Here is a 127189-nt window from a genome sequence, read left to right on the forward strand (position 1 = left end):
TCATTGATGTTTCTTTCTCTCTCCCTCTCACTTCCTTTCTGAAATCAATAAAAATATTTTTTTTAAAAAGAAGAAATGGGGAGAGAAACTGGAAACATGGGCAGAGACCTTGGTATCAGGTTAAGATATTAAGATTTTATCTTAAGGTAAGATAAGGACATTAAATGTTTTAAAGAGGAAAGTACCATGATTAGATTTTAGTTTTATGAAGATTGCTCAGTTCTGGGCCTTTTGGCTAAGATCAAGTGTAGAAAGATTAATCTTAAGATATGCCCTAAAAATGTTAAAGAAAGTGAGATGATTGGATTTTCCTTTAAGAAAGACTCACTTGACTAAAACAGCTAAGGGGAGTACACAGGTATCTAAGAAGGGTAAGGTTTGAGGAGGGAGAGTGAGAAATGAGATATGCATTTTAAAACTCACTCCCAAAGGCCCTTACAAAGTATAAATGGAGAATTAACACAAGAGCCAGAGGAAACTTAGTCAATGGTGAAAGTCAAGATCTCTACCATGTCCTCCATCCGCTTCATTTGCCATTTCTGCAGCTGGCCCCTGAAGCTGACTCAGTCCACGGAGACCTCAGGCCTTGACCTCAGCCAAGAACCAGCTTTGAAGCTCCCCTCAGCTCAGCAGGAACTTGGAGACACTCCGGAGGAAGGCTCTGCCTCCAGGATGGAGACAGACATTGAAGAACTCCAGGATAGAGCCTCTGGATGGACCATCCCTGGTGATGGCGAGATGTCTGGGGATGGTCCTAGTAACTTCACCCTGTTCGGGAAGCTGGCCTCTGGGAGGACTCTCAGTAGCATCCAGAGGGCCACGAGGGGCCTTTGTGACATCCTATCCAGTGAAGAAGAGCTGTACCACCCCCAGTGCCAGGACTGTACTAACAGTATCGAAGCAGCTGGAGGCCCGGCTCAGGATCTCAGAATCTGACAGTCAGAACTACAAATGCTGTCTGGAGATCAGGGATGGATTAGGTGAGGACACGAGGGCGACACTGCAGGAGGTGGAGCTGGAGGAAGCAAAGCTGGTCCAGGAGCTGGAGGAGGTGAAGAAGAACTGAGAAAGGGTACTGTGGCCCTGGAGGCAGCCTGGGCAGAGACAGAGATGCTGGAGCAGCAGGAAAGGCAATACCACAGGGACCTCAGTGAATTGCAATGGCAACAACTGGAACTATGAGCTACGGAGCGTGGAAGACTGGCTGCGGTATGCCCAGACACAGATAGCCTGGCTGAAGAAAACCAACGCATTCAAGGCCATGTTTGAGATCTGCTGTGATGGCCCCGTGGCTGTCATCAATAGCTTCAAGTTGGGCTGCATCCCCACTGTCCCTGTGAGCTGGAGTGAGATCAATGCAGCCTGGGGGAAGACAGCCTTGCTGCTCATGGCCTTGTCTAACATAGTCAGTCTGCAGTTTCAGAGGTACCAGCTCATCCGCTGCAGAGACCACTCCTATCTGAAGTCATTGACAGAGGACCCCGTGGAAACTATAGAAACAGACTCAGAGAACAGGCACACAGCTCTGATGACCCCAGGGTGGGGTGAGAGGGGGTTGAGGGATTGAGCAAAAAAAAGAGAATTCATGGACACCGACCACAGTGTGGTGATTGCATGTGGGGGAGGGGGAGGTGTAAGACGGTATAGGGGGATAAATGGTGATGGAAAATAACAAAATACAGGAATAAAATAAATAATAAAATAAAATGTAACAACACCAGCATTTATTCACCATCCCCCTAACATTTGGGTTACCTAAAACCATTCCTTGAATGATTGTGTTCAGATATACATTCTACCTAAAAGTCCATGAAAGAAGAGCTTTCAGCTTGCTGTGTATACTAAGAGAGCTTACCAAAGGCACTGGGCTGATGCAGAGAAGTGCAAGCCAGAAAGGTGATATTCCCATCGATTCCCAAGTCGCTCAGTGACGGCTCAAATGTAGCCTAGGCTACTTTTCTTCACAGTTTACTGTCACCAGACTTGAGGCTGATCGTGGCCCCCTGCCAGAAACAAAAGGTGCTTTAGTTTTCTTATATTCTGTTGGAGACACAACTCCCATGTGAGTTTGGTGGTAGCACTCAATACAGCCCAGATACTCTTCCCAACCTCCGTATATACAAAGGCTCTGCTTCGTGGTCCCTGCGGCGCTTTTGTGAATCTGGGGGCGCTCCAAGTAGTGACTCAGAAAGTTTCAGCAGCCAAAACCAGAGTCCTGAGCATCTCTGGCCCAGCTGCAGAAACAGCCTGCCATTAGTCAGGTTACCCCATCTATCCTTTCCCTTCAGATAAACGAAAAGGAAATAAAGATTTCACATAGGGACTTGTGACCAAGGGAATTCCGAGGTAGATCAAGTCTCACTCTGCAAGTCCTTTCACAGTAGAATCCCAAACTCCTGAACCCCAAACTGGAAATAGAACTTTGGAAAGAGTGTTATGTAGCAGATAAAACGCTGGTCAGGAGAATGGACTTGGGTCCGAGCTCTGCCACCACCTTGCTTCACTGTCAAATTAGGGTGTACCCTATGCTTTTTCAGTTTCCTCCAGCTCAGGAATTGTAGGTTTTCTGTTTTTCTGATTAACCAGTTCTTGCTAATGTACCACTGAGCCAGGGTTAAGTATAGTGTAGTCTTCTGACCCTTTCCACACTTTTAGTGGCCTCTTTCCCATCCCTGACCCATGTAAACACCAAGCATAGTTTTTTGTTGTGTCTGTCTTCCATGAGATGGAACGCTCCTAGAGGACAACGTGTGTCTTATCCATTTCCACATTCTCTTTGGATCAGGCAGGATGTCTGACCCATAGTAGCTACTAAGCAAAAGGGGCTCACCTGTTTCTTGGCTAGCTAATGGCTGTAACTGAAGACCATTTATGAAGTTAGGATGGCACAACTGATTGTCAGCAATAAAGTAAGTTACTGTACAATAGAAAGTAGCCTATATTGCCTTTTTAATCTTATCCCAGTGTCACCTTCCCTACCATTTTAAGGACAAGCTTTATTCATCACATAATAGTCTAAGCATTGTAATCATGGGACTATTCATTTTTATTTTAAATTTCCTCAACACACTGTGTGTGTGTGTGTGTGTGTGTAGAGAGAGAGAGAGAGAGAGAGAGAGAGAGAGAGTGTGTATAGAGAGAGAGTGAGAGAGAGAGAAGAGAAAGAGAGAGAATGCACTTCCCCTAGTTTAACATTTCAACTTGGAAATACTTTTCTTACTGTGTCATTCATACAGGTTTCACATCCCCCCAAAACAAAAACTGACTGCAGATGCTGTTCTCCATTTCCTATCCCCTTTCTACTTCTTACTACTTCAGTGCATCAATTGAGCTCAATAATTTATTTGTTAATCAGCAAAATTAATGGAAAAACTCAAATTTCAACGGCTAAAACTTAGGAAAATGAGGAAAAATGTTGAATCAATAACATGGGTGGGTCACTACATAATATTCTGTTCCAATTTGATTAGCATCGCCCAGTCTTCTGATGAGTAAACTGTGACAGTTGACATACCAGATTCCCCAAATTAAACATTCTTCTCCATAATTAAATATCACAACTTCATTGTTTCGATAACAAAATTGAAATATTTTCCACCATCATAATATCCTTAGCAGATAATGTCATTGGAACAGAATGATGTTACCACATGATAATAGGCTCTCGATGCCAAAGTCAAGTTATACTGTTTATTTTCAAAGCAGATCATTACATTGACTTTTTTTCCATTACCAAGTGATTGATGCAGCTTTAAAGGTGACCAACAAAAATTTCATCCAAAAAAAAAGTGATCTAACGATGGGGTTATGTGCTGAATGATTCAAATACCAAGGGAGATGCCACATATAGCAGCTCAGAATCCATTTAAAAATTAACCTTTGCCAAACCTTCAGCAGCAGTTTGCTCTAAAAAAGTGAGAGCAGCTGTCAGAGGCCCCAAAGTGCCTCGAAACACAATAAAACCTTGTGTTGACATAGTCCATTTCTTGATAACTATGGAATTCTGGAATAGAATACCCGCCAACAGAGGAACCTGGTGTGCAGCTAACAGATCTGAGCCAACTCATCTTGACAAGCAGCCTGAAGAAAGGTGGCTCTACAAATGCCAGGCCCTGCAAACAGGCCCTCACCCCAAACCACAGAAAAGCCTTCCCCACGCCTCCCAGACCACAGTCATTTCAGTCACTTGAGGATACAACTCTATCGGTGAGGTCATCTTCAAATAGTAGAGACAAACAATGAATACCTTTCTCGGAGACTCAAAGCACCTACACAAAGAAAGGCCTTTCAGCAGGAACGTGCTCAGTACAAATGACTGCATATCACATTTCATCTTTTCCCTCCGGAGGAAGGCAAAGGGACAGGGCTACTATCTCTAACATAAAAATGCTAGGTGATCTGACTTGGACTGGTTGACTTTCAAAATCAAGAGTGGCATAGAAAAAATATACCAAGTCCTGTACACTTTTCATTATAACAAATATTTCATGCTGAGGGCTGCTGGAGAAAGAAAAAGGAAAAAAATCTACTCTACCCAGATCAAGCAGCCTGCTCACTGGTATTTATTTTCTCTGCATGAAGTCATTTGAGCTGGGTGGATTCCAGTTGAGAGTACTTTGTACAGTCAGTGCTTGCTGCGTGCATGAGATGTGTGCCATTCTCAATATTTTTGATGATGATGTTAATTGGCATTGAATACAACTTATTTATAATTCTAGAGAATTATACATGTGTTAGGGATGCCTGAGGCTATAAGAGCCCAAGTTACATATTAAAGATGAAAAAGGACAGATTTTTCAACTGGACAGTCCAGTAGGCTGACCCTAGCTGATCATTTGCAAATATGATAGCCACAGTGCTGAGAAGAAGCATTAGTAAAAGAGGAAAAAAATTTAATATTTATTTATTGATTTCAGAGAGGAAGGGAGATAGAAACATCAATGATGAGAGAGAATTGTTGATTGGCTGCTTCCTGCACACCCTACACTGTGGATCGAGCCTGCAACCCAGGCATGTGCCCTGAATGGGAATTGAACTGTGACCTCCTGGTTCTTAGGTCGATGCTCAACCACTGAGCCATGCTGGCAGGCCAAGAAAAAACTTTTAAATGACAGCTTGTTCATGAGCACAGTAACTGAGACCCCATCAAACATAATCCAATAGAGCAATTCTCAATGTCATATATTGTCCTGGGGAAGGTCTTGTCCACCCAGGGCTGAACCAGCTAGATCAGCAGAGAGCTCTTCAGCCCCACATGATCAAGCATTCCCACGGAATCTACAGCCATGCCCCATGCCCAGCTCCTGCCCAGCCCTCTCTCAGCTTCTGCTCTGATGTCCTCTGATGGCAGAAAATTCACTCCCTCAATAAGGTCCCTAGCGCTAAGCATGTTTGCTCTACTTTTGATTTTTCTATAATGCCCTGTCTGGGTCTCCTCCAACAGTCTTTATGCTATTTTCTTAGCACCCTACACATCTTTTCAGTAGCACTCATTGGTTTAATGTCGGTTTTTATCATTAGACAGTAAGCACTGTGGCCCAGGAGTTTGTATCTGGATTGTCTCTACTGTATTCCCAGTACTTACTTAGTAGAGTCCCTGGCACAGAGTAGGTACTTAATAAATATTTGTTCATTATCTTGATTTCCATATGTACATCCTTCCCCAAGGCTCCAGATTGGGGAACTGAATTCTAGTTTAAAACCCATTGAGACTCATAAACAAGTCAGACCTGCTACCAAGGCCAGCTTTTATCCTGTGCTAGCTTATAGGAATCCACATCTGACCCTTAACCCAGTTTGGGTTCTCTAAGACTGGGCTGTGACTTGCTCCTGCCAGTTTTTCATGGTGTGGGAGGAAAGCCAGCTACCTGCTGACGACCTTCCTGGTGGCCCATATTGCCTAGTCCCCATCCCTAGATTCTGCCTACCAGTTAGAGGCTTTCTCTTGAACTTCCCTGATGCTGTTTCTATGGATATCTTTCTGTTGCTCATCATGACACTCTAATTCAAGATAGGTTAGCCTTAGGCAACCTTATAATTGTATCAAGTATATTAAAATGCTTCTGTGTCCCTTTTTAAATGTAATATTTTACTGATACCTTTTGAAATATCTTTAGAATTTTGTTTTATAAATGATGTGGTACACATAATAAATTCTCTATAGCCATCACTCATTCTTGAGAATTTTAACAAGTTAAAAAAAAAATACAGATTTACATTTTCAAAGATCTCTCCAGCAGAAATGTAGAGGATGAAAGGAGTTGAGGGAGGAAAGGATATAAGATTTAAATTAGGGTACAGCTATAATATTTAGGAAAAAACGTAAATATTATTGGGACATATTGCAAAATAAAACTGGCAAAATCAGGGAAAGATTACTTATTTTAAAAAAAGAATCAATCTAAAATGACTTGAGTATCTGGCTTGGGAGATGGAATGGATCGTGAAACAGAGACAGAAAAGAAGAAGCAAATTGTAGAGCAAATGTGCATAGTTTATTTCCATACCTAAGGCATTTGAGGTACTATATGATATACAAGGGGAATATTACTTGCCCAGTGATCAGAGTGGTGAAGTGTGGAGAGATTAGACTATCACCATTTAGGTGACAACTAAAGCCCTGTTAATGGAACCCTAAATAACAACAACATTAAAAACAGGGAGAGGCAAAACAACAACAGCGAGAGGAAGATTTGGGAACAGAAAGAGAAATTATAGGAGAAGCAGGAAGACACCAGAAGAAATTTAACATATGTATCCTTTCCAAACTATGATATGTATATACAAATACAAGTTAAAAATAACTGAGGAACATTATTCCCCTTATTTAATCACTCTTACATAATTGAAGAATTTTCTTCCTAATTTCAAAATAAAGTACCACTGTGTTAGGAAAAGTAGAGAGAACTGGTCAGTGCTTATTTATCTGTTTTCCTAATTACCAGCCCCAATTCCCTCTCCAGTCTCCCACAGTAAAGGGGTTTCCAAGCTGTTGCTCTCTCCTGCAAATGTCCAATACATGGGTATTTGAGCTGAGACCAGGGCAGTCCTAGGTGCCTTCGGCTTCTTGTTTTTTTCTCTTACGTGCAGCCTTGATTAAACATTTTTTGCTTCCAAGTAAGGAAATTAGGTCTTGAAAATGAAGAAATGCAAACTCTAAATTTAAATTAACTAGTGGTTGCTGTGTCAATGGGTGAGTCAGGCCATTTTAATAAATGAGATTCTCAAAGAAAAATGAAGGTAATGAGAGTAGCAGTTGGGGCAAAACCATCATTTCCTTATATTACCCTCAGCTACAGTTTTACATTGTTCCTATCAAAAGGAAGAAAATAAAATGGAAGGATTTTATGTGGTTAACCTTCTTCATTAGAAAAACTGAAGTCAAGAGGGCATTTATTTCCTTGATTCAGTTCCAGTATATTCCAAAACCTTGGTTTCACCACCAGACCTACCCCAAACCGCACAATAGAACATACAACTCCCTGCATTGTCTCCCCCTTCACTGATTGAATTTTCAACACCATCACAGACCATTATATATACATTTATATATACATCAAACCATTATATATACATCACCTACATAAATTTAGACTCTATCTTTCACCGCAAGAATGTAAAGTCCGTTAAGGGTGGGATTTTTTCTACTTTGCTTATAGTTTAATTCCCACTAAGAATAATGATTGACACAGTATATGCTCAATAAATGTAATCAATACATGAATTAATGTTGTCACATCACTATCAGATGTATTTCTGTGACTAAATGATGTCTTAATAAAAATAATCTAGGATATAATAAAGTATTATGGTAAACTAGAGGCCCAAAGCACGAAATTCATGCAAGAGTAGGCCTTCCTTCCCCTGGCTGCCAGCACCGACTTCCCTCTGGCACAGGGACCCGGGCTTCCCTCTGGCCACCAGCAGGCACCTGGGACCCAGGCTTCCCTCGCAGCCCCGGCTTCATCTGGAAGGTTGTCCGAAAGGATATCCAGTCTAATTAGCATATTACACTTTTATTATTACAGATAATAACAATGATATTAATAAATGTGAGAGGCATATGTCATACAGATACCAATACAGTGTTTTAATGCAGCTTTGAAAGCTTTAACATATCTATAATAATAAAAGCATAATATGCTAATTAGACTAGACATCCTTCTGGATATCCTTCTGGGGCAGAGCTGGGGCTGCAGCCATGGGATCCAGGCAGCCGCCTCAGCTGTGAGGGAAGGATCCAGGTAGCCTCAGCTGCAAAGGCCTACTCTTGCACAAATTTTATGCATGGGGCCTCTAGTCATTATATAAGAGAAGGTGAGGTATATTGACTGTTAAGATCCCTTACTGCTCTAGAATCTTATGATTCTAGATTAAGGTTAAGTCAATGAAAGAAGAGAAGGAAAAGGTCAATAGCGAAGAAAGCTTTTTTATAATGGAAATGTGGCCTAAAGGGTTAGATGGGTAGGGCTAATAATGGAGACAGGGTGGAGTAAGTAGAGAAAGTTGGCAGTTAACTTTGTTAAGAGTTGGCCCAAGAAGAACAAAAATGTGAAAGCTCAAGAGAAGATAAATCATGAGGTGTTGTGCTTCAGGCAATCACTTTGGATTTCAGGATGAAGGAAGGAAAACATGGGCTATCATCAGTCATCTATTGAGAAGTTGCAGAGCTAATCTATACTAATAAAAGGGAAATATGCTAATTAGACTAAACATCTTCTGGATATCCTTCCGGACAAAGCCATGGTGATGGGTGGGGGGTGGGGGTGGTGGTGAGGCAGAGGCAGTTAGGGGCGATCAGGCCAGCAGGGGAGGGCAGTTAGGGGCGACCAGGTAGGCAGGCAGAGTGGTTAGGGGCAATCAGGCAGGCAGGCAGGCAGGTGAGCAGTTCGGTGCCAGCGGTCCCAGATTGCAAGAGGGATGTCCAATGGACATTCCCCGAGGGGTCCTGCAATGTTGAGGGTGCAGGTCGGGCTGAGGGACCCCCCTCCCTGTGCACAAATTTTGTGCACCGGGCCTCTAGTGTGTGTGTGTGTGTGTGTGTGTGTGTGTGTGTGTGTGTGTAGTGAGATAAAAACTATGCAGGAACAAAGTTTCTGTTGGAACCCTAGTATAGCCACCAATTACTGAGGACTCTCAATTTCATAGCTGAATTTACAGAGCTGATGGTTTCTTTGATTCCCAACTATAGAGGTAAAAGATGAGTTCATGGAGTGACTCAGATATATTCTTAGACTTAACTGAAAAATCCAAAACAGATTCTATGTTCTCCCTTCTAGAAAATCTCAGGAAATAGTTAATCTATTCCAAGGCCTTTCCCCTCTGTCTTGCTTCTTCTCACTATCTGTTTATTTGGAGTTTCTCATGGCCCGATCTTACACTGATATGCAGTCAAAACACAGAAATTAGAGGGTTTTTCCCAGAGAAAATTTAACTTTCTCAACAAGCACATACTTTTATAACATTAGAAATGATTTTAAGTAAATATTTGGTTTTATTTCCACTATTCTTAAAAAAAAAAACACCAACAAAACTAAAACTAAACTAACACCATAACATCACTGAAACGCTATTTTAAAAAATCACTAACATCCAATATAATCAAAACATACCCATTCTTCTAGTTTGTATAGCTATCCACAATCCCACTAGGGATTTCTAATTAAAACCAAAAAGAAAATAAACTCACTAAATCCCACTGGAATCCACTGAACACAGCTATAAATTTTACAAATATAAAACAATGCTGTGAGCATCTCTTTTGAATAAGTGTCTGCATTCTTTCACTTGTTTACTTAAACTATAATTGCTTGTTGAAATATTAAGAAAATAAATGTACCCTTAATTAAAATGAGTAAAACCAATCATATTAAATGACCCAATTAGCTCTACTAATCCATTTATTGCTTTTTAGCCAATACCAGTAGGAAACTATGACTTCCTGGATTTGGAATTGATACTCAGCCCTTAATGAGCTTATACAATAATGCTCTCTACTTTTTCCTGCCAAAAAAACCAGCAACTGACCTTTATTCATTTGTCACACAAAAAAGTTTTACATACCTTCTCAATTTTTTTCAGTGATTTCTAGTAAAATGTGAAAAGGGCATTCTAGGCATGTCTTAGGGGACAGGAATGGAAGGAAGGCAGACCTACTAGTTTTATTTCCATGAGACCATGATGAACCTTATGGTAGAAAACATGGCTGAGCCACTTGGGATTGAGAAGTGACCCCAAACAGTCTGGAAATAATGGTATAGTCCCTGCTGAGTCCCAGGCACTGTACTACTTTGGTAAAAACTCATTTGAAAGGAAGAAGAGTCAAGGCACTTTCTTGGTTCATTAGCTGGGGTGTTTGTGAAGGTGAATGGTATGAGTAAAGTATAATGTAGTACCACTGAAATGATAATTTGTCCAAGCTGCAAAAAGATTGGTACACAGGAGAAAGGAAAGGAAATGGTAACTAAGATTTATCAAATAAAAAAATACATTACCAGATGTGCTGTAGAATACATAGAACACACTGCTACTCTAGTAAAGAAAATAATTTATTTAGAGGCAAAGAGTAATTTTTGCTCCTCTGCTTCCATTCACCTGCCACCACACTACCAATGGAAGATAATCATGGTTTTTAAGCACTTTACAAGTGAGCCAATTCTTCCTTCAAGTAGCATTTTATGCAGATATAAGACATATCAAAGGAAAGTTTCTGTACTAGCTTTCTATGACTGTTGTAACAAAATACCACAAGCCGAGCAGTTTAAAAAACAGAAATTTATTCTCTCAGAGCTCTGGAAGCTAGAATTCAGAAATCCAGATTTTAGCAGATTGGTTCTTTCTGGAGGCTGTAAGTGGGAATCTGTCCCATGCTTGACCCATAGCTTCTGGTGGTTGCCATTGGTCCTGGGCATTCCTTGGCTTGTAGACATATTTTAATCTGTCTCCATCATCACATCTCCATTTTCACCAGTGTGTCTCCTTTGTGTAATGTTCAAATTTCCCTCTTCTTATTAGGACACCAGTCATTGGATTAGGGCTCACCTTAATCCAGTTGGACCTCATTCTAACTTGAGTATATCTGCAAGGATCTCATCTCCAAATAAAGTCACATTCATAGCTACTAGGGGTAAGGAATCAACATATCTTTGGGGAAAGGGAAAGGGAGGTACATTTCAATGTACAACAACTACTCTAGATGAAAGGTTGTCTCAAGAAGGAGCATGGACCCAGCTGGCATGCTCAGTGGTTGAGCATTGACCTATGAACCAGGAGGTCATTGTTCGATTCCTGGTCAGGGCACGTGTGGGGTTGATCCCCAGTGTGGTGTGTGCAGGAGGCAGCTGATCAATGAGTCTCTTTCATCATTGATGTTTCTATCTCTCTCTCCCTCTCCTTTCCTCTCTAAAATCAATAATATATTTTTTAGAAAAGGAGCACGGCCTGGCCCATTATTCATCGTCCCTCAGGTATGTGTTGAAGCATTTTCAAGAAATCCTAAAGTTCTACAATGAGAAGTCAGAGAGAAGCCTTACAGTAATTACAACTATGTCGACATCAGGAACATCTCCAGAGTAGCTGAGGCTGGAAAAAAAGAATAACATTATGACCAGAAAATGATGGTTATAGACTCAGAAAGTAATGATGGGATTTTGTAGGTCTAGGGCAAGGCATGAGACTTTACTTTTCTTCAAGCTTCTAGATGAAGCTGATACTACCAGACCTTACTTAGATCAGACTTTAGGTAGCAAATGTTTAGGGGAAGATGACTATCCAATATGAAGAAATGAGAAGGCTGACATACACCCTGATATTATTCAAGGCTACAAGGCTGGTTGGAGACACACACACACACACACACACACACACACACACACATATACAACACATCACAATTTTGAGCTAAAAAAGTAGATGCATGGAGTTGTTGGACTTCTCTCCTATCACTACTACTTTCCTCTGACAGAAAGGTGAAAAAAATGCTATCAAGGGATGTTTTGGTTATTGGTGTTTTTGGGGTTTTTTTTGGCGTGTGTGTTTTTGTTTGATTTTATGTGAAAAGTGGTTGGGAAGAAAGGATATTAAATAAACAATTCTAACACCAAGAAAAATCCACTGAAGAGCAGGAAAAGTATAAGAGTTAATCAGCAAACCTTTGGCTTAAGGAACCCAGAGGGGGTCAGAAACGCCCCAGGCCTGGAGGCTATATGGCCACACTCAGGAGTGTATTTGCCACTTTGCTGTATTCCCCAGAGTTCCAGCTCAGCCAAGCTAAATGAGGCCATGAGAGAGAGAGGAGAAAGTAAGATAAGACCTAGTGAAAGGAGTATGCTACTCCCCAGCTATCAGGATAAAATGGCAGCCCAAGAGAAGGGTGTGGGAAGAAGCAGCTTCACTGAGAAATTCTCAGAATGCCTTGCCCCAAGGCAGATTGAAAGTGAGCCCCAAATGCTCCAGAACACCAGTACTACTGCATGAACCTGACAGCAAAATAGTCTCAGATGGGGTTTCTCCCGCTTACATACAAGCACTAATGAGTCACATTAAGTAGCAGCCTCTAGTATTATTGGCTCCCCAGAAAATTGTAAATCTGAAGCAGTTAAATTCCTGGGAATCCCTTGAGCAGTTCATTAAGAATGAATTACTGGCTCTGCATCATCCAGTCCAAGTAAGAAGTCCCAGAATCTGGTCATCTGTTTGAATTTTGGCAAAAGCATTCCCTGCATTTGGTGATTTTATTGGTTACTACTCTCTATCAAATTTCCCAGAAAAAAAAAGCGCCTGTGTTTCGTCCATATGGCAATTATTCACAACACAAAATGGTGGTAAAGACATATTCAAATATAAAATAACATAAAAGTATAACTAAAATTTGTTAGTACCCAAATGCATTAGTTTTCTTTTTTTATAAATTTATTTCCATGAAGCCCAGACACTGTTGTGGACTATACAACTTTTTCCACTTAAATATTTTGGAATATGTTTCTAAAGTCTCTGGCCATTCCTTACTTTTACTCTCATTAAATTATCTGACATATTTATTTGACTTTTATTTTATATATAAATATTGATATTTATCTGACTATTAAAGTAAACCACTGATACTGACTTTTCTATACTACAAATAAATGAAGACATGGTGTTGATAAATTAAAGAAAAAGAAAATTTGTCCAAAATCTCAAAAGTGATTGTTTTGTTTTTTTAAACTAGTACTTACTTATTTTTTAGAAATAATTAATTTTTTAAAAAGTACTTCTTAAAGAATATATAATTCCATATTCAAGGCAGAAAAAGTCATGAAGAGCCTGGGTCATTTGTTTGTCAAAAAGTAAAGTGAATTCAGAAATGCCTGATAGTAGTGTACAAAATTATAAAGAGTTTAACCTGCAGAGAGTCCTGGCCTATGAGTGAACAAGTAGTGACAACTTGAACATTAAAAAAAAATCCCCATCTCTATAATTAGATCATTAATTCATTCATTTCAACAAATATTGAGTGTGTACTGTGTGTCAGGCATGGTTTTATGCTGGAAATAAAATACAAACAAAACAGACATAAATCTGCAGTGCATAGGGCTTATTTCTAGTTATAGGAGACATTAAATATATAAACAAATGAATTCATAACATTTTAGGTTCTGGTAAGTACCATGAAAAAGAGCATAACAGGATAAAAGGACAATGAGGGATAGTGAGGGAATGCTATTTTATATAGAGGTGTCAGGGGAGGCTTCTCTGATGAGGTGTCATTAAAAGCATAAAGGACTGAGCCAAAAATATCTGGGAGAAAAGTGTCCCAGGCAGAGGAACCTGAGAGGTAAATCCCCAAAGTGGGGGCACTTTGGACAAGTTTGAGGAACATTAGAACTGTGGCTGCAGACAAGCAAAAAGGGAAGAAAGAGATGAACTCCAAGAGGTGGAGGGGGTCAGAACATGTCATGTGTGATAGGCTGTGGGCAGGATTTTGGAACAGTTAAAGAATTTGACTCAAGGACTGATAAGCTCTCATGTGTTAAAAGGATAACTCTGACTGATGTGCTGAGACCATATGGGGCAAGGGTGAATGTGGGGAGAGCAATCAGGAGACTATCACAACAGCTTAAGGTTGGCTGGTGAGGAGTGATTAAATATGAGATAGGTTTTGCAGGTAGAGTTGACAGGATTTGCTGACAAACTGCTGTGGGAGAAGAAAGGAAATATACATTTTGGGGGATGTGTGTGTAGATAGATGATAGGTAGGTAGATAGATAGATAGATAGATAGATAGATAGAAACATATAGTATAAATATATAGATATAGATTTTTAGATAGAATCATTGAGTCATATAAAATTACCATGTTTGTATATAAAAAACATAGTCAAGTGTGAAAATATAGAAAGAAAAAAAGAAAAAAATGAGCAAGTGTTAGAAATTTTATATGATTCAACCAAATAAAAAATAAATTCAGGAGTAATTATTACATAAACATTATTTAAAACTATAGAAATTAATCACATTATATAAAAAGTAGAATAGAGAATTACAAGAATTAAGCCCTGGAATAGTCCGACCTTTATAGGTCAGGAAGAGGCAACAAAAGGAGACTTGGAGGGATAGCTAGTAACATAGGAGCAAAAAGTAACTTGGAAGGCAATTGAAGAGATTGTTGCAAGAGGAAGGAATTATTCAACTTTGTCAAATGCTTCTGGTAGGTTAAGTGACATAAAGACTCATAAATGACCATAAAAGTGAGACTAGTTATATCTAAAAAGACTATTCATTCATAATGTTACAAAAAAGAGAGAGAGACAAGTATAAATGGAGACAGACTCATGGATACAGAGAACAGACTGAAGACTGTTAGAGGGGTAGGGAATGGGGTCTAGGTGAGAAGGGTGATGGGATTAAGCAAAGAAATAAAAAAAGAAAGCCCAGACACAGTGGCTCAGTGGTTGAGCTTAGGCCTATGAACCAGGAGGTCTCAGTTTGATTCTTGGTTCGATTCCCCATCAGGGCACATGCTAGGTGGCAGGCTCAATCCCCAGTAGGGGCGATGCAGGAGGCAGTCAATCAATGATGTGCCTCTCTCATTGATGTTTGTATCTCTCTATTCCTCTCCCTTCATCTTTAAAACACAATAAATATTTATATTTTTTTAAAGAAAGAAAAAGAAGAAAAATGCCTGAGTAAAATTATTATTAAACTTGTAAGTTTCTATACCTTTTGCCATAACAAGAATGCCTCCTGACCCTCATACATGTACAAAGAACATACGTACTGGGGAAAAGAATAAGACACTAAGAAGATGCAATGATAAAATATATACATGTACCTAGCAATATTCTCTCTCTCTCTCTCTCTCACACACACACACACACACACATATACATGTATGTATGTGTGTATGTGTATGTGTATGTGTATGTGTATGTGTATATGTATATGTATATGTATATGTATATGTATATGTATATGTATACTAGAGGCCAGGTGCATGAATTCATGTACCAGTGGGGTCCCTCGGCCTAGCCTGTGAGATTGGGCTGAAATCAGCTCTCCGACATCCCCCAAGGGGTCCTGGATTGCTAGAGGGTGCAGGCCAGGCCGAGGGACCCTACTGATGCACAGTTGGGGCCGGGGAGGGACACAGGAGGTTGGCCAGCCAGGGAGGGACTGTGAGAGGGCTCCAGGGTGTGTCCAGCCCATCTCGCTCAGTCCTGATCATCCGGACCCCAGCAGCAAGCTAACCTACCAGTCAGAGCGTCTGCCCCATGGTGGTCAATGCATGTCATAGTGAGCGGTTGAGCAGCCTTAGCATATCATTAGCATATTCCACTTTGATTGAATGGCCAACCGGACGACCGGACACTTAGCATATTAGGCTTTTATTATATAGGATGTATATATGTATGTAAATATGTATGTGTAAATATATATATACACACACACAGATATATATTTATATTTATATATCTGTGTGTGTGTGTGCATGTGTGTATCAATTAAAGGAACGATGGAGAAATTTGTAGTTGCAGATTTTAGTCCATTCCTTCCGAAACTCATAGTTTAAAGCAACTAGAAATATTGAAACATAGAAAAACATAGTCAATTACATGTTATATTGATATTTATACTCCAAAAAGAGAGAAAATACATTTTTAGCAAACATGAAGCATTCACAAAAACTAACTAGCACTAGAGAAACTAAGGCACAAAAGAAGCTTTAATAAATACCAACTAATTATTAGCATACAAACTATATTTTCTAACCACAATACAATAAATTTAAAATCAATTATAATAAATTAAAAATCATATATGTATAGATAGATAAAGATATGGGTATGTATATGGAATCTGAAAACATACAACGAATCTTGGAATAAGAACATAATGTTGAAATTATAATATACTTCAGACTGAATGACAATGAAAGCACTAAATGTCAAAATTTGGGACAAAGCTTACATTACACTTAGAAAAATATTTAGTGCTTTGAATAATCTATTTAAAATAATCTATTTAAAATACTAGTAAAATAATCAAAGTACACATCCAGCCACAAATTAGAAAAATGGCAACATAATAAACCACATATGAGAAAACGAAGGAGAAAAAAAAAGATAAGGCCAGAAATCAATTACATAAAGCTTATTTATAATAAAGATGGTTAACACAAACTAAATGATAATTCATTAAATAGATTAATAACACAGAAAAGACTGAAAATATTGCTTTTTTAAATTTAGAAAAAATAACTATAGATGTAACAGAGATTTTTTTTAAATAATAGAATATTATTAACAACTATATGCCAAGACATTTGAAAACCTAGCTTAAATGGATACATTTCTGGAAAAATATAAGATGCCAAGAGAAACCCAAAAAGAAATATAATACTTGAATAGATGAATCAGACTAAAAAACTGGATATGGGAATCAATAACTCCCCCTCCAAAAATGACCAAAACTTGGTCCCACATGGTTTTGCAGTTGAGTGCTATGAAACTTTTAAGAACAGATAATCCCTTTCTCAGACAAGTTCCAGAAAAATAGGAGGAAAAAATTGCCTAACCTTGAGTCTAAAAATGAATGGATCCTGGCCAGGTAGCTCAGTTGGTTAGAGCACTGTTCCGATATGCCAAGATTGCAGGTTCGATCTCTAGTCAGGGAACATACAAGAATCAACCAATGAAGGCATAAATAAATAGAACAACAAAACTCAACCTCTCTCTCTCCCCCCTACCTCTCCTCCTTCCTCTCTGTCTCAAATCAATAAAAATAAAAATAGGAATGGATAAACAATAGAGGGGGGAAAACATAGATATTTTTATTTTAATTTATGAACATTTTAAACTTCCAAAAATCTTTAAATAAATTATCAGACAACTGAAATTATCAATTTATTTTAAAATGAATATATTATGATCCAATGTGGTATATTCAAACAATCCAAGATTTTTTAACATCACAAAACGTATTAATGCAATTCACAGCATTAATAAACTAAAAGGAAAAAAATCACATGATCCGTATAAATGAAAAAACTGTACTTGATAAAGGTCAATACATATTTATAACTAAATTCATAGAAAACTAGAAGTGAAAGGAATTTACTTGACTTGATAAAGACGATCAAATAAAAACCAACAGTTTCAGTATAATTCCTGTAAGAACTAGAACAACATAAGAATTTCCATTTTCTCTATTACTAGTCAGCATAATAATACTGAACATCCTAATGAATGCAGGAAGATAAATAAGAAAGGACTATGATGATTGCAGGGGAAGGTACAATGGTATGATCATTTTAAAACACAATGAAGTATTGGAAGGAATAAGAAAACCCATCAAGTTTGTAAATAAACTATCACATTATAGAAATAAAAAACTATAACTAGATAATCTAATGAATAAGGAATTTATAAAGGAAATGTTGAAGCATTTTGGGAACTATCATAAAAAAAGACCTAAATAAACATACCATATTTAAAGTCAATACAATAGTAATTCTTCTAAAGTCTGCAAAAATTTTTTAGAGAAACTTCACAAACATTTTAGTACTTGTATGGAAGAATAAAATCTCCAAATACTATGGCTCATTCTATCAAAAACAAACAAACAAAAAACCATATACACAAACAAACAAAAACTAATAAGGCAGAATAAATGGTCCAGAAGTAGGCCTATGGGCCTCCTTCATATAAAATATAAAATCCAAATCCAAAATTTTCCTCACCATACAGCATGCTAGATTTCTCCAAATATCTACCAAAATATTTGCCCTTTTCCATAAATTTGTATTGCTAGCACTACACTGGTTACACTTATTACAATGAAGACTAGAAACTCCTTGCCTCTAGCAGTTTGAATATAAACATGACATTGAAACCAAGGACTCAAAGCTCAAACCAAGATGCCTCAGAAGAGCAGTGTGGTGTTTGTACGAGAATTCAAATAGGAACATGATGGCTTAAAAAGGAAGTTACTGAATTGATACTCTCAACGTGAGTAAAGAGATCTTCCAAAATATTTTCTCTTAATATTATCTTGTTGAGGCAAATAATTTTTTCAACATTATAGGGAGCACTGAAGTTCATTAAGGAGGTGTTCTTTCACAATCAAGAAGTGAGGGACTTCTGATGAAAAGTGTTTCATCTTTTGTTATAAAAAGAATACCTAAAATGCCTTTGGAGGGACTTCTGCTTCCAGGAAGGTAATTTAGACATAATTTTATACAGTTCCCTGCTAAGTAAAATAAAAATCTTGGACACTAAACATAAAACAAATGTAAGAAGATTCTGAAAGACGAAGAGAAGATGGCAGACTAGCAAGAAACCCAGAATCAATATGATGGTGAGTACACTGGAATATCTTTTGGAGTCCTATCCCAGACTTGAGCCAATGAAGCTGATAACCCAAAAACAACAATGGGCATAGACAAAAACAAACAAACAAAACAAAAAGCCTGCTCTCTCTAGCCAAAGGACAAGAAGGCAATTTAGCAAGATAGAAAACCCTTAGAACATAACTGTTCTGTTACAGCCAAACACAATAGAAGAAATACTGTGCCACACCTCACTCATAAAAACAAAGGCCCACTGGGAAGTCTAGACTTCAACCCTAGACAGACTGTAATAAAGTGCCTCAAACCTGGCACCAGGATGGTGTCAGAGAAGGCTAAGTAGAGGGCTGGGATGTTCATCCCCATAGGTAGTAACAAGGCTCCCAGTTACTCAGTGTCAGTGGAGACCACATGTGGAGCCTGAATTAATCAGCAGCAACAAAGTTACCCCACTCTCTACCCTGTGAAGTGATATCAGAGCAAACCTAGTACAGAGTCAAGATTTTAACCTTGCCACGAATAATGCAGTAAGACAGCTGTCATGGTGTCAGTGGAGACCTGGTAGGGAGCTAGAATTCCATTCAGCAGGGACAACAGAGGCCAAGTGGGAATCTGTACTTCTACTGCCACCTAACAGTAATGAGGTAACACTCCTCCTTCCTGTGTCACAGGAAGCTTGCTAAAGGAGACGTTTTAAATAAGATCCAGATTCTCATTACATAATACCCAAAATATCCAGATTTCAATCAAAACTCACTTGTATACCAAGAGCCAGAAAGATTTCAAACTGAATGAAGAAAGACAGCAAGTGCCAACATTGAACGAGGTGTCAGAATGATCTCACAAAGATTATAAAGTAACCATCACAAAAATGCTTCAACAGGCAATTACAAACATACTTAAAACAATTTTAAAAAATAAAGTCTCAGCAAATAAACAGAAGGATAATGGACAACCAAATGGAAATTTTAGAACTGGAAAACACAATAACCAAAATTTAAAAACTCGATATGCTTAACAGCAGCACGGACAATGTGACTGAGTAAATGTACCACGTGAAACCCTACAATCAGATCCACCATTTCAAAACACCCATAGTTTTAAGAATGATGTTTCTAGAATCTAAATTCGCAAAACTGTTCGTTTTTAAAAAAAACTTAAATTAAAAATGCCATTAGCACTGATATTGCAATATGGTTGACAGAAAACATGAATGAAATAACACCTAGTGATGTTCTTGCAGTTCCCCGGGATTTGCTGTGATGACAGGCATAAATGCTTGATTTTATTGAGGAAGTTGGTAGATATGGTTGGCTGCTTTACAGAAAGCACTTACTGTACATGAAATAAGAAGATAATAATAATAAAACAATACTCAAAGTCATAACCTCAGCCTGGTTGGTGTAATAAGATGACCATACCACTATTCCTTAAGATTCCTTAAAAATTATGGCTGCTTACTTTCTTAGTCACTTAGGATATGAAGTATCTTTAAAACTGGTTATTTATATCACTTTTAGGCTACTAACATCCCTATGGTAAATTCTATTTTTCAAAGATGTGATATTGACTTTAAATTCTATTCTTCAAAGATGTGCTATTGACTTTAAACAGATATTTGCAATGCGAGTTAAAATTTACAACCATTCTTTGCCTCCAGTCCTATGGTATTGACAGGAGATTTAAAAGTGGGCAATTTAAGAGCATTTGAAACCAACTTCTTATAATCCAGCATACCAATTGTACAATTTGATCCCAATAAAAAAAATCCATATTATTTTCTATTTTCTACAGTCCTATTGAAACCCATTAAAACTAAACAATAATAAAATACTTCACAAATAAAAACATGAGATGAGTGGAGTTTGGGAACAGACATTTCCTTCCATCTAGCTGGGTTCCCAGCCTCTTATTTCCCAGAATGATTCTCAAGTAGAACATAAAGCTCAGAAGGTAGACCTAAGATCTCAACACTGGCTGTGGTGCAGGGCTAATTACTACGTTTACAGGAAGCCACGTTAAAAAAAAGAATCTTGTTTCTCATATAGCAAGTGAAAAATGTTTATGTTTTTTGTTTTTTGGTTTTTTTAAAAATATATTTTATTGATTTTTTACAGAGAGGAAGGGAGAGAGACAGAGAGTCAGAAACATCGATGAGAGAGAAACATCGATCAGCTGCCTCCTGCACATCTCCCACTAGGGATGTGCCCGCAACCCAGGTACATGCCCTTGACCGGAATCGAACCTGGAACCTTTCAGTCCGCAGGCCGACGCTCTATCCACTGAGCCAAACCGGTTTCGGCATGTTTATGTTTTTTGTAAGAAAATTTAGGTGTGTTTCCAGGCCCTTGCTTTTACTCTCTCTTCTTTGCCAACTTTTATGTAGGGAGGAGGGTGGCAGAAATGTTAACTTTGATGGACTGAGAAGAAAGCATAGACATACATGCCCATATAACATATAGATCCACAGTCCCCACCCCGTACACACCTGCTCTGTCCACTTAGTTCCCTTTTTTCCTACTCTACCAACACCACCCAAGGAAAAAAGGTGTGTGAATAGATTGTTAAAAAAAAACAATTATCATGGAAGAAATGTTCCATTCCTCGGGGCTACCATAATGTGCTAGGAGCAGGAAATGTATGACTTTACATTATTCAGAACAGAATGGCATGGGGAACAGCTGTTCATGACAGATGAGAGCAAGGCTCCCATGAGTTTGGAGCTATATACTAGAGAGGGTAAAAGGTTTTAATATAATCATGGTAGTTTATGTTCTTGAACTCCCATAAATTTTTGTGAAAGATTCAAGGAAAGATTGAATTTCCTGTCTGTACACTGCTTATTTAAACTCCAATATTATCCTTAGGGTAGAGGGAAAGATTATATGTAAGGTACTAAGTGAAAATTCATGGAGGTGAATGTGAAAGAGATGAGGAAATGCCAAAACTCCAGAGTTTAGTTGTGCCAGAGAGACTTTTAATATACAAGGTAATATAAATGTAAACAAAAGTAAACTTTTAAAATATTTTTATTCACTGAAACATTATCCATCTCAATGTTGGCATCTTGAATTCACAGGAGCATTTTCCATTTTATTCCAACTGATTGAGAGGTGGAGATGAATTTATGGATTTCTAGGTATGCACCCTTATTTTCAGACTATATGTCGTTGGATATTACTTCTTGTTTCCTGCCAGAATGGATATTCAAGAAGCATCTGAATAAAAAATATATGGTATGTATGTATATATAAGATGGAATACAACTCAGGCATAAGAAAGGATAAAATACTGCCATTTGTGACATGACTAGAACTTGAGAACATCATGCTAAGTATATTGGACAGAAAAGGACAAGAACCATATAACTTCACTCATATATGGGATATAAAACAGAAAGCAACAAATGAACAAACTAACTCATAGACTGACAATATTATGGTAATTATCAGAGGTAAAGGAGGATATGGGGAGACTGAAAGGGTAAAGGGGGTCAAATATATGGTGACAGAAGGAAACTAGACTTGGGGTGGTCAGCACACAATGCAATGTATAGATGATGTAATAGATTATACACTTGAAACGTATATAATGTTATTAATCAATGTCACCCAAATAAATTTAATTAAGCAAAGAGGCATCCTGACATATAGCTAATATGCCCCAAGAGCTTTCATAGATGTATGGCTCAATATTCTGTGTCAAAAATACCCTTTTTCAGCAGTCCCTCTTATCTGCTCCCACCAGTATTCATGCTTTCTTCCTATGATGTAATAGTTAACAATTCTTGGTAAAGAAAATGTATTTCTTCTGTCAGATATTGAACATGGAAATTGGAAAACTCAAATTAAGAGTGAAGAGCCCGATATGAATACAAGATTCCAAGAAATCTAGGGTTTTTAAAATCTTTTTACCATCACCATTTATCCCCTCTGTGCTCTCTTTCACCTCCACCAACCATCCCTCCCTTCAATCATCATACTGCTGTCCATGTCCATGAGTTCCCTTTTTCTCTTTTTTGCTCAATCCCTCCACCACCCACAACCACCTCCTTTCCCACTAGAGCTATTTAGTAGTTCATGACCAAAAAGCAGGTAGCCAGGACTAGCACTTCCAACTCTTTATTTCACACGCCATGCTTTCTTCTCTACAATGCTCAAAAGAGTCAATGCAACAGCTGACACAAAAGTAAAATCGCTTCTCCAGCAGAAGTAAATGGAAATTACAGATTTCAAGTCAACCATCACTAGATCCTCTTTTCTTGATGGACAATCAAATGACACAAGTGTTCCTCAGGCAGTAGTGATCCTTAATTGATATTTTGCTCACCAATAAAATGAGGTTGCCCAGAAAATGTGAAGTTTTTCTAGGTCTAACCCATGTTGTGGAGTTTCCTTCCCAAAGGACACCCTCCTTTCCCATTCTCAACTAAGACTTTTCAAGCACTGTGGCTGCCAAATAATAGTCTTCCCAGGGTGGCTTATTCAACAACCCAGACTTTGCCTTGTTTCAGGACCAAATAAAACAGCTGCCCATTGCCTTTACTGCCCAGGAAACCTTCCCCAAAGTGCCTGGTTTAATTTACTTTATGGTTTCTGAAATGTCTCCAGCTATTGATTCTTTTGGGTAATCAGACCCTTCTTAAAATGCAAACATTCTAGGAGTAGTAAGATGTGTATCAATTATTCATACTTAAGTGTGGATTAGTTCAGCCAGCAAGCTGTCCTCAAAATCCACTTGAAAATTCCTCTGTGAGGAACATAGGGAAGACATAATTAGAGAGGGAAAAATACTATTTGGGAATATTTTGAAGGCAGAAGCCATCATAACTGGGGTTTTTTATATCTGGAGAGCAATAACAAGTACAAGACCCTAGAATTGGAGTGGAAAAGATGCCAGTAGGTGGCAACATAGGGTGACCAACAGGTAAGAAGAGAGATGCAAAAGGCAAAAGGTAGATTTCACCTCCATGCCAATTCAACCTATTGAGCCATTCAGCTCTTGAGACTTTCCAAGGAGGCAAGCCACCGATGAGACTAATTCCCTGCTTCTTGGAAGTTGGTCCTTTGCAGAGTCACAGTCTGAAAACCAGGACACAATCCCTAACCTCTTCCTGTTCAGCTGACCAAGAGGGGATCTTCTGCACTCACAGTTACAAAGTAATTGTTCTGGAGGATTGTGGCTCCCACGCTCCCTAACTAATGAGAAAATGAAAAACAGAATGAAACACAGCATAGCTGAAATGGGTTAGATGGAGGAAGGAATTATTGATAACTAGATCTTCACCTTTATAGTGCCATATCTCTAGTTTGAGTGGAAAGGTTTCTGCTTTGTGTTTTATTATAGCCAGCATATTATGAGGAGAGGTCTTTTTAAAAATATATTTTTATTGATTTCAGAGAGGAAGAGAGAGGGAGAGAAGGATAGAAACATCAAATGATGAGAGAGAATCATTGATCGGCTGCCTCTTACACCCTTCTCCCGCCCCACTGGGGATTAGGCCCCAGCAACTTGGGCATGTGCCCTGAGGGGAAATCAAACCATGACTCCTGGCTCATAGGTTGACCCTAAGAAATAATGGTTGGGCAAGGGGTCTTTTTTATGATTGTGGATTCAGGGTTGAGTTTTTATTGTTAATTGTGTAAGAGAACAGAATGGTTTAATATGTCCTCGGGCAATATTTCTATTCTAATTTTAAAAAATGGAAATAAGAGGTGGAGTGGGTGTTTCCCTGCCCTACTGAAGTCTTTGCACCCTTCCAGAGTCTTAGCAAGTGGGTAACATTTTGATCCGTTCCTTTTTTTCCTCCCTTTGGTAACCAAGAAGCAATAAGTGATAGAAACTGATTACAGTGTTCAGAAAAGACTACACAGGGGTGTGCTCATTACCATTCTCTTATAACTTTCTAATAAATGTGTGCGGTTACACAGAGATGATATCATCAGTTTGTGGGGAGTGCTGCTCTGAATGCATCACAGCTGGACCATTCTAAGAAATATCAGACTCCAAGTAGACTAAAGATTTTAACCCTAGTGAGTTGTTGTTTTTTCCTAGTGAGTTTTTTAAAAAGAGCAGCAAGAAAATAGAATTTTGCCTTAGAATGAGATTATATATTTTTTATTGTACTAGTCTCTATAGACAAAGATCAAACAAGTGCCTTGAACACAAATGATATTGGCAAAAATTATACACTTGGGACTCTTATCGCTAAATTAAATGAATGGAGCTATTTTCAAGGGGTAGGAAGTATGCTTGCAATATTTGAAGAAAAACACCTACAAAATTCAGACCTTGACCTTGTCAAGGCAAACCCAACTGTAACTTCTCTTTCATATTCAAAGCAAGTTTGCCTTCTACTTGTAGACACCAAATGACAGTGAGGTCTTTTATAGATGAGAAGGTCCAAAACAGCTGTTCCCATGTCTGTAACAGGACTTTTGAAAATATTACTATGCCAGGTCCTCTTTGGAATCCAATACTTCATGGGTTTGCTGAAATGTAAAAGCTCTGTCATTAGTCCGACTTTGCTTTTGTCTTCTGCCTAGTTTTTCAGTCATCCACACAGGAGCAGTATTTGTTTGCAGGATCTGGAAATATTAGTAGGGAGCAGATATTTGTGGGATAGGCAACAGGAACAACCCGCTGGATGAGGTCCAAACAGAATCTTCCAGCCTAGGATACATTTGCTCCCTGCGTAGGGGCACCGTAGTTTTTACAGGACCAAACCCTTAGGAGGGACTGTTCCAGTAAATCTTGGTTTCATGCATAAGAATAAAACCTCAGGACACTCTGTCTTCATTGCAAAAAAATCTCCTTTTGGGCACACTTCTCTTTCTTCACCAGGGTGGTCTTCTTGGCCTTGTTCATGCCTCTTTCTTACCCCATTGTGAGGAAGCAGTTCTCAACATCCAATTATTACATTCGATGAATTGCAGATTGCTATGAGATTGAAAACTCTTCCAACTCATACTGAGTTCCCGGAGTTAAACAATAGTCTGTGATTCTCATAAGAGGACACATAGGGAAGAGACAGGTAATTGGGTAATTATGGAAAACAGAGCTCAGAGAACCTCTCATGGCCTCCATTTGACATTAAAAACCTTTCTGGTAAAAACAAACTAAGCCCTCTATGTTTCAGAGTTAACAAAGTAAAGAGTCATTTCTGCTACCATTCCAAGATGAAAATAACACCCTACTAACAGTTGGAGATGCACAAACTTCAGTGGAGCCTTGAGTCAGGATATGGAAGCATGACTAAGTTTGATGGAATAAAAACATTGCATCTTTATATTGAAAGCATCTCATCTATAAATTCACAGTAATAAAAGCACTGATTCACAAAAACAACTAAAGCATCTGCAGAACCATAGGTTTGAGGTCACACATTTGAATCACTCAAATGTAATGAATAAACAAATACTTATTGAGATCCTACAACATATTCAGCCCTGCAGAACAGGGGGGAAGAACCAATGATATGTTGTATGCCCTTACCTAATTGGAGTGACAAGAACTTCTACGAAACCAATACAAAGGATACCTACCACACTTGGTGTAGAAGAGGCTATGGATACTATTAAAAGAATGATCAAGATTGTGCCAAATTTTCCAAGAAAGGAGGCAGACACTGAGCTGAGCTTAGAAGGATAGACAGAAGAAGGGTCTCTGGTCTTGGGGTGGAGGGATGCAAGAGCAGACAAACAAAACTAAATTTAAACATTCAGAAAGTATGTATTGAACACCATTATCACTTAGCATTGTGAGAACCTAACTAGCACCAACTTACCTTCTTAGAGCTTGTCAGAAGCAGCCGATGCTCAATCCTTTCTTGATGACTTTCACACTTAAACATGAAACTTTTGTTTAAATTTCTCTTTCTGCCCTACTATCTTGGTGTACATAACAAAAATATAATTGAAATGCTGATTGCCAGATTTAGGGCACAAATAGTTAATTCAAAATATTCAAAGTTAATGCAGAGATTTTTATTTTAAGTCTTACATATAAAGGTTCAATAGTCTCAGTAGAATAAGATAAATATTCTGATCCTGGGGTAGGCAGATAAATGGATCCCTATTAAATTTTGTATATGAATCTCTATTAAAGGAAAAAATACTCAACATAACTCAGGGTTTTCCAACTGAGTTCATAAGAAACCCAAGAGTCCAGGGGCATATTTCCCAGTTTCTATAAATGTTTGCATAGAACTTACTTTTAAAAATATAATTTAAACAATTTTAAAAATGATAGTAAAAATCCATTTTTTATACACCAGACTTTGAAAAATGGCAGGTCGGCAATCCTAAATTTGCTGGACTGAATTATATATCCGAGGACATTTTTCGTGAAAAGAACTTTCATTGAATTACCTGATTTGTTCCATAGAATTTCTATGTCATTGTAATAGCTAACATTTATGGTGTGTTTATTAAGTGTTTATACTAAGACTTATGCTAAGCATTTTACATGAGGTGATTTAATGCTCACAATGACCCTATGAAATAGAGAATATTAATCCCATTCTATAATCAGATAAATGAAGTTTAAGAAACAGCAAACAATGAGCCTAAAGTCACAAAGCTGGTAAATAGAGCAGCTATTTACTAGGGATTGGCAACCTAGAAAGTCTGACAGTAGAGACCAAGCTCTTGGCTACTAAGCCAAAATTTATCAAATTTGGCTCAGACTGAATCATTATCATAATTTTTAAATCAAAGGTAATAGAATGATATCTTTTCCTACAACAAAATATCTATCCATGACTACATTGACTTCAAGCAGCTTTGGTATTTTTCACATAACAAATTACTTACTTTCCTTTTCTTTTTTTTATATCAAATTACTTTCTACCCTCAGAGATGCTCAGAGCACTTTGCTTCTCATGTTCACTGCTTGTCATGCACATTGATCATGAAGGAAGAAAAATTCCTTTAAGATGTACCTTATTTAAATTCTTCATTCTTTAGCTCAACATTATTTACTTTTATGTTATTTATGCCAAGATTATTTTTTCTCACTGTTGAAAAGATGAGCCATTTTTAGTGTGTACCTAGCTGCAATATCTCCAATAAGGAAAACTTGTTGAGAGAACAATGTGGAAATTATATTTTAAAAGATAAAATAAAAGAGCCCCATGTCAATAGCTTTTAGGTTGCCTAGACTAATGAAAATGCCTTCATTTTAGTCCAGCCAGGATATGTCACTGGCAGCTTCAGAATTCGTTTACCTTTTTCCTCAGAAGCTTTAACTTATCACCTTCTAAAATCTACTGTCTAGAAAGTTAAGAATGCAAACTACATTTCATATCCCTTACACCTCAAGTTTATCTCCTCCGTTTAGATGATGTGATAGTCTACCAAAATTGTAGGACTTACTAAATGCATCCACCAACCCAGGTTCAAGTAGCTAATTTTCTCTGAGAGGGGTTTTTTTTTTGTTTTGTTTTTTTCTTACATCAGACATCCGCAGGACATCACTATATAAACATAAACTGTTAAAGAGAGTTTTCAGATTTCAATGACATCATTCTTATGCACCACTTAAAAGGTTTTGTTTATTTTTGAAAATCATTTTATTCTGATAACCAGCCAAGTATCCAGTTCATAGTAAAAAAAAAAAAAAAAAAAAAGAAAAAAAGGACAACGTATGTTAAATGTTTTACTCTCATAAAACTAGATCTTTAAAGGATTTATCTGTTCCTGAATAGGATTCTTTTGTGTCCTTAGCCTGGAAAGGTAGTAAGAATATGGCTGATAGTCCTGGCTTTAATTTACTTTGAGTTCTACAGATCTCCCAGGAGCATTTAAAAAAATGTGATATTTGAATTATTAAGCCACAAAGGACAGAAGTGTGGTTTTGAATAGACATAGGCCTATAAAAGGGAAGCCATTGTAGGGTTTGGAATTTATATCCTCAGAAGACTTAATAGAACTCAAAAATACATGAACTTACCTATGTTCAGAGCTGATAGTATAGAGCTGGTTGTATTTCAATATTAGGCCAGCATGGCAGGGCCAAGACCCATTAGATGCACTGGCTACTTCTCCCTTGTCCCCTTCTCTTTACACTTTCTGTTTTCTGGGGCCTCATCTTACAGTTAATTTCAGATCTCTATCCTACAAGAAATTCCCTCAGTACATGGCTCTTACCCAATATAACTGGACCAACCATTTACTTCCTATGCTTGGTTCCAGATAGAGTACAGGCTTTGATTCAAGTGAGAAAGGTGCAATTTTTTAGCAAAATGACTTCCCCTTTCAAACTCAAGTCAAAGAATTTTTAAACTTTGTCATACTAGAGAGAGAATATATTTAGAGCTCAGTAAGTAAGGAAAATCAGACCCAAAAAGGTGAGGCAAAACCTGGCTAGTTTTTCTCAGTGGTTAGAACATGGGCCAGTTTACTGAAGGGTCTCGGGTTCAAGGTATAAATAAGAACTAAATGGAAACCTTAGTACTGTGAAAACCAACAACCAAAATTTAAGAAATACTGTGAAGCCCAATATCAATAATGGGGATAATACAAAAGGAGCATATGAACTTGAAGATAGATCCATAGACATTTACCTAATTGAAAAATAAATTGGGGGGCAGGGGGAACAAGTAACAGAGCCTCAATAGTTATATACCAAAGGATCTAATATTTTGTAATTGGAATCTCAAAAGAAGTTAAGAGTCCAGTGCTCAAAATAGCTGAGATAAATGGCTAAAAACTTCCAAAATATGGTAAAATACATAAACCTACAGATTCAAGAAGCTCAATGAACTCCAAAAAGAGAAACTCAAAGAGACCAATGCTCAGAAACATTACAATCAAATTGCTGAAAATTAAGACAAATGAATTTTTTTAAGTAACCAGAGTAAATGACTCAGTATTTAAAGGGAAATAACAATTTAAATTCATCAGAAAACAAAGACACCAGTAGTAAATTAAACAACAGTTTTAAAGAGCTGAAAGAAAAGAACTGTCTACCGTGCACAGTGAAAATATTCTTGAGGAATGGTGAAATAAAGATGTTCTTAAAAAAAGAAATAGAAAAAGAATGCATTATGAGGAGATCTGCTATGAAATAATTAAAAAGGATTTTTTTTGGAAATTATAGCAGAAGGAAAGTTGGAACACCAGGAATAAAGAGAAATAAGAAATGGTAAATATTCATGTAAATGTTATAATCTCTGTAAATATGTTATTCTTTCTTCTCATGTTATTTAAATTACTGTTGTAGGTAACCATCTCAAATGACTCCAAATATGATCCCTCCTCCTTAATATTCATGCTCTTAAGTAATCCCCTCTCCTTGATTGTGGACTAGGCTTAGCAACTTGATTCTAACAAACAGAATTTGGCCAAGTGATGAAATGTCACTGTCATGATTACATTGTCCAAGACTATGACCCCCATCTTTTTCATGCAGCAGTAATATTTTGCCTTCCCCCTAGCAATGAAGAAGAGTTTCAGTTTTTCCACATCCTCACCATAGCTTGAAATTTTCAGTATTTAAAAAATTAGCCATTCTAATATCTCATTTTGTTTTTTTGTTTTTATTATTGATAGTATTACAAATGTCTCCCATTTCCCTCCTACCTCTACCCACCTCTGCCCAGCCCCTACTCATTTTGATTTTAAAACCAAGATACAAAATGCTGCTCTGGAAAAACAGTTTGTCTATGTTGTATAAAATTAAATACACATTTACAATATGGCCCAGCAATCCTACTCCTGACTATTTAAAGAAAGGAAATTTATGTTCACACAAAAAATTGTACTTAAAATATTTATAGCAGCTCTAGCCATAATTGCCAACAACTGTAAATAATAGTTGTCCAGTATCCTGATTGCAGTGGTAGTTACAGAATCAATACATGTGTTAAAATTCATAGAACTGCACAGCAAAACAAAGCCAATATTACCGTATGTCAATTTACAAAATAAAATTCTGTAATAAAAAAATTCTGGTCCTTGTCTCAAAAAGCTTATAGACAGGATGATTTTGAATAATATACAAAACAGACCTGTAGAATGTTTTCTACCAAGTGGAATTATACATGCTACTATGCTCGCCTTTAGCTTAAAGATAATCAATCACTTATTCCCACTTTGCTAAGAAAGAGAAGTTTTATGTTGTTCTTCTTTGTAATAGGGATCTTTCTCCTGTTACCTCTACTTTCTCCACATTCTTTAAACTACCAGACAGTTGTCTCCATTACCCCCAAAGAAAATGGATATCCCATTAGAAATACAAAGGAAAATAATTAATTATTAGCTTGGAAATGTCAAGAACTCCCGCTCATCAAAGAGAAAATTTCTGGAAGAACTTAGCTAAACTGGAGTTCATCTTACCCAACTGAGTACCCACCACCACCAAAACTACACTCCTTCCCTGCCCTAACACCTCCCCAAGTAAAAAAAAAATTCCTCTCATGGGTGGAGGTGAGAAAGGATATAAGAAGGATCAATCGTGATGAAAAAAAAAAAAACAAGGAAAATTTTTTAAAAATAAAAATTCCTCTGTATTAACGAGGAATAGTCTCCACATACCACATTCATGAAATAATTTGCCCTAGAAATGGTAATGCTTTCCTGTTCCAAAATAGGCAGGAAAAAGAAAATGGAAAGCATAACTGCTTCTCATAGGTTCTTAAAACCAAACCAAACTTCTCAAGAGTTTTTATTTTTCTTTTACACTATTCCAATTTCTGATCTCCTGCTTACCTCTCAGCTTCTACAATTCAGCTTCTACCCTCATTGCTTCAGCAAAAGAGATCTTGTGAAGGTCACTAATAATTCCATGTTAAAAAAATCAATGGACATATTTGTCCTCATCTAATACCATCTGTGATAATTACCTCTTCTTTTGAAAAAAATTTTTGCTACAGATATTTGTTTGTTTGTTTGTTTGTTTGTTTCCTCTATCTCTGGTCACTCCTGTATTTCCTTTGCAGGCTAACCCCAAAACCACCAAACCATCACATGTTGGACTTTCAAAAGCCTGGGTAGTGGACAACCTTTTTGTCTCACCCGCTATGTTTCTCTGAGAAAATCATATCCATAGCCACAGCTTTAATTATTATATACACTATGATCACTCCCACATTTTTAACTCTAGTCCAAAACTATTCTGAGCTTTATATCTTTATTTTTAACTTCCTACCCTACACCTCCATTTGGGAGTTTCAAATTCAACATTTCCTACCTAAGCATATTCAAATTCAACATATACAAAAATCACAGTATTGATCTTTCCCCTAAAATGTGAGCTCTATTGGAACCTTCCTCACTTCAACATTCAGATCCAGTCCGTCACAAAGTCCCACTGACATAACTTCGAACTCAAATCCACTGGCTAGTCTAAGAATCACTATCTTTCACCTGGACTACTGCAGTAGACTTTTAACTTATCATCCTGCATTCATCTGGCCTTTCACTAATCTGTTCTTCGCACTGCAGCCAGTATGATCTTTTCAAAATGCAAATGTAGTTTTTTCTCACCTACCATTCCCAGCCACCCTCATCCTATCTAACTGAGTCTAAAATTGCCAACAGACACAAACTGTTCCAGGCAACTGTGCCTGCATGTACGTGTGGGTGGGAGTAAAATGCAAAAACCTACACATGCAATTCTGAGAATGTGCCTGATTGTGTATTCTTTTTTTTTTTTTAAATCCTCACCGAGGATATGTTTCATTGATTTGAGAGAGAGAGAGAGAGAGAGAGAGAAACATCCATCATTGAACCCACAACCTAGGTATGTACCCTGACCTGGAATCAAACCAGTAACCTTTGGTGCACAGGATGATGCTCCAACCCACTGAGCCACACTAGCCAGGGCTGATTATGTATTCCAATCATGTTTTAAAATCTCCCAAAGAGTTTCTAGGCTTGTTTGCCATTTGAAACCATTTATGCCTTTTCACAGGAAATGTCAAGTTTTCTGTAGAGTAAAAATCTTCATCACTTTCCAGGTTTATTTATTTATTTTCTCTCATTGCCCACAAATCATATAACATGGGTGAATTTCAGGAGGCCTTGCTTTTTTTAAAACTTTTATTCATATTTATTTTATGCTGGCTGAATTTACTCTCAGGTCCTAAGTTTCTTCATTTTTCTTCTGTGCAACCTCCTCTCTGATTTAAGAACAGTCTGCTCTTTTTCAGTAAGACCATCTCTCTGTGGCAAGGAAAGCTCATGTGTGGGTTAATCCACCCGTGAGCTCTGTAAGTTCTGTGCTGTATCTTGGGAGCTTTGTTCGCCTGGATATGCTCAATGACCAGAGAATCTACATCTAAACCCTTAAGTTCAGCACTACTCTCTGCATTTTTAAGCTTGTGGAGCAAAAATTCAGCACTTTTTTTGGAGTCACTGACCATTTGTCCAGACTCACTCTTCGGCCTGGTACACCTACCAACTCCACCATTGTATCCACAGAATAGGACACATTGTTTCTGTAAGGTGACATCCTTCAAATACTTGCTGTCTTTTTGCATATGCATACCCTTGATGACCTGGGCAGTGTCACAAGTGTTCTCAAAGTGAACACAAAGATTTGAACCTCTTGATTTGTATGATTTTGTGGGGTTTTCTGGGTCAAGTGAATAGCGAACCATTTTCAGAGGTCACCTCAGGCCACTTTTGGGAAGAGAAGGAGGCTTTGCTGTTTGAGAGGCAGCATGGTGGAGCAGAAAGAGCTTGGATTAGTGAGTGAACAGATGTGAATTTAAATCACAGCTCTGCAACTTGTTAATATTATTTGAGCTCAGTTCCCTATTTTGAAATGAGAATCTCTCATAGCTTTGTTTTTTTTTTAGAATTTGATGAGCTCATCTATGCAAAGATTCTAACATTTCATTTGACATGACATGCAGTAGGTGGTCAGCGAATGTTCCTTCTTACCAAGATGGGTGGTGTCAAAATATTCTAGTCCAAAGAAAATCCCAAGATAATTTGCAAATTTCTCCATAGCTAAGTTTGCCTCATAGACACTTGGAAGTGCGTGTTGAGTTCAAATTTCATTTTTATTGATGCATTTTAGCTAGCATAAATATTAAGCACTTCCTACATGCTAGGTTTCATGCTATGCAATTTACATTCATTATTTAATCACCATAAATTCCCTATGATGTACCATCCCATCCCATTTTATAGCTAAAGAGTGCCAAAGCTCAAAATTGAACTCGGTCAATCCACTCCAGAGCTTGTGATTTTATCTATAAGATTCTGACCTCTCTCACGGAGGGACCTAATACAGAAAACTCAAAGAAGAACTGCTGCCTCTGATCATCTAAGTTTCATCAGGGACTTGTAGAACACTTCAGTTCATTTTGCTAAAATCCAGAGCCTGGAACTCAACCATATGAACTTCTTTATATGAAGCAATTTCACTTCATTATATTACATGGCAACTCTAAGATTAAAGACCTAGAATGTACTTTATTTTTCCATGTTTGATATTATCCAAATAACATTTCTGGGATTATAGCATTTAATACCTCTTTCTGGCAGTATTAAACACCAATACCCTAAAGGATTATTCAGGCAGTGTTAAAGATAGGAATTTGGCAAGAGGGGGGAATTTTGATTGTGATCTTTATAGAATCAGGCATAGTTTAGGGACCTGATTTTGATAGCACTGTGTATGTTAGCTTCTATCTTTGACAATATTGCTAGATTTTCAAACAAACTATCTCTGAAATAAAAGTATGAACCTCAGAGAATATTTCAAAGGTCAGGAACTATGTACCCAAAATTGTTATGCAACATAATATGCACCAAGTTCACATATAAGGAAATTATTTTTCCGAAGGTTAACTAAGGGTTGAAATCTATCCCATAAGGGAATTCCATGGCAGTACCCAAAGAAAAACACATGTCTGTCTCACAGCCCACAAAGAAATCCATAGGAAAATATGAGAGATGTGTTTGGAATATTAGTTCACAAATCTGCCTGCCTTTCATAGTACTGGTGGAAGTTTGGATTCAAGAACAATGTGAAACCATAGAGTACCTGTAGCTTATAAATAGTCATCACTTTGCTTGGTTGGTTCCTGCTAACCCTGAATTCCAGCTTTGTGAAATCTAATAAATATGATGAAATTGACCAATATTTTGTGTTAGTATATCCTAGGTAGAGTAATCTGAGAGCAATGACTCTTACAATGACTTAGAGTTTTCATTTGGCCACATTATTTTATAATTTTAAGTAGCAAATATATATTGAAGTATACATAATAATATTGTACAATGCTAAGTATATGGCAGCTGCTCAGTGGAATACTGATCAATTGACCAATATCTCAGAGTGCTAATGATATTTTTATTTAATTTTTATTGAATTTATTCAAGTGATATTGGTTTGCAAAACCATACAGGTTTCAAGTGTACAACTCAATAAAACATCATCTGCACACTGCACCATGTGCCAATTGGCCCAAGCAAAGTCTCTCTCCATCCCCATTTTCCCCTTCTTTGCCCACATACACCTATCCCCCCATCCCACTTTCCCTCTGGCTATCAACACACTTTTGCCTGTGCCTATGTGTTATATTTGTATATATGCATATATTTGTTTGGTTTTGGTTAATTCCTTTACCTTCTTTCATTCAGCTGTCATTCAACAGAATGACATACATCTGTTCCATGTGTCCCTGCCTCTGTTTCTATTTTGTTCATCAATTTATTTTGTTCATTAGATTCCACATATAAGTAAGATCATATGTTATTTGTCTTTCTCTGACTGGCTTATTTCACTTAGTGTAATATTCTCCAGGTCGAACCATGCTGTTGCAAAGAGTAAGATTTCCTCCTTTTTTACAGCTGAATAGTATTCCATTGTGTAAATGTACCACAACTTTTCTATCCATTCACCTACTGATGGGCACATGGGCTGTTTCCAGTCCTTGGCTATTATAAGTAACATTACAATGAATATAGGGGTGCATATATCCTTTTGAATTCATGTTTTGGGTTTCTTCATATATATTCCCAGAAGTGGAATCACTAGGTGAAAGATAGTTTCATTTTTAACTTTTTAAGGAAACACCATACTATTTTCCACAGTGGCTACACCAAACCGCATTCCCCACAACAGTACATGAGGGTTTCCTTTTCTCCACATCCTCACCAGCCCTTGTTTGTTGACTTATTGTTGGTAACCATTCTGACAGGTGTGAGGCGAAATCTCAGTGTGGTCTTAATTTGTATCTCTCTGATGATTAGTGATGTCGAGCATTTTTTCATATGTCTATTGTCCTTTAAAAGGACAGAGTTTAGCTAATAAATTTCTGTTTTTCTTTTTATACTTTCAAATGACTGACTTTTAAATTCAAAACAACTCATAGCCAAAATATCTACATATCCATTTTTAAAAGGCAAATAAGAGCACAGAAAATGTCAGCGGTAATAAACTTTAAAGAAAAAAAGCCATCAGTTTTTAAAAAAATCAGTTACACTGAAGCTCTTTAATAAAATAACTTTTTAGATAATTTTGAAATAGTTACAAATGATAAAGAGAGTTAGATAAGGCTGCTTAATTCAATTCCTACATAATGAAGGGCCCACTTTCACAAAATAAAATAATATAACCTTGCATTGATATGGCGGATACATTCTAAGATGATCTCAATAAGTCATTGCCTTGCATAATCCTTGCCCCTTCAGCATGGGAGGCATCTGTAACTTGCTTCTAACCAACAAAAACGGCACAAGTAATAGGATGTGTTATGGTTATGTTATATAGCAATGATAATGAGATATTGTTATTCCCATGATTACATTATGTTGTTGTGTTAGATTTCTAGGGCTGCCATAATAAAGTCCCACAAATTTGGTGGCTTGAAACAACAGAGGTTCATTCTCTCACAGTTCTGGAGGCTAGAAGTCTGCAAGCAAGGTGTCTGTAGGTCTACGCCCTCTCTGAAGGCTCTAAGGGAGGAATCTTTCCTTGCCTCTTCTAGCTTCTGGTGGTTGCCACAAATCCTTCATGTCCCTTTGCTTGTAGAAGCCTAACTCCAATCTCAGGCTCTGTTGTCATATGCCTGTCTTCCCTCTGTGTGCCTGGGTGCCTCTATTTTCTTATAAGGACACAAGTAATTCCATTAGGGCCTACTCTACTCCAGTATGACCTCATTTTAACCTGACTAGTTACATAGGCAAAGACCATTTTGCTAAATATGGTCGTATTGTGAGGTTCCAGATAGGCATGAATTTGGGGGACACTATTAAACCCAGTACAATTATATATGACTTTATCTTAGCAGACCGGAGGGAGGACCATTTCTTGTTGGCTTGAGTAATGAGCTCCAGGTTCTGAGAGGGCTTATGAGGAAGCCATAGAGCAAAAAATTGCAGGCAACCTCTAGGAGCTGAGAGCCACCTACTCCTGGCTGACAGCCAACAAGAAAATAGGGGCCTCCATTTTACAAGCTCAAGGAAATGAATGCTGCTAATGACCAGAGCTTGGAAGAAGACCAAGCCCCAGAAGTGAGTGCAGCCTACTGACACTTTGATTGCAACCTTGTGAGACTCTAAGCAGAAGACCCTGCTAAACCATGCTCAGACCCCTAACCTATGTAAACCATGAGGTAATAAATGTGTATTGTTCTAAGCCACAATGTTTGTGGTAATTTCTTACATAGCAAAAGAAAACTAATACAAATGGTATAGTGTTTTAAGGGCTTCAATCACTATACCTCATTTATACCTCCCAAAGCTTCATCCAAAGGCATTTCTTTTAGTTCTAAGTTATGTATACCACCAGCATTTCACTGTATTCACATGGATTATTGTGAATTACATATAGAACATGAGTGTGCTTAGTAAAAAAAATCACAGAATTTTAGTACTTATGAAGAAAATGAGCGCCAGACAAGGAAATTAATTCTTTTTTTTTTTTTTTTTTTTTTTGGAAATTAATTCTTGATCACCAAGGTACCAAGTAGAAAAGGTAAATATAGATCCACAGGTCTCCTGGGATCCAGTCCAAGATTTTTTTCAATATTCTAGATCATCACCAACTCACTGGGATCCTTTAAGATCGCTAATATCAAATAACAAAAGAGCTAAAAAATAAATAATGAACTCTTAGAAAATGCACATGTCCTGTAGCTTAATAAATGTTAGCATTCATAACTAGCTCTAAGTAGCTTCTAGAAAAGCAGCAGTCACATGATGGCACTCAGTAAGTACAGGGTGAGGCACACACAATTGTAAACCTACTTTTGTCCCACCCGGTATTAGATGAAAATTAATATCATTAATATCACTGTTATAAAACATAAAAGACATGAGCCTATCCCCACATGTGTTGATCTGAAGACAGCACAGCCCTGTCTGCAAAAGCCACAGCTGCCACATTGATGTCAGACCCACCTGAGTTTGAATGCAAGGTCTCACATTTATTCATGTGTAAACTTGGGAAATTTCCTCAGACTCTCAGTTGTCAGTTTCCTCATCTGCAAAATGAAGGTAAGAACAATGACCTCCCAGTGTTGGTTTTAGATTCACACAAAATAAATGCAAAATGCTTGGCACTGACAGGGTGCTCAAGAAATGTCATCCCACTGCCCTTTGTTGATGCGTTTTTAAAAAAATAAAGAGCAGTTTTCCACTTCAGATATTTCTTTGAATTATAATCTATTTCAGAGGCATTTAAAGTCAATATACTTTTAATTCTACATTAAGAAACATTTTCTTTGAAAACAATACTCTGTTGAAAGGATTTACTCTTCTTTGGTCTAACCACCCATCTTTCATCCCCTCAACAAGCTCAATAGAAAATAAAGGTCTAAAAAAATCTAGAGAAAAAAATTTCATTTGACTAGGCCTGAATTCACTGACACTTAGGAACCACACGCAGAAAAAAGGCAACAGTTTGAAGATTCTTAAATTAGTCATTGATTAGGAGTTTACATAATTTAGAGGTAGTAATCCAAAACCTGCTTCAAATTAGATGAGAGCAGAAAAGTGATGTGGAAGTAGTTACTGTTAAACTGGAATTCTTCTGATTGCACTATTTATCAGGTAGTATTTCAGATAATTAAATAGAACTATGAGTAACATGAAAGATTATAGTTATGGTTCATTTTTGCACGGGTCTGTTGAGACATGGAAATTACATGCAGGCAGAGCTGGAAAAATTCCAACATGGACCATAGTGAATTAGGCAACAGCTGGTGAAGAAGGTTTAGTTTAGGCACTGTCCTGACAGCTGGAGAAAAAGTTGTATGTGGTCCATACTAAACTTCACATTAAAAATTAGCAGTAAAATAATTACAAGTTAATTAGAAATGTACTGTCTTGATTTCAAAGCTTAAACAATCTTCCTTGGGGCCAGTTTAAAACCATTTTAAGGTTCTTTAATCTCGGCTCAAGAGAATTTATTTTCTAGCAGGTGTGCCTTAAAGCTAAAAATGTAGACATGACTTAAAATCATTTCCATGAGTTTCAAGCACTTCCACATGTTAAAAAAAATCATTTCAATATTGCTTGAAACCCACAAAAGGTCATGGGGAGAGGAAGCTGTGAAAAACTTAATCCTGCAAATCTCATGACACATGGCATGATGCAATGGGGTTTAGAGCCAGAAGGCTTGGGTTCAAGCCTCTGCTCTGCTAATTACTAAGTAGGAGGTTTGGGGAAGAATGCATGTCCTTTTCAAATCTTAGTATTCTCATCCAACTTGGGAATGATAACACCTACCTTCCAACTATTGTGAGAAGTAAGGGACCTATATATGGTACCTAGTTTGTGGTTCCCAAACTGCCCGGAGGCACTCCAGGACACTGAAGTACACTTAGGGTGCTATGGGCTATTTCAAATTTTCAAGGGAAATACAGAAATATTCAAAATCTGTCAGCCACTGTGTGAACTACTAGCTCAAAGTGGTTCACAGTTTCAACATTAGATCATATTACATTCCTCTCAGTGATGGTATATCTTTGTGAAGGTGGGTTTTGGTGGTTGCTAGACAAAAAGGAAATAGGAGTGAAAATCAATGTAGAACAGGAAATGAGGGTAGTGGTGCCAATCTGATTACAATGTCTGAGAGGTGTGTGGTGCCCAAGAGGCCCACACATCTTTTTAGTAAGTAACTGTGGTTAAAACGAAAATAATTTTTTTCTTTCAACTAGGTATAGTTTTTTCTTAAATATGTTTTTTAAGTTGTTATAAATAGATTTTCAATTGTTTGGACCTAACCACTCAATTAACAATATAGTTATTTATTTATTTTGGCCTAGGGATCCATGCAAAAAATACTGAGATACTGAAGGTGTCATAAATGGAAAAAAATTAGAGAACTTCTGTAGTAGGTACCAATAAATTCATTTCCTCTCAGACCTGATATTCTTTCACATGATTGAACTCTTTCTCTCAAAATTTAAATAAAATTAGTTCTGTTGTCATTAGTAATGCTCACCACTATTCTCAGATTTTGCAATTTGATGGGGCCATATGATTTATCTTTGACCAACGGGATTTGAAGAGTTTATGAACTCTCCACTCACTCTTCTCCTGTTGAGGCATCTTACTCAGTTGAGAAGATAACAGAGACTCGAGATCTAAGTAGTTTTTTCTCAAGTTACTGTAAGAAGAGTCAACCTGGACTCACTGAGTCAAGCCAATGAGATTTGGTGGTTTGACTAATGCTCAAACTTGTTTCTATTACCCTCTCCACCGTTCTCCTAAATATGGTTTTCTTACTCTTTTTGCAACTAATTCTAAAAGATAATTAGGTAATAACTGGTGCTGCAGAAAATGTCACCTGAATAATAGAAGCCTGGATGGTGGAATACTCAAAGAATAGTAGTTATCGACAGTGTTGGCTAAAACAGCCTGATCATGGAGTGATGCCCCAGATCACAAATTAAAGTAAAAAACACATTCATTCAATCAATGTCAAGCTGTGGTTTATAACATCTTAAGGGTTAAAAAGAAAATTGCAATCATTTAAACAGAATGATTACATTTGGGTATAAGGACATATACAGTAAGATAAAGCTACTTTTATATAAGATGTTGGAACCATAGATGTTCAACGTATTTTCTGTACTCTTGGGACTTTGGCTTTATATCACAAATGGGGAAGCAATTCAAATATTAAATATTTCCAGGGTGGGGTAATTTCTGACTGGGATAGAAGGCATAGAAGAAGTGATCATTCCCAGTAGTTATAGAATGAGAGTAGGAGGAGGAGGCTTTGAAAGTAAAATTTCAATAGGTCACTCAATACCTCAGCTATTATAAAGAAGAAGTGGACTAGGAGGAATTCAGGAAAAGAACTGCATTCATTGATTCATCAATGTTTATCAAATATCTTAATGTGTATTCCATAAATGCTACCAGGTAACTGGGACTTGGTATCTGATTCTAAAGGCTATTAATCTAGCAAGGAGATAGACTTGGAAAGGCATAACCACAACATAATGTGTCCATTACTATTTAAAAACAACAATAACAACAAAAATGCTCTGGAAGATCACAGATTTATAATAAATTTGCCTACAAGTATCAGTGGTATTTGTATCAAAGAGGAAAGATTTAAGCTGGATCTTAAAAGATGAATGAATGTGTTTAGAACTGTAAAGTTTTGAGATTTTAGCCTATGAGCAAACTCTCATGCAACAGTTTCATGGATGCTGGTAGAAAACTTGAGATTCCTGAATCAAACCGAAAGGGCTTTAACTCAGAGCCATAGTCATAGCCAGAACAGTAGCATTTTCCTATACCAGTTTCCTGAGTCCCAATTCCCATGGATGACCCAAAAAGGGGCAAGTAACACTTGCCTGCATAGTGGGTTGTATTGCAGAGGAGAAACCCTGAGCTTAGGGTGGCCAATTTTTTTTTTATAATGGTCAATAAACATGCCTTCCCTGTGCTCGGAAGACACCATCTCTGTCTTCTAAGGATGCTTGTCATACAAATATCCTGGCAAAGATAATCCAGAACACTGGCTTCTGCTCACAAGAAGTGCAGAAATGTAAGTAATCCACAGAGAATTATCTCCCAACAAGCAGGGGTTCACCAGGACGGTAGAGCATGATATCTTAGCAGAATGTATAACATATGTGACTAGCCAGAGTTCAAGATACCTTTCAAAGAATGAAGCAGTGGGAGAAGTAGGCAGAGGGTAGTATGTGTTAGGAAGAAAAAATAAATCCATAGAATTACATTGGAATTAGATTATTGAATAAAGAAAAAATATATAAAATGTTAACCTGTGTTCACCAATAGTTTTTCAGTGTTAGCCTCTTGGTAGGAACTCCTTATATTGAATGAATGAATGAATGAGTTACCTACTTTGTCTTATAAACATAGGGAGCTACCATAATTTTAAATGAAGAGGCAAATGATCATATCCGGTAGCAGTGTGACAAAAGCATTACTGTTGAAAGAGAAAAATTTAGTCTATAATTAGGCTTTTGCAATAAAATAGGGGAGATAAAGGAGAAGGACTGAGTATTGAGAGGAGTTATTGAATTAATTTAGAAAGACCAACCAAAGAACCTGGCAGTCCACTGGATGTGCAAGTGAGAGTCCAAGAATAAACATGAGTTGTATAGTGGGTTTAGGAGGAGAGGGTTGTTGAATAAATGGTGATGTCACTAACTGTGATAGGAAATGCAAGAGAAGATGCAAGTTGGAAATACAAAGAACTTGATGTTGGGCTTGTTTCATTTACATCTTAAGAAGATACACATGGCAAATCTGGAAGGATTTCTGAAGCTCCAGAGAGAGAATGACCTGGCAGGAAGTGGTAGGCACTGAGATAATAGCTAAAGACAAAAGAGTGAAAGAAATAACGCAATGACAAATAGAGATAGAGATGAGAGAGAGAGAGAGAGAGAGAGAGAGAGAGAGAGAGAGAGAGAGAGAGAAAGGCTTTCCATATGGGAAGTGCCAACCTTATTTCCCAAAAGAAGTATGTGTGGGAAAAGAAAGAAAACTGGTGAGAATAATTTAGGGTTGTGGGGGGGCGGGGGCGGGCGGGAGGGAGGAAATACTGAAAGAGGTGGAGAGGGAATCAAAAGGATGATACCAAAGACAGTTTCAAAAGGGAAAGTCATTAGCAAGGCGAGTCAAATTGGAGGGGAGCTAAAAAGTACCCACTGGATTTAGCTTTTGAATCATCGTAGATTTCAAGAAAATAGTAGGAGAAGAAGGTAGATTATATAATGAAGCCAGCTTCTTATTTCAGAGGAGAGGGGACAGGTAGGTTCAATCAAGTTGGCATCAGCTTACCTGGTGTGATAAACTGTGGAGTGAGGGGGGCACTTTTCCAAATATACGCCTTAAAAAGAACTTTCTCAATGGCACCCATAAGTCATCACCTAAAGTCTCCTCCACTATACACTGCTACTTTGAGTCATAAAGTTTTTTTCCCCTTTCAAAGATCCCCTAATAAAATGAAGTTGCTCCTGAAAAAAAAGTAATAGTTTAAACTCTTCCTCTGAAGTGTTAGTTCACATGGATTTAACAGAGAAAAATGTTCTTAGCAAATGAGACACCAGAGTGGTCTTAGTATTCTAGAAGTAGAATGATGGAGGAAGGGGCCTATTAAATGGGGACCTGTGAGGTCCCCAAAAATCAAGGTACCTATTGGATGATTTGGTTAGAGTCTGGCTAGGCTGTCTTTTTGCTGGCTGGCTCTGCCAAACATTTTATTTTTATTTTTTTACTATTTGAGAACACAGGACAGTTGAGAAAATATAAGTGTGCAGTAGAACTGAATTTATCTTAAAGCACACAGTAAGTGGTGGAAAGTTACTGAGGTGTTAATAGTTGCAGTTGCTACCCAGACTATCAATTAAGATTTTAAGCTACTGCACTCACTTTAATTAAATCAAGCATGCTTTTCTGGCACTAACCAGGAGTATTTGGCTCATCTGCAGAGCAAGGCAGATCCATAACAAGAGTCTTCAATTTATTAACAGCTGCTTTCCTGGTTACTGAATTAACCAGGCATTTACTGAGCATCTGCTATGTAGCAAGATAGTGTTTGAAGTAAAATAACGATGAATGGGAGTTAGGTATTACTTTAATTCAAAGGTAAGTTTTTGGCTTGTAATGAGGAATTGTATTAAACACAAATAAGATGTTTCCAAGTTGGCCATAATGTTCATCTCATTAGAAACATAAACACTGCTGTGAGGGGAAAAAACTCCCTCGCAACCAGCATATTCAAGATCATCTCCACGAGGCAAATTCTCATGAATATCGACTAGAGAAGAGAAAGAAATAATAGGATATATCATCTCTTTTTTTAAAAAAAATTGTCACCAAGTTTCATTTAGTTTTATGATGATTTCTTTAAGTTTCAGAAGCAAATAGAGGCTTCTATAAAATGACAGATCCTCTTGGAAGCAGTTCCAAACATTAACCAATTATAATAGTACCGTCTAAAAGATTTAAAGGAAAACTAATTTTCTTTCACTTCAAAAAATACACATCTATTTATGTCCCTAATTTTTCTTTTCTTCTTTTTATTGTAATTATTAAATGTTTGCATTTTTCTGTGAACCTAAAAATGCACTAAGAAAGTGAAGTTTCATTTTTTTAAAATTTTTAATGCTTGAGGGCAGGGACTATGTTTTTACATGTTGAGTAAATTGGAAAATCTAATAAATTTAGATCTATTCATGATTTTAAAAAAGGATTCTTAACTCAAATTTCACAAGTCCTTTCCAATTCCAAAATGTAACTTTAGTGTCTGCAACAAAAGAGGTACTGGCACAATGATTATTTATAAGGTACTCTACACCATAAGGAAGCATCACATCTAACAAGTGTGGGGAGAGAAGTACATGAGAGTGGAGACCTTCCATACAACTCATAGGCAGTACCACAAAAGGATCTTGAATTACAGCCACATAGAATTTGTCAATACTCTACAAAATGTAAGGCTTCTAAGTTCTCTTTGTCCCAGAAATTGTATTTCTAAGAAGGTATCCTGATGAAAAAAATCACAGACATGAGCAAAGATGTTTTATAAGTACAGACATAATAATGTCCACTGCAAAATTGAAAACTCAAATATCCATCAATATGGAATTATTCAATAAACTACTATAATATTGCCCCAATATTCCATGTAATTGGTATAATATGGCCATTAAAAAATAATGTATAATATATAAGAATAGTAAACAGCAAAATATGTTCACAATAAATTGTAAAGCTAAAAAAATCAAAGTATCTATAATTGATATTCTAAAAATATATGAAGCTATAGTATAGGTAGATATAGATATGAATAAAACCAAGACCTGAAGGACAATGCTAGTCAAAGTTGTCATTAACCTGATCTACTGCTATAACCCTCCTAAGTGGTTTACATCTACTCTTGGCTTCTAGTAATCCTACTTCTTCTAGACTGCATCTATATCGCTTCAAATGCAAATCCTATCATGCTATTTCCAGTAAAAAAATATTTTAAAATGTTCCTTCTACTTTTAGGATAAAAAACAATCCCTGTAAATTACAATTTATAGGGATTGTTCCCTCCCTGGTTTTCTCTCTATCACCTCTTGCCACTCTCCTCCAGGTCTCTCTGAATGCCACTGTCTGCACTCCTAACAATTGAACCCCACGATTCAGTTCAAGCAGACACTATTCTTATCCTTCTCGAACTAAGCATTGTTTTCATCCTCCCTGATCTGTACAGTATAAGAGGCCTCAAAAGCCCATTCCTAAAGAGGAATTTATATTTCCTATCACACCAAGAAACAGGCAAAAGGGTTTTCAATCAGCCCTGAAGCAAGATCTTGGCTAGAGAATAAACAAAAACGCACAAAGGCAGTTGGCCTCTCTATGAAGGGTTTCTCTGGCAAGCTGTTGAGCTTAGCAGAAGAACAAGAGCAGGGCTGCCACCATAGAAAGTGGAGAACCTACCTTTTTTGTCTCTGTCTCTGAATCGTGATCATAGAAGAATGTTGATTTATTAGCAACACTCACATCCTTCATCATCACATCTACTACACAAACCAACTCTGTGTCTTTAGAAAATTCATTTAACCTCTCAATACCTCACTTTTTGATACCGTGTAATGGGGTATGAACTCAGTCATATATCCATTTCTACATTTTGTTCTGGTAGCTGTAACTCTAAGACTTGCTGGCATTAATGTTCACCTTACCTTGGTTTCACCTGCAGACAAATTGGACTTCAAGGGCACACATTGATTTGCCCTGGTCCTGTAAAGCCCTAGAAATTGATTTGACCAATAGATGCCACAAAGAAAAGATTGCTATGAGAAATAGACAGTGCATGGCATTAGCAGACAAAGCAAATCATTTAGCCAAATACATTTAAATCCATAGGCCAAACCTGGGCAGCCCAAATGTTTCATGAATTTCAGTAGCTGAGTGACTCTCTGAATTTATATGGTGTGTGTATGTGTGTGACCTTCTTGCAAAGGAAGCCCCCCCGCGACCCCCCTACCAAAGTGCAAACAATCTCCCTTGTGTGCCCGAGGCCTAGATTGTTCAGGGCTAGCCTGAGATAAATTCGACAACAGGTTGTGGAATGGGGCACCTCTGGAGGCTGATAGGCTAATAGACCCTAATCCTCACAATGCTCCACATTAAAATTCCTTTGAAAAAGGCACTCCTGAAAGGGAAATAACATGTCCTGCAGGGAGAAACCCAGGTAGACAGTGAACTCTTTCCCTCATAATTTTTCTTACTAGTCTTTCTGATTTTACAGCATGATATGTTCTGAACCTTTTAGTAAAATGGAGGTTTCTCATTTCAGCCTAACTGCTGTTAATCTGTTCCAAATGTTAAAGTTGCAAGTAAGGTCTGGTAACCATCGCCGTATTGAGTTGATAATAGGAACAGAGTTGATCACCATCTGGTTTGGTTCAGAGTACAACTTGCTGCCTAATATTGCAGAATTTGAGTTGGAAGACCCCTGCATTTCATGAATGCCACAAAAAAGAATTTAAAACAGCACTCCCCAATAGTCAGATGTCCTTATTTATTGCTCTATAGGTTTGCTAAATATGGAATATCACATTACTAATTTTGGCAAATTCCAGGGTACATAAACAGGCCAAAACCTCTTAACATAAATTATGCCAGAGCTGCCTAATGATAATTTGAAAAATTCATGGTGCTTGTTTTCCAGAGTTATGACAGAAAACCATTTCGTAAATAAGAAACAAAATTTGAAATCGGTTTCTTATTGCAAGTCTCCCTTACCAATGCTGCTGTTTCAGATCTATGAAAATATACTTTCTCCCACCACATTATGAATAAATTGGAAAATCTGATTTATCTAGAACTACCAGTAATTTTCAAAATGGATTCTTGACTCAAAAGGAAACATTTCACAAGCTCTTTACAATTTCAAAGTTCTGAGTATTAGAATAATCCAGCAACAATCTAGCTTTATACAAGGAAAATTTCTTCTAATTATATTAAATTATTACTAGGCATTATATTTTCTGAGAGTCCAGACAATAAATATTAATGACAAGGACCATGTCAATATATTTCCATTTTCTTTCCAATGTTTTGAATTATGCCTGGTACATAGGTGTCTACTTACTGAACAGAGCCCAAGAGGCCTCTATAGGAAAAGTAACAAGTCTTTGAATAACAACTTCCTATTTGCTTGAAATTTCTTCCCTTTAATCAGGGCATTTATAAAAGATAATCAAAGAATGTAAACTCTCCATAAACAATGCAATAGCATGCAATGCCTCGCTGGCAGGAGATCCCAATTTCCTGAACACACATTGCTCATTCATTTAGGGAAAGCATGTCCCAAATCACACAAGCAAGACAAAGACACAGCTCTCCTTGACAGACTTATTTCTTTATAAGTAGAGTATATCTCCAGGCACTCCTTCTACTGTAGGAAACAAGATTTATTTAGATATGACTTTCTCAATTAACTATGGCTTCAGGAATTCTTTCTGAAATTTTTGCCCTAGTCCTCCAACTTTTTAACTTTATTAATAAATATGTCATTTCATTTTGACAAGACAGACGTTCTAATATGTCCCTGTTAAATATTTATAAATATCCAAAAGCCAATGCCTTTAATTAAATGACTTGAATATAATCACAGATTTGCAAGACAAGAGTAGAAGTCATCTAGTCCAGCTCTCTACATCCATTGAAAGCAGAACCTTGTGAAAAAGTATCACTCCTATTTTTTAAAGACCTCCCAAGTAGATTTTAAGAGCATCCATTGAATGACTGTCCCAGAATCCTCTTAGATTAAAGCATTTCTTTAAACCTCATTTTCCTTCTACACCTTCTGGCCTACCTATCTCCTACAAGACCAGCTCTTGTTTCCTAGCCAAAGGCTAATGTCTGTGAACTATGGACTGGCTGTTTTTTGTTTTGTTTTGTTTTTTTAACAGTATGACTTCCATAAGAGCAAAATTGAGGTGAAAAAGCAAACCTATTCCCTGTTCCTTTTTTCTCCTTTTCAATCTTCCAACTCCTTTCTTTTCTGGTTTTGCACATCGTATCTCAGAAGCCTATTGTGTATTTGCCTTGTCACCCATCAGACATAACTGTGCAGAGAGAAGAAGTGTCTCTGTGGCACATTATAACTTGGGCCAATAAATCCCCACTGTATCGAGAAAATTCCTTTGTACCGTGATGAAGGCGCCTTCTAACAGCCAAGAAAGGAAACACCAGTCCACATGTGCACCTTAAAAGAAACTTCATGTACTTTGTTTTCCCTTTCCATCTGACAGCCCTGCAATCTGGAAGCTAAACAGAAATGGGTCTGCTTAGTACTTGGAAAGGAGACAGTTTGAGAATGCCTAGTACTGTAGGCTTTCTCTCCTCCCGCACCCCCCTTACTCATACTCCCACCTGCCCGAGCATTGTGGTGGTGAAGAAAGCACACTGAATTCCAGATAAGCAATACGGCGATTCAATAACCTTCTATGAATTACAAACCTTCACTATACCAAAATTACAGAACAGATTTTTAAAATTTTCTTTCAGCTCTAAAAGTCTAAAAATAGATTTTTGTGAAGAAAGTCTATTTGTCCATATTGTTAAAAATGGGGTATGCTGATGGGCGCCTGAACTTGAAGAAGAAAGTTAAATGTGTGCAACATTGAAAACACTCTGAACTTAACATTCTCCTTTTTACCCACTGCATTGGTTTGCTCTGAGTTGTAAACCACTCTGCCCATACAAGTTCTACATCATCCTCGAGACCTAATTCAAGTCTAACATTCTGCCTAAATCCTAATTGCTATAACCTCCGTTAAATACTCTGTCCTCTGAATATTATACCCAAAGTCTTGACCATATGATTCTGGGTTTAATTATTCTCTATTTTTTCATGTGTTAGTCTTATCCTCTCATTGAAACTGTAAACTCTTCGACAAGCTGGATGGGAGGATAATTAAACTACTCTTAGCTTTGGTATTATTTCTTCATTCACCACATCTAGCTGTGTGGCCCTGAGCAGGTATTTGAAATTAACTGTGCCTGAGTTTCCTCATCTCTAAAACAGAGCTAATAATACTAAGCTTACTTGGTTTTGAGGGACCAGTAGATAATCAGAAATACTTGAATCGATGTTTCCTTAATAATTTAGAAAGATTTTTAAAGTATTTCAGCCTCATAATTATATAAAAAAAATTTCTAGCATTTTAGACCTAAGGATAGGATAGTCAGGTGACTTAATGTAGACCTTGCTTGAGATGTTGATGATTTAAAAAATCTCTCTTAACAATTATACTTACTTTGTCTCTGACTCTCTCAAATAAAAGAGGAGAGCCAAAGAGAGATTTACTTGAGCTTTGGTGATTGTTTCTATTACAAATAGAGTAGAATTTATCATATCTTCATTTTATGAATTGAATATGTCTGCTGAAAATTCGTAAGAGGCAAAGAGGGTACGCAGAAAGAAGATGTATGTAGAAGGTAGGCAAGGGTTCAGATACCTCAGGCTTTTGATATTCTATTCAAAAGAGGGGTGAGCAGTAGGATTATAGATACCACCAAATGAACATAATTAGGGTAGGTCAAATTATCACTCCTTTTAGCTGTCCTTCCTTCTGGTGTAATACAGAATACTGTCCTGGAGGTAATTCTCTAGAAAAATTTTCATATTTTCTCTTTTGAGAGTAATAAGACAAAAGCAAATGGTAAGAAAGTTTAGTAAAAACTTGCTTACTCGTAAATGTTAACAGTGAGATATAAAGAAAAAATTGACAAGATGGAAGAGTGTTTTCTGCTTGTGTGAATGAATGATATCACTTTGTTGGTTAATGAAGATTAAAACCCTCACTGTAGCTCCTGTAGGAAGACCACAAACAACCAGAACATGTGGAAAGAACAACAGGTAACAAAACCAGGGACACTTAGGATGGCTCTTGAAGTACACACCACAAGATTCAATCCCCCAGGTGGTGGGACTAAGTGCTGCTGTGGTTCAGCAAGCACATGACGAAAAAGCAGTGCAATGTGAGGAAATGACTACAGAGGAAGGAAGGATTTGTCAGCAGTGCAACTGGAAAAGTAATTCTCCAAAAAAAAAAAAAAAAAAAGGCTTGGCTTCCATGTGAATTTAGCTTGGATCTGAAAAGAAATTGCCTAAGATTTTCTGAATGCTGGCATTGCAGGAAAGGCATGTAGCTCCACTGGCAGTGCCAGCCTTCCTACCCACTCGTAATAGCTCAGGTTGAGGAAGATGATTCTGGAAAAGCTGTTGCTGCTCCTTTGATTTCGTACTGAATCCTGGAGTCTAGAGATTTTAAATGCATTTGGCTAAAATGAAGAGAACCAAGATCACATTACTCTTGATTATCCAACTTTAGAGAAGAGGATTAAGGACAAAGATAACCCAAAACTATGACAGGAAAAAGGTCACTCATCCTCCATACTATTGCCAAAGTGATCTTTATTTATTTTCTTTATTTTGAAATTGAAATCTAGTAAAATTTATTCGTTTGGGTCTGCAATTATATGAGTTTTGCCAAATGCACAGCATCATGTGACAACCATAGTGTGGGTATTGTTTTAAACCCTGCCCCCTGCTCAACAACTTCCATGGTTCCTAATGGCTGATAGGTTAAATCTAAATTTGGTAGCATGGTATGAAGGCTCATCATGACTTGGTGACTGCCTATTTTTCCAACCTCAGCTCTTACCAATTTCTCTCTGATACCCTGCAGACTAGCCATACCAAAATTCTTGTACTTAACCTGAACTCACCTACTCATTTTATGAATGTATATAAAGGAATTAATCCAATAGATATAAAAGGCTACTTTTATGAAATTGTCTGCTGCAGCATTATTTAAAATAGCAAGAAGGGAGAGGAAGAATTGAGAGAAATATACAACAATAAATAAATACTCAGGAAGGGGAGAAAATAATAATTACTCGCTTGAATAATTAAGTAGTTTTTTAAAATAATGGTTATAAATACTCTGTAATAGCATATGAAGTATATAAACATAATACTTTGGAAAAACAAAAAGAACAAAAAACTGAATGTTCATTAAAATTACAACTATGCAAATATGTGGTTATGGAAAAACAATTAGAAGGAAAAGTGCCAAAAGAATAATAGAAATTATGTGACAATGGTATGATTGTGGGTGGCTTTTTACTTTATCTTCCAAACTTTCTGTAGCAGTGCTAAATTAGTAATAAGTGTTTTTAATTTACTATTTTTTAAATTACTTTTAAGAAAGACTTTTAGTTGTCCATCTTTTGAGGTAACTAGTTCAAGAGGAAAAGAGCTTAAAACCAAGATGAAATACAAGTTGAAATATTTGCATTTTATTTCATTCACCACTGTGCTAGGCACTGTGGACATAAAGATGAATTAGATATAGTCTCTACCTTCAAAATTTTTCAAATGTATCAGGGAAAACATCTTCCAAATATATAGCTATAACAGTGTTATGAACCCGATTATTAGTAATATGTAATGTGACACTTAGAAAAGAGTGATTAAGTCAGTTCAGCCAAGGAGATCTTCACGAAGAGGTGGCATTTAAATAGGACTTTGAATGCCCAGCCATTGTGGTTTAGTGTTTATCGTCAACCTATGAACCAGGAGGTCAAAGTTCAATTCCTGCCAGGGTTGCAGGCTCAATCTCCAGAAGGGGGCATGCTGGAGGCAGCCAATCAATGATTCTCTCTCATTATTGATGTTTCTATTTCTCTCTCCCTCTCCCTTCCTCTTTTAAATCAATAAAAATATTTTTTAAATAAAAAATAAATAGGTCTTTGAAGAACAAGTAGGAGTTCATCAGGTAGAAAAGAGAAAACATAAGCAGATAGACAAAATTGGAAAACTAATAGCATAGTAGCAATAGACATAGTGGCTGAAATGATGGGAAATAAAAATGGAAACTACCATATTGAACACTTAAATTCTGAGCACTATAAATAGATTATAGCTAATTTAATCTTCACAAAATTTCTAGGAGCTGAACACAGTTATTGCTCTTATCATTACCAATTTATTAACATGGAAACTATTCTTAGTAAAGTTGGGATACCTGCTTGAGCAATCACACAGAAAGTGGTAAAGATGACATTTGCATCCAGGTCTGTGTGTGACTCTAAAGTCCTACCTTTACCCACCAATAATTACAATACCGAATCAAGAAAGGACCTTAATGGTCCTATCAAGAAAGTCAGACTTAATTCCATAAGAAATTCAAAAGAGTCAACGGTTGCTAAGGTACCTTGGGAAGCTAGAGAGATTGGAAGACCAATTAGGAACATAAAGCAATCACTTAATAAAGCTCTGAATCAAGGAAATAAAAAATGGAAAAGACATTCAGATTCTAGAGGTATTTCAGAGGGAGAGCCTTAAAGACCATGAAGGGGAGAAAATAGGTTCAAGGTTTACATTTTGGTGACTAAAAACAATAGTAAATAAATTAACCAAGAAAAAGCAGACAAGTATAAGAAAAAAATTTTTTTTAATTGTGGCAAATTGAATTTAAGGTTTCAGTAGTACATCCCAGTGGCATTTTATTAGGCAGTTAGAACCCAGCCCATGGACAGAATTATACTTTCTTCTGGTACATGTCAGATGAAATTCTACATTGGAAGATTAAGTTGCTTCCTTCCTTTATTTATTCACCTGAAATGTAGACCAATTAATATAATAATATCATTTAAGCATCTATAATTCCTGGGGCTGAATTATACCATGATGTTGAATATTATGAAAATTATTCAGAGGAAAAGATATAAAATATGTAAAGCAATGACTTCAGATGGCATTTTAAAAGCCTATGAACTCACCGAAGAGATGAGAATAAATTTGAAATTGTTAAATAAAGTCAATAATACAATAAAGTATTAAGTCCTAAAGTTACTAGTATATGCTTTAATACAAAATATTATCTAAACTAATGAGGGAGGACTTAACTTTTCCCTGAGGCAGAATAGAGAAGTAAAGGAAAAGCATCCCAAACCCTTCAAATAGTAGGCCAAGAAGAAGAGTCAAGGAAATTCTCACGAAAGATTTTGAAAGAGGCAGTGAAAATCTTTCTCCAGCACTTTATTTGGATGAGAAGTCACTGAAAATACCTAAGAAAATTCATGATAATGACCCAAGTGGTTGTAGCATTACTAGTAGTAGTGGTAATACATAACCATTACTTTAATCAGTACCTATCATCCATTCAGTACTTTGTATGTAGAAGTACTATTTATAATTATTATATGGTTAATTCTTACAACTTTAGAAATAAGAATTACACAAGCTTTTAAATTCATGAGTGTTAAAGAAGTGAAGGATTAACACAACTGGAGAAAGAATTCAGCTTTTACTCAAAGATTAGAAAGATGGATAGATTCAGCATATTCCAATTTTTCTACTTTCCCAACATAATTAGATCCTGTTGTTTTGCTCACCTTAGATCCACACAAACACAGACTTGGGTATTTTATTGCCACTGAGCTTTATCCTTAACACAAACTTATGGTTGAGCCATAGCTTTTTCCCCTCAAATCAGTTTTTCTCTTAGTTAAAAAAAATAAAAATAAAATAAACCAAAAGAGCTAGCTAGATGCTTCAACACTGAAGGAAATTGATTTTGTATAATCCAGACAGAGGGGGGAAGCCAGGAAATTTGGAAAGCTCGGCCATTTTAGACCACACCCAGTCTGCCGCACTTAGGTTGTGTGACTCCTGTTTGGCAATTTCCTGAACAGTTACATGCCCCATACAGATTCAGCATTTAAGTCTTAAATATGTGTGGCCTGAATTGGCTCCCACCAGCTGACTATCTTATTTCAAGCCGTCCAAATCAGCCACAATGTTAAATATCCTTCTAACTAAAGCATACTGAGCTGCAAAACTGCCAACAAAGCAAATGGCAGGAGAATGGGACTCAGGCTTAAAGATGCAGGAGCTAGTTACTGCCTCAAGTCAAAGAAGAAACTGGATTTGTAATAGATCTTCATTTGATTAAAGGGAAACAGAATAGTCCTAAAAATTCAGCAAACGCCATAGCAAATCAGAGCTATGTTTGGAGTTTTAGGAAGAGGGGACTAATCAAACACATGGTAAGCTAAGAAGTCATCTTTCACAAAAAGTATAAATAAATCAGATTCTACCTCTTACCTCAGGTTCAAAGAATTTTAGGAACGTTGAATTCTTATAATACTAACGAGTTTGTTCATTTGGAATTTAAGTTATTTTAAAAGTGGTGCTTTGTGATATAGAATATTTTCTATAGGCAATATAACTTCTGTTATAGAGCAACGTATTTTAGCCATATTGGGAAGTAAGGCTGACCATGATTTGAGGTTTTTACTGTTTAGTCTGCAGTCCTAAACTACAAAAGCTTTCTGTCTTCTACTTTTAAAAGGAAAATATGAAGCTTTTTGGTCTATGTGAAAGTAGAAGATTGTGCCCTAACTGGTTTGGCTCAGTGGATAGAGCATCGGCCTTCGGACTGAAGGGTCCCGGGTTCGACTCTGGTCAAGGGCATGTACCTTGGTTGTGGGCACATCCCCAGTAGGGGGTGTGCAGGAGGCAGCTGATTGAGGTTTCTCTCTCTTTAATGTTTCTAATTCTCTATCCCTCTTCCTTCCACTCTGTAAAAAAATCAATAAAATATATATTTAAAAAAAAAAAAAAAAAGAAAGTAGAAGATTGTATTTTTAAATATATAATTCAGGTTCTAAAAGACATTTATCTGTTCCAGATCCCCTTTGATGTAATAATTGCTTTAGATTTGTCTACCTGACCTTTTTATTTTAATTGAATTTATTGGGGTGACATTGGTTAATAAAATTATATAGGTTTCAGGTGTGCAATTCTATAATACATAATCTATATATTGTATTGTGTGTTCAGCAACCCAAGTCACGTCTCCTTCCATTGCCATTTATCAACCCTTTACTCCCTTCTACCTCCCCACACCCTGCTTTTGTCTCTGGTGACCACCATACTGTTGTCCATGTGTATGAGTTTGCTGGGGTTTTTTATGTGTGTTTTTTTTGTTTGTTTGTGTGTGTGTTTTGCTTAAGCCCTTTACCTGAACTTTTATTGCAAAAAGAAACAGTCCTAGATTAAAGAATCAAGAGAAGACATACTTAAAATGAAAGGGATCAATAGCTCCTACTCACTCTACAAAAATCCTGATCCTCTTTTGTCATTTGTTCGTTAGAAATGAAGGTCTAATGAGTACAAAATAACATTTAAATGGTAATATACTTACTCCTTTTATTCCTTTTCAAAAACAAGGCTCTGATGGAACATTTGTGCTTCTAATATGTTCTCCTCCCCTGGCACATAACCAGCTTGCTATTTTCCAAGCGATATTTCATTTCAGGGCTTTGTTACAAGGCTCATAATCTTATTCATTTCCTTGTTACCCGATTGAATAACTTAGTTGAGCCACAGCAATGTTTTAAGTGTTGCATCAAAACCTACAATTAAATGAAACTTTAATGAAGCTGCTTATTAATCTTGTAATAGGTCATCATTTACATTTATGCCACAAACTGGTAGTCTTTTCTTTCTTTTATTCATATTTCTAGACTCTTCTATTTGACAATATTCTAAATCAAGTTATATTTTAATGTGCACAAACAGAATTTCTGTGAATTACCTTTCTACCAAATCTGGCTAAGTGGTAATACCAAAGTAGAAAACACTGATTGCTTTTCAGTATATATATTCATGTTACTAAATTAGTTTTTCAAAATGTTTTAACTTTTCTGAAAAAGCATTTCCATATGTCATAAAAAACTAAGTGTGAGATTTTTTTACATAGCAAAACTTCTGTATACCTGAACTGAGCTTCTTTATTTTCTCTAGTTAATATGAAATTCTATACAAAGAAGATGCTGTTATGTTATGATATAGAATCTCTAAATAAAAAATTGTGTTACCTGTTACAAAAGAGAAATGTTAAATAACACCTATACCCTTTCTAAGTTCTGTAAGTAAAATTAATAAAAGTATTTTTTATTTTAATCACCAACAAGAACAGAATCTAATGGCCAGAATCTTAACAACTACATTTTCTTTTTTTGCTTTTTAAAAATTTGTTTGTTTCTTTAACAACTTTATTTTCAATCACACTTGAGGGCACTATTTTTCCATGTGTATTTTTATATGGTTATGTTAACAAACATTTATTCTTATAAACAATTTTTAAATTTTTATCAAAGTTTTATTTATGATTCCAGTTTGGAAGATAGATGGAATTACAGATATGACTAATATAAAACCTCATAACTCCATGTAGCTACAATTTAAAAGAAAATACACTCTAGAAAAGAAAAAACTATGGAGACAAAAGATCAGTGGTTGCTAGGTTGCGGGGGGAGGTGATAAACAAGCAAAGCACAGAGGATGTTTACGACAAAGGAAATATCTATATAACATTATAACAATGGATATATGTCATTATATTTTGTCCAACAAAACTATAATGCAACACCAAGAGTGAACCCTAAGGTAAACTATGGACTTCGGGTGATAATAAATGTACCACTCTGGTGAGAGTGTAAGGGCAGGGACCTATGTACCTTCCTCTTAATTTTGTTATAAACCTAAAACCCCTCTAAAAAATTAATTCTTTAATAAAAATACATTTAGAATTTATTCTTTTAAGAATTTTTAATGTTGGCATTATTGGAGGTGTTCTCCCTGACCGCCCTTTGCCTGTCTCCATCCATCCCCGCCTCCCCCTCCCTTGGCCTTCACCAAACTATTGTCCGTGTCCATAGGGTATGCATATATGTTCTCTAGCTAATCCCTTCACCTTCTGTATCCAGTCACCCCCCTCCTCCCCTTGGGCACTGGATACTGTTCCATGTATCCATGCTTCTGGTTCCATTTTGTTCATCAGTTTATTTTGTTCATTAGATTCCACATGTTAGTGAGATCATAAGGTATTTATCTTTCTTATAGGTGACTTTTCAAACTCAATGTCAAAAAAATTATAATAAATTCATGTGCTAGCCCTTGTTTACTTCCTAGAAAACATTATATCATTGAGGTAGTCAATGTACTTGTAAGATCTCAGTCTGGTGCTTACTGTAAGCAAAAATCTGTACTAACCCTTAGGGATACCAGGAAAAAAAATGAATAAAAGACACAACACTAACAGCATAAAGCACAAGTCGTGTGTGAAAGAGACAATTATGTCTCCTTAACACCACAGAATATGGCTTTGCTTCTTCTGGATGCTAGAAGTGGCACTTCAAGGCCCTGCCACATGTAATGCAGAACACTTTCTTGTTGCAACTCTTCCTTTAACTTTTATTATGTCACCCTCTTCTGATTCTTTCCGGCATCTCTGGATATTAAAGAGAAGGAATACTGAGGAGAAGCATGAGCTTTATTTCAGATCTTACTTTCACTCATCATTGCTCCACCACTTACTAAGTGACTGTGGGCAAATTATTTATCTCTCTGCGTTGCAACGTTCTCATTTAAATTAGTGTACATATGCAATGAGATAAAGTATGTAATATCATTCATTCATTCCATGGTGATTGCTCTCTAACTGCTACATTTCCTTAGTTCTCTGTCCTTTACTATATTTTTCTTCTTCCACCCCCCAAATTTTAATAAGCCTTAAATTCAGTCTCTAACTTTTTGCTCTCCTATTCTCTCTTTTTCTTAAGAATTGAATGGAATCCTATGCCTACATCAGTTCCTATTTGGCATTTCCCAAATAGTAATTCTCAAGGGTCCACAAGGTTTTTTGAAGAGATCATGATGTTCAAGTTAACAATGGTATCTGTTTAGTATCTACTTCTTAAAATGTTAATAAAAATCATGTGTAGCTATCCACCTAAAACGGAACACTTGGAAAGGCTGGGAGTACCAGTGCTGTAATATGTGTGGTGACCATCAGAAATCAGAGAAAGGTGCTGCAGATACAGTCGCTGTTCTTTTATAACTCACCCGAGCACTGCTGGTCATCAGGAAGGTACTAATCATTACTTAGTTTTAAATCATCTAATTTCGGTCTCTTATTACCTAATTTATACCAACAACCAGTCATTGCTTAAAGAAAGATAACACAAGAAAAGGTTGAAATACATACTAGTGAATACAAACACAATAAATATGCCAATTTGCCTCAAAATGATCTCCTGTTGATCCATTAGTTCAATCTGTCTGATAAAAATTCATTAAAAATGCATCTCTTTTTTTTTGTACCTCAACAGATAATACAAACAAAATAAACTATAGAGGTGACTATATCCAATTTGGCTTTATTTTAATGTCACACCTGTCAGAATGGATATCATCAATAAATCAACAAACAAGTGCTGGCAAGGATATAAAGAAAAGGTAACCCTCACGCACTATTGGTGGGAATGCAGACTGGTGCAGCCACTGTGGAAAGCAGTATGGAGTTTCCTCAAAAAATTAAAAGTGAAATTACCTATTGAGCCAGCAATCCCACTTCTGAGAATATATCTGAAGAAACCTGAAACACTCATTTGAAAGAGTATATGCACCCCTATGTTCACTGCAGTGTTATTTACAATAGTCAAGATCTGGAAATAGCCCAAGCATCCATAAGTAGATGACTGGATAAAAATGCTATGGTACATTTACTCTATGGAATACTACTCGGCCGAAAAAAAAAAAAAAGAAGAAGAAGAAGAAGAAAATTTTATCTTTGTAACAACATGGATGGATCTAGAAATTACTATGCTAAGTGAAGTAAGCCAGTCAGAAAAAGACAAACACCATATGATCTCACTTACATGGAATCTAATCAAAATAAGTTTACAAACAATATAAAACAGAAGCATAGGTACAGAGAAAAGACTGACAGCTGTCAGAGGAGAGGGTGGTTGGGAGCCTGAGTTAAAAAAGGTGAAGGGATTAAGCAAAAAATAAATATGCATTTTTTTGACACACAGACATGAACAACATGGTGATAGCCAGAGGGAAAGGGAGGTAGGAGCAGATGGAAGTGGGCAAAGGGGGAATAAATGGGGACAGAAAGAGACTTGAGCACACACTCATGCCATATGCGGATGATGTTTTATTGAGTTGTACATTTGAAATCGGTATGTTTTATTAACCAATATCACCCCAATATATTCAATAAAATTAATTAATTAATTAGTAAATTCTCACAGATTTTTGTGTCCATATTGCCTTCTGTTTTATACATACTGACACAACCAGAGTATTCACTTATAATAAGGTTCCAAAACCCATAAATATAATTGTGTAACATAGCTGGGTTTTACACAAAGTTCTAAGTTAACTTAGTAGATATTTAATTCAACTTTGCCTCACAGACAGCCAGTGTTCAAAAAAATAAAATAAAATACATAAATTATAATAAATTTAATCTACAAATCTATAAATTACAATAAATATAATTTAATATGTTCACATTAAGGAGTTAATTGTTGGTTCTTTATATTAAGAATCACTATTAAGAAGGTGCTTCTATATTCTTAATGTGAATAAGGTACTTCTTTGTATATTTGCAAATAACCTTCAAGAACATAAAATATCCCAAGTTTATGTGGTAGATATAGATGGGTTTAGAATATTGGCTTGAGTTTAATGTGCACTGACTCTAAAACATATACTGAAAGTTGTTTTTTCTTAAAAAAAAAAATCCCAGATATAGCGTTTACTTTTATTTTCTATTCTATTATTCTCTCTTAAAAGTTCATTTAAATTTTCACTTGTTTTAAGTAAACAAAAGTTTATACAATGATATTAATGATAATGATGATTTTCCTTTGACTAAAATCAATCAATATATAAAGCTTCGTTCTACAGAGGCTAATGTCAATCAACAAGACATTATATTTAGTTTTTAACTTTGGGGTTTTTATATTATGATGCAAAGTTACTATAATGCAAAAATGGTCACTTACAGGTAGAGTAACTATGGCACACAACTGCAGTTGTATTTGGTGTTCTTGGAATATATGGGTCCAAGAAACAAGAAGCTACTGCTTCCCTGCCAAGAAGTCAAGTTTAATTTGCTTTCTTTTCCCCTCCCTCGTCAACTGGCTGAAGTACAAGTTCCACTGCAAATGCAACAACCAGCAAACACAGATGCCATCATAAATACATAATGCTGCCAAGTAGGAAACCTTACATTGATGAATAACAGAACTCCCCATAGCAACGGGAAGATATTCTGAGCAGCATATTTAAATCTTGAAGCTCTATTATAAATAAAATGCATGCATTCCTTATAACTAAAAAATAAGTTAATTTAAAAAAACACTGACATTTACTATTACTCAATGGCTAATTTTTCTGTCTAGTTCATATTAGTGGACTGAGAAATTTTATAAATCTTTCATTCTGAACTTCTGCAATACATAACTGTGATCAAGGAGGCCTTGCTATGCCTTAAATAAAGTTTGCCATACTCAATAAAATAACAAAAACCACAAACCGTTTTCAAACTTTGCTAACAAAATTCATAGTCTGATAAGCTAATTTGGGTGTTTAAGATTTACCAACTGAGTGACCCTCCTCCCCAGCATCAGTGGGCCTGAGTACAAAATGTGAAAACAACAAATATTTATAAGCATCCACTATGGAAACAAAATATATTAGATGCTGCAGTGGAACGAAATTGAAGACAAGACTTCTACTCCGCAGGAACTTTTCCCCTAGTTTGTAGGAATTACTTATAAAGGACACTAATAAATCAAAGCAGTGTTTTGATAAACACAAAACAAAAAAACTGATCCTTGTGGGATGTTACAAGAAACATCATTTGCCCACAATTGCTCTAAGTTCTGACCCCCCCAAAGCAAAAATTCCAAACATTACATATCAACAGATGCAAAAACTAGAAAAGGATCTTTTAGGGCAGAGATGAGATAGAGGCTCAAGACCTCTTCAGCTTTGGTTTTAAGTCCAAAACATGTTGGCAATGAATTTATGAACTCTTTCGCCATCACAATCACTAGAAAATATCAATGCTAAGGAGTGACATCACCAAGATGGTGGAGTAGGAAACCCCAACCTCTGTTTCCCCACACAGATCAACAATTAGACAGCTATCCATCAACAAAAACAGCTCTGGGGGAATCGGGAGTCCAGTAAGAAACTTTAGCAACACTGTGGAACAAGCAAAAAAACAAACAAACAAAAACGAAACACCTGAGAATAACTGCACAAAAAGGAAAGGAAGAACAGTTCCGTTTTGTGTGCATCATCCCATCCCCCAGGATGGCACTGCTCAGTGCCAAGAGGGAACTCGCCAGCTAGAAAGAGGTTCCCTTGCTGGGAAAGGGAAAGCAGGGTGAGTCATCAGCTTCCCCAGCCTTCCAGGACACTGCACAGAGAATCTACATCCGTTTCACCCTACCCAGAGACCAGCAAGGCTGAGACATATAGAGAAGGCTGGGGACAAAGAAGAAGGGAAGGGACTAGCAGTAGCAACTGCACAGCAGAAATGATTACGGTTCCCAGAGTGGTCCCTCTGCAGAGGACCCTAAGCAGTTCTAGCCACTGAGGAAACTAGTACAGCTGCAACAGAACCCCTGTAGATGTCACTGGTTTTCACCCTACAGGTTTTGTTATTTTTTAATTATACCGACTCCAGATGCCTGAATCACTCTCCACACCTCTCCTTCCCTCCTTATCAGAGCTTGGGATCTGCATGAACATCCTGCCCTGGCTTCTGCAGCCGCATGAGTGTAAGATGCCAGCCTAGATTTCCATGGCTGACCCACCACTGTGCACACACTCCAGGCTAGCTCCTTCAGCTTTGTACTTGCACACCTCCAGCCCCACTGCTGTCACCAAACTCCCTGCCTTGTGCACATCCATGACAAGTCTCTGCAGCCACAGGACTGCACACTGACAGCCAGAGACCCTGCAGTTGCCAGTGCCCCCACACTTGGCACCAACCCTTGATGTCTGCCCTACCCCCACCACTCTGTGTGTTTCTGAGATCGGCACCTGTCACAATATAGCACCAGCAGCTGGATCCCACAGCCCAGATGTACACACCAGTGGCTTCAGTCACCAACACTGCCTTCCCTAGTCCCTAGCCACTGGACCTGGAGGTGACACTGAGGAACCAACAACCCTGGTGTCCACTGAAAAGCCCCCACAGTGCTCATCAAGGACCAATAGCTGCCAATGTTATGGACTCCAGCAGCCTGAGTCACAGACACCATGCCCCACCGCCAAGACCCAGAATTGCCATACACACCCACACTGGTACTCGGAACCACTAGACCCGAGCTTACAACATACTGCACTCTGTACCCCCACACACTTGAAGGTCTTTCCTTACTAAAGCCAGTCCATAAACTTTGGAAGGGGTGACTGCTTCTTCAAATGTGTAGACACCTATGCAAAGGTATTGAGAATCACAAAGAATCAGGGAAACATGACATTATCAAAGGAACACAGTAAATTTCCAGTTTCTGATACCAAACAATGGAAATCCAGAAATTTTCCAATAAAGAATTGAAAATAATTGTTCTAAAGATATTCAGAGAGCTACAAGAGAACAGATAAACAATCAATGACAATACAGGAAAACAATACAAGAGCAAAATGAAAAGTTCAACAAAGAGAAAGAATACACAGAAGAAGAACCAAAAGGAAATTTTAGAACTGAAGAATACAATGAATGTACTGAAGAAGTCAGTAAGAGCTTCAACAGCAGACGGCACCAACCAAGCAGAAGAAACAGTGAGCTCAAAAATATATCACTTAAAACTACCAAGTCAGAGAAACAAAAAGAAAAAAAAAATGAATAGAAATGAGGAAAGCGTACGGGACACTGTTAAGAGAAAAAACTATGCATCACTGAAGTTCCAGGAGGAGAAAATAAACAAACCAACAAAAATATATATAGCAGCGAGAAGAAAAAAATTTCTCATACAACAGAATCCCCATAAGGCTATGAGTGGATTTATCTGCAGACCAGGAGAGAATGGGCTGATATATTCAAAGTGCTAAGAGGAAAAAACTGCCAACAAAAATATTTTACCTGGCAAAGTTGTCCTTCAGAAGTGAAGGAGAAATAAACACTTTCCGAACAAACAAAATCTGAGGGAGTTCATCACCACTAGTCTTGCCTTATTAGATATGCTGAAAGGTCTTCAAGCTGTAACAAAGGGACACTAATTAGTAACATAAATTTAAAACATATAAGAATGTAGGGGGTGGGGGTGGCAGGGGAGAGATCAATGGGGGAAAAAAGAGACATATGTAATACTATATGTAATACTTTAAACAAACTAGAATTTTAAAAAATAAAATAAATAAAATAAAAAGGTTAATCTGAAAAAAAGACATAAGAATGTATAATATATTGCCAAAGGTTAAATATACAGTCAGATTCAGCAAACTCTAATAGTATAATATGATGATTTGTTTACCATTTAACTCCAGGCTACAGGGAGAAAAGTATTAAATAGAATTATAGTTATAACAACTTGTTAATGGATACATAATATAAAAAGATATAAATTGTGATATCAAAAACCTAAAATGTAGCATAGAGGAGTAAAAGGGTAGTTTTCATACAAGAACAAAGTTTAGTTATTGGCTTAAAATAGACTGTTATATCTACAAGATGTTTTATGTCAGCCTTAAAATAAACACAAAACAAAAATCTATGCTAGATACAGACAAGATAAAAGGAAGGGAATCTAATATATCACTATGGAAAATCATCAACTCACAAAGGACGGCAATGAGAAAGGAAGAAAGGAACAAAGGAAGTACAAAAGAGCCAGAAAACAATGTAAAGGATGGCAATATCCTTACCTATCAATAACTTATTTCAATATAGATGGACTATCAGTGATGGCGAACCTATGACATGCGTATCAGAGGTGAAACGCGAGCTCATTTTTTTGGTTGATTTTTCTTTGTTAAATGGCATTTAAATATATAAAATAAATATCAAAAATATAAGTCTTTGTTTTACTATGGTTGCAAATATCAAAAAATTTCTATATGTGACACGGCACCAGAGTTAAGTTAGGGTTTTTCAAAATGCTGACACACCGAGCTCAAAAGGTTCGCCATCACTGGACTAGATTATCCAATCAAATGGCATAGAGTGGCTGAATGAGTGGGGGAAAAACACACAAGAAAAAACAACAAGACGTAATTATATGATGCCCAAAAGACCTACTTCAACTTTAAGGACACACACAGGCTCACAGTGAAGGGATAGAAAAAGGTATGTCATGCAAATGGAAACCAAGAGAGCACGGGTAGCTTACTTATATATCAGACAAAATAGACTTTAACAATAGATCATGAAGGTTATTATGTAATGATAGAGGGGTCAATTCATCGAGAGGATATAACAATTATAACTATATATGTACCCACCATCAGAGCTATATTAAAAATGGGCAAAGTACTTGAATAGATATTTTTACAAATAAGACATACAAATGGCCCACCAAGTATATAAAAAGGTGCTTAATGTAACTTATCGTCAGGAAAATGCCAATCAAAATCACAATGAGATACCATCGTATATGTATTAGAATGACTATCACAAAAAGACCAGAGATAACAACTGCTAGAGAGGGTGTGGTGAAATAGGAACCCTGGTACACTGCTGGTAGGACTACTATGGGAAACAGTACAGAGATTCCTTAACATGAAAAATAGAACTACCACATGATTCAGCAATCCCACTTCTGGGTGTATATTTAAAGGAAATGAAATTACTATCTTGAAGAGATATCTGCACTCCCACGTTCATTGTGGCAGTATTCATAATAAACAAGACATGGAAACAACCTAAGCACCCATCGACAGATGATTGGATAAAGAAAGTCTGGTGTATAAATAAAAAATACAAATCAGCCATGAAAATAAAGGAAACCCTGCCATTTATGAGAACCTGGATGAATCTTAAGGGCATTATGTTATTGAAATAAATCAGACACAGAAAAATACTCTATAATCTCACTTGTATATAAAATCAAAAAATGTCAAAATCAGAGAAATAGAGGGTAGATTGATGGTTCCCAGGGGCTCTGGGTTGGAGGAAATCGCGAGATGTTGGTCAAAGGGCACACATTTTCAACCATAAGTTTAAAAAACTCCAAGGTCCTAGAAGTACAGCGTGGCAACTATAGTTAACACCACTGTATTGATATGAGAGTAAATATTAAATGTTCTCATAACAACAAAATGGTAATTATATGAGGTAAAAGATGAGTGAGAATAAATATTCAATGTTCTCATAACAACAAAATGGTAATTATATGAGGTAAAAGATGAGTCAATAGACCCTACTGTGGTATACATTTTGCCATATATGTGTATCAAACACCACACTGTAAACCTGACTTAAACTTACACAATATTATATGTCAATTATATTGCAATCAAACAGAAAAAAAGAAAAAAGAAAATGTCAATGCTGTTTAACACCGCCTAGTTAAGGAAGCCTATAATTCTTACACAGTGTTTTCTCAATAAAGATATATTGGTCTATGGATAAATTTTAAAACCTGTTCTTTTGGATTTCCCGCAGCTAAAAAAAACATATTTCATGTACAACTGAAAAACTATAAGATGCCAAACAAAGGGTTCTTTTCATTCACATTTCATTAGCATTTGAAAAACTTTAACTATTTGCATGTTCAGATCTCTAGCATCAAAGCTTACTCAGTCCTGGCCAGTGTGCCTCATTTGGTTAGAGCTTGAAACCTTACACCAAAAGGTTGTTGGTTTGATTCCTGGCCAGGGCACATACCTAGGTTGCAGGTTAGATTGTGTGCAGGTGGCAACAGATTGATGTTCCTCTCTCTTTCCTTCTAAAATCAATAAAAGTATGTCTTCAGGTGAAGATTTTTTAAAAACCATACTCAATGGCTATGTCTTTTACAATTATATTTTTAAAATTCGTTGAACAGATCAAGATTGTTTGCTGCATGCATGTTTATGTATGCATACAAAGCTCATTATTTATATCTCTTAAATAGTCCTATAATTATTTTAGTTGGTAATAACATATTAAAATCAGTTCTAGTGTCACTGAAATCAGGTTTTAAAAATCATAATTCCTGAACTTGATTTGTAAATTGTTAATTCTGGAACTATAAACAAAAAATTCTATCACATATACAGCAATATTAAGAAAGTAGCATATAAAAATAAAGTATATGAAAAAATCCACAATTATATTAGATTGATTTTTATTAAAATACGACTACTTTTTGTAATTTAAAATAACATTAAACTAGCCCACTAGTTTTTATACTTTAAAAATCACAAAACTTACTCTAGGTGGCGTACTTCTATAAGCTTGTGGAAGAAAAAGAATACAATGGAAAATCAAGCTTTTGTGTTATTTCTAATCAATGATTATTAAACATATGAATTCAAAAATCCACCAATATTGGAGATTTGTTAGTAGAAAATTAAGCTCAAACTTAAAGTTATTAAGCCAAATTAGGATATAATTAATTACAAAATACTTCATAATGACTCTTTAGAGGAGTAAATATTTCCTTGTGAGAAAAACCTTAGAGAAATCTTATGCAGAAAAATGAAATACTTAGTAGTATCCTCCAAAAATGAAAAGAAGAAAATATTGTATTCAACTCTTTTTACATCTTTAACTTATTTTTTTAAAGTCCCTCTCATTCTAAAATTCTAAATCTAGGGTGCCATTGTTGATGCCACCATTTGTTTGATACCATTTCTATTTCCTGACTTCTATTGGTTTTCTTAAATCAGCGATATATCATGCTATTTGAACTTCTTTTTAGCAAGACAATTATAGTTTTTCTTCAGTCATTTTTATCTGGAACCACCCAACTCTGATAAACCTCAAAGAACTCTAGCCATGTGTATATATTTAGTCAGACTAGTGGGGAGATTGGGGAATTATCAACCAATGGGGCTGTGTTGTCTCTGGTTCTCTCTGTCATACGGAATGTGACATGTATACCAGTAGAGTGAAATTGGATCTAAAATCAGCTGTCCTTCGAGTCCAACCCTTGAAACCCCTGGCTATAGTTACCAATCTGGAGATCTTCAAATTTATTTTAAATTGATGTGATATTATGATATGCATTGTTACCTAGAGTTTTTAAAGAACATGTTCTTTGATAAACCTCAACTTTTTTGTTGATTCCTCTGATACAATCACATTTTCACAAAATTGTTACCCATGTTTTCTTTCATGCAATATTTAAATTACCTAAAAGGGAACTGAATTCACAATTAAAGGGAATTATTAGTAGTATTTCTCTCAAGTTGCTTAGGCATAAGCTCAGATTTCTTCAAAGTTACTATCCATTCTCTATTTACAAAGGTTCATTATTACTTGGACGTCTACAAACATGTTTTCATACCAGCGACTTATTTGCCAAATTACCATCTCCAAGTTTATTTTGGTAGCAGCAGTTACATAAGGTAGAGAATTTTTCCAGGACCTAAAGAGTTGAAAATAAGTTGTACTTACTTATAATGTTATATTTTCTTACATTAAATAGTAGAGAAACAATTGACCCTATTGGAATTCACTTGTGGCTCAAATGGTTTGTTACAATATATGCTTCTAATTTAACTTTGGGGACACCAAAATCTTTCTAATTATTAATCAGACTTTTATATTAAGAAACAATGAGGACAGAATATAGGACTTGATATTATTCTTGCTTTCTACTATGCCCATTATAATACAAAACTCATACCTTCTATACTCCACAATGATTACAATTTCGTGGAAAAAAATTATATATATATACTCACACACACACACACACACATACATACATACATACATACACACACACACACACACACACACACTGGGGAGAGAGGAGGGAAGAAATGTATATATGAACATTTTCTATATGTGTACAGATTTTTTCTTTTTAAAAGACTACCAAACTACCTACATCTTCCTTCTTTAAAAAATAAAGTTTATGCCAAAACCGGTTTGGCTCAGTGGATAGAGCGTCGGCCTACGGACTGAAGGGTCACAGGTTCAATTCCGGTCAAGGGCATGTACCTGGGTTGCGGGCACATTCCCAGTAGGAGATGTGCAGGAGGCAGCTGATCGATGTTTCTCTCTCATCGATGTTTCTAGCTCTCTATCTCTCTCCCTTCCTCTCTGTAAAAAATCAATAAAATATATTTAAAAAAATATTTGGACATACTTTTAAAAAAATAAAAAATAAAAAAGTTTAAAAAACTACTGAAGGCAACTAATATAAATCGAATAAATTCAGCTAGACTTCTGAGAAAAATAACAGCAACAATTCTACATACAGGGTCTCCCTCAAAAATATATATACGCTTTAACAGCTGATAGCTCAATTAATGTTTCGTTCTTTTCAGATTTAACCCATTGAAATTAATAATTATTCAAAGTATGTATACATATTTTCGGACACCCTGTATATACTCATTTTTTAAATTACAGAGAGAAAAGTATTCCATTCAATAAACAAAATAAACACATATCCCTCAGTTCTTTATTATGGCATCTAGAGAAAATAGAGTTGGGGGGGGAAATATGGGAAAAATAAATAAAGCAGAATAAAAGGGGATAACACAGAGTGTCATATACAAACATAATAATAGAACAAAGGGAATAACACAGAAATCCACAGAATCATCTGCTTCTGCCAATCAGTCTTCAAATAACTGAGTCTAGGCAGATGTTAGTGGGCCTCAGGAATACCTGATGGGCTTGTTAAAAACAAATTGCTGGAGTCTCTCACATAACAGATTGGAGTGAGGCTCAATAATTTGCGTTTCTAACAAATTAAAAAATGAACATGCTTTGAGAACCATTCACTAGAACTCTCTAAATAGCGCATTAATGAATCTTGACCATTCACAATATCCTTAGAGTTGGAGCAAATTCTGCAGCTATTGAGAATGATCCAGGCTTATGTATCTCAAAGTAGTCAAACTGTGAGTTATTTTATTTTCTTCCTGTTATTAATGTGGCATATATATGATCTCATTGGCAGCCTTAAGCATAATGTTGTTCCTAATATAGATATTAGATTTTTGAAATGACTTCCTGATTACAATTTATTTTACCAGGGAACTAAGTGAAGCTGAAGTACATCTGGAAGATTCGTTAAATAGAGTATACCATAATGCGCAGAGTATTTTACTTTTAATTCAAATAAGTATGTACTGTGTGCAAGAATCAGTTAGAAGCTGGAATGACAATAATGGACAAAGCCGGATATAGTCTCCGACTTCATTTAAAGAACCTATTGGGGAGGACAATCACCTGAAAATATAGTGGCAAATGGTCCAAATGAAAGGTACGTGATAATATGAAAGTATACAACTGTTCTCCAGAGGAGCTAAATATTGCCACTTCAAAGTTATTTCACATCATTGACACATAGGATTATCAATGTTTTATTTTAGCCATTCTAATACGTGTTCAATGGCATGTCATTAAAGCTTTAATTTGCACTTCCCTATTAATTGTTAATGACTTTGAACATTTTTTCATGCACATATTTGCCAACCTGATAGCCTCTTTGTGAAGTTTCTGCCTTTTGCCCATTTCCTAATTAGTGTTTTCTTACTATTGAATTTTCAAAGTTCTTCATACATCCTGGACACAGTATGTTTGTAAATATTTGTCTGTGGCTTGTCTTCTTTAACAGGGTCTCTTCTCTGGCCTGTCTTTTCATCTTAACAGGGTCTTTCTCAGAACAAGATTTTATTTGTGACAAGATCCAATTTATTATTTTTTTTAAAAAGTGCACCTTTGCTGTCACTTGAAGAATTTTGGCCAACCCTAGGTCATATTGGTCAGATATTTCTTTCCTTTTTTAAAAAAAAAAATGTTAGTCTTACATGTTAGATTTAGATCTATGACTCATTTTGAGGTGTTTTTTTTTTTAATATGGTGGGAGGTCTAAGTTGAGGGCTTTTTATCTTTGCTATGAAATATCCAATTGTTACAATACCATTTTTAAAATATTCAACTGTCTCACACAATTCTTCTATTGAATTGCTTATGCAACTTTTTCAAAATTTAGTTTTTCATACTGGTGTGGGTCTATTCTGGATCTGTTCCACTGCTTTGTATGTCACTCTGACAAAACCACACCACCAGTAGCAATACCACATTGTCATGATTAGTGTAGCTACGTAGTTTTTAATATCTGGTAGTCTGATTCCAAATTTGTTTTTAAGGTTGCCTAAACTATTCTACATCATCTTTTCATGTAAATCTTAGAAAGTTTATCGACAAATAATCTGAGATTTTAATAGAAATTGTATTAAACCTATATAGATCATTTGGGGGAGAACTGACATCTTTATTATATTGTCTCCCAATCCATGAATATGGTATGTCTCACCATTTTTTAGGTCTTTTTTCTTTTATTAGCATTTGTAGTTTTCAGCAAACATATCCTATATATGGTTTTAAAATTTTATACTTAATATGTGTATATTATAAATATTATTTATTGCTAGCATAAAGAAATACAATTGGTCTTTGTTGGCCTTGTATCCTGTGACTTTACTAAACTCACTTGTAGAGTTCCAAGATGTTCTTGGAGATTTCCTGGGATTTTCCATGTAGACTATCAGGTTACCTGTAAATAGAGACCATTACTTCTTCCTTTCCAATCCGTATGTCTTATTCCCTTTCTTACCACACTGCACCAATACACCAATACTATGTCAAATAGAAGTGGTTGAGAGTGCACATCCTTGCCTCATTCTCAATCTTAATGGGACCACATTTAACCTTTCATTAGGTGTGATAGTAACTGTAAGTTTTGTGGATTTTGGTCAGACTGAGGAAATTTCCTTCTATTACTGAGTTAGCTTTTTAAATCATAAGTGGGCACTACATTTTGTCAAATGCTTTATTATCAATTGAAAAGATCAAGTGGTTTTTTTATTTTCTTAATATGATGTATTGCATTGACCAATTTTCAAAATATTAAAGCAGTCTGCATTTCTGAAATAAACCACACTTGATGGTGAAACTACTCAAATGTCCTTCCACAGTGGATTACCAGGATGTCTATGGCACATTCATACAGTGGAATATTACCTAGTAATAAAAAGGAACAAACTATTGACACAGACAACAGCACCCATGAACCTACAGGAAAATACTCTGAAAGAAACCAGTCTGAAAGGGTTACATATTGTGTGATTCCATTTATAGAACAGTTAAGTGACAAAATTATAGTGATGGAGAAAAGATCAGATGTCAGGCACCTGTGTTAGAAGAGGTATAACTATTAAGAAGTAGCAAGAGAGAATTTATGAAGTTCTATCTACACATATAACATTTCATAATCAGAAAAAAAAAAGAACATGTAAAAATTGTGAAATCCAAGTAAGGTTTATAACCTAGTTAACAGTATTGTTGCAATGTCAATTTCCTGCGTTGATAACGCACTATGGTTACGTAAAATAATAGGGAGAAGCTAGTACACGGGAATTCTTTGTACTGTATTACAACTCCTTGTGAGCCTTAAAGTATTTTAAAATAAAATGTTATTTTAAAAATATCAGTAGCGCCGAAACCGGTTTGGCTCAGTGGATAGTGCGTCGGCCTGCGGACTGAAAGGTCCCAGGTTCGATTCCGGTCAAGGGCATGTACCTGGGTTGCGGGCACATCCCCAGTGGGAGATGTGCAGGAGGCAGCTGATTGATGTTTCTCTCTCATCGATGTTTCTAACTCTCTATCCCTCTCCCTTCCTCTCTGTAAAAAATCAATAAAATATATTTAAAAAATATATATCAGTAGGAAAAAAAGAAGGGCCTAATCTCTGGAGAATGAGTCAAGGAAGGCTTTGGTATATACCAGCAATTTTCAACCTTTTTCATCTCAGGGCACTCATAAACTAATTACCAAAAGTTTGCCACACACCAAAAATATATTTTGTGCCGATCTGACAAAAACAATCGGTAAAATTTCGATTCATTAACATTGGGCAGCTATTGTGTTAGCTGTTGTCTTTTTTTTTTTTTTTTTTTTTTTAATAATCTAAGGGAAAAGAGGTCAGTGCTTCTGGCTAGTCAGGTATTGCATGTTCTAAAAATTCTTGAGGTTGCTGGTCTACACAGAAGGATCAAGTATATTAAAGAAGAAAGCATAACAACTCCATGAAACTTAAGTGTGGATAAATTTAGAAATAAGAGGGGAGAGGGAGATAGTTTATACTTAAAAAAAAATCTGAATCCTTCTTTCTGATTCTGATACCATATAGAACCTCAAAGGCCAAAGAGCAACAAATGGAAAACAACTGAATTTTAATGAGGGGAAGGATAAACTGGCCTCTTTAGTGGTATTAGTAACATTCTAGCTGCTGTGGAAAATGGACTGGAAGGAAGCAAAAGTACAGGAAATCCAGCCATCTGGCTGCTGACCAGAAGTCAGGGGATGGTTACTTGGGCTCAGATAGTGGGGGCAATGGAAATAAAGACACAAACTTGTGATGAATAAGAGCATAAAATTGCTTAGAAGACTAAAAAGGTCCATTAAATTGATGACATGAAATTAAACTATTTCGAAGGAATAATGGGAAGGGTGGAGGGAGGAATCTAGTTAAAGTAAGAGAGCAGAGATAATGAAGAAAAGAAATAGTTTAAGAATAAGTGTAAAGAGCCTAACCGGTTTGGCTCAGTAGATAGAGCGTCGGCCTGCGGACTGAAGGGTCCCAGGTTCGATTCCGGTCAAGGGCATGTACCTTGGTTGCGGGCACATCTCTGGCGGGAGGTGTGCAGGAGGCAGCTGATCAATGTTTCTCTCTCATCGATGTTTCTAACTCTCTATCTCTCTCCCTTCCTCTCTGTAAAAAATCAATAAAATATGTTAAAAAAAAAGAAAGAATAAGTGTAAAGAAATGAGATGATGGGAAGTCTGAGGGAAGGCAGGATGCTTTGTGGTAAGAGAAAGTATGGGAAATTCATAAAAGTGAAGTACAGCTATAGTATAAAAATGAAGGGACAGTAATGGGAAATAGCTCAGAAAAGGGTAAGGCTACTTGATTGTAAGAGGAAAAGAGATAAAGCTGGGTACAAGAATATCTGATCCTGGGAGGGTTTTTATCTGATTCTCTTTCTTTGAAAAATAGTAAGAAAGCTGTTAATTAGTTTGCTAGGTCTGCTTTAACAAAGTACACAGAGACCTGAGTGTCTTAAACAACAGAAATTTATTTCACCACAGTTCTAAAGGCCAGAAGTCCAAGAGCAAGGTGTCTGCAGGGTTGGTTTCTTCTGAGGAATTGCTCCTTGACTTACAGATGGTTATCTTCTCGTTGTCTTGCCTTGATCTTTCCTGTGTGTGTCTGTGTCCTAATCTCTTCTTATAAAGGTATCAATCAATTGGATTAGGGTTAAACCATATGACTTAATTTTACATGAACTGCCTCTTTAAAGACTCTATCTACAAAAAAATCCACATTCTGAGGTACCCAGGGTTAAAACTTCAACATGAATTTGCAGGAGACACAATTCGGCCTATAACAAGAGGTTACTAACCAAGAGTAAAAAGGGAGATAGCATACATCAGAGGTTCAAAGTGAAAGAGGTTTAAAATAGTTCTAGTCTAAAATAGTTATCACATTGACGATAAATGAAGTAACATTTTAAATGGGTAACTTATTTAGTTCAAAATAAAATTGGACTTTATTATTCCACTAAAAAATTGTTCACAAATTATAAAATCCGAATTCTCTTCCCTGCTCTAACAAGCAATGTCCCTTGAATATATCTGGCTCTACTTTTATTACTCTAAAATGGGAACAATATATCAAAGGACAAGTATATGCCTCAGAGTATATTAGAAAGAGAACTAAACTTGGGAGCCCCTGACATCCTGATCCTATTCCTTGCTCTGTCACAGTGAGCGTAATTTCTCAGAAACGTCATTCCTCATCTTAAAATGGAGTACAACTAAATCATCGTTTTCTTTTTTCCCTTCTAAAATCCTATAGTTCCATGAAATGAAGTAAAATGATGTTACCTTGAAAATAAATGTATTATGGTATTAGAAGAAAGTCATTCTTTAAAATATTTTCCAATAAAAATTGTATGCTTCCAGTATACTAAAACATTGGTCTTCCATTTCTATTTTTTCTACATCCCTCTCTGCTCCCAAGTCAATATTATTCTTATGGTTAAAGCTGTTTTAATATGCCTTTTTCTCACTTCTGTTAGCTTAAATACTGGATGCTGAATTGCAACAAGGTATTACTTGTATCTAATTATCTACTTAACTTTAAGTGATTATATTCTGAAACAGCATTCCTAGCATGTCTAAAGTAAGAGTTTTCATGTTTAAAAAAAGTTAAATGGCTCTGGCCTGGCAGCTCTGTGGGTTAGAGCTTTGTCCCGACACACCAAGGTTGCAGGTTCAACCCCCGGTCAGGGCACATACAACAAGCAAATCAATGGATGTATAAATATGTGGAACAACAATTCAATGTTTTCCTCTCTCTCCCTCTCTCTTAAAACAATCAATTTTTTCTTTAAAGTTAAATGGTAGATATAATTAGTCAGAAACATATATTACTAAAGTAAGAGAAATAAAGTGTTTATTTTTCTCATGTAATAAGTATAGAGGTTGGAAACTGTTCATGTAGGTTCAGGTGTTCAACAATGCCTTTAGGGACCCAGGATCCCTCTAATCTTTCTAAGAAAACTTCTTTGAAATGTAGCTTTCATTCTCATATTTGCCACTTCATGGTTGTAAGATGGCTGTTGTATCTCTAGGCACAAGGAGGAGAAAGAGGCAAAAAGCTTCATCTCACAAAGCTTGGCCTTTTTAATTTGAAAGGAAGGCCCTTGCCAATATTCTTCTGTTCATTTCATTAACATCAACTAGATCATATGCCCACACATTTGATTATCTGGGGCTGTCCAAAATGGTGACCATGAGTCACATTCAGCTATTTAAATTTAAATTAAATTAAATTAAAAATTCAATTTCTCAGTTGCACTGGCCATATTTCAAGAGCAAAATAGCCACATGAAGCTAATGGCTATCATAATAGACAGCACAAATACAGGCCTGGCATATCACAGGCCATAAAGAATGAAGCCATTTCTATATTAAATTAATCATGATGCATCTCCTGGGGTTGGGGTAAGATCCTAATCTCCTTGAGGCAGGGATCTCTGCTCCTATCTCAACAATATAGGATACAATTTACTAGGAAGTGGAGGTAAGAGTTGAGCAGGCAACTGTCTGCCATGATAGGATTATCAGTACATTTAAATGGAGGTCTATAAATTATTACATATTAACAATGTACTGAAGAAAAAATTATTGGCAAGAAGGTAATAAAATTTAAAAAACAAAATGAAACTAAGGCTGACAGTTATGAGGCACTAAATTTCTTATTACACAAATGTAATTGCTAAAGAAAACACTATTCTAGTGACTGATGGGAGAAGGTTAGAGAGAAGAAAGGTAGTGGGAATAGTATGTGGGCACTATTTTCTTTGTAGCAAACAAATTTTAAATAGCTGATTATGTTGAAAATGCAGCTACTAAATTCATGTATAAAAAGAGTACATTTTGTTATAACAAAGGTTAGTTCAGAAGAATTATCTTTATATGAGAAGAATTTTTACACAGTTGCTCATTACTCCTGACAAAATAAAATGAAAAGGACTGTAACATGAAAGAATTAGACTAGACAGGAAGAATAACAGAATTATTCAAAAGGTTAAAATGCTGGTATTGGCAAGTTTTCTTCCTAAAGACTTTCAGGTTGTCAATTCCTCCACCATCCCCATTTGCCCAAATCCAGCAATGACAAGTGAGCAGGAGTTTCTGTATAACGTTAGTATAAATAAATAGGATTATGACTATATATAATATATATTATATGTAACATATATATAAATTACAAACTAATACTAACAATAAATATTTGTCTTGAATGAACAATTGACTATTCTAAAAATTAATTTATGCCTGAACAAAGTGTTTAACTGTCAAAGTTCTTTGTTTTCTATTGAAACATGCAAAATACTGTTGAAGGTAGTATAATGGTTGATTAGTATAAAAAAAGAAGAAATTTCAATTATCACTAAGGAGATAATGAGACAAGGATTGTAAAAAATTTTCTTCTAAAAAGTTTAGATTTTTTTTATTTTGCCCTAAAGTAAAAATAACAGTCACTGAAACCCCTTTAATTCCTATTCTCTAGATCTCTGAATATTCTTTTATGTAATTTACAGTTAAATGTTCAATAAATATAACTTTCATAAAGGTTAAATTTGAGTATTATAGCATATATGAACCTTAAAGCATTTTATAGGTAAAAATTTAATTATGTTCTATGGCAAAATGAACATTTTACAGACATATTGCTAAATTTTGGAAAATTACATATTTTAGCATGATTCAGCAGAGTAATATTATAGTACAAAAAGCAATAGCCTACTGAAACAGAGCAAAATCCAACCTGACACTAAAGGAGAGTTAAAATAATTTGTCAATATTTTGCTCAGTCAATTATATATGCTATCTATTTCTTATCATAGATAAAAAAAAGAGCTAACTAGGCATTGAGTTCTAAAACGGTATCTTTACTATTTAAGTATAACAAAAAGACTATAATCTTCATATGCAAGTTTAATAAATCATCATGGTTTATTTAATTAGGTTATTTCTACATCAGATTATGGTTTAAAAGCAGTGTGATATTAAGAGACTGCTGTACAATCAATAAGACTCTAAAATCCTTCTTCTATGGACCTTCCTGATCTTTCTGCTTAGCAATGAAAGGCATTTTTAAGTTTATATAAACATATTCTTTACAACTGCCTTAACAGGAAATTAGCATATAAATAGCACTGGGCATTTAGTAAATAAGTCACAAGCCAATAGGTTCAATCGTGCAGTTGTGAAATGTAATGTGAAAGAATTTTTGAAACGTTAAGACTGGGTAATCTGCAGTGTTTCCAACATGTCTTCGACTGCCTTAAGAGAGTATTTGGTTTCCTTCTTACTTCGACCTGCAAACTAATTTTTTAAAAAATGCAATTAGGGTCAATTTCAGTGGAAGGTTTAAAATCACAACCTTACATTTCATTGCTAATGAGAGCTAACATCTATTTTATCACTAGCATAAAATCAAAAGTTTTCAAACAAAGGTAAAATATAAATGTAAAGTACTTTCTGTTAAACATTTTAAGTATATCTCTAAAATTATTTAAAGTTGGTCGTAATCCTTTAAATTATTCCAGATTTATTAATTGACTAGGTAATATCATGCTTCTGCAGCAAAGACCTGTCAAAAAAAACTTTGTTACATATTACAATGATGTAAACATGTTTTAAAATATGCATTTCTAGTTTAAATTGGATTTTATAATGAAAACAAAATATAATACATTAAATACTATCTTTGTATATTTAAACCAAATTCATAGTGTATTAAATTCAATATAGTACACATAATCAGTGGGGGAACCACTGTTGAGTACCCCATGCTAATTTCAAAATGACTTCTAACTAGACTGACAATTCCCATCATTTATCAGTTTGATTTAACACTACTAGATAAGTGTTTCTTATGGGGGTAGGTCTATTATATCTATATTACCTATTTTCCCCATGGTTAAAGCACTAACATTTACTATTAAAACAAAGTACTTTCAATTAACATCTAAGCACTCAATACATTTTCATGTAACTGATCTTTCCTTCAAATACCAATGCTGTCTTAGGTACTTAGTACTTGATTTATGATGTGTTCCTTCTCTTTTGTAATTAACTTAATTTGGCAAACTTCTTATGACCTGTAAAGAAAGATTAAGTGATCAAGCACAGGTAACATCATAGAAGCAATAGGTTTCAGGAATTGTTAACCTGCCTTTGACCTCTCGCTGCAGCTTAACATTATGATTCCCTTACTTCCTAAACCATTAGCTTCTGTGGTTGACTCTTGATTTGACAGAATAAATAAAGAGGATTTCTAAAGGAAATGCCAGGAAAAGAGAAGAACTCATAAGAATCAAGATCCCTTTTACCTTTCATAAGACATTACTAATGAAAAGAATTCAAATGTTAAATATTCACAATTACAAAATGTCATAACAGCAACACCACATTTAAAACTTTGCCTTCACATAATTGCATTTGGTGAGTAAAGGATGTGGGGTGTGCTTATCACTCCTATTATCCAGTTGATAAATTCACTTTTATAAGGACTTACCAAGAACAGAAAGCCTTTTCTTTTACCACTACCTAACCCAAAATAGAAATGGTCCTAATCAAATACTTAAAGGTCTAATTCTAAGTAAAAGCTTTGATGGGTTGGGAAAGGGGGTACAAATAGGATACCACATAATAACACTTACATAGCAAAATAAAAATAAGTTCCCATAGAGTCATAAAAAGTATTTTAAAATACAACATTTTCGTTTGTACTTAAACATAATAAAAATAGTAAATATGAATTTGTGATTTTTTAAATAAGCTAACTAAAAAATCACCTAAGTTTGTGTATCAACATTACTAACAACCAGTGAGTACTATTTAGAATAAACAAAGCAAACTTATTTGTGTCAGAACAAATAAAGAGAAAGTTGAAAATATAAATCAATCACTTCAAATTTTGCCTGACATGCAATTATTTTGTCTATTCCAGAATTATATGGCAATTTAACTGATTAAGCCGGAATCCTATTTTTCCCTCAAATCATGATTTAATTTTCTATTTCCCAAAAGGATAGTAACAGAATCACCTCCACAATCATAAATAACATATGGATCACTAGCACAGATGAATTTAGCAGTATACCAAAGAAGCATTTATCTGGAAACTTATTGTGTGTAGGTTCACAGTAAAGTTTTTCATGAGCATTAATCAAACTTGCCTGCCTCTACTGAACATGCTAAACCAATTACCTCATTGAAAAGTCAGTAGTAGACATATTCTGTTTCATTATTAAGTAGAAACAAAGAAAGAAAAGCAGTTCCTAAAACCTCATTTTCTCTAATTTACAAATGCCTAGAAAAACATTACAATAAAGAATATTTTTCTTTATACTTGTTTATATGCCTAGACATGAGTAATGAAGTTCTCAATTAGATCCCACAGATTTGCTTACTAAAATGTCAATCTCTACTTATAATTTGCCACATTAATCGTAAATTCTGCATTTTTGTTTTTATACAGTTAAATTTTGCTTAAGTAAATTCTTTTTTCATAATTCCCTGTTGGATCTTAAAGAAAATTCACCCAAAAGATCATCATCATCATCATCATAAATAGTCAATGATTCATCCATTGCAATTACTGGGATAAGTTGGGCTAAAATTTACCTTTACACAATTTTGAAAACAACATAGGTGTACAAAGTAATAGGATAAATAAAGTGGGACACTGGTTGGATGAATCTCAGAAACATTACACTGAGAGAAAAAAGCCAGGCACAAAAGAGTACATAACCTATGATCTCATGTATATAGTTCTAGTACAGGAAAAATTAATTTATAGTGGTAAAAATCAAATCAGTGCTTGTCTGCAGTATGGAGTGGGTTCACTGCAAAGTGGCAGAAGGGAACTTTCTGTATGAAGATGTTGTGTATCTTAATTGGCGTGGTGGTGAGAGGGGAATTTAAACTTGTCAAAACTCAACTGTAAACCTAAAATGTGTGCATGTTTTTTGGGATATTATACCTCAATAAAGTGGATAAAAAGGAAGGCAAAATAAACAAAAGCATAAGGAAGGGACTATGTAGTTATACAATCGTATATAATAAAAAGGTAAAATGCAAATTGACTGTCACGCCCTCACACAAGATGGCTGCCCCCATGTGGTCACAAGATGGCCGGCAAGGGAGGGCAGTTGTGGGAGATCAGGCCAGCAGGGAGGGCAGTTAGGGGTGACTGGGCTGGCATGGGAGGGCAGTTAAAGGGGACCAGGCCTGCAGGGGATGGCAATTGGGGGAAACTGGGTCAGCAGGGGAGGGCAGTTAGGGGCGACCGGGCCTGCAGGGGAGGGAAGACAGTTTGGGGGGACCAGGCCAGAAGGGGAGGGCAGCAGGGGTCAATTGGGCCAGCAGGGAGGCAGTTAGGCATCGATCAGGCTGGCAGGGGAGTGGTTAGGGGGTGATCAGGCTGGCAGGCAGAAGCAGTTAGGGGCAATCAGGCAGGCAGGCAGGTAAGCGGTTGGGAACCAGCAGTCCCAGATTGTGAGAGGGATGTCCGACAGGGATTGGGCCTAAACCAGCAGTCAGGCATCCCCTGAGGGGTCCCAGATTAGAGAGGGTGCAGGCTAGGCTGAGGGACACCCTCGCCCAGTGCACCGGGCCTCTAGTAGTGTAATAAACTACCAAATGAGAACATATTTCTCTTCCTATTGAGAGATTAAGTACTGCATCCCTTATCTAGGCTGACCATGTGATTTTCTTTGCTCAGTGGAATATTAGCAACATGTGACAACCCCAGAAGCTTGAAAAACCCTTGCACATCCAAGTTTGCCTGTTTGCTGTTCTTAGAACCCTGAGACCCCTACATGAGTAGGTCCTGGTTAGCCTGCCAAATGAGAGATACCCAGCACTCCCAGCCAAGAGATAGCCTTTCGAATATTTAAGTGAGGCTATCAACCACTAGTATAGGACAGAAATATAAATAAGTCCAGTCGAGGGAGTATTTCAAATCTTTCTCCTGGCTTATGTCCTCGGTTTTACTCAAATAAATTCCTAGAAGATGGCAGCATAGGTGAACGCAGTACTTGCCTACTCCCACAACCACATCAAAATCAGTGATTTGGAATATGAGGAAGTAAAAAAAAACACCGAAGCAGAACAGCAAAAAGAAAAAGAATCCAAATATATGAAAACTAGAGGCCCAGTGCATGAAATCGTGTGGGTAGGGTCCCTAGGCCTAGCCTCCTGCGATCAGGGTAATCATCTGCCCATTCACCAGTCCCAAGGCCGAACGCCGCCTCCACCGGGCTGTCAGGCCATTGGGATCACCAGCTCATCCCTGGCTGCTCGGGAACTCAGGTCTGCAGGAAAGTGGGAGCCAGCAACTTCACCTCCATGCGCGTGCGCCAAGCCGGCCGCTAATGGAATGCGCCGGCCACTGATAGAATGCGCTGTCTGCTTGGGGCCACTCACACAGGCGCCGCTGCTGCTGCTGCCGCTGCTACAGCTTGAGGGGCTGACAGAAGCTGCGGGGCGCGCCCGTGACCTACCCGCCCCGCCATGAGTAGCCCCAAGCAGGCAGCGCATTCCATCAGCGGCCAGCCCGGCGCATGTGCATGAAGGTGAAGTTGCCAGCACCTGCTTTCCCACAGGCCTGAGCCCCGAGCAGTCAGGGATGAGCTGGTGATCCCAATGGCCTTACTGCTAGCCCGGTCCTCCTGCCACCCACCCTGATTCCCCCTTTCACCATCGCTGATTCATCGGAGCTTGTGGGCCAGGGGCAGGGACCAAGAGGTCAGCTGTTCAGTCCGCTTGCCAGTCCCCAGTCCTGCCCCGCCGCTGCTTGCAGGCCGGGGGCACGAGGGACCGAGAGGTGGTCAATGCCACCTCATGGCGACTGGTCAAGCGGTCGTTCCGGTCGTGACGCTTATGGCCTCTGGCCTTTTATTATATAGGATAATGTAAGGAGGTTCTGGGACAACTTCAAGTGTACCAACATTCACATCATGGAGATGCTGGAAGGAGGAGAGTGAGAGAGCTAGAAATTGAAAGCCTATTTGAAAAAATAATGACAGAAACTTTCCCTTACCTGGTGAAAATAAATAGATATACAAATCCAGCAAGTTCAGAGAGTCCCAAACAAGAGGAATCCAAAGAGGCCCACACCAAGATACATCATAATTAAAATGCCAAAGGTTAAAGACAAAGATAATCTTAAAAGCAGCAAGAGAAATGCAGTTAATTACCTACAAGGGAGCACCCATAAGACTGTCAGCTGATTTCACAACAGAAACTTTGCAGGACAGAAAGGATTGGCAAGAAATATTCAAAATGATGAAAAGCAAGGAACTACAACCAAGATTACTCTAGGTAGCAAAACTATCATTTAGAATTGAAGGTCAGATAAAAAGCTTCCCAGATAAGAAAAAGCTAAAGGAGTTTATCACCACCAAACCAGTATTACATGAAATGTTAAAGGGTCTTCTTTAAGAAGGAAAACAATGATCGAAAATATGAACAATAAAATGGCAATAAATATATATCTGTCAACAGCTGAATCTAAAAATCAAAATACATGAACAAGCAGAGCAGAAAGAGACAGACAGACATTCTATGGTTGAGACAGACAGACATTTTTATGGTTGCCAGATGGGAAGGGGTTGGAGAAATGGGAGAAAAAGGTGAAGGGATTTAGAAGTATAAATTAGTAGTTACAGTGTAGTCACAGGATTGTCAAGAACAGCATAATGTATACAGTCAATAATATTCTAATAACTATGTATAGTGTCAGATGGATATGAGATTTTGGGGGATGATCGCTTAATAAGTTTTATAATGTATAATCACTGGGGTGTACACTGAACACCTGAAAATACTATAATATTGTATGTCAATTGTAAATGAAAAAAAAAGAAAGATTTAAATAAATAAGCCTCATCCAGATTAGTGCAGAATTACTCAATTGAGCCCAAGCCAAACAGCTTACCTATAGAATCATAAGCAAATAAGTCATTATTTTAAATCACCAAGTTAGCAAAGGATAAAAGATATATTTACTGAATCAGATTGACAGAAAGTGAACCCTGAGCCTCTGTAGAAAAAGCACAGAATATATAAGCTTTAAAAGCAACAAGAGATTTTATTTAAAACCTGTTACTGATGTCAGGAGGAAGAAATAATTTTGCACAATGATTCCTAGTTGAGGAGAAATGTAAGTTGCTACACAGAAATATGACATGACCAACTAAATTAAGATGCGATACCTTCCAAGATTACAGAAACTGGCAAAAATTCCTTGTACTATCCTGTCCAATAGAGTCAAGAAAAGGCAAATCATACCTTCAGTAAAGATGTGCAAAACATCTGAGAATTATAGAGCTTACAGTGTAAAACTAAAAGACTGAGGAGCATTAGTGATGCTTTCAGAGCTCTTTCCAAAGAACACTGAGACCTTATAAATAAGCCTATAAAAAGAATATGGATCTAATGAAAACCAATAAGAGAAAGTTTTTAAATAAGAATGGCAAGGAGGGCAAATATAACTAAAGAATAGGGCTTAAATCTTTTAATAATGGCTGAAATTACTGAAATGATGGGAGTCATGGCTATTGGTAAAGTGCATCTCATAAGCAGGGAAGGACACGTTGGTCTGCTTTTGTTACTGAAGGGACAGGAAGAAAGAAAAAAACCCACAAAACTCTGAATTTAGTTATTATTGAAGCTTTAGGTCTGAACTGAAGAAAGTGAAGGTAGAATATCAATTGTTCACATGAGAAAAGATTGAAAAGGGAGTTCAAAACTATAATTACAATGTCAGACACATTTATACCTGACACCTCTTTATAGCAGTATATTGTGGCCATTAAGAGCACCAACTCTGGAGTCAGACCTGCCAACTCTGGAGTCAGATTTGGTAAAAATTATGTATTACCTCCTTTAATCCTCAGAAAACTTTTATTATGCCCATCTTGCAGATGAACAGTGAGGCCCAGGATAGTATATAATATATCCAAGGTTGTAGAGCTAATAAATGTCAGGGCCAAACTTTGAATTCAGACAACATGGATCTATTCTGTGTTCTTCTCTTTAACTACTACATGGCACTGGCTTCCATGGAACGGGACTCATGACAGAATACAGAGATGAACAAAAACACTCTGGATAGTTAAAAGGGGGGAAACTGACTCCTATTTCACATTGTACATAAAAAATCAGTTCCAAATGGACTCTGGATCTAAATGTGAAAAGCAGAAGGAAAAAAAGATCTAAAGACACTCAAGATTTCCTTTATAACCATGAGTAGTAAACAATTTCTTAAACAGAAAACAAAATGCACAAACCATAAAGGAAATGAAAGATTAGGTTGAACATATTTAACTTCAGAACTTTTATCCTTCAAAATCATTTGGGAGCGAAAGCAAGTAAGGAGCTGAAGAGATTTGCTATACATATAACAAAGGGTTCATAATCAGTAAACTAAAAATCAAAATAAAAAGTCATAAATCAGTGAAAAAGATAAGGCTTCAAATGGCCAATAAACATGAAAAAAACTGTTGAACCTCACTAGTAATCAGGCAAGTGCATAATAAAACCATGAGACACCACTACACACATAACACAATGGCTATAATTACACAAATTGACAGACTGAATGTTCGTAAAGGTGTGGAACTGTGAGAACTCTGTAACACTGCTGGTGATACTATAAACAACTGATTTGAAAAACAAACTTTATCTATTAAAGTTAAATATACGTATGTCCCATGATCTAGTAGTATTTCCACTCAAAGATCATCACCAACATATGTATATGTACAACAAAAGACTTGTACAGCAATATTCAGTATAGTATTATCATAATAGTCCAAACCAGAAAATAATCCAAATGCCTAACAACTGATGACTAAATAAGATATATGTTCATATAGACTATAGTTCAATGAAAATGAATGAACTACAGACATAAAGGATAAGTCTCATAAATATAATAATGATAATGGTTAGGCAAAAAATAAATACATACTGTATAATTCCACAAAGTTCAAAAAAGGCCCAAAACTACAAGATTATAAATCAACACTCTTGGGGAGGGCAGAAGGACTACAAATTGAGAAGAGGTACCAGGAGAGCTGTGGAGTGCTGTAATGTTTCTACTTACTGACCTGGATACATTTGTTGGTGTAGGTGGTTAGCTAGTTATTAATAAAGAAAGGGAGCAAAGGATATCACACATTATTAAGCATAATCAACTAGGAAGCATATGCCTGCTTGCTTCACAAGGAAGTTACACACTTCCCAGGGAACCAGCAGTTCAATGGGGGGAGGGATAGAACAATAAAGGGGAAGGGGTAGAACAATAAAGGGGGAGGTAAGCACAAGTGCAGTAGGAGCCAAGATGGTAATCATAAAGGCCTGTCAGCCTACCGTGGAAAAAATATAAAATTGAATAAAGGGACACAAGATGCTGGAAGATCTAGGAAATAGATTAGTTAGGGGGTGGACCCATCAGAAGCCCAGGAAAGCTTAAGAAATTGACTGGTTATTTTGAAAAAGCACTTGGTCCTTCCCAAGTGTCTGTATGTACACATGCTCTATCTGTCTCTATGTCTCTCTCTGTAACAAGCATACATGTTCTCTCTCCACAGCAACCATGTGAGTCTGCGGAGACTGGGGCTCCAAAGGACTAGGCTTTAATATGGCACAGAATCTCTGCACACTGGCCCTATTTCTGGGCCTGATGATGGCAAGCTTGGACTTTTTCCATGGCAGGACAGACAGAAATGGGACTGGAAAGCTGGGGCCAGCCTTCCAATAAATCTTATCACCAGACCACCCTTCCCATAGAGATCCTTGGAATGCTTTCCTTGTGACATCATGAAAGAGCCCCACTTTTACCAGCATCACATTTACCTTGAACTCATTGAAATGTACATTTATGATATGTTTATTTTTACCATCCTATCTATACTAAAAGAGTAATATGCTAATTAGACCAGGAGACCTTCCAGAGACCTTCCAGACGTCCTTCTGGACAAACCCATGGTGGCGGGGCCGAGGCAGAGGCGGTTAGGGGCAATCAGACCAGCAAGAAAGGGCAGTTAGGGGCGATCGGGGGAGAGCAGTTAGGGCAGTGGTTCTCAACCTTGGTTGCACATTAGAATCACCTGGGAATCTTTTTAAAATCCTGATTTCTCAGCCTCATCCTCCAGAAATTCTGTTTCTTTGTTATGGGGTGAGGCCACAACATTAGTAACAAAGAAACAGAATTTCCGGAGGATGAGGCCCAGAAATCAGGATTTTAAAAAGATTCCCAGATGATTCTAATGTGCAGCTAAGGTTGAGAACCACTGAGTTAGGGGGATCAGGCTGGCAGGGGAGGGCAGTTGGGGGCGATTAGGCCAGCAGGCGAAGGCGGTTAGGGGCGATCAGGCCGGTAGGCAGAGTAGTTAGGAGCCAGTGGTCATGGATTGCGAGAGGGATGTCCGACTGCGGGATTGGGCCTAAACCGGCAGTCGGACTTCCTGCAAGGGGTCCCAGATTGGAGAGAGTGCAGGCTGGGCTGAGGGACTCCCCCCACTGTGCACGAATTTCATGCACCGGACCTCAAGTCCCATATAATAAAAGGCTAATATGCAAATTGACCAAGCAGTGGAACAACCGGTCGCTATGATGTGCACTGACCACCAGGGGGCAGACGCTCAACGCAGGAGCTGCCCCCTGGTGGGGAGCGCTGCTCAGCCAGAAGCCAGGCTCAATGCTGGTGAGCGCAGTGGCGGTGGCAGGAGCCTCTCCCACCTCCGTGGCAGTCAGACATCCCCCGAGGGCTCCCAGACTGCCAGAGGGTGCAGGCTGGGCTGAGAAACCGCCCCCAAGTGCATGAATTTCATGCTAGTGTATGTTATAATTTAATAAAACTTGATTTTAAAAATAGTCATCTCCTGTCAAAAATGTTGCTTCTAAAAATGTCTTACAAACAGCATTGTATCTGCATACCATCTATATATATATATAAACAGGTAATATGCAAATTAGACGGGCGTCACAACCGGCTCAGGAGGAGGCTGCATCACAACCGCTCAGGAGGAGCTGCACACACAGATGGGTGGGAGCGGACTGCGTGCCACCCCCAGCCCCAGCAGACACACACCAGGGGTGGAGGTGTGTTCCAAGCGGCTGTGGTGCGGCTCGGAGCACGCCTCCAGTGGGTGGCGGCTGTGGCTGGAGTGAAGCAGCCCCGGTCCCAGATGCCTGGCGGCGGCTGGAACAAAGCACCCCAGGTCCCGGGTGCCTGGCAGTGGCAGGAGCAAAGCAGCCCGGGTCCCGGTGGGTGGCAGCAGCAGCTGGAGCAAAGCAGCCCAGGTCCCAAATGCCTGGCAGCAGCCGGAGCAAAGCCGCCTAGGTCCTGGGTGCTGGAGGGAAGCTGGTGCCAGCAGCCAGGGAAAGGAAGGCCTATTCTTGCATGAATATACATGCATCGGGCCTCTAGTCCTATATAATAAAAGGCTAATATGCAAATAGACCGAACGGCAGGACAACTGGAACAACCAAACAACCGGTTGCTATGGCGTGCACTGACCACCAGGGGGGCGTATGCGGAACATAGCAGGCATTGGCCACGGTAAGATGGTGGAGAGGTGAGTGGGGACACCAGACCAAGGCCGGAGCCACCGCTCACACCCGCTGCCGGTGCCTGGCGCCGGTCCCGATCACTTGGCGCCATCAGCGATGCAATTGGCGGCTGCCGGGCCTGATCTCCCCTGAAAGCTTTGGCACCTCCCCTTGCTCCTGAGGGGTAATCGGGGCAGCAGCTGCAGCTCGCACCCGCTGCTGATGCCAGCCCCAATTGCTCCGCACTGTCAGCAGGTGCAAGTGGGCCAATGCTGTCAGTGCGTGGGAGTGGCAGCGGTGGGAGCAGGGCTGCTGGCAGACAGGGGACCAGGGGCCGTGGTGGGAGGGCTTGGGTGGGGGTGCAGAGGATTGGCCGAGACCCGCCCCTGTGCCTATCACAGCCTTGCGGCCCACAGTTCCGTGCACTGGGCCCCTAGTTAGTTTATATTATACAAGTCTTATCTTTAAACTTTTCTAACCCTGCTTTGTATGAAATCCCAGTATAGATCTGAGCTATCTCAAACTGATACTGTTGAAATTAACCTAGTTATTAATAATAGGAAAGGAGCACAGGGAAAACTAGACGTTATAGGCATGTCATTTGGGTAGCATCTCCAGAAGTTTAAACTTTATACTCCACAGGAGTCCAACGAAGGGGAGTTAGGCACATGCCCAATAAAGTTGGGGTGACATAGGAAAGGTGCTCGCTGTCAGAGCTGAGAACAAAAGTCATTGGCCAGAATGGGCACAGCGATTGCAAGGGCATGAAATCTGGGATATTTAATCCCTTGAACAAAGGAGTTCACACACTCTAGGGCAGCCGTGGGCAAACTACGGCCCGTTTGAAATGAATAAAACTAAAAAAAAAAAAAAGACCATACCCTTTTATGTAATGATGTTTACTTTGAATTTATATTAGTTCACACAAACACTTCATCCATTCTTTTGTTCCGGCCCTCCGGTCCAGTTTAAGAACCCATTGTGGCCCTAGAGTCAAAAAGTTTGCCCACCCCTGCTCTAGGGACTCTTGGGACTTGTGTGACTCTGGGTTTGTGGGGCAACCCTTACATCCCACACAACAGTGGACTAATGGACTGCAACTAGCCTGATACTGAACTGGACCCAGCTCAACATAGAAAGGAAACTCTGGCTATTGGCTTTGCTTCCAGCTTTACTAAAACTCCAGCTCCACTTCTTCTATGACTGGACTAAGAGAAATGGGACTTTGGAAACCCAGGGATGTAATTCTACACAAATAAAAATTACCCATCCTCCCATGCAAGTCTCAGAAAATTCTTTTTCTTGAGATACTGTAAGAATTCCACCACCAGCAGCACCCAGTGGGGAAGAGAACTTCCCATTTTCTCCGATAACAAAACTGCATTTGAAGAAGCAGTGAACGAAATATTTATAAATATGACTTACATCCCAACAGAGCTAACATTCTGTATTATATACATAAAATAAAAATAGTTACATTGAATGATGTAATCATGGAAGCATTTAATTTTTTAATCTTCCCAAGCTTCTCCAAACAAAAGTACAAAAACAAAGAAACAGCACCAAAACCAAAATAACAGAAAACAAGACCAAAGAAGACAACTTCAAAAAACTACACAGCAGGTAATTTTCCAAAACCCTAGAATATAGTTGTATCAACAACAGAAGGACCTAAAAAAGACCAACAGCTGTGTGGTAGGAACAACAGGAAGTAAAAGAGGACAATCTACTACTCTATAAGCCACAGAAAGAAAAAAAAAAGTGTAAACTGATGAATCTGCCAATGGCCTGCAAAACCAGGACAGTCTCAAAGGCTACAGATCAAAGATATGCAAGTGTCACATTAAACAAGTCTAATAGTCAGACCTAAAAATCTCTGAAATATCTAGTAAATACCCTCTTCCAAAGGGCAAAAAAAGACAACTAAACAAAACAAACAAAAAACAACCCACCTCAGACAGAAAGAAAACTACTGGAATCTGAAACCAACTGACAAAGACAGAAACCCTGGGGGTAAAAAGAGGAGAGATGGTTTAGAAAAGGTAGCCATGCCCAGAGGCAGCAAATCCCAGAAGAAGACAAAACAAAAAAACTAACAATAAATCCCAACATGATGAAAGCAACACCTCAAAATTTAAGATCTATAGAGATCTAGGGGTAGAACAGAGGTGTGGAACCAAAATATATTTCTGGATTAGACCTACTTCTGACATAAGCTGAATATACAAAGAGGTCATATTTGAGTTCTCCTTAACAAAGAAGAGGAAGCTACAGAGAAGTCAAGTTGGAAAAGTTATCCTATTCTCTCTCTGATTCCCTAAAACTTTCTCCTAATAGCTCAGGAAAATTGTCTCCCTGAAACATGGAGAATAAGAAAAAGAATATAAAGTCACTCCATAAAAATTATTAAAGAGAAAAATAAGAAAATGACAGAAAAAAATATAGGAAAAAAATGAATAATATAGGACATGAGAAAAGAGAGGCAATAGACCAGTGGTTCTCAACCTTCCTAATGCCGCGACCCTTTAATACAGTTCCTCATGTTGTGGTAACCCCCAACCATAAAATTATTTTCGTTGCTACTTCATAACTGTAATTTTGCTACTGTTATGAATCGTAATGTAAATATCTGATATGCAGGATGTATTTTCATTGTTAAAAATCGAACATAATTAAAGCATAGTGATTAATCACAGAAACAATATGTAATTATATATGTGTTTTCCGATGGTCCTCGGCAACCCCTGTGAAAGGGGTCGCGACCCACAGGTTGAAAACTGCTGCAATAGACTTATAATTGGAGACCTGAAAAAGAAAACTTAAGCTTTAACTGGTTTGGCTCAATGGATAGAGTGTCAGCCTGCGGACTGAAGGGTCCTGGGTTTGATTCCAGTCAAGGGCACATGCCCGGGTTGCAGGCTGGATCCCCATTAGGGGCATGCAGGAGGCAGCCAATCAATGATTCTCTCTCATCATTGATGTTTCTCTCTCTCTCTCCCTCTTCCTTCCTCTCTAAAATCAATAAAAATATATTTTTTTTAAAAAAAGAAAACTTAAGCAAACAATAAAGTATTTAAAATTATAATTTTAAAAGCAAATTTCTCAAATTAAAAGAGGACTAATATCCACATATTAAAGGGTCTATTGTATATTTGAAAAATTAACCCGAGAATAATCAACAAAACATACTGTAGTGCTTTAAAAATAAATAAAACATTCCTTAGGAGAACCCAGACAAAAAGTCTAAGTTACTTATTAAGAGAAAGAAAATCAGGATGGTGTCAGGCTTCTTGACATAAATATTTTATCCTAAAAAACAATGGAACAATATGTTTAAAAGACTGTTTTGTAAGCTTCATAAAGGTTTCAGAAAAAGCCAAATCATCCTTCAAATATAAAGACTATAGACAGATAAGTTGTAACATGCAAGATGTAAGAAGATATGTTTTTCCATGAGGCCTTCTTGAAGAATCTCCTAGGTATGAGCTTCAGAAAATCAGATAAGATATGACGTAAGGCGAGTACATAAACTGTTATATAGTCTGATTAGTTTACTTTGAGGCTTTTCTTTCCTATTTCATTATTTGAGATACCTCTAACTAATAACACACGCACATACCCAATTTGCTTCTGAAATGCATCCTGAAATTTGTTTATCCTTTCTGGATTTTTCACAATTACTTTTTATTTGCCATATACAGAACTACTGAGATTTCTAGATGGTGAGGCTAATTATGGGATCACAATAGTAACAGGATCCTCTAGGGGGAAAAAAAGTGATTCTACAACTACAAGTTCATTCTGTAGTTAAAACACATTTGATAAAGGCCCAAAGGCATAAAAGTCCAATGACGGACATTTGGCTTTGTGCTTTGTAGAAACAAAAACAACAACTAAGACATACATACAATACATTAACTGATCTATATCATAAAATAAAACTATTAATACTAACCTGATAAGCTCTGTTTATTTGACTAGCTGCCCAACTAGCATATTTCATGTTGTCCTTTTTTGTTTTTGCACTTGCTTTTGGATTAGAAGCAATATGACTTGCCGACTAAAAACAAAAAGGAAACATCAAAAACGAAATGCCATTTTTCTATCAAGATAATAAAAAACATGTAAGGTCACAGTTGCAATGGGATGATAACAAAGTTTTAAAAATTGTACCAAAACAATTTGTTTTTAAAATAAATACAACGTTAAATAAAGTTGCAGTGTTTAAAAATGACAATATGTTTTAAAATAATGAATAATCCAAATAGAAAAGAGAAAGGATATCTTAAAAAATATCGAAAATTATTTTATTAGTTGTCTACCACAGCTCTTAAGGGTAAAATTCCATTTCTTTCCTGAAAAGTATTTTTTTTGTTTCTTCCTGCCTCCATCTCTGCAATCAATTCTTTTCATTCATCCGAAAGTCCATAAAAAGACTAGGATAAATTAAAATTTCAAAGAACTGGCTTATTAAAGGAAAGTTTATTTTTCCAGGCATTTTGATTGTAGAGAGGGGCTCATTTTATATATATTTTAAAGCTCAGCAAATTCTTCCTACCCCAAAGCTCTTGTTAATTTACTTTTCTAAGCTTGTCACTTGGCATACACAAATAATGGGAATATTTAATTACATGCTTCCCACAACTTCCAAACTGGTTTTCTATACCATAAAGAAATGGTTTAATTTGACATTAAAGATTTTATTTCTAATATGTCTTTGTCATAGTTTAAAAATATACAATTTTAATTTAAGGTAAGAAATATAACAGTGTTGGGAATAAATCCAAGAATGTCAAAACAATTAAGAAATAGATAATATGGATTTTTATCAGTTACTATTTAATTTTATAAGGGAATATATCACTTCTGATACAATAAAAAATATTTTACAATGAAATGTCAAATAGATGGGATATATTAACATTCAAAAATAAAATTATGTTATAACCTATTACTCATAATTAACTAGAAGAAAAAATGCATATGCTTATCAAAGAAAAAAACAAGAAAGAAGTGAATGAATAGTATAGTTAATGGAATTTAAATGACAGATTTGGTAAAATAACATTAAACATGCACCTTAACTCACCATGTAAAGTCCAAACAAAGCTCTCATATTTCTGTTGTTCAATTTCAATGCCTGTGCAAAATACTTTCTTGAAAGTTCAAGGTTTTCAAGTCCACCTTGGGTATATTTAACCTGTTAAAAATTTCAGAGTGCTGAAACTTGTTTATTTTACTACTTTGAAATATAGCATGTTTCATCATACCATAGGCATTAGTAACTGAAACAGATATTCTGTGAACAAATACAGGATGTTTAAAAATTTTCATCTTAAAGTTGTTAAAGTTAATCTAAAGTTTAAAGCATAACCTTCCCCAAAAAACTATTCTATTAACAGTCCTTAATAATGAAGTCCTTTTAACCTTACAGCATTGAATTATATTGCTATCCTTAATACTCAATGACAAATACCTGCTACTTCCCAAAATGCTGACCTTGATATGAATTTTCTAGAACATAAATTTAAAAAATCATAATCACTGTCAATGTTTTATAAGTTATTAAATGGTGACAACTGTGGCATAATTTGTAATTCAAAAAGAAAATAGTATACAAATAAAAAATACAAAGGATTTCACTGTTTTAAGCAGTGCTTTTAACTGAGAAGTCACTATTTCCATTACAGTATTAAAAATTTAAAACTTTTACTCCAAGTCAATTTTCATCAAACGCTTTAAATATTAATATACTTGCCTAACATTAAGGACATAATCTTAGTTCCATTATAATACCCAAACCAACAAAAATAAAATCACATACAATTGCTGTTTTTGAAAAACTTACTTCAGCATATTGCTGGCAGTATAAGTGGTTGTGTGGATTAGTCATCATAAGCTCCTCTAAACAAAAGGCTGCTTTAGCATAGCTGAAAAATATCAAGGAGAAATTAAAAGTAACAAATTTTATCTTAGTTATGTCTTAAAATAGTTTTAAAACAAGTTTAGTGATGTTAGACATTTTATTCCCTCAATAACTGAAACAGCTTAATTATTAATAAAGGACTTATCCTGAATTCATAAATACAAATATTTAGTTTTTTACTGAAATAAACAAAGGCTTAAATCCTAAAGCAGCCCATGAATAATCAATACATGGTTATATTTTTTAAAAATAGGTTACTACTATGACTTTCAAATATTATTAACAACACAGGCTTCAAGACCTTAGATCAAATTACATATACAATAACTTCTAGAATTCCACAAATCATTTAATAAAATAATCAAATAGCTAAAGTGTAAGGAGGAAATAAACATTTTATTAAATACCCTCTATTTACTAAAAATCCTTTATAGACATAAATTTATCAACATATTCTATTACAAAGACTTCTCATTAGTTAAGTGTACTGTAAAATACAAAATCATAATAAAGTTATAAATTTCTAAACCCATAAAAAATAGACTTAGTGGCTTTGATATACACTCTGCTATTATTTAATCACGTGGTAGAGAAACAAAAATCTTGCTGAAAACCTAAGGAGAGAACTACTGCAAAGGGTTCTGGGAAAATGGTTTTACACCAGGTAACTACAATTCCCTTCAATGTATTTTATGTTTAAAGTCATGTGAGTATACTCACTATATAAGAAATTCTAAAGAATACAGGTGTCCTAAGATTTATTCACAGTGAGGAGGTGATGAGCACACCCATTAGAAAAAGGTTACCTACCGTTATTTTTGGCATTTGTCACCGATATCCTATCTTTACACTAGTATCTGATATACTTACTTTTCAAAATATACATGTTGCAGTTTCACACATGTGACTAATAAGAACTAACTTTTAAAAAAATATGTTTTATGATTTGAGAGAGAGAGGAAGGGAGAGAGAAATATTGATGTGAAAGAAAAATGTCAACTACCTCCTATAAACCCCCTGACCAGGAATCAAACTCGCAACCTTTCAGTGCACAGGACAACATTCCAACCAACTGATACAACCAGCAAGGGCAAAATCTAACTCATATCACATCCTCACTATGTATTATTTTCTAGGTATTAGAAGTGTTAACTCATCTAATCCTACCAAAACCCTAGGAAATAGGAAATTAATATCACCATTCTATAGTTAAGTACACTGAGGCACAAAGATTAAGCTGAAACCCAGGCTGTGCCACTGCAGATAGTCTACACTCTTAACCACTATGCATACTGCCTATAAGCACTACACATCACAATGGAAAATTGTGGTGGTGATGTTAGTAATGAAGATGTGAATGATAACATAAAGAGAGAAACAACAATCAAATCCAAAGGGTCTGAGAAACCAAAACTGCCTGCAGATTACCGCCAAATCACAGTATTTTAGATTTATGAAGGTTCTTATAAATAGGCTAGAGGCCTGGTGCACGAAATTCATTCATGGGTAGGGTCCCTAGGTCTGGCCGGCGATCAGGGCCCATCGGGGCCTTCTTTCCCCCGGCTGCCAGCTGCCAGCTGCCAGCCGGGGCCTTCCTTCGTTCCGCGCCACCCCCTGGTGGTCAGCGCACATCATAGCGAGAGGTCAAACACCCAGTTGGTTGAACTCCCGAGGGGACAATTTGCATATTTGCCTTTTATTAGATCGGATTCTCATCAAAGATTATGCAGCTGTTTAGCCCTTTCATTTTTATATCCAAAACCAGTTCTTGACATATGATAGGTATATAATGGGTGCCTGGATAAATGAGTGAACAAATAACTGAATTAATGTCTAGAACAACAAAAGTGTTGATAAGTATTTATCTATCTGATATGTATTTATTACTCTATAAGACAAGGGGAAAGTGGCCTCTAAACACCTAACTTCATCAAAAAGACAGTTCCCTTCTAAATGTTTCTTTTACTAAATTAAGTTTTTAAAAGTTCTTCTGATCCTCACAAAAGCCTATGTATAGGTTACATATTTGTCCCTAGACTGCTTTATCAACATTATTTTTCCTATAACATTTTAATAATTCTATTTGTTATGAAATTTTACAATAAGCCTGGGCCTACAAAAATGAACCATAATCACTATCATAATTAATTTATAATACTAGTTGGTTCTTACTGATACAACATCTAGTTTTAAGTACAAATCAAGTAAAAAACTTAAGTGTCTGTTTAAAATATGTATTTTTGTTTTATAATATGTATTGGTAATGCTAACAATACATATTATAAACAAAAATATATGTTATATATATTATATTGTTTTATATTTAAAACAAGTAAAGTATCTCAACATGGCCAATTGGTATAACATATACCACTTGAATAACTAAATACACACTAGAATTTATAAATCAGAAGCAAACTTAAATAAAGGTAACGTAAAGATATAAAAAAATTCATGGCAGAATTCTATTTCCCCTTTTCTCTCTCTAAAAGTACTGAATAGGCTTATAGGAACATTCTACTGTGAAAATTTAGAGTAAAACATTCTAGATTTACACTAGCAATGCTGCCTGTGACCTATTATATTTAAAATAGCTTATAAACTGCCGAAACCGGTTTGGCTCAGTGGATAGAGTGTCGGCCTGCGGACTGAAAGGTCCCAGGTTCGATTCCTGTCAAGGGCATGTACCTGGGTTGCGGGTACATCCCCAGGAGGAGATGTGCAGGAGGCAGCTGATTGATGTTTCTCTCTCATCGATGTTTCTAACTCTCTATCCCTCTCCCTTCCTCTCTGTAAAAAATCAATAAAATATATTAAAAAAATAATAATAAAATAAAATAGCTTATAAACTATTAATATGCAGAAAATGCCAAAATGTTAAATATATCTAGCAATTCCTAAATTGCTACATTTTGCCAGTGTCCATAAAATGCTGCTAAGCTGACATCCCACAATAATTTACCACACACGCACAAAAATCCTACCTACTGTAATGACTTGCCCAAACAAAATGAATTAAGTGAACAGATTCTGATTTTCATTTCAAAAAATGTGAAGATATTTATTCCCAAGTACTGTACATCTGAATATTTCTTCTAAGTTCTCAATTCAAAAAAAAATGGTTATTTTGTGAATGAATACCTTTAAGAACAAAAAGAGTTTTGTAATACAGGATAAAAGGGAAAGCTGAACACAATTATCATTTCCTCTGAAAAGAAATTTTTCAGGTGCTTTTCTGTCTTTGTAGTTTTCAATTTCTTGGGATTTTTTTTATTTCTCTTAAGTGTACATTCAACTCTATGTCAATAAACTCTTTAGAGATTCAAAACAAAGCAAAACTAAATGTGGGCATTACAAGATGAAGCGAATATTAAATTTAATGATGGGTTAAAATAAAGTATAACCTATTTGAGAATTAAATAGAGAAATATTAGAAATATGCAAAAGAGAGGTGGTATATTTATATAGTTCTTAGAGGACAGAAAATATACAAGCAATGAAAATGGATATATCTGACCATCTAAATATAAAACCTGTTTTTTAAAAATCAATATTAAAAAAACAGAACTACCAAGCATATATTTCTGAAAGAACAAATCTTCCAATCATTTATATGAAGAGCTCTAAAATAAATTTTTTTAAGGTATAACTAATTTTCACCTAACAAAATTTGCAAAGATTAAAAAGAATGATAGCACCCAATGTTATTAAAAGGGATACTAATAATAGCTGGTTTGAGAGTGAACTAGGAACAAGTTATCAAAATCCCTGAAAATGTACATATCATTTAATCAAGTAATTCTACTTCTAAGAATGTAGCCCAAAGAAACAATTAAAATAAATCAGTATAGCATTATAGTGGAAATGAAAAACAACCTTTATATTCACTTAGAAAATTAGTTAAGAAAATTAGATTACATTTATTTAATAAGATGGAATAATATAAAGCCACTGAAATCACACTGTGGAATGTTTACTGTGATAAAAAAAAAATTTGACAATATAACTTAAGTGAAAAGCATTAGGCCACAAAAGATAATTCTATTTTAGGTTTCTGTTTGTCTCAAGAGGTATTAAAAAATAAAAAATAAACTATAGTTAACTTCAGATGATGCAATTACACATGATTTTTGTCTTCATCTTTACTCTTTGAGTTTTCCAAATTTTCTGCATTAGGTATTCCTTTAATTAATAAAATAATTTCCTTGATGATTTGAAATGTGTTTAAATGCTTTTAATCACAGATCTCCAAACGGCACAAAAATATTTTAGATGACTATCATCTGTCTTACCAACGAAATAAAATTTAAGTTTTTTTTATTGCATTCTGAAAATTCAGTTCATGTTATTTAAAATATATACTGTATACTTCATAAATATGGACTTAAAAAATAAGAAATCAAATAATAAGACATCAAATGGTAATTTGGTTTAATTACCAATCTCACATGCATAAGAGAATCCTAAATATGTTCACATATGTGAATATACAAGTATACACACATCTATAATGAACATGATTTGGAAAATAATTTCCTAAGGGAAACTAAAGAGAATCTGAGAGTCAAAATATGGTAGAGAACTGGAGACTGCTTCCCAGAATATAGTATATTCATTAAATGATGCTATAATTTTAATTTTAGCCCCCACTAATCTCAGAATTATGCAGTTAACTACTTTAATTCTCCATTTCACATTTTACATATACAGCCCTGAGCAAAGGCAAGAAGCAAGTGTCTTCATTCTATTTTATTTCCTGTGTCAGCTATTTGTAGTATGAGAATGAGATTAACTATTCATGCATAGTAAGAGATGTGCATGAGAATCTGATTCTATTCTCTCTATAAGAAGGAAAGAAACAATGTGATATACTTCAGATTCAGAAGAACTAAGAAGGGGGGGGGGGGGGCGCTTGCCTCTGGATGGAGGTTAGCGTTAATGCTGTGTTATTAGAAAACTTGCACTAAGACTGGGCTAATCCTCTCACACTGGGATTTCCTCCTGTCACTGCAGCAATAAAAAAGCTAACAAAAACATTAAATATCCAATAAGCCAGTTCCTACAGCATTCAACATTCTTGATTATTCTTGGTTTTTTACCCAGGCAACAGGATGCTTCTCTACTTTAGAAGACTTGATTCTCTTAGTACTAAGGCTAATAAATGCATACAATTGACAGAATTTTTAAACAGCATAGAGTATAATACTCTTTGTATTATAAGAATAATTTGAACTTCAAAAATTCACAATTTTGATTCACTAAAATAACCTTAGCTCAGCAAATGCAGGCCTTTCTAATTCCAAAGAATGCCTTATGCATTTTAAAGAAAAACTTATTTCCCCAACAAAAATAATTTAGTAAAAAACAAATGACCAAGTTAAAGCAATCCACATATTATATCCAACAAATCATGGATTTGTTATTTTTTCATTTAATTATTTATTTTGTTCATTTAAAATGGCGTGATTCATACCTTCTCACCAATCCTTCGGAAACCACTAGACCTTCTGAACTTAGATAGTGATGAAAACTGCACTCCTAACAAAATTGTATGTGTACTTAACAACTTACTCATGTTCATTGATATAAAGTTCTGCAAGTTCATGCCAGGCTTCTTGGTCTCCAACAAATCTGGTGAGGGAAAAGGAAAAAAAGAGTGTGTAGATATTTGGTAAATAAACAGCATGTGGGCAAAAAGGAAAATCAATGCAAATTCCATTTTAATTAAAAAAGATTTATCAGAATAACAACACACATTCCTCTTGTAAAACACTCACTGTTCCAGATATTCATTCAGTTCCCGAATGGCCTCCACATTTTTTCCCTGGGCTTTTCGAATGGCAATCTTACGCTTTCTTGCAGCCTATGGGTTGACATTAATAAAGGATTAGGCGCTCATGATTCCCTGGGTTTTTGTAAAGAAGGTAATTTGACTGTGCAAATTATTATCTCAATGCCAGTGAAACTCTATTGTAGAACTACTGCTTAGTGGAGATTTATAAACATACCCCATGACATCCCACCGGGGAATTCAAACATTCCTCTAACAATCACATATGCTTTACTTTTGATGTACACATATATGCATCATTTCATTCAAATAAATAACCATCCAGATTCTGATAATTACAAGCCAGCAGGGAATTTTAATCTTTATCCACCCTAAAATCCTTTACTCTGTCTCATTCATAGATCTGTATCTTAAGAGACAGAGGAATAGTTGAGATTAAGAAAAAAAACCTCACCATGGCCACTTGAATGCCATTATACAAATATGGCTTCTGACAACTTTTTCACAATTTTAAGAGAACAATCTACTTATGAGTCTTTCAAATGAATAATATAGGTCCTGAAAGACATATTTTTAAATAGACAAAATATTTAAACTTGCATTTTAAAGTTTTTTAAATGATAAATATCAAAATCAGGGGAGGGAGCTGGGTGGAGGGTGGTAAACAGGAAAAAAAGGGGACATCTATAATATTTTCAACAAAGTTAAAAAAAGATTTTTTTAAAAATCAATGACATTTATTTATGCATTCATCAAATATGTACTGAACATCTACTATATGATAGGTACTATGCTAGACAATGAAAATATAAAGAGAAAGATACATCAATAAAAGAAAAACAATAATAGAGTATTCTAGAGAGTTGTTGTGATGGAGTAGATCCTAACATGCCTGTAGCAGAGTGGAAGAGGTGGAAGGTCAGGAAACAAAGAGGGTCCCAGATGTGACACCTGAACTGAAATAGAAAGGGCAAGTAGACATTAAGAAAGCAAAGGAGGAAATAGTGTGGAAGACATTGCATAATAGGAGGAACACTGGAGCAAAGGCATAGGAGACAGCAATATTGTGTGTAATCAAGACTATGCACTAAGGCTGCAGTGAACAGTCTGGGACTGAAGGGCACTATATGAATTATTAAATTTATAACCCCTCCATCTCTGCTTATTTTATTCAATGCAGAAGGCTAAACAATAAAACACACGAGGGCCAGATTTAAGCTTATTAATTATAATTATTGTTACTTTTTTATATAATACATACTCCACAAGATGCAGACAATGGAAGTAAAATAGATGGATCCTCTTTAGACTAACGGAGCTACCTGTCAAGGAGGGAGAAAGGTGGGAGATTTTGCTCTGAAGAAGTGAGAGTCAAAAACAAAACAAAACAGAGAAAATCAAGAGACTCTCCAATGAGACCAAGAGCAATATTTACAATAATAGCAATAATAATATTTCAGTAACAAAAAAATAACCTACATGTTAAAAATGTGCATCCTCGAATATTTGGCTCAGGCCAAAGGCCTAACACAATGCCTGCCACCCAGAAGGTACTCAAATATATTTGGAATAATTTCAGTATGTAAAACAATGAAAGCACCATAATATATGTAAAATTTAGGAAGTCTCAAGAATTTATAAGAAATGTAGAAGTAAAGTTCTAAAAGTAACTCAATCCTAGAGCCTTTAGGGAAAATATTAAACTGCAAATGAAAGCCTTATTCAAAGTCCTTCTGAAAACAGGTGAGGAATAAATTACCATATAATTAAGAAACTAATTTCTTTTGGACATATAATACTTAATTTCACCAATCCAACAGCATTTGAAACAAATTTAATTGTTTATTCTTTTCATTTTTCATGATACTTATTCCATACGGTAGAGCACAGAGTCCAGATTTTGGGGGGAAAAAAAGAAACTAAAGCCCAACTATTCTCACTTATCAGATTTCTAATCAAGGGCAAAATATTTATTGTTCACAAACCTCAGTAATATCACCAATCTCCAAGTATCATTGTAAAGCAACTAAAATAATACTCAGCACATAATGGTATTAAATGAATGCTATCTTCCTTCTTTTTACCTTTGCTTTGTGCTTAACATCTGTGTTTTAAGCCTTGCCAAAAGCTCTACTTATGAGATCTTTAAAGAACTGGCACAGGCTTGCTATTGATATCTTACCCCAAACCTTACAGGATTTGCACCAGCTGAGATGAGATAATTTATACAGATACAATGAAACGTGTTGAAAATAGTGCATCAAGGTATCACAATTCAGACAAAAGTCAAAGTATAAACCTGGATGGCAACTAATACTTCTACAGTCATAATAAGAGGTATGGTATGAACACTGTAATGGACACCACTATGCAGAGTATGAGTTTCTTGAAGAAAGGTGTACTAACAACACCTGTCTAATGTTGTTAACCTCATTTTCTCAGTGATTTGAAACAGAACCATTTCTCTATTGTCGAACATACATCAATATTTTTAGGTCAGCAGCATTCTGCAGAATATAGTTTATAAAGCACTCCTATAGTGTTTCAAGGATAATTAATCTTTTAAAATGTTTTTTAAAAACAATTCTTTTTATAAATGATGGAAAACAGAGGTTTAAACAACATAAATGCATCAAAAGAGATCAAATTAGAAGATCTGAAATTTCTTTCTTTTTTTTTTTTTTTTATTGCTTAAAGCATTACAAAGGGTATTACATATGTGTCCTTTTTTCCCCCCCACCCTTGACAAGCCCCTGCCCTCCCTTACCCCCAGTGTCTTATGTCCATTAGTTATGGTCATATGGATGCATACAAGTCCTTCGGTTGATCTCTTACTCCCCTCCCTCCTGTCCCCCAACCCTCCCTGGCCTTACCACTGAAGTCCGACAATCGGTTTGAGGCAGCTCTGCCACTGTATTTATTATTGTTCAAAAGTTTGTAATGGTCTTAATTATCCATGAAAGAATGAGATCATGTGGTATTTTTCCTTCATTGACTGGCTTGTTTCACTTAGCATAATGCTCTCCAGTTCCATCCATGCTGTTGCAAATGGTAAGAGTTCCTTCTTTTTAACAGCAGCATAGTATTCCATCGTGTAGATGTACCACAGTTTTCTAATCCATTCATCTACTGATGGGCACTTAGGCTGTTTCCAGATCTAGAAGATCTGAAATTTCTGATTCGCATCCTAGATCCTCCTATAAAACTACTTGAAAGAATCTGAAATATTGCAAATTAAATAATGTTCTTTTGAATTATGTGTATTCCTGGTGAAATATAATTTTATAATGTAAAACAAACAAGTTCAGTATTAAATTTGCAATAGCCTACTTTAAAAACTGTTGTCCACCTAATAAATACTTCACAGTGAGGTATAAGAAAAGATTTTAAATATGGGGCTTTATTAATCAATTTGAGAAACATGCCCCAAAAAATCTCTACTATATGAGCAATAGAGTGCTTGATCATGTAAAACCCAAGGTATAGCATTTTATCTCCTAATATTCTGAAGTTTAAAACAAGTTTTTAAGTGGTAACTATTCAAGTATGTAAAGCCAGTTTTCCTAATGTGAGAGCTTAAAAACCACCTACATGGCAATTACTATCATACAGGCAGTAATAATTTATTACTAAGTCACAAAATATATAGCCCTTTCTAGGTTTTGAGAAAAATAACCCCATGTTCTGACATAAGAACCAATCTTTATTTATCTTAATCATTTAAAGGAACATTAAGCAGGGATTTCATTTCTGGTCGAGATGATGTAACAGGGACCAGATTTACCTGCTTGTCTGAAACAACCAAAGAACTGGACTAAATACATGAAACAACCTTGTATTCAGGGAGAGGGGGAGGGGGAGGGGGAGGGGACTGGGAGGGGGAGGGGGGAGTGTGAAGGGGAGGAAGAAGGAGAAAGAGAGAGACATTGATTGTTTGCCTCCTGCAAGCACCCCTACCAGGGCTGGGGAACCTGCAACCAAAGTACATGCCCTTGACCTGGAATCAAACCCGAGACCATATGGTCCGCAGGCCAACGCTCTAACCACTGAGTAAATGGGACAGGGCCATGAAACAACCATTTTAAACTGCAGGACAACGGGCAGCAAAAGACAGTAATTCCTGAGAGGCAGGAAACAAATGAGGTGAGCCAATTTTTATTGCCCTGGCTTGCTGCCTTAAGAGAGTTTCAAGGGTGCTGTGCAGAGAGGAAGAAAACCAGATTGAGCCCAGCAAACTCTGAGATCAGAAGGAGCTGAGAGTCTAGAAAGATCAAAGAAGTTAGCATTAATAGGCCAGAGTACTGGAGGGAAAACAAAACAAAACAGAATAAAGACACTGGAGGTTCCCCTTGAGGACTACTCAGCTTGGTATTGATCAGTGCATGTGTGTGATGAAACTACCCAAGGCCAAGGAAAGAACCATCAAAAAGGTTTTGGGAGCCCAGCCAGTGTGGCTCAGTAGTTGAATGTTGACCTATGAACCAGGAGATCACCGTTTGATTTGGGTCAGGGCACATGCCCAGGTTGTGGGCTCGATCCCCAGTGTGGAGCGTGCAGGAGACAGCCAATCAATGATTCTCTCTCATTGATGTTTCTATCTCTCTCTCTCCCTTCCTCTCTGTTATCAATAAAAATATACTTAAAAAAAAAAGGTTTTGGGGAGCCCTGGCTGATGTAGCTCAGTTGGTTGGGATGATGCACCAAAAGGTCACGGGTTTGATGCCTGGGTTACAGATTCAGTCTCTGGTCGGAGTGCAGCTGGAGGCAACCAATCAATGTTTTTCAGATTCATTCTCTCTCTCTCTCTCTCTCTCTCTCCCCCCACCTTCGCTCCCTCCCTTTCTCTCTCCTTTCCCCTTTCTCTCTAAAATTAGTAAAAACATATTTTTAAGAAAAGATATTCAACATCACTCATAATATAAATTATAACAAGGTAACATTTTAATCAATCAGACTAGCAAAAGTTAAACATGCCATGTGGGAGGATACAGTGAGAGAAGCATCTCCTCCACCATAGAAGTGACTGTAGACAGCTAAAAAAAACCTTTGTGGAGGGAAATTTGGTAACTCCTATCAAAACTTAAAATGCATGTAACTTCCTGACAGATATTTTACTCCAGGAATCTATCCTACAAACAACATCCACTGCAACATTATTTCTGGGAGGAAGACATCAGAATCAATCTAAGAGTTCACCAAAAGGGTCTTAAGTAAAACTTTTTCATGAAGACAGAGACTATACATCCATGCAATGCAATGCTATGCTATGCACCTTCTCAAAGGATGATATAAAGTTTGTGCTGACATGGCATGACCTTTAAAATACACTGCTAGGTAAAGTATGCCACCATTTGCATTTTCAGCAATTCTCCCTATCAAAGGGAGAATACACAAACGTGCGCACATATCAGTAAGTGTATGAGAAAAAAATTATCTAGAAAAATACATAAGAAATTACTAACAATGTTTGACTAAGTGAAGGAGGACTTGAAATCAGAAATGGGAGGAAAGACTTATTTTTCCTCTACACATTGTTTTGTATTATTTGTAATTTTTAACCTGGGTATAAATTACTTTTTCAAAAGAGTATTTCAAAAAATTTTTTAAATAGATGTGGAGAATGTGTCCCATTTCAGTAATTTCCCAAAAGAAAAATTTTAAATCTTCTATTATAACTACTTTATTCTTTTTGCCCTAGGTAGGCCTTATGCTTTAATGTTAAAACTTACTCATGCCATTCATGAAATACGATGGCTTTATCTCAAGCCACACTCATCTTTCAAAGCTTACAAGGCTCAAAAATCACACAGCAAATCATCAAAGAATCAGGACTTAATAAGTCTATCTCAAAGTCCATAATCCATTCATTATATCATCCTGCCACCCTAAAAGCAAAGTCAAGGATGGTGTTTAATTCATCCTTCTATTCCCAACACCAAACACTCTGCAAGCACTCAACAAATGTTTTTTGAAATAACAAATGCATAAAGAGAGTTCCTTAAAGCTTGAATAACAGCCTCATTTCTATAGTGGTTATCTAGGAGCATAGATGCACAAGACCAGTAAAAGAATCACATAACCACTTTTAGACAATGCAAAGAATTACAGTTACAAGCTTGAATTAAAATTACAGATAAAAACAGAACTGGACTTTCTCATCTTTGAGATAATAAAGTTGCTTTGGAAAAAGAAACTGTGATGTCTTCTAAATAATAATTTGACTACTTAATATAAGTAAATTCTTTCCCTAATACACTTTTTCAGTTCTAGGTCTTATATGGCTTTGTTATTTCCTTCAATGTCTACCTCAGTATTTTCTACGGAAACAGTAACAGAAATAGTGTCTTTAATTCTTAGTAATATCAACACTTTGTGACTCATGAAACATAATCATCATTTACAGAAGGACAGAAAGGACTGAGTAGAGATTAGATAAAAAATCTCTTATAAAAGAATAATACATTTAACAGCTGATTTTAATCACCTTGTTCTAAAATATTCACCTAACAATTAAGAAATTTAGTTACTACCGCTTCATTCATAGTCAATGAGGGGACCCATTTGAATTTCTCTTTTGGCCAGTCTTAAAGCCATAAAATGTAGAAAGTACTACAAAGACAGAACAATATATAATTACATATTATTTTAGGTCTTGAAAAAGTGAAATAACTTATTTAAAATATCCTCAACTTAAACTGACACAAAAGTAAAATGTCTGATTCCTAATTTCAAAAAAATAAATAACAAGCTATTAATTTTTAACTTAATATGAGAAAAATATATGAAACAAACTTTTTTCAGAAACTTGATTTCGTTTTTTCAATATACAGGGTAGGGCAAAAATAGGTTTACAGTTGTGAGTACATGAAACAGAGTTTATTCCTGTATTATTATTTATTAATTATTATATTATTTATCAGTATAACTGTAAACTTAGTTTTGCCCCACCCTGTGTGGATGGGTAAAAAAATTAAATACCTTTAACACAGGTCAAGTCTTATAGTTAAAATAAATATATTACAAAATCTTCAGAACAACAAACAGTGCTTTTTATATAGTTAAGATTAGAATACTATTCAAAACTTTCCTATTTTAACTACCTTTTTTGGGTGGAATATCTAGACAAAAGTAATAGAAGCTGTTTCTTATTTTTGTCTTTTTTTTTTTTAAATAATAGGTATAATTGTTGCTCTGCCAAAACTTTTCCCTGAATTTTCCATATTCTTAGAATCTTCACAAAATAATGAATCCTTACCATTTAAATATGTGCCAAAAAAACAAACAAACAAAAAAACCTAGGAAGCTTCCCTGGAGTGGGGCGGTGGGATAATATTAAAAACACAAATATAAAACATTTCAAAATATATACTTATAGCAAATCACCATGTTGTGTAACGTAAACTTGTATAATGTTACTGGTCAATTATATCTCAAAAAAAACTGGAAAAAACTCCGTCTTTTGAGCAATATACAGAAGTATTACTAAATAATGTATCAAAAAGGACAGGCAGAGATCAGAGATTTATGACCAATGAATGCTTGGTTTAATGCTATCTAGAAATTGCACACTTCAATATGAAATCATTTCCCAACTTAGCATACATAATTTATTTTTAAATGAATCAAGTTACTCATCTTCAATTATTAAACATTTCTGCATCTTATAATCCACAGTTATATATTTTATTAGCTTTTCTAAAATGTGCATTTTTAATGAAATAATGCCAAATAAGAGAACACCATGTTTTTGTATTATGTGTTAATGTAAGCATTTCTCCTTTTATAAAAGGACAATACAAACTCAAACTGTTTTTTGTTTAAAATTTCTAAAAATATTTTTATTTTAGCAGACATATGTATGCAAGGACATTAACATAAAACATTAAAAATGCCTGATGTTATTTAAAGACTCTCTTTAACTTTTCATTTAATACAAGGTAAATCTGAGGGAAGCCATTATATCAATACTAAACTAAAATGTTTTCAACAATATAAAATTTTTTCACCAGGGTATTTTTAAAACAAATAATACTATACAAGTATATTTGGAACAAATATTTTGTCCAATAAACTGATATGAAATTTGTTCAAAATCAGAATAAATTAAAGATATTTATATATTTTTCCTTTAAATATATTTACATATGATATAGTCATTCTTATTCAGGTAGAAAAAAATAAATCCAAAACAAAACACCTTCATTAACCACATATACTAATTATTGAGATGACTTCTTTAATTTCTCATTAAGACAATTAAACTTCCAACAAAATATTACAAAATTATAAAAACACTGAGCTTTGCTGGGCTTTTATGCAAGCACATAAAATTCTTTCTTCCCAAATTTCACATAATTTTTTTTAGTAAGATATCTCGTAAGTCAAATTTAACTGGAGAGTTTCAAATCTATTTTGTAAAACAACCCATCTTGAAATATTTAAAATAAGATAATATAACATGGTTCCATATGAATTTTTCCGTTACTTCCAAAGTGGATTAATTTTGCCTTTTGAAATAAACTATGTCATCTTCAGAACCATTAGTTAACTTACAGTGTTAGTTGGATCTTCATGTAGAATTCGATCATATAGCTGTATTGCATCATCATATCTATTTAAAAAGAAAAAGAAACATCAAGAATCATGAACTTAAAATTTAGTGACAAATAGTAAATACTGGAAAAGATTCAACTGGCAGTGCTTTACATGCATTTATAATTGCTATCCAAGTCACTTTTTATATTCCTATAATGGTAAGTTTTGCTATGGTGCGGGTTTTTTTTAAATGGAAAAAAGTATCACATAAAGTATTTCTAGAAAAAGTTACTTCAAAACATACTGATCTAATTGGGCCTAAATACAAATGTAAAATCTAGCAGCACAAAGAGATATCTTTATGATCCTAGTTATACCTAGAATTACAACCAATAAAACATAAGAAAAAGTTTAATTTTAATAAATCCATTCACAAGGAAATGATCTATGTATTAATTCTCCTTTAATGAATATTTATAATAGCTTTTCTTAGTTAAGCACCTACTAAGTATCCATATGTAATACTTACGCTTTGCTGGGTTATAATCTCATGAGAGAAACAGTTAACAAATTTATCAAATGAAAAAATACTCACATATGACAGTAAATAACTAAGAAGCCAAAATTAACATTATGTGATAGAGAATCTAAGTAGGGATACATTAGAAATCAAATAAAAAACTTTCCTTAATTATATACTCCTACATATGATAACCTTGATTGGGATGCAAAGAAATAGCTGAGTGATTCTGAAATTCCTTCCTAACAATGTTCATAACCCCCAATTCCCATCCTATCAATTTCTCCACTTCTGAATAAAGATCTTTAAAGGAAGCAAAAACCAATGTTTAAAAACTTTTACAGCAGTACTTCTAAAACCAGGAATAACAGATACATGTCTTGGGATTTCTTCATAAGTTCCATATAGGACATTTTTAATTTTATATTTTTCTCTTATATTTTCTTGAAGATATCTTTTAATGATAGATATGAATACTTTATATATGTGACTCATCTTTCAACTATACACTGACCCCAAAATTTTAGTGTCCTAGTCAATGTTTGTGATTATGGTCATGCCAATAGGTAAGAATACTTTACTTATTCTTGTTATCTGTAGCAGATTACTGAAAAAAATAAAAGCAGACTGAATTTGTAAATGTGTTCACTCCATGCAAAGAGCAAACCACATCCCTGCACACTAAGTCAATTAGACTCAGCAGTAATTCAAATAAAGAAAATTAGTTTGGACATCAAATGTATGGTACTATAATAGGTCTGCTAGCCTCATAAGAATCTACAACTAAATAAGGAAATAAAATAAAATCATCCTATATAATAAAAGGGTAATATGCAAACTAACCCTAACAGCAGAATGACTGGGAATGACTGGTCACTATGACACACACTGACCACCAGGGGGCAGACGCTCAATGCAGGAGCTTCCCTCTGGTGGTCAGTGCGCTCCCACAGAAGAAGCTCTGCTCAGCCACAAGCCAGGTTGATTGCTGCCAGTACAGCAGTGCTGGTGGGAGCCTCTCCCGCCTCCTCAGCAGCGCTAAGGATGTCCGACTGCAGCTTAGACCTGCTCCCCTCTGGCAAGTGGACATCTCCCGAGGGCTGCCGGGCTGCCAGAGGGATGTCTGACTGCCAGCTTGGGCCTGATCCCCCTGGGGAGCGGGCCTAAGCCAACAGGTGGACATCTTCCTACGCGTCCCAGACTGCAAGATGGCACAGGCCAGGCTGAGGGACCCCCCCCAAGTGCACAAGTTTTTGTGCACCGGGCCTCTAGTTAAATAATAATGAAACAAAACAGTAAAGTATGCAAAACAAGGGCAAAATTAATGCTATAGAGCAGAAATTGTCACAAGATAATACATGAGAATCACCTGGGAATCTTTTCCAACTAAAATACCTCTGGAAAAGATATCAGAAGTGACAGAGAAAGATATGAAGCCATTCATTGTTTTTATAGTTGTATAAAACCTATATACATTATATTTAAACATCTTTAAATTATACTGTAATTTAAAATATAATTTATGTAAAAACTGAGTGTGATGGTAAATTTTATGTGTCAACTTGACTGGCCCAGATCAAACATTATTTCTAGGTATGTCTGAGGGTGTTCAGGTTGAGATTAGCTTTGAATCTGTAGACTCAGGAAAACAGACTGCCTACCCAATGTGGGTGGGCATCATCCAATTCCTTGAGGGTCTGAATAGAACTAAAGTGGAGAAAGGAGGAATTTAACCCTATTTTACAGCCTCACTTCTGAGCTGGGACATCTCATCTTACCTCCCCCTATCCTCAGACTGAGATTTATACCATCAGCTGCCTTCGTTCTTGGACTCAGACTGAATTATAGCACCAGTTTGGCTGGATCTCCAGCTTGCAGATGGCAGATTCTGGAACTTCAAAGCCTCCAAAATCGTATGAGCCAATTCCTCATAATAAATCTCCATTTATATGTGGCTCTCTGTGTATGTATGTATGTATATGTCTGTCTGTATGTGTGTGTGGGGGGGGGGGAGGGGGAGGAGTCGTTTCTCTAGAGCAGTGGTTCTCAACCTGTGGGTCGCGACCCCTTTGGCGATCAAACGACCCTTTCACAGGGGTCGCCTAAGACCATCCTGCATATCAGATATTTACATTACGATTCATAACAGTAGCAACATTACAGTTATGAAGTAGTAACGAAAATAATTTTATGGTTGGGTCACAACATGAGGCACTGTATTTAAAGGGCCAGAAGGTTGAGAACCACTGCTCTAGAGGATCCTAATACACTGAAGGTCAACAAAACTTTACATTTAGTCAGCAATGTTCTGATACCTGTCTTTTTACCTGCAGGGTTTTTAAAGAAAAATCTGGATAACAAACTGATTTCAGTAAAGTGGGGGCAAGGCAACTACTGATTTTTTAAAATTCCACATATTCTAATTTACACAATCATGTATGAGAATCAATGATTAATGATCCTATTTAGCAAAGACACATCTAACAGCCACTCTTCCATATAAAAAGATTAAAACTTTACTAAGTAAAATGGTGCTACGAGTTTCAATTAAAAACAACAACAACATAATCCTATGTAATAAAAGGCTAATATGCAAATTGACCAAATGGTGGAAAGACTGGTTGCTATGATGCACACTGACCACCAGGGGGCAGACGCTCAACACAGAAGTTGCACCCTGGTGGTCAGTGCACACCCACAAGGGGAGCACCCCTCAGCCGGAAGCCGTGAGCCAGGCTCACGGCTGGTGAGCACAGCAGTGGTGTTAGGAGCCTCTCCTGCCTCCACAGTAGTGCTAAGGATGTCCAACTGATAGCTCCCTGGGGAGTAGGCCTAAGCCGGAAGAGGGACATTCCCAAGGGTAGAAAAAATAAGCACATAAAGATGGCTTGCATTCTGCCCCTGACCTGACCTCAGATTCCAGGACTGCGAGAACGTGCAGGCCGAGCTGAGGGAACCCCCAAGTGCACGAATTTCGTGCACTGGGCTTCTAGTCTATATAATAAAAGTCTAAGTGACCATTACAGCAGAACCAGAATGACCGGTCGCCATGATGCACACTGACCACCAGGGGGCAGACGCTCAAAGCAGGAGCTGCCCCTTGGTGGTCAGTGCGCTCCCACAGGGAGAGGACCACTCAGCCAGAAGCTGGGCGCACGGCTGGCTCCTCCTCCGTGGCAGCTCTAAGGAGCAGCAAGCCAAGTGGTAAGGAGCAGCAAGCAGGCGGGTGGTAAGGAGCGAGGGGTCCCGGACTGCGAGAGGGCGCAGGCCAGACTGAAGGACACCCCCACGCCAGTGCACGAATTTCATGCACCAGGCCTCTAGTAATAATAATAATAAGGCTTAGCCCTGGCCGGTATGGCTCACATAGCTGAAGCATCATCAGGTCACATGCCCAGGTTTCAGTCGAGGTGTGTGCAGAAGGCAACCGATGGGTTGATGTTTCTCTCTCTCTCTCTTCCCCTTCCTCTCTCTAAAATCAATAAAAACATTTTTTAAAAAGGCTTAAAGAAATTAAAGTTCACTGAGTTTCTAAGAAAACCTGAAGTAACACTTAATAAGTTCTTGTTACCATATCAATATTTTGTTTGGTTGGAAAGGAATAGTAAATATTAAAAACTAGTACCACTCAATCCCTCACAACATAATTTTAAAAATCATTCATCTTGGACTATGGAATGTATTCTGCTATTCATATATTTTAAGAATGGTTTAGGGACTCATATTACTTGAGATAAAACAAAAAACAATTATTAGAGCAGCACACTGATTCAGGAGCAATCTTTTCAGATTTCTTCCATTCTGTCCTGATTCAAAATTAGTTTCTGTTAACCTAAACTAATACTACTTTATTTACTTTTTTATCTATATCCTTTGCTAACTTACAGAGAGGATACAAAGAGATTAAAATGTATACACAAACAAACATATAAGCCCAGGAGTGAAGGAGTTGAGAAAAATTATATCAATAAATCCGGCTTAAAACAAACTACTACAATTGAGGTACAAGTTCATTGTCTTACCTGAAACAACAAGCTAAAAAGGTGAAAATAAGCTGATCTTAAAATACATGCATAAATTCAAAGGATTCAAAATAGTCAAAATAATCTTGGAGAAAATAAAACACAAAGCTAAAGAATTCCCAATGCCCAATTTCAGAACTTAAGCCACAATATCAATAGAGTGTAGAATCAATATGGTGCAATATATGATAAGCCCAGAATTCAACCCTCACATTTATATTTAGTTGTTTTTAACAAGGGTGCCAAGACAAATAAGGAAAACATAGTCTTTTCAGCAAATGGTCCTGGGACACCTGAATATTCATAATGCAGAAAAATGAAGACAGACACGTACTTCGAACCATAAAAAATATTAAATCAAAATGGGTAAAAGACCCAAATGTAAAAACTAATACTATAAAACTCTTAAAAGATAGGCATAACCTTTGTGACCTCGGATAAGACAATGGTTTCTAGATATGACACCCAAAGTAAAAGAAAGAAAAAAAATAAATAAACCGGACTTAATAAAAGATCAAAAAATTTGATAATCAAAGGATACCACTAAGCCAGTGCTTTTCAACCAGTGTGCTGTGGCCCACAGAAAATTTTAAAACATGCAGTATCTGACTATTAAGTCAGAAACAATGACTTCTTTTTCCTTAGAATGTCAAATAAAAAAATGACAACAGCCAATATAACAATAGCCATCTGTGTGAATAAATCAAAATTATACCTTTTTTTGTCAGATCGACAAAAAACATATATTTTGGTGTGCTGCAAAATAATTAGTTTATTGTGTGCCTTGAGATGAAAAAGGTTGAAACTGCTACACTAAGCAAATGAAAAGAGTGTCAGACTATTTTTGCAAATTACATATCTGATAAGTACCTTGTATCTAGACTATATATAAACAACTTTTACAACTAAATAATAAAAAGACAAATAACCCAATTTAAAAACAAAGAAGATATAGGAATGGTCAATAATTTTATGAAAAGATGTTCAACATTTCTGGTTCCTGGACCAGCATGTAAAAAGATCTTGGAAGTTGTCACTCCCATTCACACAAGATAAAAGCTAAATTGGACAAACCAATAACTCTCTAGATCAGCCGTGGGCAAACTACGGCCCGTGGGCCGGATCCGGCCCATTTGAAATGAATAAAACTAAAAAAAAAAGGACTCTACCCTTTTATGTAATGATGTTTACTTTGAATTTATATTAGTTCACACAAACACTCCATCCATGCTTTAGTTCCGGCCCTCCGGTCCAGTTTAAGAACCCATTGTGGCCCTCGAGTCAAAAAGTTTGCCCACCCCTGCTCTAGATCCATCAGAGAATTAAAGTCACAGGTCAAACCACTGCCCCCCAAAATTAAGACATGTAAACACAGATAATCACAGCTTACTGTAGCAAGAAAACAGGACATAAGTGTCGACAAGAACATGGAGAAAAGAGAACCCTTGTGCACTGTTTGTGGGAATGTAAATTGGAACAACTATGGAAAACAGTATGGAGATTCCTTAAAAAAATTAAAATTACCATTTAATCCAATAGTTCCACTTCTGGGTGTTTATGTGAAGGAAACAAACACACTATCTTGAAAGATATATGCATCCCCATGTTCATGAAAGCATTATTTACAATAGCCAAGACATGGCTCAACCTAGGTGTCCATCAACAGATGAATGAGATTGTGACATGTATACAATGTAATATTACTTACTCATAAAAATGAAGGAAATTCTGCCATTTATGACAACCTGGATGGACCTTGAGGACATTATGCTAAGTGTAGTAAGTCAGACAGAAAGACAAGTACTATATGATCTCACTTGCATGTAGAATCAAAAAGAACCTGAATTTACAGATCAAGAAAGCAGATTGGTGGTTGCAGAAGTGGGGGTGGGGCTGGGGGTGGGAGTGTGTGAAATGGGTGAAGAGGATCAAACTTCCAGTTATAAATAATTAACAGCATGGTTACTATAGTTAACAAGACTGTGTTATAATTGAAAGTTACTAAGAGAGCAGATCTTAAAAGTTCTTATGACTATGGGTGGTGATGGATAACTACTTACTATAATTGTTTCATTATACATATATATCACATCATTACGTTGTATACCTGAAACTAATACAAAGGTATTGTCAATCATATCTCAATAAAAAAATTAATAATAATGGTAGCTTCTATACCTTGAGTGCCTACGAGGGTCCTACACATATATTTGTAAGTCCCAAAAAAATTCTGAGAAGTTGGTAATATTCTTGCTTTACAGAGAAGTGAAGCCAAAAAACCTTCAAGTTAAATAATTTGCTAGGTAAACAGCTAATAAATCCTAAAACCAGGATTATCTGAAGCCAATTCTTATTCCAAAATATAATCTATTTCTTTAGCCCAAAGATGGGAAGTGGATTACACTTTTATGTCAAATCCTATTTATTGGGAGTAAAGGCCAGGATTTATGCTGAGATTACTCTGAATCTCAGGAGCAAGAGATCTTGCACAATCAATGATGCTGCCATAAGCACAGAACATAAAGATAGGCCTCATATTTGCTGTTCTCAAATGGGACCACACTATTTACAAGACTCAGTTACCTTTCCATGGCTTCAAATCTCATGCCAGTTAGTCGCTTGACTCTGTGACTGCCAGGGAACTGTCTTCTCAACTCCTGAAGACAAAACTAAAAAATAATTGGTAAACAAGACTTGAAAAGTAGTAATTATATTACATACACTAAATGGGCTACAAATAATGACCTACGTAAGTCTTCAATGTATCTTCTTAAGTAATATCACTAGTGTAATATAATGAAGTGATATTAATCTAATGAATAATGGTTTAAAAGGAGAAATCTGAATTATAGTGAAAGAAATCATCAGTTCTCAGACACTAATTATACTAATAAGTAGGAAAATAAGCAGATCATGTGTCCACTAATAACCTCAAATACTACCACCATATTACTCTCAAAAATTGCCTTCATAATGTGTTAAGCCTCATTTAAATGTCTACAAGTTTCCTGGCATTTTCTTCCTAACTACGCATAAAGATTCTTTAGATAAAAATTAAGTTCTTTGGTAGTACTTTTAAGTCCCTGGCACCTACTACTAATACTTTGCTTAATATTTCTCTGTTGAAATTATAATAATCTTGTCAGTACAAACATCCTGATTTGGGGCCTGGAGAAGCCTACAACCTAGGTACGTGCCATTGACTGGAATCGAACCCAGGATCCTTCAGTCTGCAGGCTGACACTCTATCCACTGAGCCAAACTGGGTGTGTGCAGGAGGCAACCAATCAATGTCTCTCTCTCACATCGAGTTTCTCTCTCTGTCTCTCCCCATCCCTTCCACTCTCTCTAAAAATCAATGGAAAAATGTCCTCAGGTAAGGAAAAACAAAAAACAAACAAACAAAGAAATAATTGTGAAAATTAAAGAAAGCATGATGTAAAGCATTTAGCATAGTACCTAGCAGATACGCGCTCAAAATATAGCTATTATCATTCTCTATTTTAAAAGGAGCATTAGTAATTTAAGTCATGCTTTGCAAATGTTAGGATTTGCTAATAGTTTAAGGTATACATTTACAATATTACAAAACAGTATAACAACATATGCTATGAAAGATATTCAATAACCCAAAAGATAAACTTGTTTTAAATTATCTACTTCTCATTACATACTCTATAATATAGCATAATTCAACTAGTAAGCAGATAACCTTCAACTAATTTATCCTCTTCAGTAAAACTGGAATACTAAATATCTACTTCTCACAATTGTTAAAAAGATTTAAGAACATACTGTGTTCAAAGTACCCAGTTAGGCCTACCTACCCTTAAGAGTAGCATTGAAAACCAGCTATAGAAAGCATTCTATACAAGCCATATACTAAGTCTTATACATATAATCCATGAAGCATATTAAATATATAATAAAATTAGTTTAAATACCTACCAATGCCAAGTCATCCCGACCATAGTCTAGAGCGGCAATCATCACCTGTTCATATATGATCCAAACTAGATACATAGAGAGAGAAAAAAACTAAATTTACTATAAGATCTTCCAACAGAAACTAGATAATGAATTCTTCCTGTTTGGTATTTTAGAGAAAAGTACTTATAACTGAAAATTATTTACTGTATTTTATCAGCAATTAAGAAAAGAAGGTATCCTTATATGCTTCAGCAATGTAAAATATTTAAGTATCTTATCAAGTAAAAAAAAATTTCCAATTATCTAATACCTTTACTGTTCTAAAGGATTCTTTATGAAATACATTTTGAACAGACCAGGATTGCAGCCCTGAGCTTTAAAACAAAAACGCCTATGTGATGGCTTTACTACTAACAGAAATTATAAAGCCTTCCCAAAATAAAGTATTAGTCTTCCTGAGAAGTTTTTAAAAAGTGACAATCACAGATACTTGCTATAAACACTAGAAAAAATAAGATTTTTTTTTAAAAACTAAGAATGGTAAATAGACATGTGCTAAGCATAAATATAATAAATTAAAAAACTTACTATCATCTCCAAGCTTAGAAGCATATTCATTAATTAATTCCTCTCCAACTTCCACAATTTGCTCACTATTTCTTGAGTTTTCATCTCTCCATTTTCTCATTTTATCTCGCATTTCTAAAAACAAAAAACTTGTTATGTGTGTGTATATATATATACACATATATATATTTGATCAATGTCAAAATTACTAAAATGAAGTCAACTTTTTTGATAAAGAAAATAAACTCACACTAATATAAAAGTCCATGTATCTCAAAGTTCATAAAGCAGAATACCAATTTAATAAGAAAGACAGATCCTTTGGAAGACTACAAATATATTATAAATAATGCAACTACCTTTAAAAGTAATGAATGGCAAGAGTCCACTACAAAGATCCTCTATCCCTTTAAGCAATTATGTATCTTAACATTTTTGAGATTCTAGAAAATGTTCAGAATTTGATAAAAGGGATTATTTTCCCCAAAAAATGCATAAAATTATACATAGAAATCTCAAAAATTTAAGGTGTTCCTGAAGTTAATCCACTGACTCAAGAACATAAAATTTTCATAATCAGGGAATAATAGTAGCCCTTTAAGAAGCAGACTGCCCATGAACTAGAGACTAAAAGAGAAAAATTGATTCCCATTTGTCAAATATCTCATTTACCAATGGTCTTCAATTTTCATCAGTCTTACTCTACTTATTCATAACCAAACTATTATTGAAATAACTTTCTAGGCCCAAGATGGAGCCACTTTTCTCCAGGTGCCATGTTAGCAAACTGAAACTTAAATAACTCTCAAGTCCCTGTAAATGCTCCACTTGATCAAAAATGCAGCATATCCTATCAACTGAAAAAAAAAAAAAAAAAAAGGAAGTGAAATCTCATGGAATGTTCAATAGGATCTATTACCTCAAATGTCTTGTTCAGTACTGTGTCCTCAAGAACTAGAACAGTGCCTGGTACAAAGTACTCAAATATATGTTTAATTAACATGCTATTTAGCATATCGGCTAAAGCTAGGTGTGGTTGAGATTGCCCAAAGAAGACATTTAACCTTTTTTAGATCTCTTTGAAGTTATGAGACCTTTGAATTATTTTTTCCCCCAAAACAAGTACATGTTTACATACACTCAATTTTGCATATAATTTCAGGGAATTCATGGACCACTTAATACCTATGCCTACATCAGTAAGGAGCCTATATATCTCCAGTCTAATATAACCATTGATAATAAATTAAGAAGAGGATTAAGGAAAGAAGCATTGGAGACACAAAAATTAAAATGTAAGTAGATGTAGACGAAAGCAAAGGAAAGGTCTAAGAAAATGAGAACCTTAATGTTATTAAGGAACCAAGGAAAGAATTTTTCAGAAGGGGGGATCTGCAATGACAAATGTAGTATAGATGTACAAAAACACATAAACCTGGCATTAGGTCTCCCCAGAAACCTTACTGGAGTGATAGAGCATGGAAACCAATTTGTGGTTGTTTGAAGGACTGAATAAAAAGAGAGGAAGTCCTAGCTGTTTTGGCTCAGTGGATAGGGCATCCGCCTAGGAACTGAAAGGTCCCAGGTTTGATTCTGGTCAAGGGCACATACCTCAGTTGCAAGTTTGATCCCTGGCCCTGATCCGGTGCATAAGGGAGGCAACCAAGCTCTCACATGGATGATTCTATCTCTCCCCTCCTTTCCACTCTCTAAAAAAATCAATGGAAAAATATTCTCGGGTGAAGAGTAACAAAAAGAAAAAGAAAAAAGAGAGGAAGAAGAGACACTATGAACAACTAAAATGCCTTTATTTTACAAATTTTTTCACCAAATATTTAATTAGTGCCTACTAGATGCCAGGCATTGTGCAAGGTATCCTATCCATATCCTGACCAAATACCCTAACCTCAATGAACCCTCCTTATAACTCTGTCCCACCTCCAAATCACTAAATAATAACTCCTCTAATAAGCCTCAATAATTTTCAACTGGCTGAATAAATAAACCATATATCCTACTTTTTTTATAGAACCTAATAGAGACTAGGAGAACGTTAGATGTACTACATAGGTCTTTTATAAACATGTGATCACTTCTCCTATAACAAGATTTACAGTACTCTTTGAACTAACCATTTCCACAACTTTAATTCATGATACGATTCAAAGGAATTCTTAAGGACCTAGGTCCAACTGACAACCCTCATAGAAATATATAAAGAAATTATTCCAACACTAGAAAAATTACTAGCTTTTTTTTGGTAACAGTTTATTAATGTTTATTATTAATCTAATTAACAATTCATTTAGTCAGCAAATAAATACTGAGTTCCTCACATAAAGCAGGCACTAGAACAAGAGGCCTGGCCCCTCCCTCCATTCTAGGAGAGAGAAAATTTTACCACTGAACACAACTGGGCAAGTGCTTTAAGAGTATAAAAACACATAGTGAAAGGAGGAGGGGCAGGTTTTGTTGCTTTTTTGTTTTTGTTGTTTTTCTTTCCCTTTTTAAAACTTTGGAGGGATGGGGAAGGGCTGTGGGATAGTCAAGGAAAACTCTCTAAAATATACGACTGTTGGGGGGGAATTTTGAGAAATGATGAAGTATAATGGAGACAAGAGTGGGACAATGAGGAAAGAACACGCCTGGTGGAAGGAACAGGTTGCGCCCAGCCCTAATACAAGAGGAGCATGGCACATTGAGGGAATTCAACAAAAGGCAGCACTGTCAGCTCGGAGAGACAGAAGAGTTTAAGACAAAGCTAGAGACATAGGTGGGAGCCAGATCATTTTTCCTAAGCACTTAGTTTAAAAGCACTTTCACGTGTTTTCTCTCTTGTTCCTCAACAAACTTGTGACGTAGGTATTATTTTAGAATGCCCACAGGGTAGTCCAAGTTACTCAGTTAAATCACCCTGTCGGATGGTACACACCTACTCAATTCCTTAAGATTATATACATGACACTACCACCTAAGGAACTTATATTGAACAAAGTTCCCAAACAGCACTTTCTAAAAACAAAAAGCATGATACATTCGCAACACTTTCAAAAAAAAAACATTAAAAATAACAGCCACCTATCTACCATCCAGCCTAAGAAACATGTGAGAAGCCTTTTATAACTACATATTGACAGCCCTGACCGGTTTGGCTCACTGGATGGAGCGTTGGCCTGGGACTGAAGGGTCCCGGGTTCGATTCTGGTCAAGGGCATGTACCTTGGTTGCGGGCACATCCCCAGTAGGGGGTGTGTAGGAGGCAGCTGATCGATGCTTCTCTCTCATCAGTGTTTCTAACTCTCTATCCCTCTCCTTTCCTCTCTGTAAAAAAAATCAATAAAATATATCTAAAAACAAAAAACTACTTATTGACAGGTTTGTCTTCATTCAACTGTGAACTCCATGAAGGTAGGGACTGTATGTTGCTTAATTTCTTATATCCAAGATATAGCACTAAGCACTTTTCTTGTTTAATATCATGGAATTCTCCCATACGGGTAGCAACACTGAGATTCACGGTGGGCTGGAGGCCACAAAACCAATAATCACTGAATTCGGTTCAAGTACACAGGAATTTTACCTTCTCCCATACATGTTTGCAACTTTGTGACCCTGGAGAGATTTATTCACCACGGGTGAATACAACTTTCAGGACACAGGTGATCAGGCCATTGTTTAACCACTGAAACATGGCATTCCTTGAACACACAAGCTGTTTAAGTCGCATAAGAATTTCAAATACAGATATTTCATACGTTAGAGAAACTCAAGGCTCTTCTCTCAAGCATGTTTCCCGCTCAAGTTTTCCAGAAGGGAAAAGATCTCTGTTACAGAACTGGCCCAAAGTTTGCTTTCCGACTTAAAGAACACACGTCACCTTACATTAAACCGGGATGGGGAAGAAGTCCGGCACCCGTGAGCACATGCCCAAGGTACCAGTCCTTTTTCCCTTCAGAAAAGACATTCCTGTGGGAGTTAAGAAGGACGTTCTGCTGTGTATGTAAATGTGTTCTGGGGAGGAGTGGGACCAAGAGTCATTAAAAAGGGAAGATGTCAGAACTCCAGCTTTGCAGAGGAAACGAGAGGTAAAGCAGCAAGCAGAAGAATGAGATCTGTTCACGAGTCTCCTACACCTTTTCTGCACCAAGTTGTAACCCTTCCTACACGGCGCTCAATGCAAGGGCCTTCCAGATCCTGTACTTCTTGGCTGCAGGAACCTACCCCGCCCTCCCCGCGCCGCCCAGGAGCCCCGGGTCCCGCCCGCCTCAAAGGAGAAGCTGCCCTGGGCCCCTGAATTGGTCTTGTCTATCGCTGAACACAAGCGGTGGGGACCCCGCAGACACCGGTGGGCGGCCGAGCCAAGGTACAGGTCAGCCTCCACCTCCTCCCTGGCCGCCACCTCCCCTCAGCCGGCTCTGAGAGCAGAGAGCTCAGCTCTCCAAGGGCACCAGGTGTCCCGCACCCGTTCCCAGGGCTTCTGGTCTTTCCGCGCCCGCTCCGCCTGCTGTTACCTTCCCAAGTGACATCGTAAAGCTCTGACACCTTCGCCATCTTCTCAGAACCTACAGGCAGCTTGGGGAGGGGGCGGAGACACGCGATCACGTGACCTGAGACCGGGTGGTGTCGAATTACGACACCATTTCTCATTGGTTGAGAAAGCGCAGGGGGCGGGACCCGCCGCGCACGTGCGCGTGGCTTTGCGGAGGGGCTGTCGGGCCAGGGGGCGGGGCGAGCTGGGCGGCGCGCGGGCGGTGCCGGGACGTCGAGGACGCCCACGCCGGGTAAGGGGGCGGGGCGAGCGGCGCTGGGAGGTGGAGGACGCTCTGGCGGCTGAGCTTGATGGGCGTGAGGTGTGTGTTTTGCCACGGAGTTTTAATGAATGCGGGATTTTAAATGTGTGCACTTCCGGCTTTTCGCTTTTCTCCGCCTAGGTGTGTTTATTCTCTCCCTACTCCCTAGTCAGTTCCTTGTTCTCCTGGCCTGCTGCAGCGCCACGTTCTGCTCGAATCCCTTATTTGTCCCCAACTTTCCTTCTTCCTCAGCGGCATCTCTCTCCATTTATTTTTTAATGTTCGGCTAAACCGATACTCTCTAAGTTTTTCCTTAAGTCTCTTTGAGGGACTAAGTGGGATTCGGCTGTTGCCTATTACGGCTAACCTGACTGCCTCAGGGAAGGCCTGCGTGGGGCCTTGCAAACTCACGTACCTGAAGGAGCCTCAAAAGATGGTCTGAAGTTAAAACTGATTTAACTAAGCAGCTTGCGGTGGGTAGTCCTGTCCTAGGTGGACTACCTTTGTCCCTGACAAAGGTCAATCTTTACCTTAACGGAGCCTGTCTGTTGTCTTTTTGCATCCACGGTAACATATCGTTGCAATGTCAAAAGTAATTTTCCTTTTCCCTGGACCCTTCAAAGCATAGGCACCACTCTAGGGAGACCACAGATCCTCTCGTTGTTATTAATTATTGGCTGTTAACTATCCTGTACCCACCTGTGTAAAAGAAGCCTGTGTCTGTCATTTTACATTTCATCCAATCCCAGAGGTTTCCCCGCTTTGCTTTCTCCCACCTCCCTAATCGATCCCCAATGGATTTCATGAAACCCACATATGTCTCCTCTTTTGATTGTAATGTACACAGTAAGGTGCAAAACGGCCATTCTCAGAGCATTATCTCCATCTGTTGAGATTTTGCTTCCCAGCAGTTGTGGACAGTTTGGCTCAAATAAGCTCCTTGAAATTCGTCACGGGTTTGCATGTTTCTTAAATTGACAGGACCTGTGGCCTGGGGCTTCTTTATGCCCCATTCAATGTCTCTGTGCCACCCCATAGCCTAGGCACTCCTTGGATCAGTCTGCCTGTCACTCTAGATTTGAAACTCCATGAGAGCAGCCAATATGTCAGTGCTTATGAATAAATGAAATACTGAATAAATGTACAAATGAGACCGTCACAAACCCTACACTTCGCTCCTCTTAACCTCACAAGGGAACCTCCTTCCCTACCTTTCCCACCTGGCTAATTGCTATCAGGAACCTTTGGATCTAGCCAGGGAGAAATGTCTGGAGTGGAAGCCAAAAATTTGAAAGTCGTAAGCATATATTTAGTATTTGAAGCAATCAGAACATGAAATTATAAAGGGGGGAATATGTAAAGTGAGGAAAGAAGGCTAAATATTCCTGCATAACAGCCGTAGTTAAGAGTTCATGAAAAAAAAAAAAAAGGGAATCAACATTGAGAAAGAGAGTCCTATCCCACAAGCTCAGGAAGTAGAGTTAAAAAAAAAAAAAAAAAAAAAAGCAGCCAATTAATTTTACCTCTCCCAACTTCTTACCATAGTATGTGGCATACACATACAAATTAATATTTGTACTAAATTGTTGATGCCCAACATTTTCTTTGACTTTTTGAGGCGGTAAAAGGCCTACAGCAGTTCTCAACCTGTGGGTCACGACCCCTTTGGGGGTCAAACGACCCTTTCACAGGGGTCGCCTAAGACCATCGCAAAACACATATATAATTACATATTGTTTTTGTGATTAATCACTATGCTTTAATTATGTTCAATTTGTAACAATGAAATTGGGGGTCACCACAACATGAGAAACTGTATTAAGGGTTGCGGCATTGGGAAGGTTGAGAACCACTGGCCTAGAAGATTTCTTTTAAAAATGTATAGCCAAACCGGTTTGGCTCAGTGGATAGAGCGTCGGCCTACGGACTGAAGGGTCCCAGGTTCGATTCCGGTCAAGGGCATGTACCTTGGTTGCGGGCAAATCCCCAGTAGGAGGTGTGCAGGAGGCAGCTGGTCGATGTTTCTCTCTCATCGATGTTTCTAACTCTCTGTCCCTCTCCCTTCCTCTCTGTAAAAAATCAATAGAATATATTTAAAAATGTACAATGGATATCAATTAATGGTTACAACTAATTGAAGGTGTAAATATTTTCTAGTCACTTAAATGCCCTTATAGCTGGCTACTTATTGTCTATTAGGCAATAAATCATATTTGACACTAGGTTGAAAAAGGTAATTTTCAGAATTTTTGAGCTGGAATATAATCTCATTGTAGGCTTAGAACAGTGGTTCCTAATGTGGGGCACACTCCACAGGGAGGCAATTTGATTTTTAAGGGGGGCAATGAGTTATTAACAATGAATTTTTGGCGTTTCTTATGGTTCTAGGGGCCTTGTGACATGTTTATGCATTTCAGTATTATATGTTTTGAAACTTTATTTTCTATTTTTTCATATCACTTCATATTATTATTATTATTTTTAACAATTCCTTAGTGATTTCTTCCTCAGCACTTCAACTATCCTTTTGTTCTTTTATTTTTCTCTTTCATGGATGCCATGTTCTTTGGAAGCTTGTTTAGACCAAATTAATGGCCTTTTAGGCTTCCTCCACGTGAATAGGAGTTCACTTTTTGAATAATAAGATTTATATGTCACGTGGGGAGGGGCATCAAGATTTTAGAGATGCTTAGTTGGGACATGGCCAAAAAATGGTTGGGAACCACTGGCTTAGAAGGTACTTATGATTCTTTAGAACAGTATTAAAGTTTTCTGCTTGCAGCCATACTAAGGAATACATTTTACATCATCATACAGTATATATACATATATTTAAAGCTGAAAATTTACAAACTAGCTTTACAATATGTCTTGTCCTCTATATTTTCTACTCAAATTGAGTCAATTCCATTTTATTTTATAAAAATACTAGTTGTGCCCCACTAATGGGGTAATGACTCATATTTTGAAAAAACACTAATGGACACTGTGCATGTTTCCTAATCTGAGTCCCTGAAGTGAAATGATTTTTCTCAAGTTCTTGCCACTAGTAGGTAACAAAAATGGGAAATTCACATGTAAGAGATGAGTTATTTAGATCATGGATGAAAAATGAAGTTTTTATAGGAAAAATGTTTTTAAGGGAACATTTGTCACCAATAGTACTTTCTGAAGTGGGGAAAGTGATTGTTTCCATATAGTAACATTTCAAATATCTAATAAAACCTGCCTTCCTCAGGCACACTCATGAAAAAAACTGGTATGTCAGTGAGTATTCTTTTTTATAGTCTTCTTTAAATTTTTTAATGTAATTATAACTGTAAATAAAAAAGAAATATCTTTTATAGATAAAACCATAACCCTGAAAACATAAACATAATACTTTCTATAAACCTACCTTTACAACATGTTCTCAAAGTTTTGCCTTTGGCATCTTATTCCTTTGAAAAAAAGAGTTTTCATTCATGTATGTTAAAAAATATATGTAATATAGTTTCTCTGATTGAACACTGCCCCAAATGGTGACAAATATCAAGGTAATATCAAAGCAGCTAAATATTAGACTGCAGTTTCAGACACCATTGGAAATACTATCTCATTTAATAATCTTAAAAGCACCATGAAAAGGGTACATGACTATGGTCTATGTCATGATGTGCTTTTTTTTTTTTTTTAAGGTGAAGCTTTTCCCCCCCTACATGATCATGTTTGAATAGTTAGAATGATAATACATTAGAATGAACCAGGGTCAGAAAGGAATAACTTTGAATAAGCCTACATTTTCTTTGAGATGGGATAAGCTGTGATTGTTTATCAAGCCAGATTGAACCACAAAACACTCTAGAGTGCTTCTTTGTTATGGCCAGCGTTTACTTACTTAAATTTATATTTTCAGACATTATGAAAGACTAAAACAACTTCTTTAATTTAATAAAACTGTGACATTTATAAAATGGACATTGGTCCTTGCTGGTGTCTCTCAGTGATTGGATGTCAGCCCATGCACTGAGGGCTCACGGGTTTGATTCCCAGTCAAGGGCACATACCTGGGTTATGGTTTTTGCTCCCCAATCCTTGGTTGGGTCACCTGCAGGAGGCAACCAGTTGATGTGTCTCTCTCACATCAATGTTGCTCTCTCTTTTTTTAAAAAAAAATATATATTTTATTGATTTTTTACAGAGAGGAAGGGAGAGAGAGAGAGAGTCAGAAACATCGATGAGAGAGAAACATCGATCAGCTGCCTCCTGCACATCTCCCACTGGGGATGTGCCCGCAACCCAGGTACATGCCCTTGACCGGAATCAAACCTGGGACCTTTCAGTCCGCAAGCCGACGCTCTATCCACTGAGCCAAACCGGTTTTGGCAATGTTGCTCTCTTTTTCTCTCTTTCCCTCCTCCCCCCTCTCCCTCTCTCTCCTCCTCCCTCCTTCCCTTCCACTCTCTCTGAAAAGCAATGGAAAAAAACAGTGAGGATTAACAAAAATAATAAAATAAAGTGGACATTATATTTAATTGGCCATCATAGTTGATTTTGCAGTAGTCAGCATCTTTATCAAATCTTTTATTTAGAACCTACTACCTGATTTGTTCTGTCTTAGTCATAGTGAATTAAAGTATCCCACATTATGTAGCATAGTTTATAATCTCTATTTACTTTGACAATTACCCATCCAAGTAAATTGGTCTCACTACAACTCATGAAATTTACCATAGCTTTTAAATCATGTTAATGTTTCTAATTAGTGAATCATAGCCATATTCCTTTGTATTTAAGGGAAAATATTAACTTATTTTGTCTTCGTTCCATGTCAATAGATTTTCACTGTAACACATTCACATTTGCAAGGAAGTTTTTCTTAGAGTTTGCTTTACCAAAAGCCAGATTAGCATGGAATTGTTTTAGGAACCTTTGAACATTGTTTTTTATTACATTTTTAAAACATTATGTAACTTAATATGTAACCAAAACACAAGAGTCTATGCCCCCTTTGCTGACACAACCATAGCATTTAAGCACTTTTAGTTTTTTCAACTTTGCCATCATTTGCAATATATATGTTTTTAAATGTGCCAGCCATTTATTTCATATCCAATTATATTATTTTAGAAAGTAAAGGAGAGCCTCTGGGAAACATTTCCAGTGAGGTCACTTTGGTTCTTTCACAGTAGAATTCAAAAACTGATAATTGCCCCTCTGTGCAATAGTTGTAGCAGTGAAGAGGAAAGTACATCCAGAAAGAGTACACCCAGAATTTCTCCCACATGGGCAATAAATTAGAACTGTTTCTTTTTGAGATTTATAACCATACTTGAGTCTGCTTTTTCAAGAAGTATTTATTTAATTTTCCCAAAGTGCATATTCTGTTCTGGTATACACATACATCTGTGCATATGTAACAATCCTTGTGCAGAAATATATTTTTGTAAACATCCCTTTTGGATACTGAACATCCAGGAGTCCCTGTGTACTATAACTGTTACCTAATCATCTATGGAGCCCATCTAGATTCTATTTTCATATATATATATATATATATATATATATATGTATGTATATATATATATATATCTCCCTATATATATTTTCTACTATATATATATATATCCCTAATATGCAAATA

At 36.5% G+C, this 127189-nt stretch overlaps 1 protein-coding gene, 1 long non-coding RNA gene and 2 pseudogenes across 2 annotated transcripts; 1 reads left to right on the top strand and 3 right to left on the bottom strand.

The window, feature by feature from the left end:
- The first annotated feature begins 510 nt into the window (after positions 1–510).
- On the top strand, positions 511–1567 carry LOC138993422 (beclin-2-like; annotated as a pseudogene).
- Positions 1568–32824: 31257 nt separating this feature from the next.
- Positions 32825–33425, bottom strand: LOC138993160 (large ribosomal subunit protein uL22 pseudogene; annotated as a pseudogene).
- A 4755-nt stretch (positions 33426–38180) lies between these two features.
- LOC138993117 (uncharacterized) lies at positions 38181–63360 on the bottom strand. Its single transcript, XR_011468230.1, has 3 exons — positions 63255–63360; positions 55497–55707; positions 38181–38267 (listed from the first exon to the last, which is right to left on the bottom strand). It is a non-coding gene; the product is annotated as an uncharacterized lncRNA (long non-coding RNA).
- A 10037-nt stretch (positions 63361–73397) lies between these two features.
- Positions 73398–121352, bottom strand: EMC2 (ER membrane protein complex subunit 2). Its single transcript, XM_070392000.1, has 11 exons — positions 121288–121352; positions 116798–116911; positions 116228–116292; positions 114863–114948; positions 107756–107813; positions 99189–99274; positions 98983–99042; positions 93334–93415; positions 92575–92685; positions 91441–91545; positions 73398–77240 (listed from the first exon to the last, which is right to left on the bottom strand). The coding sequence occupies exons 1-11, from the start codon at positions 121325–121327 to the stop codon at positions 77154–77156; spliced, it is 894 nt and encodes a 297-aa protein (XP_070248101.1). The 5' UTR covers positions 121328–121352; the 3' UTR covers positions 73398–77153.
- Between the last annotated feature and the right edge of the window lie 5837 nt (positions 121353–127189).

Source organism: Myotis yumanensis, unplaced genomic scaffold, assembly GCF_028538775.1.
Source record: "Myotis yumanensis isolate MYYU_CA2020_CCGP unplaced genomic scaffold, mMyoYum1.0.hap1 SCAF_15, whole genome shotgun sequence".
Lineage (NCBI taxonomy): Eukaryota > Metazoa > Chordata > Mammalia > Chiroptera > Vespertilionidae > Myotis > Myotis yumanensis.

Excerpts from the sequence above, each read along its gene's own strand:
- EMC2 (XM_070392000.1), bottom strand. The coding sequence starts at position 121,327 with ATGGCGAAGGTGTCAGAGCTTTACGATGTCACTTGGGAAG. Across the intron at positions 99,043-99,188 it reads CTGAATGAATATCTGGAACA|ATTTGTTGGAGACCAAGAAG; the intron begins GTGAGTGTTTTA and ends TTCCCTCACCAG. Across the intron at positions 92,686-93,333 it reads ACTGCCAGCAATATGCTGAA|GTTAAATATACCCAAGGTGG; the intron begins GTAAGTTTTTCA and ends AATTTTTAACAG.